The sequence below is a fragment of the Periophthalmus magnuspinnatus genome, chromosome 24, assembly GCF_009829125.3.
Source record: "Periophthalmus magnuspinnatus isolate fPerMag1 chromosome 24, fPerMag1.2.pri, whole genome shotgun sequence".
In the NCBI taxonomy this organism is placed as follows: domain Eukaryota; kingdom Metazoa; phylum Chordata; class Actinopteri; order Gobiiformes; family Gobiidae; genus Periophthalmus; species Periophthalmus magnuspinnatus.
The window spans coordinates 2,859-147,037 of record NC_047149.1 but is presented as its reverse complement, the minus strand read 5'-3'; the positions used below and the strand labels follow the sequence as shown (position 1 = coordinate 147,037).

At 42.4% G+C, this 144,179-nt stretch overlaps 2 protein-coding genes across 5 annotated transcripts; one reads left to right on the top strand and one right to left on the bottom strand.

The window, feature by feature from the left end:
• Positions 1–10,600: 10,600 nt before the first annotated feature.
• Positions 10,601–32,423, top strand: LOC117392398 (putative E3 ubiquitin-protein ligase UBR7). Of its 3 annotated transcripts, none has more exons than XM_055232092.1 (12): positions 10,601–10,759; positions 11,240–11,359; positions 12,495–12,628; positions 12,912–12,972; positions 13,342–13,437; positions 13,503–13,556; positions 18,741–18,846; positions 19,004–19,065; positions 26,447–26,635; positions 27,782–27,947; positions 28,025–28,086; positions 31,965–32,423. In XM_055232092.1, exons 2-12 carry the CDS (start codon positions 11,240–11,242, stop codon positions 32,052–32,054), a joined length of 1,140 nt encoding a protein of 379 aa, XP_055088067.1. In that variant the 5' UTR covers positions 10,601–10,759; the 3' UTR covers positions 32,055–32,423. The 3 variants fall into 3 exon arrangements, with proteins under 3 accessions (XP_055088067.1, XP_055088068.1, XP_055088069.1); XM_055232093.1 differs by having other exon boundaries at positions 10,601–10,977; positions 31,965–32,190; XM_055232094.1 differs by lacking the exon at positions 10,601–10,759 and adding an exon at positions 10,905–10,914 and having other exon boundaries at positions 31,965–32,184.
• Positions 32,424–55,150: 22,727 nt separating this feature from the next.
• LOC117392634 (serine/threonine-protein kinase MRCK beta-like) lies at positions 55,151–129,079 on the bottom strand. 2 transcript variants are annotated; one of them, XM_033990747.2, is made up of 38 exons: positions 128,555–129,079; positions 127,829–128,061; positions 127,562–127,653; positions 127,275–127,358; positions 126,862–126,957; positions 118,996–119,144; positions 118,670–118,763; positions 118,149–118,349; positions 116,307–116,426; positions 115,651–115,779; positions 115,151–115,358; positions 111,927–112,019; positions 111,697–111,827; positions 108,826–109,056; positions 108,442–108,540; positions 96,341–96,570; positions 95,567–95,672; positions 93,123–93,247; positions 92,918–93,023; positions 87,892–88,040; positions 87,728–87,819; positions 85,557–85,633; positions 84,424–84,558; positions 78,392–78,497; positions 78,196–78,326; positions 77,323–77,462; positions 76,871–76,958; positions 76,325–76,535; positions 75,449–75,511; positions 73,095–73,336; positions 60,025–60,382; positions 59,801–59,898; positions 59,436–59,514; positions 58,061–58,196; positions 57,323–57,440; positions 56,309–56,414; positions 56,124–56,173; positions 55,151–56,046 (listed from the first exon to the last, which is right to left on the bottom strand). In XM_033990747.2, exons 2-38 carry the CDS (start codon positions 128,040–128,042, stop codon positions 55,930–55,932), a joined length of 5,004 nt encoding a protein of 1,667 aa, XP_033846638.1. In that variant the 5' UTR covers positions 128,043–128,061; positions 128,555–129,079; the 3' UTR covers positions 55,151–55,929. The 2 variants fall into 2 exon arrangements, with proteins under 2 accessions (XP_033846638.1, XP_055088159.1); XM_055232184.1 differs by having other exon boundaries at positions 108,826–109,053; positions 128,555–128,984.
• Positions 129,080–144,179: the final 15,100 nt, after the last annotated feature.

Here is a 144,179-nt window from a genome sequence, read left to right as displayed (position 1 = left end):
ATACGGCCAGGTTTTTAGGAGCATAAGTGCTGTCTGTAAATATTGTACATATTTTGTCTTTCATAAGTTTACATGCCTCAGTTAATGCAACTAATTCTGCAGCCTGAGCAGAATAAGTATGGGGCAACGCTTTTGCTTGTAATATTTCTGTGTCTGTGACTACTGCATAACCTGTATGATTTTGTCCTTTTAATGTCTTTTTGGTCTACACTTAGTAGTCTCTTCTGCCAATTCAATACAATTATGTGATTCACCATCATCTTCACATGGCATTAATGTGGCAGGATTTAAAGTTGTACATCTCTCTATTGTCAAATGAGGTTCTGATAATAGATTTGTCATGCAAGATAGATGGCGTGCTGGGGACATAAAGGAAAAGTTTGTTTGTAACAGCAGTGCTGACACTGCGTGTGGTACCCGTAGTATTAATCTATGGAAAAGTACCAGTAGTGCACTAGCTTTTACAGCTAAAGATGCAGCTAAGACGGCTCGAACACAAGTTGGCATTTGTTTCTTTGTTTGAGGTTTTGGTGCTTTAAGTATAGCCTCTTTACGTCCTGCTATTATTGTACGTACTCCAGCACTTAAACTATGTCCTAAATACTTCACTGTATTTTTGCAAAGTTGAAGCTTATTTTTACTCACTTTATGGCCATTTTCTATAGTATCAGGTTTTAATTTATACTGTTTCACACAAGGTCTTTATTCAGATTTGGGTCTAATTGTTACTGGTATTACCCCTTTAATCAGACCTACATCAGATGGCCCTTTTGACCACAAACACTGTGGTATGTCACTTAATATGGCCTCTTCCTCTTGTGTAAGTTCTAATGCATTTCAGGGAAACAGTTCTTCCTTGTCATTTGGGTGAATAACATATAAGTTGTTGGTCTAAACTTCTTGCATTCTTTTTACTTGTATGTTACGTATGTTACCTGTGTTATCTGGGATTAGGACTAATCCTAAAGCTACCAATGCATAACGACCCAACAAATTTAACGGGCTGTCAGGGAAATACAATACAGCTAGTTTTATTGTCTTTCCCTTCGGATCTTGTATCATGACAGGTTTTGTCAGTGAAACATGTGTAACTTCCCCATTTGCTGCTCTCCCCACTGTGTATCATATGTGGGACTTTAGTTTTCATGGTGGTTTTGCACACACCAGTATCACACAAGAAAGAAATTTGTACCCCATTAACTAGTAGATTTTGTTTGTTTTGTTTTCTTTTTGTCTTTGTTTGTTGTATCACACGTCTGGACTATTGTATTTTTGTTAATGGTGTCTTATAAGCTGTGGAATTTAAGGGCTCGGCATTCTTTGTATGCAAGACACAATAATAAACAAACTAAAGTAAAACTAAACTAAAAAGTAGAGTAACTTTTGGTAAGGTGCGTCCGCACCCTAATGCAGCTTGTAAATCAACTAGTATTTTTCCTTCCTGTGGTTTTTTATCACTTTATCTGCATGCATTGCATGGTCTACATATTGGTCTAGTGCCCCTGTAGCAAAATTTATATAATGCTTGTCAATCCAATTACGAATTCTTGTGGTACAATTAGCGTGCAAAGTATTCTTAATTGCTGTCTGTATGCACAATTTTCATTGCCAGCTTCATCTTCAAGTCCACTATGTACTTTAAACACTTTTGTAAGTCTGTGTTTAAACTCCTCAAAATCTTCATCCTCTTTTTGTTTAGTTCTGTTTATTTTCATATAATTTGCTCTCCTAGTGAATCTATTTTGGATCCTTGTTTTTAATGCTGTCAACCTAACTAGGAGTTGTTCGTCATCATGGGACAGTATTTCCAAATTATCTTGATCTGTACCTCTGTACTACTTATCATGGGGGCAGTAGGAATAATGAAAGTTTGTTCCTGCTTGGATGCTTCATTAGGCTGTTCATAAGTAAATGACCACAGGGTCAGCTCCCATGGTTTTACTAAATTCAATTTTTTCACCTTTACCTTTTGCCTCACTTCTAGTTTGTGTAGTTTTCATCTGGTGTAATAGCTCTGTTGCCTCTTGATAGGGGTGATATGGGGGCGCTTGCTGCTCCCCTCCCGCTACTGCTCCCTCTATCTCGGCTTGAGCCTGCTGTACTGGTGTTTCTGGCTGAGCCGCTATTACAGATTACAGTGGTGAAATCATCTTCCTCCTTTGTATTAAGCATAATTTGTTGCTTACGTTTTGCCTCTGGTTGGCCTTTTCCTCTGGCTTGTGCCAATTCCAACCATCTTTCCAAATGACAGTATAGTATAGTATAGTATAGATAGTATAGTAATGATAGATAGTTTACACATATCATATTCTTTATTTTTGCATTTTTCATGTATTTTATTTTGTATTTTAATTTGTATTTTATTTTGTATTTTATTTTGTATTTTATTTTGGATTTTATTTTGGAGCTCCATTATTTTAGAAGATTTTAACTCGCCTTCAAATTTATATTTTGTTACCCACAAATATAACTGTGTACATTTTTCAGGATATTTTTATTATTTATTTTATTATTTATTTTGCGTGCACGGCTTTTCAGTCTATCTTTTGGTGTCAATTTTGTAGTTTTATTTCCCATTTTTATTTCCTCAAATTTAGTCCAGCTTTTAACTCCTAGGGAGGTCTCTATCGCTGGAATACAACAACAACAGGTTGGTACGAGTGATTAGTGTGGTATCTCTCACTTTAGCCTCAGCAGGCGGAGAGATCTTGCCTCTGCATCCACAGAAATACACCGTATTTCCCCAACCTTTTTGGTATGAGATTCGTCACCTAGTGGTTCAGAATCTCCACTCACACGTCTCTCTCTCACACACCCTTGCTTTTTTATTCCACGGTTTTGTACCAGCCAGTAAAATATCACTATTTTACCCGGTAACGGGACTCCGTATCCGTCCCTCTTATCACGGTTTTGTACCAGCCAGTAAAATATCACTATTTTACCCGGTAACGGGACTCCGTATCCGTCCCTAGTACTACTACTACTATTAGTATTAGTAGGTTTTAGTACCTAATTGGAGCCTAGGATAATTAGGGTTTTTCTACGCGCATGACCCCCAGTCATACCGTTTTTTAAAAGCAAGACTTACTCACTCGTCTCGTCTCTCTCTCCCTCGGTATCCCGTCAACCTTTAGACTCCAAAAGATATCGAAGAGACCAGCCTTGGAAAAGGTCTCAAATGCTGTGGCCACAGTCTCTCCTGGGTCTCCGACATCCACTGGAGTCCTCCGGTATATTGGGATCCGGCTCGAAGGACCAAGTTGATAGGTTCACAACCTATATTAGAGTTCAAAAGAGAAGAGAAGACAAAAGAGATTATTTTGTCTCAATATTGAGGAGAAAGAGCGGAGAGGCAAAAAACCCCAGTTACAAACCACCACCCTCTCTGGGGCCCAGACCGTCTTTCACCTCTTTTATTAAAATTAGGGAACCCTAGTTACATACACATCTGAAGGGGGGGAGGGGCAAGCAGTGTAAAAACATATGAGGAAATTCACAGAGAAATATATTTTGTTTTTGATTTCCACAAGGTCACTCTTTCCCTTTGCACAAAACATCCTCCCATGATGTTTCTGTTTCAGTTTCACAGTGACCTTCTTCCCGTGGGATCCTGCACTTTCAAAAGACATTTTCTGCAAGACTCAAGAACAAACATTAGTGCAGATTACATAGTTTACATAGTTGAATATAATGACTAAATAAAGTAGTGAACTGACTATAACTAATAGTAATGACTAAATAAAGAGTGAACATTACATTACAGTACCTTTAAAATGAACAGTGAGATAACATAATATAACTTGAATATATATTTTGAATCCATCACGTAATATTACGATTTTTTTTTCTCGTAATATAACGATTTTTTTTCTCGTAATATTTGACTGTTTTTCTCGTAATATCACGACTTTTTTTCTTGTAGCGCCTGCATATTTTTTTTTATTTAAGTGACCCTTATACTCCGTAGTACAGTAAAATAAACATAGCAGAAAAACTTTGAAGAAGGTTTACCCTTACCTATTTTAAGATCATTTGTTCACATTCATGGGCCGAATTAATAAACTCAAAGGGCCATCTGTGGCCCCGGGCCGTAGTTTGCCCATGTCTGCTCGAACCTCATCCCTACCCCAACCCTTACCCTACCCTAACCCCACACCAGTGTTGGGAATTACGGAGTTAAACTATAAAGGCGTTACTAACTGCGTTACTTTTTCACTAACGGAGTAATCTAACTAATTACTTTTCCCAGCGTCCTAACGCCGTTACCGTTACTGAGTATAAAATGTGGCGCGTTACTTTAATTCAGTTCACTCTTCTCTTCATCAGAGTCTCTCAGCCGAGGAGCTGCGGCTCGGGGTGAGATAAAAGGTTTGTTTGAGATGAGACGGGCGCAGATACTATCGCCGTCGATCGGTGCGCGGTGCATGCCGGTTAGTTTTGTGTCCAAGATGCCACCGACTTGCGCTGACATAACCTGTGTACCGGTAACGTGAGGTTTTTGAGCAAGGTGAGCGCAGCAGCTCTCCACCGTATGGAAGCCCGTTTCCGCCATGAAAAAAAAAATAAAAGCCCCACAGAAAGTCGAAATTACGAGTTTTAAACTCGTAATTATGAGTTTAAAACTCGTAATTATGAGTTTAAAACTCGTAATTATGAGTTTAAAACTCGTAATTACGAGTTTAAAACTCGTAATTAGGACTTTTAAAACTACTAATTATGAGTTTAAAACTCGTAATTATGAGTTTTAAAACTACTAATTATGAGTTTAAAACTCGTAATTAGAACTTTTAAAGTCTTAATTGAGCTTGTAGCACACTGCAACTGAGTGTACAGAGCAGAGGAGACAGGAGGAGGACTGTTATGTTTATCACCTACATACTTTTAAAAAATGAATAAATTAAGCTCCAGTAAAGTTTCTGGCGTCTTGAACAAATCAGTGGGCCCTGAGTGCTGTTCTGACCACTCATGAGCTGTGCTCTGTGTCTGTGAGCGCTCGTTTTCCTGGTCTGAGCAGAGTGCCAGCTGGTCACAACCCCGCTGGTTTATTGAGGAAATTATTAAAATACCAAATTCATTTAATCAAAATTGATAAGGTTCACTTTTTGTAAATGTTACATTCCCAAAATTACGAGTTATAAACTCATAATTCATACTTTTAAAAGTCCTAATTACGAGTTTTAAACTCATAATTAGTAGTTTTAAAAGTCCTAATTACGAGTTTTAAACTCATAATTACGAGTTTTAAACTCATAATTACGAGTTTTAAACTCATAATTACGAGTTTAAAACTCGTAATTTCGACTTTCTGTGGGGCTTTTATTTTTTTTTTCATGGCGGAAACGGGCTTCCATACCACCGCCAGCGGCCGCCTGCATGGACTACAAACGCTTAATGCATGATGGGAAATGATGTCCTGTCCACACGTGCATCGACAGCTGATTGGATGGATAGATAGATAAATAAAGGAATAGATACGTGTTAGAGGGATTGTGTGAATCTTTTATTGAATGTTAAACAGTTGGATAAAGTTCAGTTTATGTTGAAATGAGAGTGATTAATATTTGAATACTGGGCAGGGAATTACAGTGTGTGGCCAGAAAAGCTTAAAGGTTTTGTCTTATTTTACATGGTTTACATTTGAATGCCTTAGTTTTGCAATACATTGCAATGATTTTTTTCAGTATTATAATGAAGAAAATATTTGAAGTACAGTTGTCTGAAATTGCGTGACATGTTGATTTATTTGCACTTCAAATAACATTTTTTATATATTTATTTTTTATTTTTGATACATTCTATAATTTACTTGTAAACAAATACAATATAGTGGCAATCTGTTAAAGTGAAATAAATGTTAATGGTTCACATCTGTTGTGTTTTTATTGTTTTAACATAATAAGTAACGGCATAGTTACTTTGCCTAGTAACTAGATACTTCTCCCAAAAAGTAACTGAGTTACTAACTCAGTAACTTTTACACTGAGCAATCTCTAAAGGTATGGAAAATCTGCCTATTGACTTATAAAAAGGCTCTGTGGAAGGCCCAAACTAGATATTATTCAAATTTAATAGAAGTAAACAAAAATAACAGCAAGCTTCTGTTCACTGTGTTCACTGTAACCAGACTGATAAACTGCCACGGCGCAGCTAAACCCTCAATCCCTGCTACTCTTAGCTGCGATGACTTTCTTAAGGTTTTTTTTAACAACAAAATCACAATCATTAGAGATAAATAATAAAAAAAAAAAAGACTCCTACCGTCTAGTGTCCCACATAAACCCACCTAGACAGGTTTACTGCCGTCGATCAAGCCCCTATTCCAACTAGACTCCTCAAAGAAATTCTCCCTCTAATTATAGATCCTATACTTAATATAATAAATACCTATACTTAATATAATAAATACCTATAGAAAATGGCTATGTCCCCCAGTCCTTCAAATATGCAGTAATCAAACCGCTTCTGAAAAAAACTCATCTTGGACCTGATCTTTTAGCCAATTAAAAACCCATCTCTAATCTTTTATTTGGCTCAAAATAATTTATTTGAAGTTCAGTCAGGATGCAGAGCTCAACACAGCACAGAAACTGCCCTACTTAAAGTCACAAATGACTTGTTATTAGCTGCTGACAATGGACTGGTCTCAGTCCTGGTTCTGTTGGACCTCAGAGCAGGTCTCAGTCCTGGTTCTGTTGGACCTCAGAGCAGGTCTCAGTTCTGGTTCTGTTGGACCTCAGTGCAACATTTGACACCATCGTCCACAACATCTACTACAGAGGTTAGAATGTGACATAGGTGTCAGAGAGGCAGCCCTCAGCTGCTTTAAATCCTACTTATCTGATAGGTACCAGTTTGTTAATGTAAATTAGAGCTCCTCACCATGTTCTAAGGTAGCCTACAGTGTGCCACAGGGTTCTATACTTGGTCCAATCCTGTTCACACTTTATATGTTGCTGTTAGGTAATATCATCAGACAACATGGCATTAATTTCCACTGCTATGCTGATGACACACAGCTGTACTTATCAATGAAACCAGATCAGATTGATGGAGTAGACAGACTTAGTGCCTAGGACATAAAAACCTGAATGACACTTAATTATGTGGTGCTTAATCCTGACCAAAAAAAAAAAAAAAAAAATGAAAAGAGATCATTGTTCTAGGCGCCAAAGGCCCTGCAAGACTCTCTGTCTGACCAGAGTTACTCTGGACAGTGTCAGTGTAGCCTCCAGCTCTACTGTAAGGAACCTTCGAGTCTTATTTGACTCAGAGCTCTCATTCAAAACACATATAAACCAAGCCTGTAGAACAACTCTTTTTTACTTGCTAAAACAATCATTTAAGTGTGTTCTGTTCTTTAATTCTGTTATCTGCTCCTGTCAGCTGCTCCTGTCAGCCGCTCCTGTTAGCCGCTCCTGTCAGCTGCTCCTGTCAGCCTCTCCTGTCAGCCGCTCCTGTTAGCTGCTCCTGACGGCTACTCTTGGCCCTTTTGACAGGGGCCTGGGTGACTTCAAACAGTGGCTCTGTTCTGAATCCTCCGCCTCCAACTCCCTCATTGTCATCATCTCATTGTCTCGGTCATCTGAGACCAGCTAAAGACCAGACCAAGGACTAAGACTGACCAAGAACAGACCAAGAACGGACCACGAACGGAGCAGAACCAGAACCTGACCAGAGCCAGGATCAAGACCAGACCAGAAGCAGATCAACGCGGATCAAAGCCGCTCAGGACCAGAACCAGGACTGAAGCTGGGACAGAACCGGGACAGAACCAAATCACAGCTGGAGCACAGGCTAAGATTATGTCACTTGGGGCCATCTCCGCAAAGATCTTGAGGGGGGCAAGAATTTGGATTCAGCCTCAAGCACAAATCTATGGAAAACCTCCTCAAGACCAGATTGGCCCAAAGGTAAAACCATCACACACACACTTACACGTGTTTCTGTCCACACACACACGCAGGTTAAGTGACAGGTGAAGTGTGTACACACACATATAGAGGTGGTGTCTCTGTCCATACAAACACATGTACAGGTGAAGAGACAGGTGAAGTGTATCAGACACATGGTGAGTTTGTGTTTTGTTTTGCAGCAGAGCGTCCTGGTGCTGTCTGTCTTCACAGCGGCCATCTTGGGTCCTGCAGCTTGGATTCTTCACCATTTTCCTGAGTACAGATGTGGCTCTTTCTCTGAGACTGAATGATTTAGTGTTCACAGTGCAGACTCTAACACTATCCTAACCCTAGATTAGGATTAGGGTGTTAGGGTTTACTGCTGGGATTAGGGCTGTACCCCTTGTCCATAGTGGTTTAGTCCATTCATTGGGCAAGTCTCAGTCGACCAAAATGGGTATAAATTGACAAATTTATTTTACTTAGATGATAAGGATTTATATGAGGCAATGGCAGAAAGGAGGAGTGAGTGAGCGAAAGATTTGGTATTTTTAATATTTAAATGTAAAAAGTCACATTAAACTGGTGATTCACAAGTTCAATCTGTCTTCATTGTACATTGTTTCCTGATATTTTTTCCTGCATGAAAAGTAGTTTTTGCATGAGCTCCCCCTGCAGGTGTAGTCTTGTGAGTGCAGCTTGGGTCAGACACACAGATACAGAACACTTTTGAGAGCTTTTGCCATGCCCGTTTTTTATTCAACCAATCGATGGGCAGCACACATCTTTAGCTCAACAATAATTTATTTCGTTAGCTCCAACTCTAGCAGATCTTTATAAGCACAATCTTTAAAGTGTTTGTTGACTTAGCTCTCAGAGACTTTCGTGTTGAAGCTGTGGTTTGAATGTTTAGGATCTTATTTTGTTTTGGGAAACCGCTGCAAATAAAAAGACTCATGTCATGTTTGTGTGTTCTGTCCTTTAAAATAAACCTGAAGAGTGTGGGAGAGAGAGGGTAGTAGAGAGTGTGAAAGAGTGGGAGAGAGTGAGGAAGAGCGTGGGAGTGAGTGAAAGAGTGGGTGAGAGTGGAAAAGTCTGTAAGAATGTGTGAAAGAGTAGAAGTGTGTGAGAGTGGGAGAGAGTGCGGGAGAGAAAGGGAGAGAGTCGAACAGAGTGGGAGAGTGTATAAAAGACAGAGAGTAGAAGACTGTGGAAGTGAGTGTGAGTGTGTAAAAGAGAGTGGGTGAGAGTGGCAGAGTGTGATAGTGTGTTAATGAGTGAAAGACTAGAGAGTGGAAGACTTTGGGAGAAAGTGGAATAAACTGGGAGGAGAGTGGAAAAGTGGTAAAGTGTATGAAAGAGTGGGAGAGTGTGTAAGAGTGTGTGAAAGTAGGAGAAAGTGGGAGAGAGTAGAAGAGTGTGGTAAAAATGTGGGAGAGAGCAAGAGAGTGTGTGAACGTGGGATAGAGTATGAGAGAATGTGAGAGTCAAATCTGTAAAATATTTACATCTGAGACACAAACATCTTAACGTGATCATATAAAACACAAAACTGAGAAATTCTTTGGGTTCACTGGTGCCATCTCCTCTGCTCCATTTTGCATCTGTTTAAAACGTCAAGAATATATATATTTCTCTCTCTTCACAAATGAGATTCAGTCCCCAGTCTCAGGGTTTAGTTCGTTTAGGCTTCGGTTCAAAATCAGTGGGATCTTCGTTTTCGTCCTCTTCGTTTTCCTCGTCCTCATCATCCAGCTCTGAAAAACAACATGTGTTAACATCTTCACTTCAGTTAAAAGTATCTTGTTTGGAATAGTGTATTTGTTGGGGACAGGTGTTTCATACTGACACAGATTTATACAGTCCAAACTGAAGCATAATGTTGTGATTGGAATCATGGAGGCTGTAGTGAGCCACAGACTGCACATACAGAGGTATATGTAGACTGTAATGTAAGAGATATAGTCTGGCCCAAATATGATGAAAGGCACTGCCTCTTTCAGACACCAGTGTACACACACTGGAGAGATGTACTGCGCCCCCCCCCCCCCCACACACACACACACACACCCACCCACCCCCCCACACACAGAGTGTATGTGTGAGTGGACACATATGGGTTAATATATGTATGGTCGTTTTACCTGCTACGCACGAGCCCTGACCTTGCTCCCGCTGCACGAGCTGTGTCAGTAAACACGCAACGTTGTGGCTGAGCTCGCGGACGACTGGGATCAAAGAGCTGATCGCTAGAGTCCCGGTCCCGATCTGGACCCCTGCGTGCACGCGCACAGTTCGCCTGTGTCCGTCTCTGAACTGCAGCTCCGCACACAGCTCCGTCGCCATGTTGGACAGGCTCAGTCACGTGGTGTTGTTTCAATCAAACTAAGAGTTCAGATGTTTTATTTATTTTGTATTTTTTTCCACAAATACATATGCACACGTATATGTGGTGTGCTTAGTTCTGACAGAGGCATGTGTAATGATGATCATAAATGTGCCTCTGATAGTTCATTTATCTCTCAATATGTTTGAGATTGGGAGAGGGTATAATATGGTAGCATTTTTAATTATTGTGCATGTTTATTTTTTTTACTGGGGTGTGTTGACAGAAACACAGATCTATGTTTAAATTATTATTATCTGTAACAAAAATAGTTATCTTCAGAATTAATCTTATTAAGAAATTCACCTTGCGGAAGTAAACAGGAAGTGGACGCTAGTATCTAAGCGGCTAAAAGCAAAGCTAACTGTGAACGGTTTGATTTTCCATTAAACGGGCGTTTTAACGGCCTTCAGGTGGGACTCAGCTCTGGGTCACTGTTGAACCGTGCCCGAACCGGACCGAACCCGGCCGCGCTGACCTGGTAAAGTCCATATACAAATTGTGGTATACTCGCTGTTTGTCCACAGACTTTAGTCGCGCGCTAAAACCGCACCGGAGCTACGACACAGGACGTTAACTCCGAGTGTTTAGGATCTAAATCAGCACTAAAACAAGTCAAAACCAGGACTAAAGCAGGTCTGAAACAGGACTAAAGCAGGACTAAACCAGGTCTGAACGAGGTCTGAACCAGGAAACCAGGTCTGAGTCTGGACTGTTTTATCTGTTTATTTTGATTAGGTACTGTTGTTTTTATTAATACTTGGGTCAGTTCTTAGACTGTATTAACGAGTACAGGCTATACTCTATATAGAGAGCATACAGTATATACAGGATAGTTTATGGGTCAGATCTTGGACTGTATAAACGAGGACAGTATATACAGTATATACAATACGGTCTATGGGTCAGACTTTTGCATTGATAAAGTATTGAATACTGATTATTGATCACATCTTCATAGATGGAGGGGGAGGAGCCTGTGGTGTCCCTGGTGGACGTTCTGGAGGAAGACGAGGAGCTGGAGGAAGAGGCCAGTGCAGTTTTAGGAGCCAGTGATGCAGAGCACTGCTCCTATAGCCAGGTATATAATCCAGGAATAAACCAGGACTGAGCACTGCTCCTACAGCCATGTATAAACCATGACTGAGCCAGGACTGAGCACTGCTTCTACAGCCAGGTATATAAATCAGGTCTAAACCATCGTTAACATCGCACATGTCCCAGTTTTAATCTGGTGTTAAACCTGGAACTAAACCAGAACTAGACTAACCAAGACTACACCAGGACCAAAGCAGGTCTACACCAGGTCTTAAACCAGGACCAAAGCAGGTGTAAACCAGGTCTAACACCAGGACCAAAGCAGGTGTAAACCAGGTCTAACACCAGGACCAAAGCAGGTGTAAACCAGGTCTAACACCAGGACCAAAGCAGGTGTAAACCAGGTCTAACACCAGGACCAAAGCAGGTGTAAACCAGGTCTAACACCAGGACCAAAGCAGGTGTAAACCAGGTCTAACACCAGGACCAAAGCAGGTGTAAACCAGGTCTAACACCAGGACCAAAGCAGGTGTAAACCAGGTCTAACACCAGGACCAAAGCAGGTGTAAACCAGGTCTAACACCAGGACCAAAGCAGGCCTAAACCAGGTCTAACACCAGGACCAAAGCAGGCCTAAACCAGGTCTAACACCAGGACCAAAGCAGGCCTAAACCAGGTCTAACACCAGGACCAAAGCACGTGTAAACCAGGTCTAACACCAGGACCAAAGCAGGTGTAAACCAGGTCTAACACCAGGACCAAAGCAGGTGTAAACCAGATGTAAAACCAGAACCAAAGCAGGCCTGAACCAGGTATAACACCAGGACCAAAGCAGATGTAAACCAGGTCTAACCAGGACCAAACCAGGTCTAAAACCAGTACCAGGTTTAAGACCTGGTTTTAAACTTGCTTTTAAACATGTTCAATAGTAAAAAAAAGTGTGGACCACCCTTAGACTGGACATGTGTGTGGAGAGATAAGGGCCTATCCTTTTAAAACAGCTCTGCCTTTACTCTGTAGTACTCTGTATTACTCTGTATTACAGTGTAGTGCTCTGCTGATAAGTACAGAGTTTCTCATGTTATTGATCAGTATTGATGACTACACAGAGCGTACACAGACATACTTGAATCTTTATATTTATGGTGTTTTCTTTGACCTTTGACCTTTCACCTCAGGGTTATGTGAAGCGTCAGGCGCTGTATGCCTGTGGCACCTGCTGTCCTCCAGGGGGTGCTGCAGCAGGAGTTTGTTTGGCCTGTTCATACAAATGTCATGAAGGACATCAGCTCTACGAGCTGTACACAAAGAGGTATGTACTAGTACTGCTACTGCAAATACCACTACTGCAAGCACCACTACTGCAAACACCACTACTGCAAACATTACTACTGCTGCTACTGCAAATACAACTACTGCTGCTACTGCATACAAATGTCACAAAGGCCGCCAGCTGTTCAAGCTGTACACAAAGAGTACTGTACTACTGCAAATACTACAGTGACTACAACAGTGAAACCTAGTGCAAATACAGTAGTAGTCGTCATAGTCGTAGTAGTAGGTGATTCCTGTGAAGTAAAAATGTTGTATTTCAGGAACTTTCGCTGCGACTGTGGAAACTCCAAGTTTAAAGATGTCACCTGCAAACTTAACCCTGTGAGTACTAGTACTGGACTCTCTCTGGACTCTCTCTGGACGGCCTCTGTACTGTCTCTGGACTCTCCCTCTGAACTGTCTTTAGACATTCTCTGGACTCACTCTCTCTGGACTCTTTGGACTGTCTCTGGATAGTGTCTGGGCTCTGTCTCTGGACTCTGTCTCTGGACTCTTTCTGGACATTGTCTGGTCTCTGGACTGTCTCTGGTCTCTCTCTGGACTCTCTCTGGACTCTTTCTCTCTCTTTTTTTAAAAACCCATGTAAATAAATGGACACTCTTAGGGTCTTAGAAAATTTGGATTTATCTTGAGTTTTGTCACTTTAAAACATGGGCCTAACACTACATCTCTCATGATCCTCTGTTTTAGGACAAAGAGGAAATGAACTCTGAGAACAAATACAGCCACAACTTCTTTGGACTTTACTGCACCTGTAGCAGACCCTACCCTGACCCAGAGGACGAGGTGAGGACTGGACTGGACCAGGACTGGACTGGGACTGAAATGACTCTGTTGTATAAATGTTGCAGGTGGAGGACCAGATGATCCAGTGTGTGGTGTGTGAGGACTGGCTCCATGGACGGGTTAGTGCTTCTAAATACAGAACAGTCCTGCAGTGTTAGTCCTGCTTTAATCTGGCTTTAGTCATGCTTTAAAATGGGGGGGACTGAGGAGTTGTCAACAGTGATGATGAAGCTGCTAGATTTGAAAGGGTGAAGAGGGCCTCGGTTTTATCACTGTTAAGTTTGAGGAAGTTGAGGGAGAACCAGGATGTAAGATGTGCAGTTGACAGATTTAAACGTTGACTTTTGCTAGTTCTTGTAAATGTTTTCTCACAGCATCAGTGTTTTGCTTAATCTGATGTTTCTGTTCGGCCAAAATTGAGGTCATTCTTGGCAGACACATCTGGTATGCTGTTGAGCTTTGATATTAATTGTTCTTTCCACTGTGGTGTCAAAGGGGAGTCTCTGAAAGTTGTATTGCAACTGAGTCCTTGATGGTTGGTGTGGATTTTTGACATTGTGTTCTTTGCTGATGATTGTTTGAAATGAGCTATCTCTGGTATGACTGCTTGTACTGGAAGGATGATTGTGTGCTTTGACTCATTGGTAACCACAACTGGCAGCTGATAAGGCCAGTGTTCAGGTAAGTCAATAAGACGGCTTTTGACCAATAGACCACCAAGAAGAGCACTAGAAGATGGGTGCTCAATAATTGCAGCTTTTTCTTTTTGCAAGAGCTGTGTAGCAAATTGGCCCCGTTTGGCCAGGCAAGATGGTGTCTGACTGGTCGGAGTGCGATGTTAGAAAGGCTGGCTGATTGTTTGAATTATGAGCATGTCTGTTCTGCAGGATTTTCAGGGCAGCTTGATTTGACATTTGATATTGGCGCTGTAGGGTCTGTTTCTTCAAGTCTTTCAGTTCATCACTTGTACTTGAGTTTGCACTGGCATTGGTGTAGGAACAGGCACTTTGAGACTGAAGACTGACTCTTCGTTTTGAGGAAACCAATGTTTTTTCATGAAAGATTCTTTGAGTATTTGCCAATCTTTTTCAGTTCTCAATGACACCAGTAGTTCTGAAAACGTTGGTGGATTATTTTTCTTTAGTTCAACTTGCAATTTTGTTATAACGGAATTATCCCAGCTTTCACAACAGATTTGTATGAGTAAGTATGTGTCTTTATCTGCTGCTTGAATTACACCTCTTTTAACTACTGTGCTGAGTGTGAGATGCAACTGTTGAAGATAAGATGTGGGCTGTTCTCTGGGATTTTGGGGTGTCTTTAGACATTGAGCAAAGCGCTCCTCCTCATATGCAGACCCACATGGAGTAGAAATGCAGGTAATGTCTCAGGCCTAAATCCTTTGATCAGATCTGCAGCAAGTGACCATAACTTTTCCATAATATGACAAGTAACGTGCAAGGCTGAAAGGCTGGGGTCAGCGAGTAATAGTTCAGTCTGAGTTCTCCATGCATCATAATCCATTTCATTACTTGGTTTAGGTATCTTTCCTGAAATGAATAGCTCGGTCTTGTTTGTGCCCCTCGCTGGGAAGATGGTCGATGAAGTGGAATTGTTTGAGGTTCAGATGGCACTATACTAAACAATGGCTGGATTGTGAATAGCATGTCATCTGTCTCCTCTTCTCTTCCATCGCCTCCATCATCATTACCATTAATATCATCATCAGCATCATCAGCATTGCCGTTATCATTGCTTGCTCCAACCTGCTTCAAATGGCTGCCAATTTGATCCATCACTGACTTTAGGACATCTTCAAAGCATTTGCCAGGGCGATCTGCTATGCGCTTGAGGTCAATGAGATCAGTTTCAGGGGATGTAGTGCTGCCACTCCCAGACTCAAAGAATATAACATGGAATGTTACGTTACGCTGATAGAGAGAAATGTGAGTATATGGCAACACTAGGTCTAATGAAGGTGTTGCAGAATCATCTGTAAACTCAATGACCTAAGTTTTTATAAAACAAATTAGTCAGGTCATTAACATTCAAGCTACAATTTAAGGCAATCAACAATTTCGCTATCTATGGCAGTGTTAGTCACACCAATAACCAGAACAGATAATGTAACAATAACACCTGACTGAGTAATGAAATCGGCCATTATTTTTTTCAGAAAGTAAAGATGAATAGAAAAACAAAACGTCATTCACATACTATGGGTCTTGACTAGCTAGTGTTGTAGGCTAGGTGGACTGGCGACAAAAGGTAAGTAATGTTTCAGAAATGGATTCGGTAAGGAGCCGTAAGGTGAATGAAAAGCTGACACTAAATAAAGTTGATTATATGGATGGTATTTTGACAAGGGTTTCTATGTAATAGGGGTGCAATAATAATAATGGTCAATATTTATATTTAACAGATTGACACTTTGACACTGCCTGGTCAAAAAAAAAAGTTGCCACCTGGATTTAACTAATCAAATGGGTTGAGGTTGCTGCAGTTGATCAGGTCTAGGTTCAGCAACAGTATGTGCTCAGTCAGCTGACTACCTGAATATACTGAATGACCAGGTTATTCCATCAATGGATTTTTTTCTTCCCTGATGGCACAGGCATATTCCAAGATGACAAAGGATTCATTGGGCTCAAATTGTGAAAGAGTGGTTCAGGAGCATGAGACATCATTTTCATACATGGATTGGCCCTAACGGAGTCCAGACCTTAACCCCACTAAAAGTTTTGGGATGTGCTGGAGAAGGCCTTTCGTAGTGGTCAGACTCTACCATCATCAATGCAAGATCTTGGTGAAAAATTAATGCAGCACTGGATGGAAATAAATCTTGTGACATTGCAGAAGCTTATTGAAACAGTGCCACAGAGAATGTGTGCCGTAATCAAAGCTAAAGGCGGTCCAACAAAATATTAGCGTGTGATCTTTTTTTGGTGGTGGCAACTTTTTTTTTGGCCAGGCAGTGTATGTGTATTTTAAAGTTCTTTTACTGGTTTTTAAATGTCTTAATGGTCTTGGGCCTTCTTATCTTACAGAACTGCTTTTATCCTATGAACCCTCGCGGCCCCTGCGCTCCTCCGGCAGCAGGCTCCTAGTCATTCCCAAAGTCAGGACACACACGCATGGAGAGGCCTCTTTCCAGTTTTATGGCCCCCCTCTATGGAACAGCCTGCCGGAGGACCTCAGGGCCGCAGAGAACATTCAGGTTTTTAAAAGCAGGCTCAAGACCCATCTTTTTAGCATAGCTTTTGATTAGTATTTATCATTTTAGTTTACTTCTCTATTTATTTAGTCTTATTTAGGCTGGCTAGCGTGTTTATGTTTTACTTATGTTTTATTTACTTGTTTAGTTTTGACTTATTTTATTATTTATTGATTATTTTATTATTTATTGATTATTTATTTTATTATTTATTGACTTATTTATTAGTTTTGACTTATTTTATTATTTTTAATCATTTTAGATTTGCCAGTGTTTCCTCTGAGGAGCCCTCTGCACCGGGAGCTGTGGTTGGCTGTGGCTGCTGGGCCCTGGCTCGTGGGCCCTGGAGGTTTGGTCTTGACCTCATCTCTTCTCTGGGCCCTGGGCTGGTGTCCTGTGGCTGTGGGTGACCCTGTTCCTGGTGCAGATGGTTCCTCTGGTGGCGCTCTCTCTCATCTGGTTCATCTTTATCCAGCCTGTTCCACTTAAACATATTTTAAATGAAACCGAGGTATTTTAACATGTGTTGAGGTGGGGGGTGGGAGTGTGTGTTGGGGTGGGGGGTTGTTTGGTTATGATTATTGATGTGTTGGGGTTGGGTTGTTGGGCTGTCAGGTGGCTGGGTGGGTTTGGTGGGTGGGACTGATTTTAATGCTTTGTAAAGCACTTTGTGTTACTTTTTTTGTATGAAAAGTGCTATATAAATAAAGTTTGATTTGATTTGATTACAAATAATCTAGATATATCAATCAATTGAATGAGAACCAAACAAAAATAAACAACATCATTTCAGTATGAATCAATCCCATCAAATCACAGAATGTTCATTTGAATGTTTAGTCCATGTGTGTAGGTGTTATATTATATTTACAATTAGTGTGAATTGCAAAAACATCAAAATATTATCAATAAATTGTCAATTTGATAATATTAATTTCACATATCAAAACAAATCATAGTCCACCTTTAAGTTAGCAAACTTTTTTAAGGATAATCATTGACATGCATCTAAATTCATTGACAATAGTTGTGCAAGAACAAAAAACAAATTATGTAGGTACATTCATTGACAAAATCATTATGGTCGCCAAATTACTCACACTAAATATCAAAAATGGACATCAAAACATGTGTAAAAGACATAACCTAAAGGTTTAGCCTATAATTCGGTAGCCATAAAACTTTGATTGGGATGGTATTTAATTAAACGGGTGCAAAATAGTTAGTCACAGCACTTGTGGCACATGCTAGTAGTAGCACAGTTAGCCACTAGCTCTATAGAGTACTGTATTACAACAACTTAGCATAGTGATAGAGCGGCACTTCAAACTCAAACAAGAGCGGTTTAAAATGATAGAATAACTTACAGCTGAGCCGAGGGTTAAATGCTTTGTATGAAAGCAGACTAGACGTGGACTTAGTGGTCACATAATGAGCAAGCCAACTCCAGAGGGCGAACAACACGACAGCCACAGTGAGCAGCAGCGGGAGAGCACCAGAAGCGTAATACGTAATATTGGGCACACGTAATATTGGGCTCACCGATGCAGGAACAGGAGGTGGGGCAATTTAGGTCATATAGGCTACATATGGGCAAGGAGGAGAAGGTATATGTTAAATAAGAGTGGACTGAGAACCAAGCCTTGGGGATCACCAGAGGAGAGTAGTTGGATTTGAATTGAATGAATAGTTGGTGATGTGATAGATCAGATTTGAACCAGTTTATAGTGTTTTTGATGCCAAGTGGAATATTGTGACTGTGTCAAATGCTGTAGTTAAATCAAGCAGGATGAGAGTAGCAAGTAGGAATGAGCTGCTATGAGAAGATTGCTGACCAGTGTTGTGTCTGTGCTGTGGTCTGAAACTGGAAAAGAATTTATTGTGAAAGGTGAGTGTGAATAATTTTAGAAACCTGGTAGGTAGTAGTAGAGGTAGTAGGACATGAGGAGCGCAGAGGGATGTGAGTAAGCATAGGACACACTGTAGAGAATGAGACAAGCAGGTTTACCTTTTTTCAAAATCAAATAAAAATGATCAATAAAGGACCTGGCCCTGCCCTGACCTGGCCCTGTCCTGGTTCTGTCTGTAGCACCTGGGCGCTCCAGTCCCAGACTCTGTGGAGCTACAAGAGTTGATCTGTGAGTCCTGCATGAACCACCACCAGTTCCTCTGGACCTATGCTGCCCACATCTCAGGCAAGTCCTCTTTAGTCCTACTTTAGTCCTACTTTAGACCTACTTTAGATCTGCTTCAGACCTGCTTAAGACCCGCTTTAGTCCCGCGTTAGTCCCGCTTTAGTCCCGCTTTAGTCCCGCTTTAGTCCTGGTCTAACCGTGCTGAATTTCATTTCAGACCCTGCTGTTAAACCTGATCCGGATCAGACAAAAGCAGCTTCGGAGGATCCCAAACAGGAGGTGGGTCTCACTCTTAGTCCTAAAGGCTGTTTTTTTAGTCCAGTGTCAGGCCCCACTCAGCTGAGAGCTGATATCTTGACACAGACCTGAACCAGATGAGCTTCTGCGGAGCTCATCAGGGCCCAGGTGCATCATGGGAATTCAAACCATTAATCTAGATTAAGTATTGATTATTTACGTACTGTGACAATAAACACAGTAGGCTCATATGTGACATATCTGTGCCAAGCTGTGTCCATATAGTCTATAATCCGGAGCCAGGTCGTGGGGACAGCAGACTAAGCAGGGACTCCCAGATTTCCCTCACACCAGACACTTTCTCCAGCTCCTCCTGTGAGACCCAAGGCGCTTCCAGGCCAGCTGAGAGTCATAGTCCCTCTTGCATGTCCTGGGTCTACCATGCGGCCTCCTCCTGGGGGGACATGCAGAAAACCTCCCCTGGGAGGTGTCCAGGAGAAGCAGCAGCTCTACTCCGAGCTCCTCCTGTGTTCAATTCTCACCTCATCTCTAAGGGAGCACCCAGCCACCCTGCAGAGGAAACTCCTTCAATCGCTTTTATCTGCCATCTTGTCCTTTGGTCATTACCCAAAGATCATGACCATAGGCAATATTTGTATAGAACAATTTGTATACAAAGTGCTTAACAGAATAAGAAAGACATTAAAATGACAATACAACAAATCAAAACATAATCACAAATAATCATCATGAAATGAACACTAAAGGAGGAAGAATAAAAACATTTCAGTCATATGCACAGCTAAACAGAACAGTTTTGAGCCTGGATTTAAGCATTGTCACAGTAGAGACCTGTCTCACATCTTCAGGAAGACAGTTCCAGGTTTAAGCTACATAAAACTGAAATGCTGATTCCCCATGTTTAGTCCTGACTCTGGGCACCAGCAGGAGGCCAATCCGTGAAATCCTCAGAGTGTGAGATGGTTCATATGGCACTAACATGTCAGAGATGTACTTTGGTGCTAAGTAGTGATGGGCGAATGGAGCCGCGTGAAGCATTGACACCTCAGTAGCAATATTGTCTCAAATGGTTGGATGTGTCTGAGGCCTTGGAGAAACACTGACCTCTAGTGGACAAATTTAACCATTGCAAACCAGCACACAACCCATGATTTGGGAACCCAAAACTCTATTTTCTATTTTATTAGAAGTCATAAATAGTATATATTCTATTTTGAACATTAAAAAGACACATACAACAATTTATATATCACATGTTTTAATAAGAAATAGATGTTTTTCCACAGTTGAAGGCTTTAGTGTACATCTTTGGCTTACTAACTCACCAGCTTTGGAAAAAATTCTCTCACATGGAACAGAGGATGCCGGTAAACAAAGATATTTTTCTCCACCGATTAGGATATTGTATTTTATGTGATTCCCAGTATTTTAAGGGGTCCTCGCATCTGGAAATATGTTGTTCCTTCAAGTATCTAGAAAGCAAGATAGAAAAGCATAGAATATGTAAACCATATATAACCTTGCTGAATAGCACAAGTGTCAGCTGAAACACTACCTGAAATTCTTCAGTGGCACTGTCAGATGCAGGGCTGGTTTGCTGAGCAACGACATGGCTATCCAGTAAAGCCCACAGATTGTCATTGTCACTTGGGGCTGCAGAGGGCTGTGGTTGAACTTCACCCTGAGTCCTGAGTTCAATCAAGCTGGCACATTCCCGTGACAGTCTCTCAACAGCAGCCTGTGCATTGGATGGGCTGCCAAATGCAACTTCTTTGAAACGTGGTTCCAGTATAGTTGCAAACAACAGGGAGGTGACTTTCTCCAAGCTGCTCATTTTCTCTTTTAGATTTTTTTTTTAGGTGGGCTAGTGTAGCTCCAATACCATCATCCATTTGGGTACACTCAACAGTAATTACATGAGTTAACATTTTTGTAATGGGTATGATTTTAGACCCCGATACTTCTGGTATCCCCAGACAGCTCCACTGTTGCTTGGTTTAATGGCCTCAACACCTTTAAGTACCGGTTTATTTCATCATAATCCTCAGCGCTAAATGATGTTAAGTTGGACGTTGATGTCAGGAATGCAAGGGCAGCGCCTAGTGGTTCCCTCTGCTCATACATCCTTTGAAATATGGCAAAGGTGCTATTCCACCTGGTTTCTACCTCCTGGACCAGCTTCAACTGTGGCATGCCCATGTTGGATTGCGTGATAGCCAGCTTCTCCTTTCACAGTCACTGATTGCTACTTCTGCGCTATTGATGTGACTGGGATCAACAGAAAAAACCGAAGCAGCCTCAAGTATCCTGATCTTGAGTCAGCACGTTGTCTTCTACGAATTTTCGAAAATTAAATTTGAAGAGGGAGCTAGGGAGCCATTTTGTGAGAGAGTGCCTTGATTTGCATATCATTGCGTTCAGCTCACAAATGTGCATAAATGCTGCATTAGTGTTTTCCCAACAAAAAATGTGTGAGAAGTATTTTATTGAAATATTTCAAAAATTGTGATTTTTGTTGAAAATTCGCCCTGACCACACCCAAAGTTGTAATCAAAATATAATTGATAATTTTTATTCACACATGGGTTTAGTGGGATTTGACCAAATTTGAAGTGGTTTTAATGCAAACTGTGTGAGGAGATGTCCTGAATTTGAGGATGTGCACTTTTGTCATTCCCGGGTTTGATCCAATATGGCCGACTTCCTGTACATTTTAGGGTGGGGCCATAATATCATTTTTGTCATGTCCCAACATGTACAATTTTTTATGTGAGTTTCAGATTTTTACGTTGACTTTTTTCTGAGTCGGACTCCCATTGGCCCCATGAAAATCAAAGTTTGAGGTGGTGCTACGGTCGTCGAGTTCAAATTTTTGACACCACTCACTGCCATGTCGAGTCGTGTTTACTACTTGATTTTTGCCATTTTCCATTCTCCGGACGCGGTTTTAATGAGTCCCTCGCCGGGACGTTGTCCCAGGCTCAGGCCTAATAATAATAAGAAGAAGAAGAAGAAGAAGAATGCCCCTTGCCACTCACTTCGTGAGCGACGAGGGCTAGTAATGATGATTTAAAATAATATGTAAAGAGTAATATAAATAGCATGCTATAAATAAGAAAATTGGTTACCTTGTTAGGTGGAATTAGATCAAAGTGATCCCAAACCATGGATCGCTTTTTTCCCACTTGTAGATGCCATCGAAAATAAAACAAATGCCAAAAGTCGCCAAAAGTCATCAAAATTGTCACACAATACTCCTCACTACCCAACATTTCTAAGAAATATTGGTGCATCTTTTATACTGTAGCAGTTTAGTGCTTGTCAAACCATGGAAGTGCACTGAACACTCTGAAGCACTCTGAACCAATCGCAGAGTGGAACATTCGCTGAGCCAATTAAATGCTTCGATACACTGAAGTGATTGACACACAGAGCGAAGCAGTAGGGGGAGGGACCGACACTTCGACACTTTGGTCACGTGAGCAGCTGCTGCGAGACAAGCTCCAAGGCAGTGCTTCGGAGCAATTTGTTTCAGAAAGAACGAGATGTGCTCTGGAGCTCCGTCTTATTTGCCCATCACTAGTGCTAAGCCATGGAGAGACTTGTACACAAACAGAGCTGGGCTGCTTTAAAGTCTATTCTCTGAGTCACAGGAGCCAGTGCAGAGACCTGAGCACAGGACTTATGCGCTCATACTTCCTGGTTCTTGTCAGAACCCGAGCAGACGCGCTCTGGATGTATTACAGCTGTCCTAAGGCTCATTTGGAGAGGCCAGTGAGCATGCCGTTACAATAGTCTAACCTACTGGAGACAAATACTTGGATAAGTCTCTCCAAGTCTGGTTTTGACAGTATACCTTTGATTTTTGCAATTTTTTTAGATGATAAAAAGCTGCAGATGTTATTGATTTGATGTGGCTCTTAAAGTTCAAGTCTGAATCCATTATTACCCCTGTAAGGACTCCTTCAGCCTGACGGCATCCCTTACTTCTGGTGTTCACCACCAGGTTCGGGCTTGTCGAACCACCACAGACCTTATGATCCCAGCTAGAACATGTATCACTCAAACCCCATGTCTCCAGCCTTCCCCAGGATCTGGGAGAAGCTCTCCCGGAGGTGTGAGTTGAAGACCCAGCTGACAGATGTTCCCAAGAGATGAGTATGCTTGGGTCTCCCAGGTCTGCCCAGTTTCTTCCCTTGCCAGCGGATCCAACTCAACAGCAGGTGGTGGCCAGTTGGCAGCTTTGACCCTCTCTTCACCCAAGTGTCCAAACCACGCAGCCAGATGTCAGATGACACAACGGCAAAGTCGACCATCAACTTCCGTCCTAGAGAGTCCTGGTGCAACGTGCACTGATGAACACCCTTGTGCTTGAACTTGGTGTTCATTTTGCAGTCCAATAACAGCCGTTCTTCCAGATTACCCCTCTCCAAGTGTCACTGTAATTGCCCATGTGAGCATAACGTTTCCTCGGAGAACAACGAAGTCTCTGGTTGGTGTACTGTCTAGTACCCCTGCCAAGGACTCCAAGAAGGCTGGGTACTCTGCAGTGCTGTTCAGCCTGACACAACAGTGAGAGACCTCTCCCTGATGCGCAGGTGCAGGGACGTGACCCTCGTGACGTGACCCCTCTTCATAGGGGTGAACTCGAACACATGAACCTGAGCTGTGGGGCTATAAGCAAGCTGAGAATTAGAGAGTCCAGTCAGAGACCAATCTGTTCGTGGAGGTGAGGCCAATTATATTTTGTTGGTAACGGTCAATCTCCTGCCCCACGTTTCTCCTTCTGGCTGGGCCTAGTGGGGAAAGGTCTGTCCACTAGATGCTCGCTGACGAGCATCTAGGCCTCTTGATCTTACATTCGTCATAAGGGGCTTTGGAACCACTCTTCGTCTGACTCTTCCCCCAGGACCTCTTTGTCATGGTTAACTGTACCAGGGGCATGAAGCCCCGACAACATATTTCCCAGGATCATTTGGGGACACAAACCCCTCCACCACGTTAAGCTGGTGGTTCAAGGAGGGGATAGTTTTTTGACGAGGTGCATATACACAGCAGGTACACGTCATACGCAACACCGCTTTCTGATAAATCTGGGAGCTGTGCAGCACATCCACGTAGATTTGACACTGGACCGTAAACCAGCATTTACTTCTGCAGTTGTTCGAAGGAGACACATAAATGATAAAACAGGTGCACTGTTCATGGAAATAATACACTTTGAAAATGCCTCATATTCTAATGTTGATGATTTGTTGAACTCTGTAACTTCAAGTGTTTTGAATGATCTGGACACCATTGCCCCGATGAAAGTTAAAATAGTTAAAGATAAGCAGAAAGAGCCATGGAGGAATGATGACTTGGTCAGGGCACAGAAAAGGGAGGGCGGAAGGCCGAGCGGGAATGACGGAAGTCAAAGCTCCAGGTTCATTATGAGATTTACAGAGAAAAGATGCACATGTACAACCACAGATTATGTAGAACAAGGGAAAGGTATTTTTCTGACATTATTGGAAGTTGCAGTAACAATTCTCGTGTCCTGTTTGCAACAGTAAACAGATTAACAAACCCTCCAGCTCCGCTGCCATTAGAACTAATTTCCACATCTAAGTGCAATGAGTTTGCAGTATTTTTTAATGACAAAGTTCAGGGCATTAAAAATGCCATCAATTCCATGACGCAAACAACACCCCTGCAGACACCTAGACACTTTGCACCTGTAGCTGACTCACTTTGCACCTGTAGCTGACAAAACTGTCCAACTGTCCGGACGTCACCAGTCTGAGTTCATCTACATACTGGCTCGATGTGTTACCCACTAAATTTCTAATTTCTAAAGTCCACACTCAACAGTTTGCTATCACCACTTGCATAGTTAATATGTCACTTCAATCTGGAACATTCCCAAGAGCTTTGAAAACTGGCTATCAAGCCTGTCCTAAAGAAGAGCAGTCTTGATGCCACAATATTGAACAATTACTGACCAATCTCAAATCTGCCATTTTTAGGCAAAGTCCTCGAAAAAGTTGTTCCAACAGCTTATTAACTTCCTCCAAATTAACAACTCCTTTGATGTTTTCCAGTCAGGTTTTAGACCCCACTACAGCACTGAGACTGCTCTTATCAAGGTGACAAATGACATCCGCCTGAACACTGATGCAGGCAATATCTCAGTCTTGATCCTTTTAGATCTTAGTGCTGCCTTTGACACTGTCGATCATGGGATCCTCTTACAGAGACTAGAGGACTGAGTGGGCATCTCTGGTATGGCACTTAACTGGTTCAAGTCCTATCTAGAAAACGGGGAGTACTTTGTTGATATTGGAAAATGTGTCTCAGATAAAATGTCCCTGACCTGTGAGGTGCCCCAGGGGTCAATCCCGGGACCCCTGTTGTTCAATCTTTACATGTTGCCGTTAATACAAAGCAATAATGTGTCCTACCACAACTATGCAGATGACACTCAGATCACTGGCAGCAGGTGAATATGGACCAGTGGATTCACTCTGCCACTGCATCCAACAGATCAGTGCGTGGATGCAAAACAACATTCTTTAGCTAAACTCAGACAAGACTGAAGTCATAGTCTTTGGCCCACAGAAACATCAAGAAAGTATCAGCAGTCACCTCTCGGGGTGATAATGGACTCAGACTTGAACTTTAACAGCCACATCAAATCAATAAGCTTTTTACCATCTAACAAACATTGCAAAAATCAAAGGTATACTGTCAAAATCAGACTTAGAGTAGGTTAGACTACTGTAACGGCCTGCTCACTGGCCTCTCCAAACGAGCCTTAACAAAGCTGCAGTACATCCAGAACGCTGCTGCTCGGGTCCTGACTAGAACCAGGAAGTGTAAGCACATAAGTCCTGTGCTCAGGTCTCTGCACTGGCTTCCTGTAGCTCAAAGAATAGACTTTAAAGCAGCTCTGCTTCTGTACAAGTCTCTCCATGACCTAGCACCAAAGTACATATCTGACATGTTCATTCCATTTGAACCATCTCGCACTCAGATGACTTCACGAATTGGCCTCGTGCTGGTGCCCAGAGTCAGGACTAAACATCGGGAATCAGCATTTCAGTTTTCTGCAGCTAAAACATGGAACAGTCTTCCTGAAGATGTGAGACAGGCCTCTACTTTGACAATGTTGAAAACTAGGCTCAAAACAGTTCTGTTTAGCTGTGCATACGACTGAAAGGTTTTTATTCTGCACTCTTCTGTTTTAATGGTAATTTTATGATGATTAATTGTGATTATTTATGTTTTGATTTGTGTGATTTTAATGTCTTTCTTATTCTGTAAAGCACTTTGAATTACCTTGTGTATTGTGAATTGTACTACACAAACTTGCCTTGCCATGCCTTTAGTCCTGACTCCACAAATTATTGTTGTTTTTCAGCCTGATGCTGAGCCAAGCTGCAAACGGCCTCGCCACCAAGAAGATGGGGAGGGCCCGAAAGAGGAGGAGCCTAAAGGGGCATGTCGTCTGAAGGAGCTGCAGCTGATTGGTCAGAGCAGGAGTCAATCAGGAGCTACCTTCTGGCCCTCAGGCTGGAGGTCCAGCCTCTGCACATGCTCAGACTGCCAGGTACAACTCCCCCTCCGCTAGATATGTTACAATGTCTGAATCTTTCAACGATATTTCTATTTTTTGTTTGCTTGCTTTTATGCTTTAGGTATCAGATTAACCGTTAATATTTTACATTAACATACATGTTTTCAGTTCAGTCTGTGCTTCATGTAGCTGAATAAATATAAATGTGTTACGTTAACATGCTGTACTGCTCTTCAGCCCGTCGTTCTCTATTTTATTATTATTATAACTTTCCTTTAAAGATAAAATGTCTGCTCTTGGTCTCGGATTTTGTAAAATAAATTCCTTTTTCCTGCTTTGATCAGACTTAAGTTCTTAAGTTGTTTCTTCATGTGGTCTGCACTGAAATAGAGCAAGGATCATGATTTAAGTAGTTCTGCTAGTTGCTAGTAGCTGCTTGTTTTCTTTTTTTTTCCTTTTTTTTTGCTGCTGCACCAAAACAAAGACCTATTATATAAAATTAACCTTTCAAACAACTATAACATTATAGTTGTTTCCCCTCACCATTGACTCACCCAAAGTTGTATTCGTGCTTGTATTCATGTATTCATGCATGTTTAAATAATCTTTAATCGCTTATTTTCAAGACACCAGTCTACCCATTTTCACTATCACTGGCATACTCCCACTGCTCTTTGCTTACTTGCTTCTTCAGTTTTATTTTCCTTAATCAGTTATACTTGTAGGATTTGGCAACATAGTCTAGTTTTGCTATAAAAAATCAGCTTCTCACTAGTGTGATGTGCAGCTGTCAATAGGGGGTGGCAACAGCATGCAGCGCTATGTTGTGATGATGTTTACTGTGACTTCAGCTCCCATTGGACACCACAGTTTTCTAACGCGAAAGTCAGCAGAGTTGTTTTGTTTTATTAAGTTGTTTTAGATGAATATTGTTATTTAAAATGTTTAACATAATAAAATTATAACATAATGATCCATGGTAGTCATAGATTATATAGCGCACACAACAGGTCTTCTTGAAGCAGAGACTTGATTCAATATATTGCAATGTCCCACAATATTGTTCTGAGACTTTTGACAATAAGATATCACCATATTTAGATTTGTTACATCCCTACCCTTCACCTGCCTGCTCTCTGTGTCTGTTTTTTATATTGCTTTTTGGAATTGTTTTTGCAGAAGCTGCTGTTGAAGGCGGGGTCTCTCTTCCTATTAGATGAGGGAGACACAGTTCTGGCCTATGAGACAAAGGGAAAGAGCCTTGAAAGGACCAATCAGAGCGCAGACCCTCTGATGTCAGCTCTCGACCGACTGAACCGGGTCCAACAGCTAGAGCTTATCCATGGTAAGGTTCTGGTTCAGTTCTGGTTCATTCCCGGTTTAGTCTTGGTTTAGTCTTTTATAATTGTTATATTTTTTCAGAGTACAACGACCTGAAGACGGAGCTGAAGGATTTCCTGCAGAGATTCGCTTCAGAGGGGAAGGTCAGGCTGAGGCAAACTCAAACTCTAGCTCAAAGTATGACTCATTTTCATACACTGACAGATAAAAAAGTGGCCTAAGTGACTGTGACGTCACCCATTTGACTCCAGTCAAATCAAGCTCGTCAATGCTAGCGTTTATAGGTGCCAGTTTGGAGCAAAGTTCCGTATTTGGAATTCCGACTGGGAGTATCATAGCAACCTAAGAACCAATCTCAGGCTGTTCCCGCCCCTTCCTGCCAGCGCTGCTGGTTTAGCAGGGAGCAGGCGCTTGGCAATGCCGTCAATCAAATTTGTTGCTAATGCTAGCCGAAGCAACTTCAGGGAAAGAAGGTGCTTGATTTGTTTCTTATTAAAATTGATATCTTGAATTATGGCCAAAATAGTGAAAAAAAATATCAGGATCATGTACAGTGTGTTAAATACTTACATTTTAAGACCAATATGATGAGTCTGACAGCAGCAGTTACAGTGAGTCAATGGAGCCAGAAGTGTGCCCATGATCGCTTTCTTTTTGGAACTATGTCCATTTATATACAGTGTTTCCTCATTTATTGTGGGGTTTATGTTCTAAAAATAAACCACAATAGGCGAAATCCGTGAAGTAGAAAGCTTTATTTTTTACAATTATTATTTTATATATATATATTTTTTTTTTACGTTCGCCACACACAGAAATGTGAGAAAATGTTAATGCTTCTTGTTTACATTTCTCTCTTGTTTAGACACTCTCAAAGTTCAAACCTTTGTAGATTAAAAAAAAAAAAAGCATAGTATTATACAACCCCAATACCAATGAGGTTGGGACACAGTGTAAAACTTTAAAAAAATAAAATAAAATACAGAATACAATGACTTGCAAATCCTTTTCAACCTATATTGAACTGAATGAACTACAAATACATGATATTTAATGTTTAAACTGATTGACTGTTTTTATGCAAATATTCACAAATTTTCAATAAAGCTGGGACGGGCATTTTTATCACTGTTACATCCCCTTTCCTTTTGACAACAATAAGCATTTGGGAACAGAGGACACTAATTGTTGAAGCTTTGCAGGAGTAATCTTTTACCATTCTTGCTGAATGTACAACATCAGTTCCTCAGCACTGCAGAGTCTCCGTTGTATGGAGCTTCATAATGTTCCACACATTTTCAATGGGAGACAGGTCTGGACTGCAGGCAGGCCAGTCTAGCTACTGGCACTCTTTTACTACGAAGCCACACTGTTGTAACCCGTGCAGAATGTGGCTTGGTATTGTCTAGCTGAAATAAGCAGAGACGTCCCTGAAAAAGACATTGCTTTGATCAGATCCCGGACAAGCCCCCAATGTGTTACAAACCGTTTCCAGGGGAGAAAGGAAAGTAACGCATACATATAGTAATATATAATAGTAATATAATAAGTAGCTTCTTTTAATGTTGGAACAAGAAAGGATGTATAAACAAACTACAAAATAAAAGTCAACAAAAAGAGGCTCTAAGAGTACAAAATTTTAGATATGCTAAACACAAAAGATCAGTTTTCTCTGTTACAGGTTTTAAATCCAAAATTCACAAAAACACTCAATGTTCAAAGTCAATAAGTTGGCATGCCGGTCAGCAATCAAAATCAGGCAGCAAGGAGTGACAGGGGGCGTGTCCTTTTAACTGAAGCGGCCACAGGTGGAGGGCGACGATTGGCCGGGCCTTTGATTGTCCCTCCAATCACATGTAGAGTGGGGCTGTCAATCAACGCCAGCTGTGGGGCACACCAGGAGCGGCCAAGGGAGAGAGAAAGAGAGAGAGAGGGAAACGGAGAAACACACAATAGGAGGAGCTGGAGGCCAGGTGCCGTAACAGGCAGCATATTTTGCTCCAAAACCTGTATGTACCTTTCAGCATTAATGGTGCCTTCATAGATGTACAAGTTACCCATGTCATGGGCACTAACACAAGCCACAAATGCTGGCTTTTGAACTTTCCGGATGGTCCTTTTCCTCTTTGACCCGCAAGACACAACGTCCATGATTTCCAAAAACAATTTGAAATGTGGACTCATCAGACCACAGCACACTATTCCACTTTGTGTCAGTCCATCTCAGTTGAGCTCGGGCCTAGAAAAGCCGGCAGCGTTTCTGGGTGTTCAAAGGCTTGTGGGATCAAAGGTCTTCCAATGTTGGCATTCAATGTTGGTTTTCAGACTTGCCGCTTGCGTGCACAGATTTCTCCAGATTCTCTGAATCTTTTGATGATATTATGGAGCATGTTTCAGGCATCAAACTGAAAATGAGTGAATATTTGCGTAAAAACAATAACGTTTATTAGTTTGAACATTAAATATCATGTCTTTGTAGTTTATTCAGTTCAATGTAGGTTTTGCAAGGATGTGCAAATCATTGTATTCTGTATTTTTAATTTTTTTTATACAGTGTCCCAACTTCATTGGAATTGGGGTTGTAGAACGAAACAAACTACTGTACTGTAAATAAAAATGACAGCTTTTAGAAATACTATAACAAATTTAATTTTAATGATCAACCTACGAGGTTGGAAACATCAGACATGATTAATAATGACTCAGGCGTGTTTCGCAGTTTGTCTGACTGTGCCTCTTTGTCCTGGCGCTGCTCCACTGTAGTGTCTTTTTTCGAGTGAAGAACATAGTCTCCGTGCGGAGAAACACTTTTGACTCCAAAGCTTTTCTGAAATTTGTCAAACCAGCCCTTGCTGGCAATCAATGGGCTTGATATTGCGTGAAAGGGACTCGTTAATGGCCTGGGCTCCGCATCATCCTGCTCCTCACTGTCATGTCATCGCTGTCAGCAAAGGTTTCATAAAGCGTTTTAACTTTTGTGCAGATAATGGTATCCAGTGTAATGTTCTTTTTCCTGCAGTCACTGATCCACAAAGCTAAAACAGACTCCATCCTTACAATGGTCTTGTTCCGGGCAGTTACAACCCTTTTTGCATCCTTGTTAAAACGTATTGCTGCTGTCATCCTTATGTTATTTTTGTCCTTCTTTATGTGACAAACCAAAGATTCATATATGCTCTACAACCATGTAACTTCTACCTCAAATAAATCAAAGGGTACATAAATTTGGCTGAACGCATTCTGTACTGTACAGGAGACACAGCACATCCCTTAGCCAATCAGGACGAAGAACACAATGAACGTTCATATGATGTAAAAAAAAACAAACATGCAAAATTGCTCAAGAAAAAAATCTGCAAGACTGCGAAAGGTGAACCGCGATATAGCGAGGGACCACTGTATACAGTCTATGCTATTTTTATTTGAGCTGAGTGTTTCTCAAAGTATGGTGCCAGTCCTCAGGTCAAATATTAGAATGAGCCAAGTGTCCAAGATAAAACCTGCAAAGAGCCACTGTCAGATCTGTGGCAGCTTCCAAAGCCTGGGCACTTTGCCTTGGTAGTGTGCTCCTCCAAAGCCACTTCCTTCCCTCGAGTGTCCTTCCCTCGAGTGTCCTTCCCTCGAGTGTCCTTCCCTCAGGTGTCCCTCTTCCGAGTGTCCCTCTTCCGAGTGTCCCTCTTCCGAGTGTCCCTCTTCCGAGTGTCCCTCTTCCGAGTGTCCCTCCTCTGAATGTCATTCCTCAGCTCATGGAACAGGTCTTGGAGTGAAAAAAAAAAAAAATCTTGAATAATTTAAAGGAATGCACGATTAAAATTATGTGCAAACAAGCAACACCCCCATACTGATCCCCTCATAATTCACATCCCCATACTGTCTCCTCCATAATGCATCCCCCATACTGACCCTCTCCCCCATAATTAATAACGCTAGTTCAATGACAGAATAAAATGTAGTTCAGGGGCTACAGCATTTTACTCTGAACTTTAGAGTAATGATGATGTTATTGCTGATACTGTTACAGGTGGTGACTCCAGACGACATCCGTCAGTTTTTTGAGCAGCAGCAAAATCGGAAAAGACACCGCGCCAACGGTCAGCTGTACAGCGCCTGACCTGTGACCACTGATCTGTGACTCCTGACCCTGCCCCGACCCCACCCTTACCCTTGTCTGTGTTTACTTTCTGTCAGATCTAATGGAAATGTGATGAGTCTTTTTAAATAATTGAATAAACCTGTATTCTGGCGTCATGTCTGTGTGCCTGTATGTGTGTGCGTATGTCAAAGGTCATAGAAATGCTGCTCTGGCTTTTGTCACACAAACTAAAAAACTGAGACAAAAGATCTCGGGGATTTGACTTCTATGGGATGTGCAAGAGGGTATTTTACTTCTGTGGGGTATTAACTACAAACACATTGCATATTAACATGTTTTATGTTTTGAGTGAACAAAAAACAATAAAAGGGAACATAGCGGTAATGGTAAATATGTTAAGTTTTGCATTTCTTTTTGTATCATGTTGTCATATGGGAGCATGGATGATTTAGGCTTGTGGGCGGAGCCTTGTACAGGCTCCTACTGCTAACCGTATGGAGGGTTTGAATCGATTACTCAAACATGCATGGATGACATCTTGACCCTCTTCAGGCGTGTTTTTGATGAGAGAACCTTATAACATTGTAGAAAAATCCAAATGGGCAATATTTTGCAGAATACCCTCTTTATATGCAGGAAACCTTTTTTTTACTTTTCAAAATTTAAATCTTCAGTGAAAGTCCAACATTGAAGAGTTTGAAAGAGTCTCATCTGCAGAGAGGAGGGGCTTAACTGTGATGTCATTGGATCAGGTAAGGGGGCACGTGACGGACAGGTGTCTCAGGTGATTCCCGCTCCCTTCTCTGGTTTCATTCACAGCCATGGAAGGTAGATGTACCGCTTGTTATGAGAACGGCAAAAGAAAAAGAGAAAAGTGTATGAACGTGTGAGAAGAGCCTGTATGAATGTGTGAGAGGAGTGCATGAACGTGTGAGAGAAGAGTTTGTATGAACTTGTGTGAAGAGTGTATGAACATGTGAGGGAAGAGTCTGCAACATGTGAGATGAGTTTGTATGAACATGTGAGAGAAAAGAGTATGAACGTGTGTGAGAAGAGTCTTCGTGAATGTGTGAGGAGAGCATATGAGTGTCAGATGAGTCTGTATGAACATATGTGAGAAGAAGACGCAGTTCAAATCTGTCAACTGGACAAATCGTTGTAGGAGTGAAGACATTTCCCCCATGTTCTCATCCGGATCATCTGACGAACATCCTGGCTCCTCTTGTGGGCAACATGGAGCACCATATTGAGAACATAGCAGAATTTGTGAGCAAAATCAAGCATCTCCAATTTGATCTAGACGAGACCATGGTTTCATTTGATGTGACCTCTCTTTTCACTTGTATTCCGACATCAGTAGCGGTGAAGGCAGCAAAGAGGAGGCTTCTGCAAGATACTAAGTTAAAAGAGAGAATAAAACTGACACCGGACCAAATCTGCAAACTGCTGAAAATTTGTCTTAATACCACATATTTCCAGTTTAGGGGAAACTTCTACAGGCAAATCCACGGCTGTGCCATGGGATCACCAGTCTCTCCTAATATGGCTAAGTTATACATAGAACAGTTTCAACAGGAGGCTTTGGCCTCATTTCCAGGTACTCCACGCACACATTGGTATCGATATGTGGATGACAAGTGGACCAAAATCAAAATTCCGGATCTGGAGCCTTTTACTGTACATATTAATGCTGTGGATCCAAACATCAAGTTCACACGGGAAAAAGCCAAGGAGAACAAACTGGTCTTCTTAGCTTGTGCAGTAACAATAGAAGAGGACCGGCGACTCCGGGTAGAAGTCTTCAGAAAGCCTACACACACTGACCAATACCTGCTATTTGATTCACACCATCCACTGCAGCACAAACTCAGAGTGATCCATACACTACAACACAGAGCTCAAGTGGTGCCCACAAACACACAGGGAAAAGTGAAGGAGGAGCAACACGTGGAAAAAAGCCCTCTCTGCTTGTGGATATCCAAAATGGGCCTTCAATAGATCTGAGAGAGCTTAAAAACTGGACAACAGGGAATTTGAAGCCAGTGTTACCATTCCTTACACAGCGGGTGTGTCTGAAAAACTTCAGAGATTTTCAGACAGTATGAGATTTCTGTCTTTTTCAAACCCACAAACACTTTAAGATGAAAACTGGTTCACACAAAGGACAATACATAGCCATAAACAAAGTAATGTAGTCTACTCCATTCAGTGTAGTGAGCGTTGCATGAGAGAAACTAAACAGCTGCTCCATAAGAGGATGTACCAACACCAGCATGAGAGTTCCTCTGGACCCCAGTCCACCGTACATCTCCATCTCAAAGCCACTAACCACTCCTTTGAAGATAGTGAAGTTCAGATCTTAGTCAGAGAAAAGAAATGGTTTGAGAGGGGAGTTAAAGAAGCTGTTTTTGTTAGGAAAGAGAATCCTTCCTTAACCAGGAATGGGGGCCTGAGACATAATCTCTCCCCCATCTATAACTCCATCCTCAGACCCAGAACAATGAGAACAATAGCAGGGTCGTTAAGGGCTGATTAGGGTAGTTTCAGCTAAAACTGAAAACAATAGCTGTTTACAGTTTCAGTGTGGTTAGTCCCTCCCCTCAGATAGATATAAGGCAGTGGCCACCAGCATTCTGACCAGAACTGAAGAAGCAGCTTGGATGAGCAGTGAATTGTCTTCACTCCCACAACGATTTGTCCAGTTGACAGATTTAACTTCGTCTTTTGCTATGGATCAGACCTGGACGACTGAGGGTCTACACAGACACTGTGAGAAGAGTCTTTATAAAGTGGTAGTATGAGTCTGTATGAACGTGTGAGGTGAGCCTATGAATGTGTGAGATGAGTCTGTATGAACATTTGAGAAAAGAGTCTTTATGAACATGTGAGAGAAACCTAACCCAAGGACTAAAGAGACTAAATGAAACATTCATTCATAATAATATAAATATAGTAATATAAATATAATAATGTGAGGGGTTTCAGATCCAAAGAAGAACAAACTGAAGCTGAGACTCAAGATGGGCCGAAACAAAAGCAATGTCCAAGGTGAGACCCACAAAGATGAGACCAACATCGATCCTCTAGACCAGGCATGTCCAAATTATGGCCCAAGGGCAAAATGCTGATTTGGCTCAAATGACCAAAAGCAGTTCTTTTTACTGTTAATTTTGTTGAATTCTGCTATCTTAATTTAACTTGAATAATTCTGATGTAATGCAGACTTAACATATATGTTTCAAGTCCATTTCAATAAGTGGCATTGAATGAAAACTCCTCTCCTCTAAACCTGTTCAGATCCTCCTCTAGACCTGTTCAGATCCTCCTCTAGACCTGCTCAGATCCTCCTCTAGACCTGTTCAGATCCTCCTCTAGACCTGCTCAGATCCTCCTCTAGACCAGTTCAGATCGTCCTTTGTTTGTTTTTTTCCTGCAGCCTCTGTACACCCCCTTCCAGCTCCAGATCTGGACCCAAGCCTGGACCCTGGACTTGGTCTCAAGTCCAGGGGCCAGGCTTTAGTCCTCAAGGAGCAGAGGATGATGGAATCTGGACTTTCAAAGCAAGACCAGGACCAACTTCACACAGATCTGGAGAGACTATGGGTCCAAATAAGCATCCAAGTCAAAAAGATCTTCTCTGAGGACTTCAGTCCAGGTACTGGTTTAATCATGGTTTAGACCTGGTTTATTCCATCAAGTGACCCTCACGTCCCTCATGTCCTTCGTGTCCCTCATGTCATGTCCCTCATGTTCATCGTGTCCCTCATGCCACGTTCTTCATGTCATGTCTCTCGTGTTGTGCGTGTTGGGTCTCTCATGTCCGTCGTGTCCCTCATGTCATGTATCTCATTTCTTTCATGTTCCTCATGTCATGTCTGTCATATCATGTTCCTCATGTCTTTCATGTCCATCATGCCATCTCCCTTATGTCATTTTCCTCATGTTATATCCCTCATGTCCTTTGTATCCCTCATGTCAGGTTCCTCATGTCTGTCATGTCATATCCCTCATGCTATATCCCTCATCTTCCTCATGTCCTTCGTGTCTCTCATGTCATGTCCCTCATGTCTCCCTTGTCATGTCCCCTATGTCATGTTTCGTGTGCCCTTTGTGTCCCTCATGTCTTGTCCGTCATGTCGTGTTGCTCATGTCATGTCTGCGTATACTGCTGTGTGAATGTGTGTGTGAATGGGTGAGTGGTTCCTTGTTGTAAAGTGCTTTGAGTGCCTTGAAGGCAGAAAAGCGCTATAGAAAAATGTGACCATTTACCATTTACCATGTCTCACGTGTCACTCATGTCTCTCATGTTGTGTCCCCCATGTCATGTCCCTTATGTTGTCTCCTTCTTGTCACTTGTGTCCCTCATGTCGTGGTCCTCATGTAATGTCCCTCATGTCATGTCTCTCCTGTCATGTCCCTCATGTCATGTCTCGTGTCCCTCATGTCATATCTCGCGTGTCCCTGAAGTCCGTCATGTCATGTACCTCATGTCATGTCTTGCATGTCCCATATGACCCCAATGTTGTGTCCCTCATGTCACTTATGTCCCTAGTGTTTCTCATGTACTTCATGTCATGTCCCTCATGTCATGTCTCGCACATCCCTCATGTCATGTTCTTCATGTCCCTCCTGTCCCTTGTGTCCTTCGTGTCCCTCATGTACATGTCCAACCACTGTTTATGTAGAACAAAGGAGAGGTATTCTTCGGACATTATTGGAAGTTGCAGTAACGACTCTCGTGTCCTGTTTGCAACAGTAAACAGTTTAACAAACTCTCCAGCTCCACTAATGTTACAACTAATTTTCACAACGAGTGCAATGAGTTTGCAGTATTCTTTAATGACAAGGTTCAGGGCATTAAAAATGCCATCAATTCCACAACGCAAATTACCTCGTGTCCCTCTTGTCATGTCTGTCATTTCCCTCATGTCCCTCATGTCCATCATATTGTGTCCCTGCTCCAGACCAGCTCCGGCTACTGTGGACTGTATTCTGGAACAGGAGGACTTGGATCAGCGCTGGCTGAACTTCCCTCCGGGTCTGGTCCCAGTTTGGAGACCAAGTCGGACATTACAGAACCACAACAAGCTCCTGCAGCACATGGTCCAGTCCAGACTGACACCAAAAACCCAAGTCCCACAGAGTACAGACCGGGATCCTACCAGATTGACCTCCTCTGTGAAACAAGAGGTAAATCTTCTGCTCCTTTCCTCTGTTCCTCTGACCCTCTCAGCTACTCCTCTGTCCCTCTTCTTTGTCCATCTCCTCTACTCCTCTCTTTGCTTTGCTTCTCTTACCCTCTCGTCTACTGCTCTGCTCCTCTCATCTTCCCCTCTCCTCTGCTCCTCTAACTCTCTCCTCTGCCCCTCTTTTCTGCTCCTCTGTTCTTCCCCTCTGCTGCTCTCCTCTGCTCCTCTTCTCCTCTCCTCTACCCCTCTCATTTGCTCCTCTCCTCTGCCCTTCTCTGCTCTTTTGCTCCTCTCCTCCTCCTCTCCTCCTCTTCCCCTCTCCTCTGCTTCTTTCCTCTGCCCCTCTACTTTACTCCTTTGCTCCTCTCCTCCTCTCCTCTGCTCATCTGACCCTCTCCTCTGTCCCTCTCACTCTCTCCTCCTCTACTCTGCCCCTCTCTTCTGCCCCTCTCCTCTGACCATCTCATCAGCTGTTCTGCTCCTCTCTACTTCTCCTCACCTCTGTTCATCTGCCCCTCTCCTTTGCTCCTCTACTCTGCTCCTTTGCTCCTCTCCTCTGCCCCTCTCATCTGCTGCTTTGCTTCTCTCTTCTTCTCCTCTCCTCTGCCTCTCTCCTCTGCTCCTCATCTCTGCCCAATTTTCTCTGCACCACTCCTCTGTTCCTCTCTTGTGTCTCCTTTTCTCCTCTGCTCTTCTGACTCTCTCCTCTGCTCCTCTCAGGTCTTAAGACTTAAGTTCTGCTTGAAGACCTCCTCTTTCTGTCTCGATCCATAGTTCAGGTTTATCCAGGTCACATCGACATTTTAAACTACTTCCTGAAACTTTACCACAACAGCTTCAGACTCCGACTCCAGGAGCTTGCAGATGCCTCATCGGACAGTGACCACGCCTACATACTGCTTTGGACCAATCACAGCTACCAACAGTGAGAGGGGCTGGGTTATATTTAGTAATTTAAATCTGACGAAATGTCTTCAAACTATTCACATCCACATCTGATGTTGTCCATGGGGAGAGCTGGTGTGGGGTTGCTTATAGCCCCACAGCTCAGTCAGTTCATCCTAGAGAATGAGACTTCAGGCTGGGGAGAGTTCAAAGAGGCCATGGAGCAGGGCTATCAGTCAGCCTCAAAGAAATTCTGTCAAATCGTCCGTCGCCTCAGGAGGAGGAAGCAGTGCTTCACAAACACTGTTTACAGTGTGGTTGGAGAGCAACTGACCTCGACTGAGGATGTTGTTGGACGGTGGAAAGAATACTAGATTAGATTACTCAAACATGTTTGAGTAATCTAATCTACCAATCTCTCCCGGGCTTTTTTCAAACCCTCTTTATGGCCTACGTCACCCATGCTCCTACCTGAGAATTTTCCAAAAATATACAAAAACATGATACAAAACTGCAGTAGTTTAATTAGTGTGCAGTAGTTTCATTAGTTAGCACTCTGAAGGAGTAGTAACTTAGTGCAAGCGGCAAAGGGACCGTCAAAAAAGAAAGTGAAACTTATAAAACATGTTAATATGTTTTTTGGGGGGGCAAATATAGCATTTTCAATACAAGGTAACATGAAGATCTTAATATGCCAGTTAATACCCCATAGAATTAAAATACCCCCTCTTTAATACCCCATGGAAGTAAAATAGTGGCAACACTCATGCCTCACAGCAAGAAGGTTTGGTTTGATCCCCGGGTCGCCCAGGCCTTTCTGTGTGGAGCTTTTCATGTTTCTCCTCGTGTCTGGATGGGTTTCCTCCAGGTACTCCGGTTTCCCCCATCAACCAAAACATGAACGCCCTTCGAGACAACTGTTGTTGTGATTTTGGGCATTACAAAAATAAATGAATTGAATTGAATTGAATTGTTCTCAGGGTCTGTATTCGCTGTTATTGGGTTGGGCTGTTCTCAGGGTCTGTGTTAGCTGTTCTGGGTTTCAGCTGTTCTCAGGGGTCTGTCTGGGATGTTGTTGGTTTGGGCTGTTCTCAGGGGTCTGTATTGGCTATTCTCAGGGGTCTCTGTTGGCTATTCTCAGGGGTCTGTGTTAGATGTTCTCAGGGGTCTCTGTTGGCTGTACTCAGGGCCGGGTGCAACTGTGGTTGGGGAACATTCTTGTGAAGGAAGAGGAGTCCTGGAGGTCGGGTTCTGGGTCTGAAGAGATCGATGGGTTCTGCTTCAGTCTTCTCGCTCTGGACGTCATCCAGGTCAGTAGATTCTGTTATTATAGTTATTATATATTATTTAATAAAGTGTGGTACAGACTATTTCCTGGGGATTTTTCAGGTGATAGATGGAGCCATGCAAGAGCTGAAGTGTTTGACACCAGACCAGAGTCCAGACCAGAGACCAGACCAGACGCAGATCTTGTTGGAGCTCCCAGATTTCCTCAGGAGGTGATTCTCTTTCACTGACATGTATTTCTCCATGTTTATCCTATTGTTATATTTAGGATTTGTTTTGTGTTTGTTAACGGGTCACATCAGGGGTCACAAGGGCAGGGTTAGGATATGGTCTGCAGCAAAGGTCTGTCCTCCTGCACAAGAGCATGTATCCAATGGTTGGACCGTTCAAACAGAATGGATTTGCAGGAATCATCAGTATAGCAGAAAGATCTATCTTGAGTTAAATCCAGTTGAGGGAGAAGCAGACATTTTTCCCTCCACAAAAGTACATTTGTTTGCATCGCCATGTTTTGGTTCGACCTTGGCTCCTCCAAACCGTGTGATGGGGGTCCCTCACCCCGTACCAATCAACATTCAGAGCTGTTCAAGAGTCTCAAGAGTTTGTGAACTCACAAAAATTGCGACAATTTAAAATACTGCTGAGGCTATGTCAGCGTGCACATACAGGTCTGCAGCACTGTCCTGAAAGTTGACTCTACAGCTAATCGTAGAGGGTTTCTTTGACAGAGCAGTGAGATGACACAAGTACTACCAAAACCAACATAAAGGAAAAATAAAACACACTATCTCTGTCCCCAAACTTTATATTTTATAAAATACTATGAGGGGATATCAGACTGAGGCGCTTTTCTGATCCAGATTCTGTGTTTTATTTTTGATGCGATGCAGATTCAACATTAATTTGTCCATTATTTGTGTAAAAACCTCATAGAGGTACTTAGCTTCATACATGCGACTATTCATGCTGTAATTCCCTCAAATTTCACACCCAATCAAATCTGCAGAAAACTCATGGTCTGCCCACCTCAACTCGTGAAACTGATGCTGCAGTTGATCGCTCTAAGTGTGTTGACTTTTTGACCCAATAAGTGACATTGGTCACCCATGACCATGATTCCTGGTGCAGACTAACTCTTGGTGTGTCTCGGCAGATACAGACGTTCTCTGCAGGACCAGAGGAACCGAGCGTCTGTTATAAAGGCTCAGCTCGTCTGTGAGGGGCAGCTCAGGTCAGATAGTCTGACAAACACAGACGCACGCACACACACACACACACACACACACACCTGCACACAGACACACGCTTTGAGCACCTTGAAGGTGGAAAAGCGCTATAGAAAAATGTGACCAGATGAGACATATAAAGAAACAAAGAAATCTAAAAAAAATTGTGGCTCAGTTCACCATTTACAAAAGGCACAAATGTTAAACACATTTTCTGATAACACAGTTTACACCACAAGTTACACCAGATTTAAGGTGTAACTTATGGTGTAACTCATGATCAGCTCTGATCAGCTCTGATTAGGTCTGATCAGGTCAACATCTGACTTTCAAATAATTTAAAGTCACATATTAGAAATGTGATAGTTCAATCGCATCATAGTGTTGTCATGATGTCCATTTACATTTGTCTTCATGCATTTTGCCCTTAGATAATCTTTCCATTCTTAGACCTGACATGTACTGCTCTTTTGAATTTACTCCGAACTAAAAGTTCAGCCCGTCTTTACAGTTAAAAGCAAAAGGGTGAGAGTCCCTCTGTGGTTTACTAATCACACTGAACTGCAGAGATCAGGTCACCCTTTTGCCTTTTACCAGTGTTATGGAAATTACCTGTAAAATAATACCAAAACATACAAGAAGTTGGTTGGTTGCTATGTTGGTTTTATTGCGTTTGCACCAGTAAACAAACCCCCACTACTGACAGACGAAGTTTCCGATAGCAGTGGGCCCACAGCAATGGAGTCAGAACTGTCTGAGATCCAAGCCCTTCCCCAAGTACAATTTCTATTTAGGCTAGTTTGGCTGGCCATTTGGCCTTGTCAGCTCAGAGAGCTGACAAGGCCAAATTAGCATCTGAGTACAGGTAAGGATGATTAAACAACCGACATGTGAAATAAAACAGCAGACACGTAAATGGGAACAAAAAGTTACCTATAGCCTTTCTGTGAGACTAAAGGACTAGTGTTGCGTTTAACACTTCTTGCAGTGTATCTTGACTAAAATTTCTACCACACCAGTTATTAACCCTAGATAGGAGTTTCACCTAGTGCCTGTTCATTAAATAGCAGAGACTTCCACCCGTTTGACAGTCAACAGCTCGTTACAACTAGAGGTACCATGACTGTAGTTACCTGTAATGACTTCTAAACCTTACTCTGGAGAATAACTTCAAGTAGGTCTTAATAGTAAACGTTAAGTAGCACAACTAATCCCATGTTCACCAGCCAAAAATCTAAAATCCTCCCTTATTTGCTCTGCTTATGTGTTGATGAGTCTGCAGTTGTCTATGAAATTGTGAATGTAGTTAGTGATTTTCTTTTTTTTTTTTTTTTTTTTTTTATTTATTTGTCTTGGGCAAATAGACATCTTTTCATTTGCATAGCCTATGCAGCCACAATCGATGTCAATCAACATGATACAAGAGACAAGGAAAAATAAACAAAAACAGACAGCAAAACACACACCAAAAAAAAAGAGTATCTCCGATTGCCCAAAAAGGAGTGGGAAGAAGAAAACTTATTTAATCCCACCCCCTCTGCTATTATTTCTTAATTTTAGCATACTTTACTTCCTTTTCATGATTGTATTACATGATTACATTGGGGACTATGAGTTAAACTCATGCAACTTATGTGTTACATCATATTGGATAAGGTGCCAACAATGGTAAGGAAAGTTATTAATACCAACAATGGTAACGGACAGTAAATACCAACAATGGTAATGAACAGCAATACAGCAATAGTAATGGACAATAAATACGACAATAGTAATGGACAGCAAAATACAACAATGGTAATGGACAACAATACCAACAATGGTAATGGACAACAAATACCAACAATGGTAATGGACAACAGATACCAACAATGGTAAAGAAATGGTAGATACAAAGCCAGCATTACAAGATTACTGAAATTATATTAAGACTCTTCCTCTAGATACTGCGACCAGATCATATTTTTATATCGATGCTTGAACGTACTGATACTATGGCATTGCTTGATGTGTATATCCAGACTGTTCCAAAGTTTAACACCACACACCGATACACAGAAACTTTTTCGAGTAGTTCTAACTTTAGGCAATTTGAATTTCTCATATTCTCTAAGATTGTATGTTCTCTCTTTGGCTGTAAACAAAACTTGCAGTTTACTCGGTAACACGTTTATGGAAGCTTTAAATAGTATAGTTAATGTAACATATTTTACAAGATCAGGAATTTTTAGGAGCTTTGAATATATGAATAAAGCATGTGTGTGCTCCAAGTATCCGACTTTATGGATGATTCGCAAAGCACGTTTCTGTAATACAACTAGTGGATTAAGTGTAGATTGGTAAGTATTCCCCCACACTTCAACACAATAAGTGAGGTATGGGAGTACTAAGGAACAGTATAAAGTACGTAGGGCATTTTGATCAAGGTAGTTTTTTGCTTTATTTATTATTGCGAGGCTTTTTGAGATTTTGCTTTTTATTTGTCTAATATGGGCTTTCCATGATAATTTATTGTCTATTATAACACCCAAAAATTTTATCTCATTTACACTTTCAATTTGAACATCATCAATCAGGATTGGTAGCTCTGTATTAATTTTTGAATTTCCAAAAAGCATAACTTTTGTCTTCTTTAAATTAAGCGATAATTTGTTGCAATCCATCCACTTTTTTATTTTATCAAGTTCCTTGTTTACAGTACAAATGAGTTCATTGTAATTTGGACTACTGTAAAATATGTTAGTATCATCCGCAAATAAGATAAGTTTTAATGACGGGGATACATTAAAGATATCATTTATGTATATATTAAACAGTTTTGGCCCCAAAACGGAGCCCTGGGGAACTCCACAAGCAATACCAAGCATATCAGAAGTGTGCACTCCCATCTGTACAAATTGTTCTCTCTTTGTGAGATACGTTCGTAACCAGTTACCGGCTAGTCCTCTGATCCCATATCGTTCAAGCTTTTTTAGTAAAATATCATGATTGATGGTATCGAAAGCTTTTTTCAGGTCTATGAAGATACCAATAGCATATTGTTTTTGGTCCAATGCATTTGTGATTTCCTCTGTTGCATCAATGATTGCCATTGAAGTTGTTCTTTTTGCTCTAAACCCGTATTGTCTCTCGTTGATAATTTGATGCTTATCTAAAAATGTTTCGAGACGTGAATTAAACAGTTTTTAAAGAATTTTTGAAAACTGTGGTAGTAAAGAGATTGGTCTGTAATTCGTAAAGCAGTGTTTGTTGTCACTTTTGAATATTGGAATTACTTTTGCGGTTTTCATTTTTTGGGGGAACTGACCTGACTGAAATGATAAGTTGCAGATATGCGTCAGAGGTTTTGCTATGTTATCTATTACCTTTTTTATTAAAGCCATATCAATATCATGACAATCTCTGGATGTCTTACCTTTACACTTGAGAACAATGCTTGTCACCTCCTGAACATTTGTTGCAGATAAAAACATAGAATGTGGATTTTGATCAATACTTATCCTACACTGACAAGCTTTATTATCATGAATTTTTGCAGCCAGCTGTGAACCCACGTTAATAAAGAAATGATTAAAGCTATTGGTTACATCACTCATGTTATGAATTTTCTTTCATTTGTTTTGTCTTTAGCAAAAGATGATGTAGGATTGGGCAAATGTTTAGACACTGCAGATGTGTGGGGTAATAGTCCTGTTGTGACGGGCGTGGGGTCTCTGAGCAGTAGGGCAATAGTCATTGTTGCAATCATTGTATCTGCATCTTGGTTGTTAGAGTATCATGGTGGTACACACATGAGATTTTGGAGCCACGATGACTGAAAAAGGCAATCAAGTAATTGAAATATGGGAATTTTAGCTCTTGTGAGGGGAATTAAAAATAGTACAGGATTAGGACTAAGGCCACTGGGTATGTTTGTAGAACTCCATTTAAGCATTTTGCATTTCTAAAATACATTGTCCTTTGAGTATTTACATGGCTTTGTAGATGAAGTTTTCCTTTTAAAATGAGCTCAAATGAAATAAAGTCTGTAATGCAAAAGGTCACCAGGCAAAACGTATTTAAATCCAGGAATGGTTATCCAGTACAGAAGCCTCTTCTGATACCATTATTGTTGTGGAAAAATAATATCTCTCTCTTCATGGATGATAATCAATTTCTGAAGCCTGGTGAGTTTTGAAATACAAAAAGGTTTATTCTTTGTTGCAGCAGATATGGACAGGACAGGACCCAGGCCTGCCCTGGCCACAGACTGGCAACCTTCTGGTGTCCCAAGTCTCTCCTCAGTCTGTATCTTGTGTCTTCCTCCAGTGTTCTGGATAATGGGACAGAGCCTTCAGACATTTTCTTTTTTTTTTTTTTTTTTTTTTTTAATTAGTTTTATAGTACAGAATGTAATCGTAATGTACAACTGACATACATCTATTTTTTTTTCCATAATTAGAAAACATAAAATAAAATGAAGTGAAAAATAACAATAATATTAAAAATAACACATTTGAGTAGCAGAACCAGAACAACAGGGAACAACGGCTTTTTTTTTTTTTTTTTTTTTTTTTTTTTTAAATAAAGTCCGATCTTAGTGGTTTTACAAAATCCAACCAGCCTTTCCACTCATTTTCAAATGTCTCTGTTTCTAATCTTAAAGTATACGTCAATTTCTCCATAACATAAACATCATGCATCACATCAACCCAGTCTTCCATTTTTGGTACCTCTGCCCTTAACCATTTCCTCGTAATACCTTTTTTCCCCGCGACCAACAGGATCCTAAACAATTTAATATTTAAATTATTTTTCAAATTCGCCTCAAGTTTGCCCAAATAGAACACTTCAAAAGTGTAAGGAAGATCAGTATTGAGTATTTTATCTATACATTTCTTTAAATCTGACCAGTAATTCTTTAACGAAGGACATGCCCAAAAAATATGTACATGATTTGCCACCTCTTCACCACACTTTCTCCAACAGCTTGTCTCTCTATACTTTATCTGAGCCGGAGCTCTAAAAAATCTTACTATATTTTTCCAGGCATGCTCTCTCCACATCAAAGATGATGTTGTTTTCCATATATGTTGATTAATCTCATTCCATTCCTCCTCTGTCATATGTATATGTGCTTCAACTTCCCATTTCCTTTTTATATATTGTGTGTCTTCATTTTTTAAGCTTTCTAACCCTATATATATCTTTGCAATCTGTTTTTTATTTAATTTGGACATGTATGCAAGCATAAACAAGTTAGTCACTTCTACATCAACTACATAGTTCTTATTTTTAATGTCATGTTCTAAATAGTGTCTTAACTGTAAGAATCTATAGAAATCTTGGTTTGCCAAACCAAATTGTTCTTTGATCATTTGAAAGCTTTTGCATTTTTTATTTTCCAAAACTTCCCACCACATGCGTGGACCTTCCCAGATTTTAAAGTGCCCGTCACTTCTATTGGGAATAAACTCTGTGTCGTATCCAACCCATCTTAGCAGCTTACATGACATTTTCAGGTTATTCTTTGCAACAATTTCAAACCATACCTTCAGAGAGATTTTAAGCCATGGATTTAATTCCCCACTTAATTGTTTATACAATGTATCATCCCCAATTAATGCCTGGATTGGGATCCCTCGCACTCTACTGTTTTCTATTTCCTTCCACTTAGCAGAATATGAGGGGTTACATAAATTCAACAAAACTTTTAATTGTGCTGCTTGATAATAACTCCTTAAACATGGTAAAGCTAACCCACCCTTGCCTTTGGGCAGCTGTAGTGTTCTATATTTGATTCTTGGCCTGCACCCCTGCCAGATATATCTTGAAATAAATTTGTCCCATTCTATGAATTCCCTATTCAGGATTTCCACTGGTAGATTCTGGAACAAGTACAATAGACGAGGGAGAATATTAATTTTGATTACTTCCACCCTCGATGCAATCGTCCATCCATCCATCCATTTTCTTCCGCTTATCCGGGGCCGGGTCGCGGGGGCAGCAGTCTAAGCAGGGACTCCCAGACTTCCCTCACCCCGGACACGTCCTCCAGCTCCTCCGGTGGGACCCCAAGGCGTTCCCAGGCCAGCCGAGAGACATAGTCCCTCCAGCGTGTCCTGGGTCTTCCCCGGGGCCTCCTCCCGGTGGGACATGCCCAGAACACCTCCCTAGGGAGGCGTCCAGGAGGCATCCTGAGCAGATGCCCGAGCCACCTCAGCTGGTTCCTCTCAACGTGTAGGAGCAGCGGCTCTACTCCGAGCTCCTCCCGTGTGACCGAGCTCCTCACCCTATCCCTAAGGGTGCGCCCGGCCACTCTGCGGAGGAAGCCCATTTCAGCCGCTTGTATCCGCGATCTTGTCCTTTCGGTCATTACCCAAAGCTCATGACCATAGGTGAGGGTAGGAACGTAGATTGACCGGTAAATCGAGAGCTTCGCCTTCCGGCTCAGCTCCTTCTTTACCACAACGGACCGATACAGCGACCACATCACTGCAGACGCTGCACCGATCCGCCTGTCAATCTCACGCTCCATCCTTCCCTCACTCGTGAACAAGACCCCGAGATACTTGAACTCCTCCACTTGGGGCAGAGACTCACCACCCACCCGGAGAGAGCAAACCACCTTTTTCCGGTCGAGAACCATGGCCTCGGATTTGGAGGAGCTGATTCTCATCCCAGCCGCTTCACACTCGGCTGCAAACCGCCCCAGTGCCTGCTGCAGGTCCTGGCTCGAAGAAGCCATCAGGACAACATCATCTGCAAACAGCAGAGATGAAATCCTGTGGTTCCCAAACCAGACCCCCTCCGGCCCCTGGCTGCGCCTAGAAATTCTGTCCATAAATATAATGAACAGAACCGGTGACAAAGGGCAGCCCTGGCGGAGTCCAACATGCACCGGGAACAGGTCTGACTTACTGCCGGCAATGCGAACACAGCTCCTGCTCCGGTCATACAGGGACCGGACAGCCCTTAGCAAAGAGCCCCGGACCCCATACTCCCAGAGCACCCCCCAAAGGACACCACGAGGGACACGGTCGAATGCCTTCTCCAAATCCACAAAACACATGTGGACTGGTTGGGCAAACTCCCATGAACCCTCGAGGACCCGATGAAGAGTATAGAGCTGGTCCAGTGTTCCACGACCAGGACGAAAACCACACTGCTCCTCCTGAATCCGAGGTTCGACTATCGGTCAGATTCTCCTCTCCAGTACCCTGGAATAGACCTTACCGGGAAGGCTGAGGAGTGTGATTCCCCTGTAATTGGAACACACCCTCCGGTCCCCCTTCTTATACAGAGGGACCACCACCCCGGTCTGCCATTCCACAGGTACTGTCCCCGACCGCCACGCGATGCTGCAGAGACGTGTCAGCCAAGACAGTCCCACAACATCCAGAGACTTGAGGTACTCAGGACGGATCTCGTCCACCCCCGGAGCCTTGCCACCGAGGAAGACGTGACAGTGGGATTGAGGAGATCCTCAAAGTATTCCTTCCACCGCCCGACAACATCCCCAGTCGAGGTCAGCAGCTCTCCACCCACACTGTAAACAGTGTTGGTGAAGCACTGCTTCCCCCTCCTGAGGCGCCGGACGGTTTGCCAGAATCTCTTTGAGGCCGTCCGATAGTCCTCCTCCATGGCCTCCCCGAACTCCTCCCAACCCCGAGTTTTTGCCTCTGTGACTGCCCGAGCCGCGGCACGCTTGGCCCGCCGGTACTCATCAGCTGCCTCAGGAGTCCCACGAGCCAACAAGGCTCGATAGGACTCCTTCTTCAGCTTGACGGCATCCCTTACTTCGGGGATTGCCGCTGCGACAAGCACCGCAGACCTTACGACCACAGCTACGAGCAGCTGCATCGACAATAGAGGTGGAGAACATGGCCCACTTGGAGTCCATGTCTCCAACCTCCCCCGGGATCAGGGAGAAGCTCTCCCGGAGGTGGGAGTTGAAGACCCCTCTGACAGAGGGTTCCGCCAGACGTTCCCAGCAGACCCTCACAATATGCTTGGGCCTGCCAGGTCTGTCCGGCTTCCTCCTCCGTCAGCGGATCCAACTCACCACCAGGTGGTGATCAGTTGACAGCTCAGCCCCTCTCTTCACCCGAGTGTCCAAGCGGTCGGAGATCAGATGATACGACAACAAAGTCGATCATCGACCTCCGACCTAGAGTGTCCTGGTGCCACATGCACCGATGGACACCCTTGTGCTCAAACATGGTGTTTGTTATGGACAAACTGTGACTAGCACAGAAATCCAATAACAAAACACCACTCGGGTTCAGATCGGGGAGGCCATTCCTCCCAAAGAGAGCTCAGTTTTGTTCTTGAAACATTTGGTCTGACTCAGCATGTCAGCGAGCCCACCCACAACAGAAGGCACACTCTGGACCTGCTCATCACAAAAGGAGTAAATATTTCAAATGTCAGTGTAGTGGGTGTTACTCTGTCTGATCACCATGTAGACTGCTTAACAGAAGACCCTGTGTCTTTTTTGACATGTCTGTTATTCCCAAACCAGCTGCTGGTCCTGCGGTTGTTCGAAGGAGACACATAAATGACAAAACAGGTGCACTGTTCATGGATATGATGCACTTTGAAAATGCCTCATGTTCTAATGTTGATGATTTGTTGAATTCTGTGACTTCGAGTGTTTTGAATGTTCTGGACACCATTGCCCCGATGAAGGTTAAAATGGTTAAAGATAAGCAGAAAGCTCCATAGAGGAATGATGACTCAGTCAGGGCACAGAAAAGGGAGTGCCGAAGGGCCGAGTGGGAATGGCACAAATAAAAGCTCCAGGTTAATTATAAGATTTACAGAGATGTACATGTACAACCACACTTTATGTAGTACAAGTGAGAGATATTTTTCTGACATTATTGGAAGTTGCAGTAAAAACTCTCATGTCCTGTTTGCAACAGTAAACAGATTAACAAACCCTCCAGCTCCGCTGCCCTTAGAACTAATTTCCACAGTTAAGTGCAATGAGTTTGCAGTGTTCTTTAATGACAAGGTTCAGGGAATTAAAAATGCCATCAATTCTACGACGCAAATAACCCAGCACCCACCTAGACACTTAGAGCTGACTCACTTTGCACCTGTAGCTGACAAAACTGTCCAAGAGATTGTCACCAGTCTGAGTTCATCTACATGCTGCCTCGATGTGTTATCCACTAAATTTCAACTAAGTTCTCAACAGTTTGCTGTCACCACTCGCTTGCATAGTTCACATGTCACTTCAATCTGGAACATTTCCAAGAGCTTTGAAAACTGTGGTTATCAAGCCTCTCCTAAAGAAGAGCCGACCAATCTTAAATCTGCCATTTTTACGCAAAGTCCTTGAAAAAGTTGTTTACCAACAATTTACTAACTTTCTCCAGATGAACAACTCCTTTGATGTTTTCCAATCAGGTTTTAGACCCCACCACAGCACTGAGACTGCTCTTATCAAGATGACAAAAGACATCCGCTTGAACACTGATGCAGGCAAAGTCTCACTCTTGATCCTGTAAGATCTGAGTGCTGCCTTTGACAATGAGATCCTCTTACAGAGAATAGAGGACTGGGAGGGCATCTCTGGTATGACACTAAACTTGTTCAAATCCTAACTAGGAAATGGAGTACTTTGTTGAAATTGGAAAATGTGTCTCAGATAAAATGTCCCTGACCTGTGGGGTGCTCCAGAGGTCAATCCTGTTGTTCAATCTCTACATGCTCCCGTTAGACCAGTTAATACAATAATGTGTCCTACAACAACTATGCAGATGACACTCAGATCTATGCCTCACTGGCAGCAGGTGAATATGGGCAACACTCTGCCACTGCATCTAACAGATCAGTGTGTGGATGCAAAACAATTTTTTCCAGCTAAACTCAGCCAAGACTGAAGTCATCATCTTTGGCCCACAGAAACGTGAAGTGTTAGCAGTCACCTCCAGTCTCTCTCTCTGAAACCTTCATATCAGGCTAGAAATCTAGGGGTAATAATGGACTCAGACTTGAACTTTAACAGCCACGTCACATCAATAATATCTGCAGCTTTTTACCATCCAAAAAACATTGCAAATATCAAAGGTATACTGTCAAAGCCAGACTTGGAGAGACTTATCCATGCATTTGTCTCCAGTCAGTTAGACTACTGTAACGGTCTGCTCAGTGGCACCAAAGTACATCTCTGACATGTTAGTGCCAAATGAACCATCTCACACTCTGAGGACTTCAGGGACTGGCCTCCTGCTGGTGCCCAGAGTCAGGACTAAACATGAGGAATCGGTGTTTCAGTTTTATGCAACTAAAACTCGGAACAGTCTTCCTGAATATGCGAGACAGGCCTCTACTTATTCTTATTCTACTCTTCTGTTTTAATGTTAATTTTATGATGATTATTTGTGATTATTTATATTTTGGTTTGTGTAATTTTAATGTCTTTATTATTCTGTAAAGCACTTTGAATTACTTTTTTGTATGAATTGTGCTATACAAATAAACTTGCCTTGCCTTTTGATTATTTTACAGTGCCCCATTATGATTGGGGCTGCAAAATTTTGTTTGTTGAAGACAGTGAAAAGTTGGTGGGGACAACTGTCTTGCCATACTGAACAAAAAAGCCACTGAGGTCTTACCTGTATTTTCAACCGTGTTGCCATGGCAACATCCAAAATTTCTCATAGAAATACATGGGTTTTGGTTAACTGGGCTGAAAAAAATGTGTTTGTCATAGACCACTGAACTTTTCTGCACACATTCCACACATAATACTAAGCAGAGAAGCCAAAGAAGGCATAGCTGTACTTCCAACCCTGTAGGATTCACAATATCAGAAACAGTCTCATTGGAATTACTGGAGTAGTGTTATATAGATGCAGATTTTTGGGGGAAGGCAATGTAAGCGGGGAGGTGAGGCAGAATTTTTGCAGTGACATGTACCCCGAGGTCGCAAGGAGTGGTGAGGGCCTTTATCGCTATGTGCGGCTTTAATAATAATAATGTTAATAATAATAATGTTATTATTATTATTATTATTATTATTATTATTAGGCCCGGAACAGCCCTCAGGACAAAAGTGTCTCTTCAGATTTGTGTCAGGGCAGTTTGACACAAAAGTGTCTCTCCTCTGTTTTCGCTGTGTCCTGGAGCATAACAGCAGCCTCCAGGTGGAGCCAGGTGAGCTCTGGAGACACACAGAAAGCCTGTCCTAATCCTGTCTCGCCGCTCTGATGTTTTAGTCGTGGATGAGACGGAACATTCTCTCTGGAATGTCGTGTCATATTTGGTGTAGAAAGTCTACAGATTTTACAGTGTAAATCACCAAATAATAAGTGAAAAATTTAAGATAAACATAAGTTTAGAAACTGCTCAGTGTGCCAGTCAGTTATAAGAGCAGCAAACCATGACCACGGCAACCACAGCATCAAGCGGGTGCCATTCATTTCCTAACACTCTTTCTGGTCCAAAATTAAATCAAAATATTTCGTACAAATCTAAACAGTCCTTAAAGGGCCTGCTTTGGCCGGCGAACCCCCACTTTGGGTGCCCCTGTGACGTCTCACCTGTGCCAACTGTGCATTTCAGAGCGGGGCTTGTGAAAGGACCACCCGCATCCTGGTCCAGGTCTCAGAAGTTCTCAAGCTCCAGGATCTAGACCTGATCCAACTCGAACTGGTCTCCGGACATGCCCTGATCTAAGGTACAGGAGGGCATCTGACACACAGGGAGGGCATCTGACATAATCTGACACATGCGGATTAGAGACAGACAAAACTGGGCCCAGCAGTGCCCTGGTTTCCACAGCGATGTAAGGTGTGGCTCGGCTTAGTCCTGGTTTAGTCTTGATTTAGGCCTGATTTAGTCCTGGTTTAGGTCTTTACCTGAAAATTAAATAGTGTCTCTCCTTGTCTTCTCCCTCATTTCCTCCCTTCTTGTCCCCTCCCTCTGTCAGTGGAGTGCATATCTCCAGACTCCTTTTCCTGAAAAGCGGCCAATCAGCTGCCACGATTTGCCAAATCAAAAGCAGTGTGGAAGAGACCTTCATCGCAGAGATCAACCAGTCAGAGTCCTGTGTTCTTCTCCAGGATCAGAGTCAAGTGGCTGGACGACAAAATGGCCACCGCAATGATAGAGCTGAAACGGCGTTAAAAGTGACACAGTATTTCTCCAGTCAATAAATGTAGTAAATGTTCTTTGAAGAGGGGTATTTTACTTTTGTATGATATTAAAGAGGGGGTATTTTACTTCTATGAGGTATTACAGAGGGGGTATTTTACATCTATGGGAAACTAAAGAGGGGTATTTTACTTCTATGGGGTATTAAAGAGGGAGTATTTTACATCTATGAGGTATTAAAGAGGGGATGTTTTACTTCTATGGGGTATTAACTGTTAACACATAACATATTTCAGGAAGCAGAATCCCCGTAAGGCCGCGGGCCCAGATGGTGTCTCTCCTTCCACCCTTAGACACTGTGCTGAGGAACTGGCTCCTGTCTTCACGGACATTTTTAACACCTCCCTGGAGTCATGTCACGTCCCAGCCTGCTTCAAGCTGTCCACCATCGTCTCCGTCCCCGTCCCCAAGAAGCCCAGGATCACTGGACTTAATGACTACAGACCTGTGGCGCTGATGTCTGTAGTCATGAAGTCATTTGAGCGCCTGGTCCTGCACCACCTCAAGTCCCTCACCTCCCCCCTCCTGGACCCTCTGCAGTTTGCCTACAGAGCCAATCGTTCTGTAGACGACGCCATTAACCTGGCCCTTCACTTCATCCTCCAGCATCTGGACTCCCCGGGAACCTATGCCAGGATCCTGTTTGTGGACTTCAGCTCTGCGTTCAACACCATCCTCCCTGCTCTGCTCCAGGACAAGCTCGCTCAGCTCAATGTGCCTGACTCCACCTGCAGGTGGATCACTGACTTCCTGATGGACAGGAGGCAGCGCGTTCGGCTGAGGAAGAATGTCTTGGACACTCGGACTATCAGCACAGGATCTCCACAGAGCTGTGTACTTTCTCCCCTGCTCTTCTCCCTGTACACCAACTGCTGCACCTCCAGCCACGACTCCGTCAAACTGGTTAAGTTTGCAGATGACACCACCCTCATTGGACTCATCTCGGATGGCGATGAGTCTGCCTACAGGAGGGAGGTGGACCGGCTGGTGTCCTGGTGCAGCAGCAACAACCTGGAGCTCAACGCCCAGAAGACAGTGGAGATGATTGTGGACTTCAGGAAAGTCACAGCCCCCCTGCCTCCCCTCACCCTGACGGACTCCCCCATCACCACTGTGGACTCTTTCCACTTCCTGGGCACCTGCATCACCCAGGATCTCAAGTGGGAGCCAACCATCAGCTCCCTCATCAAGAAAGCCCATCACAGGATGTTCTACATGCGGCAGCTGAGGAAACGCAAGCTGCCGGTCCAGATGATGGTGAAGTTTTACACGGCCATCATTGAGTCCATCCTCACCTCCTCCATCACTGTGTGGTTCACTGGGGTCACTGCCAGGGACAGACAGAGACTGCAGTGCATCGTGCACTCTGCTGAGAAGGTGAGTGGCTGCAGCCTTCCATGTCTACAGGACCTGTACGTCTCCAGGACTTAGGGGCGAGCAGGCCGTATAGCAGCTGACACCTCTCACCCTGGACATGGACTATTTGAGCCACTTCCCTCTGGCAGGAGGCTACGGTCCATTGGGACCAGAACCTCTCGTCATAAGAACAGTTTCTTCCCCTCTGCTGTTTGTCTCATGAACACTTTATAATATTTGCACAAAACTGGACACTTTATAACACCGGTCACTTTAATAAGTCATGTTTGCACTGTTGTTCTGATGCTGCTGTTGTATATATTTTCTACCTTTAAGTATTTTATTTTATTTTTAAGCATATCTTTTTTTAACTTCATGCATGCCCTTATTTGTATTTGTATGTATTCAGTGTGTTTTATGTTTTATGTTGCACTTTATCACCAAAATAAGTTCCTAGTTTGTGAACTGTGTTCACAAACGATGGCAATAAAAGGATTCTGATTCTGATTTAGATCACAAGTTTCCTTTCTTCTGAAAATGCTATATTCGCTCAAACAATATATGTTTTATAAGTTTCACTTTAATTTTTGACACTCATCTGAGTCTCCTCTTCATTTGTTCTTTATGCTGAGTCACTCCCCCTTCAGAGCACTATCACAACACAATCAGCTGCATCCCACTAATAAAACTACTGCACGTACATCACGTTTGTCAAGTTGCTCTGTATGGTTTTGTCATGTTTTTGTATATTTATAGAGCAGGATGATGGGTGGGTGATGTAGGCTTGTGGGCGGAGCCTTGTACAGGCTTGTATAGCTAATCATAAGGACGGTTTGAATTGGGCCCAGGAGAGATCGCTCAATTAGTCAAACATCCATGGATGACATCTAAAACCTCTTCAGACATGTTTTTGATGAGGGAACATCATAACATGGGAGAAAGTTTGATTTTGCAGAACAGTCTCTCTTTAAACACTATTCACAGTATGCTCTTGATATGTTTTACAGTGCTCTTTACACAGGTGTGATTTTGACATATTTTTATTCTTAACATTGATAATTACAAAGATCTTTTAAAGTGATTCCACCAAAAACAGTAGTGTCATGTCGTCGTGTTACAGTGTTTTATCCAAATAAAGTGTTCCCGATCCTCAGCAGCACAAATAAAACCATAAAATCAACATAAAGTCATAAAACCTCTCATTTTTTTACACATACATTGGCAGCCATTTTGTAGCGGTGGTTTTGATGGCAGAAAATGTCTGCCGTGCATTTCCCCTTGTGCTATGTAAAACGTAAAAGTAAAGTATTTGTTTTTAAAGATAAAGTTATTTGCACAGGTTCCTTCAGCAGCTTCAAATTGTTTAAAATTATAAACTTGATACAATAGTAAATATTTAAGAGAAAATGTTAAGAAGCCAGAGTGATTCTCTAGTGTCATGTTAAGAGTGTTTTTCAGAGCACACATTGGACCCAAGACTGAATCAGGTCTGAACCAGGACTAATGCGTTTCTGAACCTGGTGTAAACCAGGACCCAAAGCAGGTCTGAACCAGGTGTCAACCATGGCTAACCAGGTCTGAACCAGTACTAAAGCAAGTCTGAACCAGGACTGTAGTCCTGCAGACTAGTTATAAATCCTTGTCCAGACTCCAGTCGTGCTTGTGGTGCAGACAGTGTCTGAACTAGGTGTAGTGGGCCCTGATTCAGAGTCAGGTTTAGATCCGATTTAGGCCCGATTTAGACCCAGTTTAGGTCTGGTTCAGCTCCAGTTCAGCTCCGGTTCAGACCTGGTTCAGACCCGCTCAGCTGAAGTGGGTCTGGTTAAGATCAAGCTCGAGCTCAGGGGTTTGGTGGGCGGAGCTGGGGGAGTTAGGGGAAGGTGGGCTGCTGTTGGATGAGAGTTTGACAGAGTCCGAATCCTGAAACAAAGAACCGTTAGAGTCAGATCAGACTTTAGACCTATGATAATCTGGTTACAATCCTCAGGAAGTCCCACCTCCAGATCTGGGTCCAATTCCAGCCGAGAAGAAACTCCACCTCCGAAATCTAAACCAATCACAGGACAGGACAGGTGAGGGACACCTTTTTATGGTCATGCAGGCTCTGGGTTAGACAGCCATTCTGTGCAAATGGCAGCATTGCTGGTGTAGGTATGGTGTTGATGGGTGGTGGTGCTCTAACCTGAGGCCGTTCTGGTGATGTGGCTCTTGCTGCGCTGCTGGTGTCTGGAAATACTGGACAACGGTCTGGAGCGATTCACAGGCTCCTGCTCCTGAGGAGACACGCTCTGGAACACACAGAATAAATAGTAAATAACCTCCATCCAACACCGACCCACTACCACCACCAATCAGACCCTGAAGAGATGCAAGAGTGTTAGTGTTTTTGTCCCATGTTGTGGTCACATGTCTGTAACTGTTTTAAATGTTTTTGTCACGTGTTCAGTGGTCACATGTGTGTAACTGTTTTACACATGTTTGTCTTGTGCTCTGTGGTCACACGTGTGTAACCGTTTTAAGCATATTTGTCCGTATTCTATAACACAGGACAAATACACAAGACAGTTTGATCCAACCATCCTCAAAAATGAGCTTTGTCCAGAGTACAGTTACTACACTTCAGTGCCAGAGTATCTGGGCATGCTCAGTGTGAACAATGGTTATGACCACCAAGCCCCCTCGCCACCATAGACTGCATATATAAATGGACACAGCTAACGCACTTCCAAATCGGGAGTGTGCATGCCCGCGCATCCGTTCTAATTCTCTTCACACTGGAAAACTGTTGCCTCTCTCTCCATAACTGCTCCAGTCACACTCGTCAATTTGATCTTAAAATATTGGTTTTATCCTGCTCATCCTGGAGTTTTTATTTGAATATTTTGTCCTGAAATAAAGATATGAACATTAATAATTTCCCTGATGTCACTTCCGCTAGTTTCCGCAAGAGGTTTGATTTAGAATTCTTAAACGCCCACCGGATTGGCTCTTTGGTTGCTATGACACTCGGAATTCCACGGAGCACGGAACTGTGCTCCAGATTATCCCCTATAACTGCTAGCCTTGATTAGCTTAATTTGGAGCCAAATGCCATAGGTGACATCACACTCACTGAGTCCACTTCTTTATACAGTCTATTCTCTCCACAGTGAGGCCCTCCCCCGCTCCCCTTCACCACAGACACCTCCCTTCTCACCATAGGTAGGTCTCGGAGGATCTGCATGCCATCCCCTGGTCCCATGTGTGAGATGTGGTTAAAGTTTGTTGGTCCTGAGATCATTTTAGACCGAAGCTCCGGGTCCCTCAGCATCTCCCTGAAACACAGAAACAACAGAGGAGTTTAACCAGCCACAACAACATGTTTAACATGCAAATGACACACTTAACATACACAAACAACACTCAACTCTATGCCAGAGCTGAGCTGCTTTGAGCTTGGAGGTATACTCGTTGTCCGTCATTAATGTATAAGACTGTATGTGGTTCTGTCTGTGCTCCTGGTGCAGAGCTGAAGGCCAATGACCACTGACCCTATGTGACTGACCACAAACTATGGGACTGATCACAGACTGTAAGAGACCATAGACTGTATAGGACTGACCATGGACCATATGGGGCTGACTTAAGCTCATTTTTAAAAAACAAAAAGAATCCTCTGAACTGTCTGTCTCTTTTTATAATCATTTGAACTGTTTCTGTTTTAGTGCAAATGTGAAAATGTTTCTTCATGATGTTTCACCAATAGGTCAACACTGAAACATCTCAGTGGGGTTTTCACTTGCTTAAATAAAAGCACATGAAAAAATTATAAAAAAATAACTTTACATAAATTAGTTTATGAGTATTAAAAGTATCTGTAATATTTTTACCTTCTCTCCTCTTCGGGGAGTTTAAACAGTTGTAGCAGTATTAGCAGTATTTATAGCACTTGTACCTTCTCTGTTGCTGCCGTTCCTCTTCAGGGAGTTTAAACAGAAACTTTCTTTTGCTTCGGGTTCGGACCATCAACTTCCTGCTGCTCTCTGTCACCCCTGGCAAGGCCAGTTCCCCCTCTCCCCAGGTGCCTCCCTCTGCAATACACACAGGTTGCCCCAGGGTTGCACAAGTTATTTCATAAGGCCTAGACAGTGAGTTCTGTTGCCATGGCATCTTATGAGTGGAACAAGAGCAAAACTGTGATGTGAAATAAAGGAAAAACACAAAGAGAAAAGTCCCTGATTTTAGAGAGTTTAAAGTGACAGATATTTGGTGTGTTTGTGTGCTCTTAATGCAGAACTCTATGTCTGTGTCCGGGACTCTGTGTCCGGGACTCTGTGTCCGGGACTCTGTGTCCGGGACTCTGTGTCCGGGACTCTGTGTCCGGGACTCTGTGTCCGGGACTCTGTGTCCGGGACTCTGTGTCCGGGACTCTGTGTCCGGGACTCTGTGTCCGGGACTCTGTGTCCGGGACTCTGTGTCAGGGACTCTGTGTCAGGGACTCTGTGTCCGGGACTCTGTGTCCGGGACTCTGTGTCAGGGACTCTGTGTCAGGGACTCTGTGTCAGGGACTCTGTGTCAGGGACTCTGTGTCAGGGACTCTGTGTCAGGGACTCTGTGTCAGGGACTCTGTGTCAGGGACTCTGTGTCAGGGACTCTGTGTCAGGGACTCTGTCCGTGTCTGACTGTGTCTGGACTCAAAAATGGGCGTGGCTGAATAATGTGAGTTTGGTGTGCTTTTGGTGGAACATGAGTTTGGTAGAACGTGAGTTTGGTGGACTGTCAATTTAGTAGAATGTGATCTTGGTGGAACATAATCTGGTAGAATGTGGGTTTGGTAAAATGTGAGCTGGGTAGGACAGGAGTTTGGTAAAACGTGAGTTTGGGGGAATCTGAGTTTGATGGAACATGAGTTTGGTAGGACATGAAACATGAGTTTGGTAGAACGTGAGTTTGATGGAACATGAGTTTGGTAGGACATAAAATGTGAGTTTGGGGGAACATGAAATGGATAGAATGTAAGCTTGATAGAGAGTGAGTTTGGTGGAATGTGAGTTTGAAACGTGGGTGTGAAAAAATGTGAGTTTGGTAGACTGTGAGTTTATTAGAATGTGATTGTGGTAGAATGTCAGTTTGGTAGACCATGACTTTGGGGAAAGTCAATTTGCTGCAGCGTGATTTGTGTAGAACGTGAGTTTGGTAAAAGGTGAGTTTGCTGATTTTGTGGAACTCCTCCTCCCCAGGGTCCTCCTCCCTCTCCTCAGATGCATCCTCTGTTCTCCCTCTTCCCAAACACTTCCTCTGCCCCACTCTCCCCAGACCCCTCTTCTCACCTGTTTTCTGGAGGTAGATGAGTCTTGGAGGATCAGAGCTGAGCAAGTTCAACGATCCATCAGAGTTCAAGGGACGCAACTGTACAAAATACACTTTAGAACTGGGTTAAATCAGGGTTAAACCAGGACTAAACCAGGTCTAACCCAGGAGTAACTAAGAGCTAAACCAGGTCTAAAACAAGTCTAACCCAGGACTAAAACAGGACTAAACCAGGAGTAACCCAGGTCTAAACCAGGTTTAAACCAGGAATAAATCAGGACTAAACCAGGTCTAAACCAGGACTACGCCAAGACTAAATCAAGACTAAACCAGATCTAAACCAGGACTAAACCAGGACTAAACCAGGACTAAATGAGGTCAGTACCCTTCTGATGGGGAGGGTCTGGAGCCACTCTGAACTCTGGAGGTCATAGATGTTGACTCCGTAGTCTGAGTAAACTGTGAGGTGAGTCGCACTGGAACCTGAGGAGAGACAGATGTGTTAGATGGCTTCCCTGTGTGCCAGAAGCTGTCCCTCTCTGTATCAGATGCCCTCCCTCTCTGTGGCAGATGCCTTCTTTGAATGTCAGACGCCCTTCCCCGACTCACTGAAGGCCGTAGGGATCCCGGCCCACATGAGCTCTCTGGTCCTGGCTCTTCTGCCCTGGTGGTCCACATAGACCCCAGTTTGGCTGAAGCAAAGGAGGATCTCATTGGAGCGGCTCAGTGGAGCGGCGTGCAGGGCATCCAAAGGTGTTTGTGACAGGAAGACTAGACTTGGGTCCTGGGGCCAGACCAGAGACACTGGACTGGACTCTCCCTGAAGAGCCAGGAGAGCAAACCCTCCAGGAAAACCCACACAGATCCGGTCCAAAACCATTCCTAACCACTGCACTGGTCCTGGAGCCTGTACCTCCCACATTCTCCGATAGAATGGCTTAGAACGGGTCAGCTCGAAGCACTGCACCTGAGGAAATGAAACCAGAGACCAGAGTTAGACCAGAGACCAGACAAGAAACCAGTCCAGAGAACAGAGACCAGAGTAAGACCACACCAGAGGCCACAGACCAGCAACCAGAGATCAAAGTTAGAAAAAAAACAAGGAACAAAATGAATTGGAACAGAAAATAAAACAATTGGAAACCATAAATGCAAACAACCCCACAGAAAAAATACAAGACAGACTAAAGCAGGATAAATACAAGTTGAACCATAATATTATTATTAGTAAAACCAAATTTATAATACACAGACTATGACAAGAGCATTTCCACTACAATAATCAGCCAGGCAAATATCTAGCAAATCAAATAAAGCAAAATAAAGAAAAGGCAATAACTGTTATTATTAAGGATAAGTCCTTAGGAAAGCCAACACAGTACATCAGAAGAAATAAACCACATATTCAAGGACTTTTATACATCCTTATACTCATCAGACAAAATACTTGAACAATTTGTAATAATAATGTAATAATAATAATTAATAATGTAAACTGGTCTTCTATGAACACTACAAAAAATTTGGCTTTGGGAAATCCTTTATTAACTGGATATGTATCTTGCATACTTCAGTTACCACTACAGTATTGACTAACAGACTGACAACCATTCACACTATAGAGGAACCAGACAGGGATGTCTACTCTCTCCAACGTTATTCACTATATTTATTGAACCACTTGCAACAGCCATCCATCAAAACCCAACCAATACAAGCATTCAGACACCCACTCATCACCATAAAATTAGCTTATACGCAGATGATATATTACTGTATTACTGTACTTGCAGCAACCATACACATGGCAAGGCAAGGCAAGTATAGCACAATTTGTACACAAAGTAATTCAAAGTGCTTTACAGAACAAGGATGACATTAAAATCACACAAATCAAAACATAAATAATCACAAATAATCATCATAAAATTAACATTAAAACAGAAGAGTCCAGAATTAAAAACCTTTCAGCTGTATGCACAGCTAAACAGAACTGTTTTGAGGCTGGATTTAAACATTGTCAAAGTAGAGTCCAGTCTCATATCTTCAGGAAGACTGTTCCATGCTGATTCCCCATGTTTAGTCCTGACTCTGAGGACTTTAGGGACAGGCCTCCTGCTGGTGCCCAGAGTGGTTCATATGGCACTAACATGTCAGAGATGTACTGTGGTGCTGATCCATGAAGAGACTTGTACACAAGTAGAGCTGCTTTAAAGTCTATTCTTTGAGCTACAGGAAGCCAGTGCAGAGACCTGAGCACAGGACTTATGTGCTCATACTTCCTGGTTCTAGTCAGGACCCGAGCAGCAGCGTTCTGGATGTACTGCAGCTGTGTTAAGGCTCGTTTGGAGAGGCCAGTGAGCAGAACGTTACAGTAGTCTAACCTACTGGAGACAAATGCCAAATGTGAAATTGTGCTGCCATGTGCTGCCTGCCGGCCTCATCTGTTCTGTGTTATGTCTGTAGATTTTGTCTGTCTTTGTCAGTGTTTTATTAATTGCCTGCTTACCTGCACTAACTTTTAGAACATTTTACTAATAACCAAACTAACTATTTATACAAACTTTGTATTTTATGTGTGGTGGCATTTTACATCTTGCCATAGGGACTGCAGTTGGAAACTAGCTGTATAGCTAATACTGGCACATTTACAGAAATGTTGATTAATGTGCATTGTCCCTATTCAAATAAACTAAAAAAAAAACAAAACAAAAAAACATGGATAAGTCTCTAAGTCTGGCTTTGACAGTATGCCTTTGATTTTTGCAATGTCTTTAGGAGGTAAAAAGATGCAGATGTTACTGATTTGATGTGGCTGTTAAAGTTCGAGTCTGAGTCCCTAGATTTCTAGCCTGACTTGAAGGTTTTAAAGAAAGAGAGACCCCTGGGGCACCCCACAGGTCAAGGACATTTTATCTGAGACACATTTTACAATTTCAACAAACAATTCCCTGTTTTCTAGATAGGACTTGAACCAGTTTAGTGCCGTACCAGAGATGCCCACTCAGTCCTCTAGTCTCTGTAAGAGGATCCCATGATCGACAGTGTCAAAGGCAGCACTAAGATCTAAAAGGATCAAGACTGAGACTTTGTCTGTATCAGTGTTCAAGCGAATGTCATTTGTCACCTTGGTAAGAGCAGTCTCAGTGCTGTAGTGGGGTCTAAAACCTGACTGGAAAACATCAAAGGAGTTGTTCATTTGGAGAAAGTGAATAAGCTGTTGGTAAGCAGCTTTTTCAAGGACTTTGCCTAGAAACAGCAGATTTGAGATTGGTTGGTAATTGTTCAATATGGTGGCATCAAGACTGCTCTTCTTTAGGAGAGGCTTGATAACCGCAGTTTTTGAAGTTCTTGGGAATATTCTAGATTGAAGCGACATGTGACACCATGCAAGCGAGTGGTGACAGCAAACTATTGACCAGACTTTAGAAATTTAGTGGGTAACACATTGAGGCAGCATGTAGAAGAACTCAGATTGGTGACAATCTCTTGGACAGTTTTGTTAGTTACAGGTGCAAAGTGAGTCAGCTCTAAGTGTCTAGGTGGGTTCTGGGTGTCCTTGTCAACTGCACTTAGATTTGGAAATTTGTTCTAACGGCAGCGGAGCTAGGGTTCCTGTGTCCTGTTTACTGTTGCAAACAGGACACAAGAGTTGTTACTAAAACTTCCAATAATGTCAGAAAAATACCTCCCTTTTTCTACATAATCTGTGGTTGTACATGTGCATCTTTTCTCGGTAAATCTCATAATGAACCTGGAGCTTTGACTTGGGCCATTCCCGCTCGGCCCTCTAGCACACTTTTCTGTGCCCTGACCGAGTCATCATTCCTCCATGGCACTTTCTGCTTATCTTTAACCATTTTAACCTTCATTGGGGCAATGGTGTCCAGAACATTCAAAACACTCAAAGTCACAGAGTTCAACAAATTATCAACATGAGAACATGAGGCATTCTCAAAGTGTATCATTTCCATGATCAATGCACCTGTGTTATCATTTATGTGTCTCCTTTGAACAACTGCAGGACCAGCCGCTGGTTTGGGAATAACAGACAGGACAAAAAAGACACAGGAACTTCTGTTAATCAGTATACGTGGTGATCAGACAGAGTAACATCCACTACACTGACATTTGAAATATTTACTCCTTTTGTAATGAGCAGGTCCAGAGTGTGTCCTCTGCTGTGGGTGGGCTTGCTGACATGCTGAGTCAGACCAAATGTTTCAAGGACAAAACTGAGCTCTTTACCATTTCTGTCAAACACATTATCCACATGTACATTAAAATCACCTGTAATGACTAAACCATCAAAGTCTGTGCATACGACTGAAAGCATTTCAGTAAAATCATCAATAAAGCTCAGACAGTACTGGGGAGGTTTGTATATGACTACTTAGACTATGGAGGGGGGTTGTTTTAGCTCCATTTTAAAGGAAACATAATCAAAAGATGAAAACACCCCAAATGACAACCTGTGAGTGACCAAATCATCTCAACGCAGAGTCAAATTTGAAGTTGGGTGGAGTTGATTCCACTAGAATTGCATTACCTGTGTTTTTGTCAAGCCATGTTTTGGTTAAAAAACATAAAATTAATATTAAAAGAAGAGATGAAAATTATTAATTAAAAATGACTTGTTACCTAAAGATCTGACATTGAGCACAGCAAGTTTCAGATTAGTTTCAGTAGGGCTGGATGTTATCGTCTTACAGGGAATGTGAAATAAATGTCTCTGATTGGACAACCTAACTGTCCTTCTGTTGATCAGTCTATGTGGTGTAACTGCATATATAGCTCCATCACAGGGCCTCAATATGCTATTATTTTTTATCATGACTGTATGTCCTGAGACAGCAGAGGCCCTGTGTGTCCTAGCGCTTGCTGCTAACAGCTCTGGGGAAAGGCAGAGAAGGGCGAGGAGGGGGGAGTTTGGGTGAGGGACCAGGTGAGGGCTGAGGAGGTGGAGCAGGAGGAGTTTGGGTGAGGGACCAGGTGAGGGCCGAGTAGGTGAAGCAGGGAGAGTTTGGGTGAAAGAAAAGTGGGCACAGGTGGGTACAGGAAAGAGTTCATCATAGTTGATGCCAGAACTCGCACTATATTAGGTGTGCGGGAAACCATCTTAATTCCTGATCTGATGAGGTTTTCTAGATGGTTGGGAAGGGCCATGGGTGAAGGTGGGGAGGAAAAGGAGAGTGAGGAGTCCCTAGAAGGAGTAGATGTAGCAAAGGGGACCCAGGAGTGGACTGTGGGCAGGGGAGGGGATGGGGATGCTGCTAGGACTGAAACCTTTGTTGGCGCTGTCACAGAGAGGCCAGGTTCAACCCCTGTAACGAGGGCCCTGGAGGAAGTGACGCTGGAGATGGATCCTTCACTTGGAGAGGTGGTGGTGCTGCTGACTTGTTCTCTGGGGGAGGTGCTGGTGCTGCTGAATCCCTTGCTGGGGGAGATGGTTGTGGTGCTGGTGGTGAATGTGGTAGTTGTGATGCTGCTGGTGCAGCAGGGATGCTTCTCTCATTCTTCTTTTCTCTCACTGGGCCAGGACCCTGTCCAGGCCAGTGCCTCAGAGCGTGGAGGAGGTTATCTGTCAGCACTCTCACTCCACCTCTGCATTTCCCTTGAACAGGTCCTCTTGTTTTTAAAATGGATCAAAGTTCTCAATGTAGTGCAGTCCTCCTTGCTACACAAACAGACATGTGTTCAGCTGAAACAGCCGGGTAAATTTGTTCATCTTCCTTCTGTCTATGCTAGGAAGAGGTCCACTGATGAAAGTCTTAACCTCCACTTTATCAAGATCCTCGAATAATTTAATGAAATTCTTTTTCAAGATTTTCAGTCTAATTCAGTCTGAGTCAACTGCACCCACATGCACAATCAGCTGTTTAACTCCTTGGTATGACAAAACATTTGGCAGGAGTTTTGTGATCTCAGAAACAATGTGACTGGGAAAGAGCAAGTTTGGATTGCTTTGTGGCTCACATCTCTGACAGCACCGTCTCCTAATAGCAGCGTATCTCTGACCTTGACGTTTGGCACAGATCGCATGTCTGCCGCTGCTATTTTGCCAACTTCATTGCCCTTGTTTCGTGACAAAAATCCATTTTGTTTGTATGTTAACATCAGCATCAGTCTGTGTCAGTGGTAAAAATCTGTTTGTAAGATGTATTTTGGGTGATTTATATTAGAATTCTCTTATCAATTGTTGCGTTGGCTTGGCCTTCTTGTCTTTAGAACGTTTTGGAAAAGACACTGTATCACTCAGGTTTAAGTTGAAAGTAGCAGTTTTTTCACCCTCTTCTCTAAAGGTAACTATGGGTTGCTTAGAAGTCACACGGAGCGTCCGATGAAGTACTTTTTCAGATTCTAAAACAAATATCCGTGCTTGTAGCTCATTAATTTGTTGTTGATAGTTCTGACAGTATTCGCAGAAAGAATTCTTTTGGTTTCTTTCCCCGCTGGCTTGTCAGAAATTTAGTTAAAACATATTTTAAAAGTCTTGGTTTACTTAAAAGAAAATCATAAATAAACAAATCTTCCAGCAATGTAAGAGGTAAAATGATTACAAAGAAAGTAAGGAAGGAAGCAGCAAGAGCAAGCAAGGTTTTCCCATCACTGACAGAAACCATCAAACTAATCAAAAACAATTCTCAAACATCTCAGACTACTTAATTAACCTTCACAAATCGACCATCCTACCTCTACAGACCAATAGCTGGGATGCGGCAGTCCATACCCTCCCATACCCATATGTACAAATCACTTGCCTTGGCATCAGGATCTCCGGTCAGGGCTGTTCAGTCTTAACTACATCCCCTTCAGTTACAGATAGCCTCCAACTTTTGATGAATCTTCCACTGTCCCTCATTGGCTAAATAGCAACACTTAAAATGTCAATTCTCCCTAAAATAAATGATCTCCTCTCCATGATCCCAACTCCTTCAACCTCAAATTGGTTCCAATCCCTCGACTCAGTTTCTTCCCCTCTGCTGTTTGTCTCATGAACACTTTATAATATCTGCACTAAACTGGACACTTTATAACACCGGTCACTTTAATAAGCCACTTTGCACTGTTGTTCTGATGCTGCTATTGTACATATTTTTTCCCTTTAAGTATTTCATTAGATTTTTTTTAAGCATATCTTTTTAACTTTGTGCATGCCCTTATTTGTATTTGTATTTGTATTTATTCAGTGTGTTTATGTTGCACTTTTTCACCGTATCAAGTTTCTAGTTTGTGAACTGTGTTCACAGACTATGGCAATAAAAGTCTTCTGATTCTGATTCTGACTCTATAATATCAACATTCTACTGGCAAATAAACCTTCCAGAATAAAACTATCCATGCTACAAAAACTTAAATCACAAGGTGGACTTGGAGCGCCAAACTTTTTCACTACTCTAGCAATGCAACTGCAATATATTTTCAAATGGACTTACCCTCACATAGGGGATAACATCTGGTCCGATATTGAACTGGCAATTTGTGGCGACATCCCAATAACCAACCTCCCATTCCAAGGCCATACAATCAAACATCACCCATGCTTTACATTTTTAATAATATCTTCGGCTCTGACAGCCTGATGGAAATTTCATAAAATTACTAACACCACCATAGCACCATCCAACTTCACACCTACCTGGAACAATACAGACCTTCTACAAGACAAGAAAGCCATATACATGGGAAGAGAAAGGAATCATACATCTGCAGCATATACAGTGACTTGCAAAAGCATTTATCCCCCTGGAACTTTTTCAAATTTTATCAAGTTACAACCACAAATTTAAATATTTTTTTAATTTGCATTTTATGTGAATAAATAACACAAATTGGTACATAATAGTGAAGAAGAAAGAAAATTATACGTCATTTCCAGATTTAAAAAAACAAAAAAAAAACAAAACTGAAAAGTGCAGCATCCAAAAGTATTCAGTGGGACCGCCTTTTGCTGCAATTACATCTGCAAATCTTTTGGGGTATGTCTCCACCAGCTTTGCACAGGCTGAAAATTTTTGCCCATTCTTCCTGGCAAAATAGTTAAAGCTCTATCAGATTTGATAGAAACTGTTTGTGAACTGCAGTTTTCAGATCTTGCCACAGATTCACAAATGGATTTAGGTCTGGATTTTGACTGGGACATTCTAACACATGAATATGTTTGCTTTAAACCATTCCATTGTCACTTTTATGTTTAGGACCGTTGTCCTGCTGGAAGGTGAATCTCTGCCCCAGTCTGAAGTCTTCAGACTCAAGCAGGTTTTCTTCCAAGATTGCCCTGCATTTAGCTCCATCCATCTTCTCATCAACTCTGACCAGCTTTCCTGTTCCAGCCTAGGAAAAGCACCACCACCACATGATGTTGCCCCCACAGTATTTGACTGTGGGGATGGTGTGTTCAGAGTGATGTGCAGTGTTAGTTTTCCTCCACACGTAGCATTTTGCTTTTAGGCAAAAAAGTTTGATTTTGGTCTCATCAGACCAGAGCACCTTCTGCCACATATTTGCTGTGTCCTCTAAATGACTTCTAGCGAACTTTAAAAGAAACTTCTTATGGATGGTTTTCAACAATGGCTTTCTTCTTGCCAATCTTCCATAAAGACCAGATTTGTGTAGTGCACGACTAATGGTTGTCCTGTGAACAAATTCCCCCCACTTGAGCTGTGGATCTCTGTAGCTCTTCCAGAGTCACCATGGGCCTCCTGGCTGCATCTCTGACGAGTGCTCTGCTTGTTCTGTCGTAACGGGTGAGTGTAGCGGACCAAAGGATGCAGACTCGGGGAATATTTACAGGATTTATTGTAGAAAATGACAATGTACAACCAGTGGGTGATCCGGAGGTGAGCAGGTGAGCAGGTGAGCAGGAACACAGGAAACACAAGGACCGAGGACATGAAGGGACGACAGGAAGACAGGCAGACCAGACGGGCGTAGGGCAGAGCAGGCAGGAGACATCCAGGGCCGGAACACAATGGGAACACGGAACACGGAACGCAGGAACAGACAGGAATGCAGAGACACGACAGGGATGAAGTGAACACGACAATGATCTCGCGCTGAGTCTCTTCTCCCAGCTCCTTTTATCCACAGCAGGTGTGTTGATTGCGCTGATGGGCTGCAGGTGTGTGCAGGAGGAGCCAGGAGCCCAGCCCAGATCTGGCAGGTGAGGGAGGGAAAGAGCAGGACAGGAGTAAAACCAGGAGCGGACAGTGGGGATCATGACATTGTTCGTTCTGTAAGTTTTGGTGGAGAGCCTGGCTGGCTTGCAGTTATGCCATACTCTTTCCATTTCTGGATGATGGATTGAACAGTGCTACTTTTTAGATCCAAGCTCCGCTTTAAACTTCACCACAATTTTTTCTCTGACCTCTTTGGTGTGTTGCTTTGACTTCATTTTGTGGTTTACTCCCCAACACTCTCTTAACAAACTTCTGTGGCGTTCACAGCACAGCTGCATTTCTAATGAGACAAGATTACACACAGGTGGACTGTTTTTAGTCATTAGGTCAACATTCAATTTTTCCAAAATCGTCAGGCAACTTCTAAAAGCAATTGGTTGCATTCAAGAAAAAGGGGACTGAATGCTTTTGCACGCTGCTCTTTTAAGTTTTTTATTTAAAAAAAATCTGGACATCCATCCATTTTCTTCCGCTTATCCGGGTCCGGATCTTGGGGGCAGCAGTTTAAGCAGGGACTCCCAGACTTCCCTCACCCCAGACACGACCTCCAGCTCCTCCTGTGGGACCCCAAGATGTGACAATATGTGAAAAAGTTCCAGGGGAAATATGGCAATGTTGCAATACCACATGAAACATGGGAAAAAGACTTGGGAATTGCCCCTGATGCCAACTTCTGGACCCAAATCTGCAATAACACTCAGTATGTCTGACAATAAAAACCTACACCTCATACAACACAAAATACTACATAGAACACATCTTACTAGACAGAGAATGGCAACATTTGAAGTACAGACAAATGCACCAACTGCACACAAAACTCCACCGACACCTACATCCATGACTTATGGTTCTGCTCACTTGTCTTCCAGTTTTGGAGACAAGTGACAGAATCACTCTCTGCCTTCTTGGACTACCGCATCCCTCACTCCCCCTCAATCTGCCTTCAAGGAGACACATTCCATGTTAGCCTAGACCCAACTGAAACTAAACTGCTCCTCGTAGCCCTAACTATAGCCAAGTAAACAATACTTATCAACTGGAAATAAAAAAATTAGTCTCAACCAATAGAAAAAACTACTTCTAGAATACATCTCCATAGAACAATGATTCACAATTAATGACACAAGAGAATCTCCCCTAATTGGAATACCCTCTTACACTTTTTACAAAACTGAATTCACTTAACTATACAGATTTTCATTTATTTAATAATAATAGTAATAATAATAATAATAATTATTATTATTATTAATACTATTACCGCATTTTCCGCACTATAAGGTGCACCTAAAAGCCTTTAATTTTCTCAAAAACCCACAGTGCGCCTTATAATCCGATGCGCCTTATATATGGATCAATATTGGTCATTTATGACACCCGTAGTCAGGAGGCGTTGCTGAAGTAATAGCGGTAATAACGGGGAGACGGGGGCCGTGTCTCAATTCGCCAAAATGGCCTTAGAATCACCATTGGAAGCGTGCGTCGAAGGGCAGTTACGTAATTTTCGGCGCGACAAGGGCTGTCCCATTTCAATGCACCCCACGAACGAGCAAGACAAAATGTGCCCTGCGTTTCCAGCATTTCCACGGAGATTGGCCGTAACCGAAGTGTGCATCCGTGCAGATTTCGCGCACTGCTACATCCCATCATGCACCGCGACTACGCAAAAAAGAGAAGAAAATGGAGTCCGCTGCGCAATACATGTTCAAATGTTCGTACTGGTTTACCTCATCTACAACAGTGCGACATGAAACTGTTAAATCTGAATAAAGATCTGTACAGGCCGTGTGTTTGATGATTAAAAAGGAGCGAAGATACATGGAATAAAGGAATGTGCAATTATTACTACAATAAGAATACTGCAATAAGAATAATGTAAGAATGTTCGTTTCTATTGTGTCAAAGACCAAGAGACTGAAACATAAAGTCAGAAGGTTTAATGAGTTCTACACAGGTAATGTGAACAATGAAGCAACGGACTCTGAGGAAAGGACAGAAGAGAGTCCTGAGACGTGCACAAAATCATGAGTTCCGTACATTCCATAGGTCTGCACTCCCTCGTGGGCACGTGTCATTTACCTTCGTGTTAGTAAATCAAGATATTAGCTTGATGTAGCGCTGCACTGCTAGAAAATACTTTACAATAATAAGATGAAAAGAACTGGCACAGCATAGAAGGGAAACAGTGCCCTCTACTCTTATTAAAGTGGTTTAGCCACAGATCAAATTAAATCTGGCCCAAATGGTTAAACTGCAATATCCCACTTTATGTACAACTAATCAGTGTCTCTGGTTTATAGACTATGAATGTGAAAATGATATTGTTACCTCTGTCTCAGTTATTACGTTTTCACAAGATATATTTTGTTAAAGTTATGAAGTAGCTACAATTTAAAAAAAAAATCACCTCAAACGTTATATTTGCCTAGCTGCACCAAATCTGCTTTTATTTCCTCTGAAAACTTTTGTCGTCTTTTTACATTGACCAAGTTGGATTCATTGATGCCGAGCTTACGTGCAGTGGCTCTATTTCAGGGGTCGGCAACCCGCGGCTCCGGAGCCGTATGTGCCTCTTTCAGCCTCATACTGCGGTTCTGCGTGGCTGAAGTGTATTTTATTTGTGTTAGCTCTTTTTTGTTGTAGTTTAAATTGGAAGATTATTATGATCTTAAAATAAAATGATATTTTCTTATTTTTCGTTGCTCAAAATAAGCGTCACACTCGCGGAACAATGTTAAAAACAAACACCGCTCACGTCTCACGTCTCACAGACACAGACACAGCTCACAGTCCTGCGTAAAGAGCCCTGATTTTCAGACGCTGTGCACAGGGGTCAGGAGCAACTTTGGCCCGTCCCTAATGACACACTAATAAGCTCGTCCCTAGATGTATCATGAAAATCCTGCTGGAAATCGCCACAGAAATCTATTTGATGTAGTAGCAAGTATATTATCTGCTCTTGTCTCCGTGATGACGTTTCACGTATAACACATCAGACACGACACACAAAAGTAGAGCCACAAGCGAGTGAAAATGAGCCAAAACAAAAGTCTTTGGAGAGCTTTTAACAAAGGGGAAAAGGACAACTGAGGAGCCAGAAGAGGAGACTACGACCTCCAAGAAAAACAAAGATAAATTTAACAGACAATGCCTACTTAAAATCTGGATTTGTCGCTACAGGTGACTCTCACGCGCAGTCCACTCTGTGTAATATGCGGGAAAAGCAAATGAGGCAATGAAACCTTCAAAACTGCTTTGGCACATGGAGAATAAGCACCTGGGATTAAACGATGCGCTTTCAGAGTTTTTTTTTTTTTTTTTAAAGAAACTGCGGAGCAGAGTAGACATAATCACATAATCAGCGCAGAGCTCACACTGATGCAGCGGTTTGGTGAGTTGTATTTTTTTATGCACTTTCTTATGCACAGTTATTTTTGCCATATTTATCTGCCACGTGTAGAAGGCTTGTCCGTGAAAATAAAACCTACATTATTCCGTTATATTATTATTTTACACAGTGTTATCTTCATTTTAGATGTCAAAAAGTATTTGCGGCTCCCAGTGTTTTATTTTACGTGGAAAGTGGGTCCAAATGGCTCTTTGCGTGTTACAGGCCGACCCCTGCTCTATTTCCTTCTTTATCTTAAAAACTGCATCATATCCATTTCATGATGGGCAAAATGATCGTTCAAAATCAAAACTAGTGAATTCTTCAGAGCAGAATCTTTTACGTTTACAGCTAGAGAGCGCCCCCCAGGGGCCGTTATCCAGTAAAAATTCAATAAATAAGCCGCACTGCTGTATAGGCCGCAGGGTTCAAAGCGTGGAAAAAAAGTAGCGTCTTATAATCCGAAATTTACGGTATATATTTTTTATTATTATTATATTTTTCTGTGTTTTATGTTTATGACTTAGTTTACTCTTCATTTCTGCATAATTAACTATTAATATATTATGGTGTACACTCTCAGCATCTTCACCGATCACAACACCTAATTAATTTCTATTGTTTTATTATTATTATCATTACCGTGTATGTGACACAGGCTTCTTATATACAATTGTAAATAGCTGTTACATCTACAAACCATGTTATGTCTTCGTATGTCTTGTCTGTCTTACCACTACTTGTCACTATTGTATATGTATGGTCACTATGTTTGTATGCCTTGCATTAAATAAAAAAAAAAAAAAAGATAGATCAGAGTTAGACTGGGGATCAGACCAGAGACCAGAGGTGGTCCAGGTTCAGTTGTGGTTCAGTCCCTGTTCAGCCTTGATTTAGTACCGGTGCTGTCCTTGTTCAGTCTCGGCTTAGTACTGGTTCAGTCCTGTTCCAGTCTTGGTTCAGTCATGGTTCACTCCCTGTTGAGTCCCGGTCCAGTCCCGATTCCATCCTGGTTCATTCCCTGTTCAGTCCCGGTCCAGTCCTCCTCCGGTCTTGGTTTACTGCCTGGTCAGTCTCGGTCAGTTCAGTTGTCTCGGGTTAGTCCTCACCTGTCTCTTGACAGCAGTCACTAGGCAGGATGCCCCCCCTGGTCGCAGGGTGCCGGTGGTCAGTGCCTGGCAGCCTTTGGTCTCTGTGAGTTTGATGTCAAAACTGGACTCGGATCCGTCCAGAGCCACCCAGGACTGAAGATGGACCTGTTTAGTCCGACCACAGACCAGAACCACAAGGTTCTCTCGGGGAACCAACTCCACCTGGTAGACCTTCTTAGTGTCGGAGGCTCGGACGATCACTGAAAACAGAAGAGAACCAATCAGAACCAAGAAAAACAAACAGAACCTAGAGAACCAAACAGGTCATGTTTAAATGATCGACAACTGAGACCAATGTGAGATAAAAGTACAGAGATAAAAGAACAGGATGCACCAGTGTGCATGGTTTGAATTCTCGTATTCATTTGTTCGTTCCAATGATGAACCAAAAGAAACAGAATCACTATGACCACAGTGACCACATAGGGAAGAGTGTAAAACTGCACTTAAGGCCATGTCACAGTCAGTTCTGTATCTTTTCTCTGTCTGTATCTTTTCTGTGGAGTGTGGACCTCTCGGTCAGTGGACTGAGTTCTGTTTTTAAATAAAACAAACAAAAAAACAATCCTGAGCTCATGGTGACATCCTACCCCCCTCCCTGGGCTTCACATGAACAAAATCAAGACATACATATTTGTCTGTATGTGTATGTACACATGCTGAGTTGTTTTCTGTGGAGTGTGGACATCACTGTCAATGAGTTCTGTATCCATCCATCCATTTTCTTCTGCTTATTCAGGGCCGGGTCGTGGGGGCAGCAGTCTAAGCAGGGACTCCCAGACTTCCCTCACCCCAGACACGTCCTCCAGCTCCTCTGGTGGGACCCCAAGGCGTTCCGAAGCCAGCCAAAAGACATGTGTTCCGGTGGGACATGCCCAGAACACCTTCCTAGGGAGGCGTCCAGGAGGCATCCTGAGCAGATGCCCGAGCCACCTCAGCTGGCTCCTCTCGACGTGTAGGAGCAGCGGCTCTACTCCGAGCTTCTCTCGTGTGACTGAGCACCCTAAGGGATAGGGTGAGGAGCAGCCACCGCGATCTTGTCCTTTCGGTCATTACCCAGCGCTCATGACCATAGGTGAGGGTAAGAACGTAGATTGACCAGTAAATCGAGAGTTTTGCCTTCCGGTTCAGCTCCTTCTTCACCACAACGGACCAATACAGCGACCACATCACTGCAGATGCTGCACCGATCCGCCTGTCAATCTCACGCTCCATCCTTCCCTCACTCCTGAACTCCTCCACTTGAGGCAGAGACTCACCACCCACCCTGGAATAGACCTTACCGGGAAGGTTGAGGAGTGCGATTCCCCTGTAATTGGAACACACCCTCCGGTCCCCCTTCTTATACAGAGGGACCACCACACCGGTCTGCCAGTCCAGTGGTACTGTCCCCGACCGCCACGCGATGTTGGAGAGCTTCCTCCTCCGCCAGCGGATCCAACTCACCACCAGGTGGTGATCAGTTGACAGCTCAGCCCCTCTCTTCACCCGAGTGTCCAAGACATGCGGCCGGAGATCAGATGACACGACAACAAAGTTGATCATCGACCTCCGACCTAGGGTGTCCTGGTGCCACGTGCACTGATGGACACCCTTGTGATCGAACATGGTGTTCGTTATGGACAAACTGTGACTAGCACAGAAGTCCAATAACAAAACACCGCTCGGGTTCAGATCAGGGAGGCCGTTCTTCCCAATCACGCCCCTCCAGGTGTCTCTGTCGTTACCCACATGGGCGTTGAATTCCCCCAGGAGAACAACGGAGTCCCCGGTCGGTGCACTGTCTAGTGCCCCTCCCAGGGACTCCAAGAAGGCCGGGTACTCTGCACTGCTGTTTGGCCCGTAGGCCGACACAACAGTGAGAGACCTGTCCCCGACCCGAAGGCGCAGGGACACGACCCTCTCGTTCACCGGGGTGAACCCCAACACGAAGCGGCTGAGCTGTGGGGCAATGAGCAAGCCCACACCAGCTCGCCGTCTCCATCACTGCGGGCAACACCAGACAAATAGAGAGTCCAGCCCCTCTCAAGGAGTTGGGTCCTAGAGCCCAAGCTGTGTGTGGAGGCGAGGCCGACTATATCTAGCCGGTAATGCTCAACCTCCCGCACAAGCTCAGGCTCCTTCCCCCCCAGCGAGGTGACATTCCATGTCCCCAGAGCTAGTCTCCATGTCCGGAGATCCGGAGATCATCCAAATTTCATTTGGATGTTTATCTATTTTCATTGTACCCCTGATGAAGACACACTTCAATCTATTTATACAAAATATAAAGTTCAATATTGGACTCAAACAGATGAACTAAAGTGTCTCACCATCTCGAGTCAGCTCCACCACAAACAATGCCTCCTCTGTCCCCAAAACCACACGCTCACGATCTGGAACCAAGAGAGAACCACATTAGAACTGGACCAGGACCAGACCAGGACCACACCAGGACCAGACCAGGACCCTCACCCTCTGAGGTTTAGAGCCAGACTGTCCAATGGCAGTGAGTGAATACATAAATGTACTATATGTATTATATGTACTACATGTATTATATATATTACTCGTACTCAGGGATGAAACATAAACGGTAATATAGTTCACGGTGATAAAAGGGTAAAACAACTATCATGAAAATACTACAGGAGATATCAACTTTTTTTTTTTGCTGTTGAAACAAGGTGTGGAGACCTGTACAACATTTTAAAGTTTGTTTCTATCACCTTGCAAACTAAAGTTAAAATTGTTTTCATTTTTTATGGGACACTTTATATAATCACCAACAAAGATCACCATTACATCAGAATGAGCATAACAAACTTCTGAGCTCTTCTGGATCACTGCTGTTTTCAGAATAAAGTGCAGTACTATAACAGCTGTGTAAATATGGAACTTATTCATAATATTAAAATGATAATTATTTATATCTAGGACATTTTTAAACTGTTCAACCTATTTATTATCCTCATCCTAATCACAATTATTTTGGCCATGATAATCATGACACCAAATGCGAACCATATCTACTCATAGTACATGTAGTACTCATAGTGCATGCAGTTCTTGTAGTACATGCAGTACTCGACATACTCGACTACTGCGGCAGATCATGGGAGAGGTAATACCGGGTTGTACTGTTAGTGTGTATATGTAGTACATGTAGCATTGTGTACTATATGTAGTACATGTAGTTATTGTCATACCTAGTACTGCAGCACTCAGTGTACTCTTGATCATGGGCAGTGCCGGGTCGTACACCTCCAGGGGACGCTGTACTCGCGTCTGGAGGAGACCGTTCTGTTTGAGGAGAACGTGGAGACTTTCCAGAACCTTTAGCCACTTTCTCTGTTCCTGCTCCGAGTCGGCCAAGACCAGGACTGAGACCGGACTAAGACTGGACTCGCGAGACCCCACCTGCACAGAGACCAATCCAGGGTCGGGTCAGAACCAGGACTGAAACAGGCAGGACTAAACCAGGACTGAACCGGGACTAAAGCAGGACTGGACCAAAACTGAACCAGGACTGAGCTAGGACTAAACCAGAACTGAACCAGGACTAAACCAGGACAAAACCAAAAACTGAACCAGGAATAAACCAGGAGTGACCCATAACTAAAACAGGACTGAACTAGAACTAAACCAGGCCTGAACCAGGACAAAACCAAGACTAAACCAGGACTGAACCAGGACCAAACCAAAACTGAACCAGGACTGAACCAGGAATAAACCAAGACTGAACCAGGACTCACCTGCACCTTGAAGATACAGGGCACATCTTTCCGAGGTGCGTGGATCACATCAGAGGGAAGTACTGAGCAGACGGAGAAGAACTCATCTCTGGAACAAGAATAGAACCAAGTCTAAACCAGGACTATACCAGGGCTAACCCAGGACTAAACACAAGTCAGAAGGCTCTTTTCCACTGGTACGATTCTCTTGGAGCCTTGGAGCTGGTCTATGGAGCCCCCATGATGTGTTTCTACTCCAGTGAGCTACTTTTACAAAATAGAAATGTCAGAGACCTGCTCATTTTAGCGTTTCAGAGAGTTTAAGAGCCAAGGCCTTAGATAACCCTCTACCCCTTCCATACCTCACTGTACTCCCCCCCATACTCCCCCTTAGTACTCCTCCGTATCCCCGTAACCCACCATAAAACACCACACGCCGCCCGTAACCCACCGTACTCCCCTGTGGGCCGTACCTGAGATCCAGAACTAGGGAGGCGGCGTTCCCAGGCTGAGTGGATTTTCCTTCTGGAACGTCGTAGAAAAATAAGCGACAGTCCGACACCACGGCCCAGACTCTCTGCCAGCCCTTCTTCACCCCACTGGGCTTCGGCACCTGGACATAACATGGGTCAGAACCAGGACTGGCCCAGGATAAGGACAGGACCAGGACTGAACCAGGACTATAGACTGTATAAAGAAGTAGATGACGGGAGTGTGACGTCACCCACAACATTCTGCTCCAAATGAAACTCATTAAGGCGAGCAGATATAGCAGCTAAGCTGGAGCCTAGTCCCATGCTTGGAATTCCGACCTATCATAGCGCCCAAATAGTCAATCCAGAGTGAGGCTTTTGAAGGTAACAACTCGTCCTGCCCACACTGCTGGTTTAGCAAGAAGCAAGAAGGGTGCTTAGCAACGCTGTCAATCAAACCTGTTGCTAATGCTAGTGGGAGTGACCTTGGGAAAGAGGCACCTGTTTGGTCTGTTATTAATGTACATATCTTTATTTGGGACAAGATAGTGAATTGAAAACCCCAGGATGATGTAGAGCAGGTTAATACGACAAGCCTGACTGCAGCAGTTATAGAGAGAGGGGCCACGCTTTTACATAGAAAGTGAATTGGAGCCAGAGTTGATGGAGCTGAATCACACTCATGATCACTTCCTGTTTGGAATGAGGTGGCTAGCAGGTTAGCTATATCCAGAGATATAGAGTCTTTGACTAGGACTGACAAACATGGCTACTTTCAAAGCTAACACTAACCCTGATCCAGGTCTGATAAATACAAACATCTAAATGTCCCGGTCAGATCTGATTATGATCCAGGTCTGGACTTGGACTCACCCGGACGTAGCCCTTGTAGGCGGTGCCGATGCCTCTCTGGACATCAACTCCCGCTGGCCGCAGCTCCGACGGGATTGGACAGATTTGAGGGGCGTGGTCTCGGCAGGTCACATGACACACGAACGAGCAGACTGAGAAAAGAACAAAAGAATGAACTCATATACCAGGACTAAACCTGGACTAAACCAGGTCTTACCCTCACAGCCGTAGCCTTGCCGTGTAAGTCCGGTCATGAGGGCACTGCAGTGGCTGCACTGAGGTGGAGAGCTGAAGGTTTTGATGCTGAGCTGGTGAGCGCGTGGCTGAAACCAAGAGAAAACACATGTGACGAGTGTTAGGACTGTGCACCACGCTGTGAGGGGCCAGGAATGAGCTGGTGAGGGTGCTGCTAGAACCAAGAGAACACAAAGAACACAAGACAAGAGGGTTAGGTGTAGGGCCAGGGCATCAATTACTAAACAGCTTTGATTCTTATTTTATTGCCTCAATGATTAGTTTAATTATTATAATTCATTAAAACCACATGAGACTGAACTGCAGTAAAGAGAGTGCTGTGTTTTTGATCCATGAGGGAGTTTAGGGAGAGGAATTTAGTTGCGTGTGAGAGCATGGAGGACCGCCATTTTCAAAAACAAACCAGGTCAAAAATATACTGCGACCACAAAGGCTAAAGACACAGAGGCTGAAGACACACAGGCTAAAGGCAGAGGATAAAGACAGAGATACACAGATATAAAAGACACAGAGCCTATAGGCTAACGACAGAGGCTAGAGGTTAAAGACACAGAGGCTTAAAGGACACAGAGGCTGAAGACACAGGCTACTGACACAGATGCTAAAGACACAGGCTAAAGATACAGAGGCTGAAAACACAGAGGATAAAGACACAGAGGCTAAAGATGCAGAGGATAAAGACACAGACTGAAGACACAGATGCTAAAGACACACAGGCTAAAGGCACAGAGGCTAAAAACACAGAGATTAAAGACACTGAGGCAAAAGACACAGAGGCCAAAGACACAGAGGCCAAAGACACAGAAGCTTAAGACTCAGAGGCTAAAGACGCACAGGCTAAAGGCACAAAGGCACACAGAGCCTACATGCTAAAGACAAAGAGGCTAGAGCAGTGGTTCTTAACCTTGTTGAAGGTACTGAACCCCACCAGTTTCATATGCACATTCACCGAACCCTAGTTTATTGAAATATATATATATATATATATATATATATATATATATATATATATATATATATATATATATATATATATATATATATATATATATATATATATATATATATATATAATTTATATTTTTTCATATTCAAGACATATGTATGTTTTACTGGTGCACAAAATGAATCGTGCACTGTGTTCAAAGAATAAAACCAATGCAATGCATGAACTCACAATAAATGACATATATACCTTTTTACAAAGACATGACCTTTTTTAATACTACCACACTGAAATTATTTAAATGTTTAACCTTATGTACAATGTTCCCTCTAATTTTTCATGAGTCTGAGCAAACACACAAACTCCCTGAGCGGTCCCATGGACCAGTGTGAGCAACATCAGACGTGCGCACTGTGGTCATCAGACGTGCGCACTGTGGTCATCAGACGTGTGCACTGTGGTCATGCTGCATCACATTCATCCAAGTTAAATGGTTTATGAAAAGAATCAAATTACCGCATTTACATTTCTGTTATAAGACTTTTAATTAAGTGCTTTAGCCACTTATACAATGAAAATGACAAAAATCTTGCTCATGACCTGTGTAGTATGTTAATGCTATTGGAAGTATAAATATCTCATTTTAACTATAGCAAAACATGAGCTCCCAACCAAACCAAGACAACTGTAAACTCCAATGTTGAAAACACACTTAACATTTTTATTATAAAGCTCTGACTTGTTTTATGAGTATAAGCCATTGTGTGAAGCTTTTGCTGTCACATGTACAGTGTATTTTTAGTTTCCAGTGTGTGTTTGTTTACATTTTGAAGTGTGTGTGTCTGTTTGTTCACTGTTTGCAGTGTGTGGTTTGTAAATATATATTTATTTTGACACATACAACTTGTTTTGACTATATTTTATATACAAATACACATTATATATTGTGTTTTGATATATAAATGTACAGTAATAGAGCAGCTGTGCAGATACAGATTCCTCTCAGTGTGTGTTGGTCATTGATACTGTCACTAGTTCATGAGTTGTAAAAATCAAATGATCGTGTCATATACTGAGAAAGAGTTAACGGACTGTCTCTCAGACACAGGACAATCTCACTCAGTCACAGCAAAAGCTTCACACAATGGCTTATACTCATAAAACAAGTCAGAGCTTTATAATAAAAATGTTAAGTGTGTTTTCAACATTGGAGTTTACAGTTGTTTTGGTTTGGTTGGAGACTCATGTTTTGCTATAGTTAAAATGAGATATTTATACTTCCAATAGCATTAACATACTACACAGGTCATGAGCAAGATTTTTGTCATTTTCATTGTATAAGTGGCTAAAGCACTTAATTAAAAGTCTTATAACAGAAATGTAAATGCGGTAATTTGATTCTTTTCATAAACCATTTAACTTGGATGAATGTGATGCAGCATGACCACAGTGCACACGTCTGATGACCACAGTGCACACGTCTGATGACCACAGTGCACACGTCTGATGACCACATTGCGCACGTCTGATGTCGCTCACAGTGGTCCATGGGACCGCTCAGGGAGTTTGTGTGTTTGCTCAGACTCATGAAAAATTAGAGGGAACATTGCTGAAGACACAGGCTAATGACAGAGGCTAAAGAAACAGGCTAACGGCACAGGCTAAAGACATAGATGTTAAAGACATAGAGGCTAAAGACACAGAGGCTGAAGACACAGAGGCTAAAGAAACAAGCTAAAGACACAGAAGATCAAGACACAGAGGCTAAAGAGACAGGCTGAAGAGAAAGGCTAAAGACACAGAGGTTAAAGACAAAGAGGCTAAAGATACTGGATAAAGACATAGAGGCTAAAGGCATAGAAGCTGAAGACACAGAGGCTAAAGATGCACAGGCTAAAGATACAAAGACAGAGCAGTTTGAAGACACAGAGCCTAAAGACACAGATGAAATAAACACAGAGACTACAGGCTAAAGAGGGTAGAGGTTAAAGACAGAGACTAAAGACACAGAGGTTACAGGCTTAATACACAGAGACTAGAGGTAAAAGACACAGAGGCTAAGGACACAGAGGCTAAGGACACAGAGGCTGACGACACAGAGGCTAAAGAAACAGGCTAAAGACACAGAGGCTAAAGACACAGAGGCCAAAGAGACAGGCTAAAGACATGGAGGATCAAGACACAGGCTAAAAACACAGAGGATCAAGACACAGAGGCTAAAGACAAAGGCTAAAGACACAAGGCTAAAGGCACAGGCTCAAGACACAGGCTAAAGAAACAGGGTAAAGACACAGAGGATAAAGACACAAAGGCTAAAGACACAAGGCTAAAGGCACAGGCTCAAGACACAGGCTAAAGAATCAGGGTAAAGACACAGAGGATAAAGACACAAAGGCTAAAGACACAAGGCTAAAGGCACAGGCTCAAGACACAGGCTAAAGAAACAGGGTAAAGACACAGAGGATAAAGACACAAAGGCTAAAGACACAAGGCTAAAGGCACAGGCTCAAGACACAGGCTAAAGAATCAGGGTAAAGACACAGAGGATAAAGACACAAAGGCTAAAGACACAAGGCTAAAGGCACAGGCTCAAGACACAGGCTAAAGAATCAGGGTAAAGACACAGAGGATAAAGACACAAAGGCTAAAGACACAAGGCTAATGGCACAGGCTCAAGACACAGAGGTTTAAGACACAGGCTAAAGACAAAGGCTAAAGAAACAGGTAACGACACAGAGGCTAAAGACACTAGATCAGTGTATTTCAACCTTTTTTGAGCCAAGGCACATTTTTTTCATTGAAAAAATCACGAGGCACACCACAAGCAGAAAATGTTAAAAAAATGAAACTCTGCATCCTATATTTACAATATAAAGTAATTCTCATCAGATTATTTTGAACAGGAATCAAATAAACACACAAATAAAGCATTTTATAATAAAATAAAATATTTCTACTCACTCAGTGTGAAACCTGATATTTTTTAGACCAGTTAGGTGTAATTGGATAATTTCCTACGGCACACCAGACAATATCTCACGGCACACTAGTGTGCCGCGGCACAGTGGTTGAAAAACACTGCACTAGATAAAGACATAGAGGCTAAGACAGGCTAAAGACACAGAGGCTAAAGACATAGATGATAAAAACACAGGCTGAGGACACAGAGGCTAAAGACACAGAGGCTAAAGACACAGATGATAAAGACACAGAGGCTAAAGACACAGATGATAAAGACACAGAGCCTAAAGACACAGATGATAAAGACACAGAGCCTAAAGACACAGATGATAAAGACAGAGGCTAAAGACATGGGCTAAAGACACAAGGCTGAAGACACAGAGGTAAAAGACACAGGCTAAAAACACAGAGGCTAAAGACACAGAGGCTAAAGACAAAGAGGCTAAAGACACAGAAGCTAAAGATGCAGAGGCTAAAGACACAGCTGACAAAGGCAGATGATAAAGACAGGTTAAAGACACAAGGCTAAAGACACAGGCTAAAGACACAGATGATAAAGACACAGATGACAAAGACAGAGGCTGAAGGCGCAGGCTAAAGACACAAGGCTAAAGACACAGAGGATCAAGACATACAGGCTAAAGACACAGGCTAAAGACACAGAGGATCAAGACATACAGGCTAAAGACACAGGCTAAAGACAAAGGGTAAAGACATAGAGGATAAAGACACAAAGGCTAAAAACAGAGGCTAAAGACACAGAGGTTAAAAACAAAGAAGCTAAAGACCGTAGATAAAGACATAGAGGCTAAGACAGGCTAAAGACACAGAGGATAAAGACACAGAGGGTAAAGATAAAGAGGCTAAAGACACAGAGGATAAAGGCACAGGCTAAAGACATAGGCTAAAGACACAGAGGCTAAAGACACAGAGGATAAAGGCACAGGCTAAAGACATAGGCTAAAGACACAGAGGATAAAGACACAGAGGGTAAAGATAAAGAGGCTAAAGACACAGAGGATAAAGGCACAGGCTAAAGACATAGGCTAAAGACACAGAGGCTAAAGACACAGAGGATAAAGGCACAGGCTAAAGACATAGGCTAAAGACACAGAGGATAAAGACACAGAGGGTAAAGATAAAGAGGCTAAAGACACAGAGGATAAAGGCACAGGCTAAAGACATAGGCTAAAGACATAGAGGATAAAGACACAAGATAAAGAAACAGAGGATAAAGACACAGGCTAAAGACATAGGCTAAAGACATAGAGGATAAAGACACAAGATAAAGAAACAGAGGATAAAGACACAGGCTAAAGACACAGGCTAAAGACACAGGCTAAAGACACAGAGGTTAAGACACAGGCTAATGACACAGGCTAACGACACATGCAAACGACACAGGCTAAAGAGACAGAGGCTAGAGATAACGCAATTAATCTGAGTAAATAATGTATAGATTACTCGATTAATCTGAGTAAATACTTGATAGATTACTTGATTACTAAAAGGGAAGGACTGTGCAGTGCATCGTCAGAGCCAAATTTGCGTCAGACTTGGATCTGCACATGCCCAGATGCTTCTGCACAAACACGTGTCAGTTACTATGGCAACACACAGGGACAAACTCAATGTAATCTGCTATCTGTTTCTGTAATTTAACTGCTAAAAAGCTCCGTCAAACAGATGACAGCAGACAAACATGAAGGGCTGTTCTGAGTGTAAACCAGAACTAAACCAGGACTAGAACAGGAACAAACCAGGACTAGAACAGGACCAAACCAAGTCTACGTCAGGACTAAACTGAACGCACCCATAGAGCAAATGGATGAAAGCTGGGAAATATGGAAGCTCAGATCTGAGGTTAGTGTTTCAAACTTTATTTACAAACTCTATCTCACTTAAATGAAGAAGGTTTAACTGTCAACAACATACAACTGTTTCTAAAGTCAACTCATGAAAATAAACACGAGGTAGCGACTAGCATGACTGACACAGATTCAGCACATGACACAACATATAGGACACACAGGTTAAAGGTCAGAGGTCAAGAGAAGGGAGCGCCCCCCTGGTGATAAGACTCGTACCTGAAGGGGTGTGTGGCTTGTGGCAGAGGGGGCGGGTCTTTCCGGGACAGGCTGTGACATCACAACCTGTTGCTCAGGTGAGGCAGCAGGTGAGGGGGTCGTGGCCTCTTTCGGGGAGGAGTCGAGGTCTGAGGGCTGTCACAAAAGTCCAAAAATTAAAAACGCAAACCCAAACAGAAATATCTGAAACGTCTCAGACTCAGAACTACTCTAAAAGAAAGGAATTTACTTCTGTGAGGTATTAAAGAGGAGGTATTTTACTTGTATGCAGTATTAAAGAGTAGGTATTTACTTCTGTGGGGTATTAAAGAGGGGAATTTACTTCTATGGGGTATTAACGAGGAGGTATATACTTCTATATTGTAATAAAGAGGGAGTATTTACTTCTGTGGGGTATTAAAGAGGGGGTATTTACTTCTAGGGGTTATTAAAGATGAGGAATTTACTTCTGTGCTGTATTAAAGAGGAGGTATTTTACTTCCATGCGGTATTAAATAGAGGGTATTTACTTCTGTGGGGTATTAAAGAGGGGAGTTTACTTCTATGGGGTATTAAAGAGGAGGTATTTCACTTCTATGGGTTATTAAAGAGGAGGTATTTACCTCTATGGGGTATTAAAGAGGAGGTATTTTACTTCTATGGGGTATTAAAGAGGGGGTGTTTACTTCTAGAGGTTATTAAAGAGGAGGAATTTACTTCTGTGGGGTATTAAAGAGGGGGTATTTCTAGGGGTTATTAAAGAGGAGGTATTCACTTCTGTGGGGTATTAAAGAGGGGGTATTTACTTCTGTAAGATATTAAGTGTAACACAAGATATTTAGATCACCATGTTTCTTTTTTTATATATTTATGGAGAATTGTCATGTGGGAGCCTGGGTGATGTAGGCTTGTGGGCGGAACCTTGCACAGGCTCATGCTGCTAACCCTAAATAGGGTCCCGGCGGGAGAGATCACTAGATTACTCGGACAAGCATGGGTGACATCTAAAAACCCCTACAGGAATGTTTTTGATGGGAAGCAACATTAGAACATGGGTGAAAGATTTAAAAAAAAGTACTTCTGGCAGAATATCTCCTCTTTAAAGTTTGAACTTAAGTTTGAGTTTAAGTTTGAGTTTTGGATGGGGGACTCACTTTGAAGGTCAGTTCTGGCGCCAGAGGAGACGTGTTAAAGTACTCGAACAGAGAGTCCTGAAAGTCCAAATTCAAACCTGAGGAAGACCAGAGGGTCAGAGCCAGAACTAAAGCAGGACTAAAAATGGACTTAAGCAGGACTAAACCAGGACTAAACAAGGAGTAAAGCAGCACTAAAGCTGGACTAAAGAAGGACTAAAGCAGCGCTAAAGCAGGTCTAAAGCAGGATTGAACCAGGACTAATGCACGACTAAAAGCAGGGCTAAACCGGGACTAAACCAGGATTAAAGCAGGACTAAAGATGGTCTAAACAAGGATTTATTTATTTATTTATTAGTTTATTTGAATAGGGACAATGCACATTAATCAACATTTCTGTAAATGTGCCAGTATTAGCTATACAGCTAGTTTCCAACTGCAGTCCCTATGGCAAGATGTAAAATGCCACCACACATAAAATACAAGTTTATATAAATAGTTAGTTTGGTTATTAGTAAAATGTTCTAAAAGTTAGTGCAGGTAAGCAGGCAATTAGTAAAACACTGACAAAGACTGACAAAATCTACAGACATAACACAGAACAGATGAGGCCGGCAGGCAGCACAGGCAGCAGGCAGGATTAATGGTATGTTTACACCGGGGCGTCAAGAACGCACAGGATGCCTCTAGTTAGACGCCTCCGGCACACGTCTTGGCTGCTCTGGACGCCAGAGTGCCAGAGTGCGAGTGCCTTTGAATGTTTTGTTTTCCCTGTGTCTTTCTGAACGATGCAGACCAGGTTGAGAGAGTGGCTTTAGTGTATTTATTACATAAAACCCATCAACAGAGGCTATCGGCTCTGCGGCGTGTCTGGGTGCATGACGAGCCTTTAAGCTAGCTGGTGCGCCCAGTATAATTAAGTTGCCACTAGTATATGGCTGATGTCTTTCTACTTGTTCTGGATAATGACATCTCTTTGTCACTGGAACGTAGTCTCTAACCGGTTGGCACTGCGTGTCAAATGCCAAAAAGTTAAACTTTTGGAAACACGAACAAATTGTCCAACTTCTGGACACTCAAGATGTGCCGCGTCAATGACAGATTCGCGGCACTCTGACGATTGAAGACGCGCCATAAAGACGCAGGACGGCCAAGATGCGCGTCCACCATAGACTTTGAATGTGAACTCGATGCCCCTGACACCCCGGTGTGAATGCACATTAAAGCTGGACTAAAACAGGACTAAAGCAGGATCATTTTTATTTATTTATTTTGACTTGAACAGACATGATTGAACATGAATGTAAATATGCCAGATTATAGCCAAAGGCTAATTTCCATCTGTTGTCCCAGGGGCTGGGGTCACAAAAGGGTCAAGTTAAAAATTGCGCACCACATTACATTCACTGCACAGTTCCCATAGTTGCACATTCCACACAATTGCACATTCCACTCACTGCACATTCCACTCAATGCACATTCCACTCATTGCACATTACACTCATTGCACATTACACTCAATGCACATTCCACTCATTGCACATTACACTCATTGCACATTACACTCATTGCACCATTCCCATTATTGCACCATACAAAATATTGCATATTCCAGTCATTACATGGTCCCCATTATTTTTCAGTTTGGCCACTCATTCAGGACAATTATATTTTGCATCAAACTAGGACTAAAGCTGGACTAAAGCTGGACTAAAGCTGGACTAAAGCTGGACTAAAGCTGGACTAAAGCAAGACTACAGAAGGACTAAAGCTGGACTAAAGATGGACTTAAGCAGGACTAAACCAGGAGTAAAGCAGCACTAAAGCAGGTCTGAAGGAGGACTAAAGCAGAACTGAAGCAGGACTAAACCAGGACTAAACAGGACTAAAACAGGACTAAACCAGGACGAAAGGTGGACTACAGCAGGAGTTAACCAGGAGTAAACCAGGTCTAAACCAGGACTAAAGCTGGACTAAAACAGGATTAAAGCCAGACTAAAGATGGACTTAAGCAGGACTAAACCAGAAGTAAACCAGGACTAAAGCAGGTCTAAAGCAGGACTAAACCAGGAATAAAGCTGGACCGAACCAGGATTAAACCAGGAATAAAGCTGTACTGAACCAGGACTAAAGCTGGACTAAAACAGTACTAAAACAGGACTAAAGCAGGATTATCTCGGTTCCTTACAGACCTGATCCGGTCCGGTTCTGGTCCAGTTCTTTCTGCAGAGTCTCCAGTTGGTCCTGAGTCTGTTTGGACTTTTCCTCCAGATCTTTGACTTTACTGAAACACAGAGGTCAGAGGTCAGGTTCCTATTATTATTTTTATTATTATGTCCCCAGCGTGACCCCTGACCTCTCCAGCCCGGCGCAGTGACCTTTGACCTTCCGTAGTTCTTCCTGGAGCAGTTGTTTGGCTCTGATCTCAGCGTCCAGAGCCGACTGCAGCTCCAAACGCACCGACATGTCCAGCTTCTGTGAACGCCGCACTTTCCACAGAGGGTCCTGTACAAATGTATGAATATATAAGTAAACTCACATGTACACACACATGCAAACATACACTGTGTACACCAGGGGTGTTCATTACGTCGATCGCGATCTACCAGTTGATCGGCATTTTGGGTAGATCACGTCCCATCATCCATCCAGTCACATGACTAATATACAGGACAACCTGTCAGATTACACCTGACCCTAGGTCACATCATGGGCGCTGCACATGCATAAACAAGCGCGAGTTAGCTTAACCCTATAGTGTCGGATCCTATCGTCGCCGATAGAGCGCGGTTGCGAACTTTCCAGCAGTATAACTCCGCAACTAGTCGTGCTCTCATGTAAATTCAAACGGCGTCTCAAAGCGGAGACATCTAAATATTTTACCATCATTACAGTAATCTGCCTCTGTTGTCCCTTGAAGGTGACGAATGAGAGCGCGGGGCTGCGGGGATTTTCCCAGTCATTTATTCGATGCGTAAAAGAAAAAATACGGATGGATGTGTAAAATAGAAGTAGTTGTGTGAAAAAATGCAGTAAATTCTGATACTTCGTTTAACATGATTTTTATGGCTATAAAAAAAAAAAAAGACAAAAACATAATCAACATGATTAACTCTGTTATCACTTTCAAACGAAAAATGCAATTTTACTCCTGGCTGTCAGAAGCTACTGCCCGAACTATGCATCCCTCACTGATTCTATTCAGTGTCATCAGAGCAGTAATCATCATTCAAGTAATTATGAACATGTAAGAAGTTCAATTGTGTTGTGCAGTATTATCTCATGACGTTGTGCAAGGTACATCAAATTGCACTGTACATGTAAGAATTCATAATACATTTATAAATATATGTTTAACATTTTTGTATTAGGTGGTAGATCTTTCAGACACGATCATTTTAAAAGTAGCTCACATACTGAAAAAGTCTGAGCACCCCTGGTGTACACTGTGTGCACATATGCAAACATACACTGTGTGCATGTGAAAATAGATGCTATTATATATATATATATATATATATATATATATATATATATATATATATATATAAAATAGCATATTTTTTGGAACAACTGATTGAACCATTTGATACTCAAAAAATAAAATAAAATATCATGAAATTTAATTATATATCAAATAAAAAAAAAAAAACATCAAATGAATAAATTTAAATAAAATAACTATCAAAATAATACATTAAAATTAAATAAATATCAAATTAAAACAACTAATTTAGCAATTTGGTACGACCACTTTATATGATGCTAATAGTGCTCGCTGGTTTAAGTGACATTCACAATGCGGGATTATTGTTGTTAATATCTGGCACGTTTACGCTGAAAAAACTCTAGCGTCTTATCAGCGTGACTGAGGTGTAATGAGGTGGCGCCTTAACTTATTTGGCTTCATACTGTCCGCTGCCAACATTTTCAGACACAGCAGACACCGGTCTGTGCTCGTGTCCCACCGGAGTCACGCTGAAGCCAAGTGCTCCATACGCTTCATCAGACTTCCTCGTCTTACTTTTCGGGTGACTTTCGTACATCTCATTACCTCCGTCTATCTCCGCCTTTCTTTTCATCCCTGTTAAAATGTTTTCCATAGTGACTCTTTAGCAAAAGTGTCTCTTGTTCACTGCCCTGTGTGGGCAACACCTTTAAAAATAGAGGTATGGCTTTTTGGGGTTCCTCCCACAATGGCCGACTTCCTGTAGGGTTTAGGGTGGGGTCATAATATAATTTTTTATTTGCATTGACATGTTCTATGGTTGTAGCATAAATTCACTTGTCTATGATAAAAAATGGTCTTTCATTGCCGTAATGTATTTTGATTTTTGAGGTGGCGCTATTGAACATCAAAATAATAAATTTTTCGCCAAACTTGAATTTTCGTTTACGTTCAGTGGGTCAAAAATGGCCTCAAAGTGGTAAGTATAATAATAATCATTAAAACTGCAAGCAGTGATAAAGGCCCTTGCCACCCCTTGCAACCGCGGGGTACATGCCACAGTGAATATCCTGCCTTTCGTTCCCGCTTACATCGCCCCTCCCCCCAAAATCAGCGACTGAGTAATACTACTCCATTCCAATGAGACCATTTATGACATTGTCACGCCTGAACGGTTGGAAATAAAGGTATGTCTTCATTGGCTTTTTTGTTTAGTATGATGAGAGGAATATGTGTATCAAATTTCAATGGTCTATGACAAAGTAATTATTTTTCATCCCAGTTAAACAAAACCCATGTATTTCAATGAGAAATGTCAGACGTTGCCATGGCAACACCTTTGAAATTAGAGGTATGTTCTCATTGGCTTTTTTGTTCAGTATGGAAATTGGGATGTCCATGCAAAATTTCAAATGTTTGTGACAAAGTCATTTTTTTCGTATCATTAAAAAGTTCAAGGGGGCGCTATAGAGCAATATAATGTCTGACATGAGTAAATTGTATATCTATGCGTTCAAATCAACATTTTGAAAAAAAAAGTATATTCATGCCGGGAAATTGGACACTAAATGTGTGAGTTACACGCAATTAAAAAAATTGCTTTTTTCTTTGCAGGCTGGCCACACCCACATTTTATAACTTAGAAAATTCCAAAAGAGTTGCTTATAATCCCACATGGGTCTAGTTCATTTTGACCAATTTGCATGTTTCTTGAATGTAAATCCGAAAAATTCAAATGCGAGAGGTAAAATTTAGAAAAAATGGGGTTCCGCCCACAATGGCCGACTTCCTGTAGGGTTTAGGGTGGGGTCATAATGTAATTTTTTACTTGTCTTGACACATTCTATGTTTGTACCAAATTTCATTTGTCTATGATGAAAAAGGTCTCTCATTGCCGTAATGTATTTCAAATTTTGAGGTGGCGCTAATGAGTCATTTTGAAACATTAATTTTTTTGAATATCAAAATAATAAATTTTTCACCAACCTTGAATTTTGGGTCCAATAAAATTGACTTTTCATTAATGTTCAGGGGGTCCAAAGTGGCTTTAAAGTGGCACGTATAATAATAATAATGGAAATTTTTTTCCCACCCATTTTCTCCCAAACCATAACAGCTACAGTCATGTGACTTTCTCACATTGTGCCTGATCACAAATAAGGCCCCTGTGAATTTTTTCATAAGTCCACGACAAATCGATTGTCTTCTATGAATTTTTGAAAATGAAATTTGAAGAGGGCGCTAGAGAGCCATTTTGTGAGAGAGTGCCTTGATTTGCATATCATTGCGTTCAGCTCACAAATGTGCATAAACGCTGTATTAGCGTTTTCCCAGCAAAAAATGTGTGAAAGAGAAATATTTTATTGAAATTTTCCAAAAATTGCGATTTTGTTGAAAATTCACCCTGACCACACCCGAAGTCATAATCAAAATGTAATTGATAATCTTTAATCACACATGGGTTTAGTGGGATTTGGCCAAATTTGAAGTGTTTCTGATGAAAACTGGGCGAGAAAATGTCCTGAATGTGAGGGTGTGCACTTTTGTCATTCCCAGGTTTGATCCAATATGGCCGACTTCCTGTACATTTTAGAGCGGGGTCATAATGTAATTTTTGTCATGTCCTGACATGTTCTATTTTTTGATGGGAGTTTCAGATTTTTATGTTGACTTTTTTCCGAGTCGGGCTCTCATTGGCCCCATGAAAATCAAAGTTTGAGGTGGCGCTACCGAGTCGTCTTTCGTTATTTTTTCTCGGGGTCTTTTGAGACAATTAGAGGTCGTCGAGTTCTAATTTTTGACACCACTCACTGGCATGTCGGGGCGTGTTTACTACTTGATTTTTGCCATTTTCCATGCTCCGGACGCGGTTTTAATGAGTCCCTCGCCGGGACGTAGTCCCAGGCTCGGGCCCAATAATGGAATTTTTTTTCCCACCCATTATTTTTCTCCTAAACCATAACAGCTACAGTCATGTGACTTTCTCACATTGTGCCCCATCACAAATAAGGCCTCTGTGAATTTTTTCATAAGTCCACGACAAATCGATTGTCTTCTACGAATTTTTGAAAATGAAATTTGAAGAGGGCGCTAGAGAGCCATTTTGTGAGAGAGTGCCTTGATTTGCATATCATTGCGTTCAGCTCACAAATGTGCATAAACGCTGTATTAGCATTTTCCCAACAAAAAATGTGTAAAAGAGAAATATTTTTTTGAAATATTCAAAAATTTGAGATTTTGTTGAAAATGCACCATGACCACACCCAAAGTCATAATCAAAATATAATTGATAATCTTTATTCACACATGGGTTTAGTGGGATTTGGCCAAATTTGACGTGTTTGTGATTAAAACTGTGGGAGGAAATGTCCTGAATGTGAGGGTGTGCACTTTTGTCATTCCCGGGTTTGATCCAATATGGCCGACTTCCTGTACATTTTAGGGCGGGGCCATAATATAATTTTTGTCATGTCCTGACATGTTCCTATTTTTACATTGACTTTTTCCGAGTCGTCCCCATTGGCCCATGAAAATCAAAGTTTGAGGTGGCGCTACCGAGTCGTCTTTCGTTATATTTTCTCGGGGTCTTTTGTGACAATTAGAGCTCGTCGAGTTCTAATTTTTAAAAAAGTGTATAAAGTGTGTGGTGAGGGGTTTTACAGCCTTAAAACATATATAATAATTGCAAAAATATAAAGCTGACTACTTCGTGGGTTTTGCCTATTGTGGGTCATTTTTAGAACGTAACCCCCGCGATAAACCAGGGACCACTGTAATAGTATTCATAATAGTAGTATCAGTAGTACTAGTAGTAGTATTTGTAGAAGCAGTAGAATCAGCAGTACTCGAACCACGTTCCCTGGCACAAGGCTGCAGTAGTAGTAGTAGTATTCCTTGTATTCGCAGTATTTAGTAGTATTTGCATGACCCGTACCATGTTCCTTGGCCCGAGACTCGTCGTCTTCAGGGACTCCAGTTCCTCCGTCATTTTTGAGGCCAAAGCCTGAAGGTATCCACGAGCATCCTTCTCATCACTCACCCTGGAAAACACCAGATGCCCTCACGTCAAACATCATTCTGAAAAACACCAGATGCCCTCCCTGTGTGTCAGAATGTGTCAGATGCCCTCTTAGACGTACCACTGGATGATCTCGGCAATCTGGGCCTCCCAGTGACTCACACTCTCCTTTTTGGACGACAGCTCCTGAAGCTCTTCCTCCAGCTGTCGATTCTGCTCTGTCAAACGATCCACGAAGGAACACAGCTACAGCGAGAGAATGAGAACATGAGAATGAGAAAAAATGAGAACATGAGAAGAGAACATATGAGAACATGAGAATGAGAAAATGAGAGAACACCGCTGCAGCGCGAGAATGAAAACATGAGAGAAGATACAGGAACGTGAGAATTAGAACAGATGAGAACATAGCTGCAGTGTGAGAATGAAAACATGAGAGAAGGTATGGGAACATGGGAATGAGAACAGACAAGAACATGAGAGAACACAGCTGCATCGTGAGAACGCAAACATAAGAACACACGAGAATGAAAACATGAGAACACAGCTGCAGCATGAGAACGAGAAAATGAAAGTATGAGAACAAGAGAATAAGAACAGACGAGAATAGGAGAACGAGAACATCAGAGAAGGTATGAGAACATGCAAGAACAAGAACATGGGAACACAGCTGCAGTGTGAGAACGAGAACATGAAAGAAGGTATGAGAACATGAGAATGAGAACATGAGAACACAGCTGCAGCATGAGAACAAAAGAGGAGCAGAATCAAAGGAACAGAGCCAGAGGAGCAGACTAGAGTTGTCAAAATTATGTAAAATCAGATCCTGATTGATACTAAAACAGTTAGATCCTCTTTTTCACAGATATCAATATTAAAAAAGTGCCATTCATAGCACAGAAATGGATATTTCCTGAATATCTTTAGAATGATGTTGAGCTGCATCAGAAAAAGTATAAGACACACAGACTAGCATACACCCATGGACCACTATGAACCTACCACTGAGGGATTATACAGATATAAGGACACATTAGACTAGAACACAAAGGACCAACATTTAATGACAAAAATTCACAGTATATTGTCTACAAAGAAAGAGTGTTGATGTTATCATCGTGGTATCGGGATCAGTATTGAGTCTATTCCTTAGTATCGAAATCAAGAAAATATAGTATCGTGATGACACTGGAGCAGACGGGGGAAGACAGGAATGCTTAGATGCAGACAGAAGCAGACAGGAGCAGACGGAGGCAGACACATGTAAACAGGAGCACACAGCAGCAAACAGAAGCAGACAGGAGCAGACGGAGGCAGACACATGTAAACAGGAGCACACAGCAGCAAACAGAAGCAGACAGGAGCAGACGGAGGCAGACACATGTAAACAGGAGCACACAGCAGCAAACAGAAGCAGACAGGAGCAGACAGGAGCAGACGGAGGCAGACACATGTAAACAGGAGCACACAGGAGCAAACAGAAGCAAACAGGAGCAGACGGAGGCACACAGATGCAGACAAGAGCAGACAGAGGAAGACCGAAGCAGACATAAGCAGACAGGAACAGACGGAGGCAGACAGATGGAGACAGGAGCATACAGCAGCAAACAGAAGCAGACAGAGGTAGACAGATGTACACAGGAACACACAGGAAGAAAAAGAAGCAGACAGAGAGAGAAAGGCAGATGGGGGCAGACAGGAGCAGACAGAAGCAGACAGGAGCAGAGAAGAGGAGACAGATGCAGACAGGGGCAGACAAAAGCAGACAGGAGCAGACAGAAGCAAATAGAAGCAGACAGAGGTAGACAGGAGCATACAGGGGAGGACAGGAACTGACAGGAACAGACAGAAGTAGACAGCAGCAGACAGGAGCAGACAGGAGCACACAGGGGCAGACAGGAGCAGACAAGAGCAGACAGGAGTAGACAAAAGCAGGCAGGAGCAGACAGAAGTAGACAGCAGCAGACAGGAACAGACAGGAGCAGACAGAAGCAGACAGAGGCAGACAGAGGCAGACAGAGGCAGACAGAGGCAGACAGAGGCAGACAGAGGCAGACAGGCAGACCGGGGCAGATCGGGGCAGACAGGGGCAGACAGGGGCAGACAGGAGCAAACGGAAGCATACAGAAGCAGACAGGAGCAGACAGAGGCAGACAGAAGTAGGCAGGAGCTGACAGAGGCAGACAGGAGTAGACAGATGCAGACAGGAGCAGACAGGAGCAGATAGAAGCAGACAGAAGCAGACAGGAGTGGACAGAAGCAGACAGGAGCGGATAGAAGCAGACAGGAGCGGATAGGAGCAGACAGAAACAGACAAGAGCAGACAACAGCAGACAGGAGCAGACAAAATCTGACAGAAGCAAACAGGAGCAGACAAGAGCAGACAGATGCAGGCAGGAGCAAATAGGAGCAGACAGGGACAGACAGAAGCAGACAGGAGTGGACAGGAGCAGACAGAAGCAGACAGGAGTGGACAGGAGCAGACAGATGCAGACAGGAGCAGACAAGAGCAGACAGGAGTAGACAGGAGCAGACAGGGGCGGAAGAGGGCAGACAGAAGCAGACCTTGTCGGATTCGGAGGTGAGTTTTCTGTTTTCTTCTGTTAGCAGACTCCTCTCTCTCTCGTGTTTGTCCTTCAGAGCCAACAGCGCCTCCTCCAGGTCACTTTGTCTAACCATAAAATGCATTTGGTTTAAATGCACAGTTTATGAACACAGTTCATCAAATGCTCGATTTAACCCTGCCAATCCTGAAAGCATGATATTTTTGTCTTATTACTTTACTCTTAAATCTTGTGTTAAATACTGTGTCTCAAACATTGAGGTGAACTTGTTTCTCAGTAGGAATGCTGCACATACTTATTTCAAGATGTCCTCACAGACACCTGTTACTTTTGTTCTGTGATAAGAGACCTCTGTAAGCATTCTTTTCAGTCACGCATTCTATCTTCTGGTAACAGTTAACCGTCTACCCATTTAGTATGGGCAGTAAATTTAGTTTAAGTTTTAGTTTGTCAGTGTGTGTCTGTGTGTGTGTCTGTGTATGGGTGTGTCTGCTTGTGTGTGTCTGTCTGTGTGTGTCTATGTGTCTCTGTGTGTTTCTATGTGTCTGTGGGTGTGTGTCCATGTGTCTTGGTGTATTTCTATGTGTCTCTGTGTGCCTGCATGTGTATGTGGGTGCGTCTGTGTGTCTGTCATGTGTGATCTAATTGTCTAGTTGTGATTTTTCAGACAAACGTTATGATTACAATAAGAGTTATATATTTATATTTTAATATTCTGTTCAAAGTTCACATTTTAAACTCGTCCAGGAGAACAGACAAAAGCATCAGCACAGACCTGTCCTGATTGGCCAGCTCCAGCCGCTCCCTCAGGCTACGCAGCTCCTGATTTGCCGACAGCTGTGCGCTCTCTGATTGGTGAAGCTGGGAGCGCAGTTCTTTGATCTCTACACAGTGGATGGAGTCTCGTCGCTGCAGCTCGTCCTGGTTGGCCAGACTGCGGTCGAGCTCTGCCTTAAGCCGCCGCAGCTCCGCTCCCTGAGCAGGCTTAAGCTCCGCCCCCTGAGTCTGATAAACACAGACATTGCAGTTATAGTACTTTTGGTGAGTAGTAGTATTACTAGTCGTAGCAGTTCATAGTACTTTGTAGCCGTTGCCGTGGCCTGATTTGGCCTCTTATATATAGTCATTTATATAGTGCCTTATGGTAAGCAGTATTAATAGTATACCGTATTTTTTCAAATTATAAGATGCACTTTTTTTGTAGTTTATTCGGGGGTGCAAATTCTTCAATTTCACATCTTCGTTATTGTCACACTGACAAACGCGTGAGGGCACTCTACGTTGTCTACCAGTATGGCAGCCACGTGGGAGCGGTGTGTCATCTACTTCCAGAACACCGAGGATGAAGGATTCAATGGGTTTAGTGATTTGGAGTGAGGTCGAGAGTAAACTTGTTAGCTTGTTTTTTTATGCTTTAGTTATCTGAATAACTGTTAACATCTTATGTTAACATACCAGACATGTATTCAGTTCACTGTCTATGCTTCATGTACGTGCTTATGTACATGCACACGTATGTGTCACGGTTGATTATACATTATACAGTTCACTTGTTTGACCACTAGATGGCGCTGGTGTGTTTGTAATACCTGTAAGAAAATGTACTTGACTCGTTTTCTTTTATACATTTCATATTTAATCTCCCCTTATTTATAAGACCATAAAGGTGATTTTTTCGTTTGGAACAACATTGTAAATGTTTAGTTTATCACAAGTCTAGTTTAAGGTTGTGAAATCTACATCCTGTTTTCTGGTTCAGCCTTTTATGCTAATGCGAAGTCTTACCCGATAGAGCACTATTTAAGAAACAATAGAAAAGTAAAATATAGGATTCCGGTAACGTCATCCTGCCAACTGGCAGCCTAGAGCAATAGCTCTCCCGCATTTTGTTTATTTCACCCCGTAAAAGTATCAGGATTTAACATAGTTTAGAATGCAGTCAAGGTAAAAACGGGGTGAACATGGGGAAAAGGGAGGCAAGGCCGAAAACTACGAACGAAGACCGGTTAAGTGAAGAAAATACCATGCTACCTCGGGAGTGTAACACCGAAACTAATACACATGCTAAAGATGACTTAAGTTCCACCAATTTGGCAATGGTGCTAGGAGAAATATGTGAGTTTTGTAAGGAATTCCAAGACTTCAAATCTGACTTGACCAGTGTGAACCAAAAAATAAATGAAGTGAAGACTCAAATTAACCATGTTGAGGACTGAGTCCAAAACGCGGAGCAAGTGCTGGCTAAAATGATAAAAAGTTATGAGTGAGCAAGAAAACAAACTGACTGACTAAGAGAGCCGGTCCCCAAGGGAGATTCTAAGAGTGTATAAAATCCCAGAAGGAGTGGAGGGTTCATCGATGGTGAGTTTTGTGGAAAAAGTACTACGGGGCAGTTTGGACATTCCCCAGTCCATCACCCTTGACATTGAAAGAACCCATTGGGCGGGAGCCCCCAATCCAAATAGGAACGGCGAAGATAAGCCACGCTCAATAATAATAAGATTTGCCCGCTTCACAACCAAAGAGGAAGTTTTACGCAAAGCATGGAACAAAAAGACGATACTTCTGGGAGGGATGGAGAATATACTTTAACCAGGATTATCCTCCAAGTATCCTGCAGAATCGCAGAGAATATGCTGAAGCCAAACGAGCACTTAAGGAACAAAACATCCGATTTCAAACCCCCTTACCCCGCTAAACTGAGGGTATTTTATCAAGGAGGGACAGTGCTTTATCACAGTAGTCCCCAACCACCGGTACCGGACCATTACGCATTTGCTACCAGGCCGCACAAAAACAGTACATAATTTGTCAGCGACCGCATCTTCTCCAACTGTCGTAACGCTCGGCATAAGGGACCAAAGATACAGAACTCGGGGAAAGTTTAATAGTGTTTATTTACAAAGTGCAAGGAGTGAACGTGGGTCAATCAGTGAGTCGGTAGCAGGGCGTGGGCAGTGGTCCAGGGTCAGAGCGTGAGGAGTAGAGTCTGAGAAGGGACGGACTGTACCGATGAGAAGAGCTGGGTCGGAGGCGGAAGAGCTGAGCGGGTCCAGGGAGCGGGATCTGGTGAGAGACGTTTCCAGTTTAGCAAGATCAAAAAACGTAAAAACATGAACTGAGCCAAGCGAGGAATACCACAGAGATACGTTGACAATCTGGCGCTGGGTGTCAGGTCCTGGCTCCTCTTATTCGGACCCCCCCTCCTCCCCCACTGCCCTCACAGTTGTGGAGCAGGACGTGACTAAGCTTTTCAGGAAGCAGAATCCCCGTAAGGCAGTGGGCCCAGACGGTGTCTCCTCTTCCACCCTTAGATACTGTGCTGAGGAACTGGCTCCTGTCTTCACGGATATTTTTAACACCTCCCTGGAGTTATGTCATGTCCCAGCCTGCTTCAAGCTGTCCACCATGGTGCCCGTCCCCAAGAAGCCCAGGATCACTGGACTTAATGACTACAGACCTGTGGCGCTGATGTCTGTAGTCATGAAGTCATTTGAGCGCGTGGTCCTGCACCACCTCAAGTCCCTCACCTCCCCCCCTCCTGGACCCTCTGCAGTTTGCCTACAGAGCCAATTGGTCTGTGAACGACGCCATTAACCTGGCCCTTCACTTCATCCTCCAGCATCTGGACTCCCTGGGAACCTACACCAGGATCCTGTTTGTGGACTTCAGCTCTGCGTTCAACACCATCCTCCCTGCTCAGCTCCAGGACAAGCTTGCTCAGCTCAACATGCCTGACTCCACCTGCAGGTGGATCACTGACTTCCTGACAGACAGGAGACTATCAGCACAGGATCTCCACAGGGCTGTGTACTTTCTCCCCTGCTCTTCTCCCTGTACACCAACTGCTGCACCTCCAGCCACGACTCCGTCAAACTGGTTAAGTTTGTGGATGACACCACCCTCATCGGACTCATCTCGGACAGCGATGAGTCTGCCTACAGGAGGGAGGTGGACCGGCTGGTGTCCTGGTGCAGCAGCAACAACCTGGAGCTCAACGCCCAGAAGACAGTGGAGATGATTGTGGACTTCAGGAAAGTCACAGCCCCCCTGCCTCCCCTCACCCTGACGGACTCCCCCATCACCACTGTGGACTCTTTCCGCTTCCTGGGCACCTGCATCACCCAGGATCTCAAGTGGGAGCCGACCATCAGCTCCCTCATCAAGAAAGCCCAGCAGAGGATGTTCCACCTGCGGCAGCTGAGGAAACTCAAGCTGCCAGTCCAGATGATGGTACAGTTTTACACTTCCATCATTGAGTCCATTCTCACCTCCTCCATCACTGTGTGGTTCGCTGGGGCCACTGCCAGGGACAGACAGAGACTGCTCTAGACTCAGACACATGAGGGGGATATGACAACAAACAAGGCAGGACAGACCAAACCCCCCCACACCTGGAAGGTAAATTGAGTGACACAGTCCGGGACAATATCTGAAGGGATACCATGCAGCTGGAACACATGATTTGTAATCTGGTCGTCTGTTTCCTTGGCGGTTGGGAGCTTTGGCAGGGCGATGAAGTGGGCTGCCTTGGAGAAGCGGTTGACGATGGTGAGGATGACCATATTGCATTGGGACGGCGGGAGGCCTGTGACGAAGTCCACCGCCACATGGGACCAAGGCCGCTTTGGAACCGGGAGCAGATGCAGTAGGCCAGACGGCGGTGAATGGGAGGCCTTACCCCTGGCACACACCTGGCACGTGGAGACGAAAGCCCTGGTGTCCCTGTCGACCGTAGGCCACCAGAAATGACGCCACAAAAGCTAGAGGGTGCGATTGGATCCTGGATGACAGGTGAACCGAGAGCTATGGATCCACTCCAGTACCTTCGAGCGGACAGCATCTGGAATGAAAAGAGTACCAAGTGGGCCATTACCTGGATCAGGGTCAGTACTTTGGGCCTCCTTGACCAGGTCTTCGATCGCCCAGTGGATGGCTGCAACAACACGGTTTGGTGGGATGATGGGTTCTGGGTCAGTGATGGACTCCCCCTGAGCAAACTGACGAGACAGGGCGTCTGGCTTGACGTCACGGGTAGGTGAGCGTGAAGTTAAATCGGCTAAAGAATAAGGACCAACGGGCTTGACAGGAATCGAGACGTTTGGCAGCTTGAATGTAGGAAAGATTTTTGTGGTCAGTCCATACCAAAAAAGGTCGCTTTGCCCCCTCCAACCAGTGCCGCCACTCCTCCAATGCGAGCTTAACCGCCAGTAGCTCGCGATCCCCCACATCCTGCTGGAGACGAGAGAAGAAAGCGCAGGGAAACAAACATTGTGGGGTTCAAACCTCTGGGAGAAGACAGCCCCCACTCCGGTGTTCGAGGCATCTACCTCAACGATGAACTGGCGAGAGGGGTCGGGCGGAGGTGAAGAGGCCCTTCAATTTGTCGAAGGCGGACCGGGCTTCGGGGGTCCAAGAGAACTGTCTGGAGGGAGAAGTAAGTTTGGTAAAAGGAGAAACCAGACGGCTAAAGTCCCGGATGAACCGTCTATAAGAGTTGGCAGAACCAATAAACCTCTGAAGTTGTTTACGCTTATTTGGTACCAGCCAATCAGTCACAGCTTTAATCTTCTCTGGATCAGCTCTCACCTGTCCATGCCCCATGATGAATCCCAGAAAACTGACCCCCTTAGTGTGGAACTAGCACTTTTCGGCCTTGACGTACAGTTTATTCTCCACAAGACGTTGGAGGACCTGGCGTATATGATACTGGTGTTCCTGCCTGGACTACGAGAAAATCAGGATATCGTCAAGATAAACAAAGACAAAATGGTTCAGAAAATCTCAAAGGACGTCATTGATGAGGGCCTGGAAGACTGCGGGGGCATTGGTTAGTCCAAAAGGCATGACCAGGTACTCGAAGTGTCCCAATGGTGTCTTGAAGGCAGTCATCCACTCGTCCCCCTCCCCTATGAGCACCAGGTGGTACGTGTTCCGCAGATCAAGTTTTTTAAAATGGTGGCTCCGTGAAGTGGTGTGAAGGCGGAGTCAATGAGAGGTAGAGGGTATTTATTTTTTATGGTGATGTTGTTGAGGCCCCTATAGTCTATGCAGGGACATAGAGTCTTATCCTCTTTAGCCATGAAGAAAAACCCTGCGCCCACTGGAGAGGATGATGGATGGATAATGCCTGCTGCTGTTGAATCTCGGATGTACTACTCCATAGCTTCTTGTTCTGGCTTGGAAAGATTATAAAGGTGGCTGGAAGGCAAGGGTGCCCCGGGCTGGTGGGGAGGGAGCGAGAGCACCTGACTCTTGCTAAAAATGTCCTTAAGATTGTGGTATTCCTCCGGTATGGAGGAAAGAGCCGGGATGTCTGGGGAAGGATTAGGGATGGAGTGGGCGCCCCCTGCCGGAGACAGGGCTGATTGTAAGAAGTGGGCGTGACAAGAGGAACTCCACTCCAAGACCTCTCCCCGGGCCCAGTCCAAGACGGGGTTGTGAGCCACAAGCCATGGGTAGCCCAAGACAAGCGGAGCGGAAGGGGTTGTAAGGTATTTTTTAACAATGTAACACTACATCAGATGCCTGTAGCCCTATTCACCAAGGACTGTGTGACCCCCACCCTGAGAGGGTCATAAAGCAATCTGCGAGCACTGTGGCCAAGAAGATAACACCTATGATCAGGGCCACTTCCTATCTGTAGCCCTGTTCACCAAGGACTGTGTGGCCCCCACCCTGAGAGGGTCATAAAACAATGAGATTGTTTGATTTAAAAACACACATTGTTTGATTATGCCAAAAGGTTTTTGACGTGTGACCACATGCTGACGAGAAGAGGTCCCGCCTCACGCGCACACACCCAGGCACTGGAAGACCATATAAAAGCTGTAAACACAAACATCTCAGGACTCGCGCACACACACACCCAGGCACTGGAAGACCATATAAAAGGTGTAAACACAAAATCTCAGGACTCTCTCTCTTCCTATCTTTCCTGAGAGTCCAGTGCTTCATTGCTCACTTTACCTGTGAGGAACTCATTAAACCCTTCTGACTTATACTTCAGTCTCTTAGTCCTCTTTGATGCTTGCACCAGAAACGAACATTTCTTACAGGGTGGAGATGACATGGAAACGACGAGACTCGTGATGATTGCTGGACAAAACTAGGCTGATAGGTTCCGTAATGTGTGTCACGGTAGCTAACAGTCGCCCATTAAGGGGGTTCAAGTGGCTCCAGCCTGATTCCCGACTGCTCGGCCACCTGCTGGTCAATAAAATCCTCCTCAGCTCCGAAGTCTATGAGGGCTCGGACAGGGAAGGTTGCGGAATGAAAGCACAGTGTAGCTTCAAGCTGAAATTTATTGTTTCTCTCTGGGATAAGCTGTTTACCCACCAGTACTCCCAGTCAAATGTGTATCCTGCCTCCCCTCACCCTGACGGACTCCCCCATCACCACTGTTGACTCTTTCCACTTCCTGGGCACCTGCATCACCCAGGATCTCAAGTGGGAGCTGACCATCAGCTCCCTCATCAAGAAAGCCCAGCACAGGATGTTCTACATGCGGCAGCTGAGGAAACGCAAGCTGCCAGTCCAGATGTTGGATTCCACACTGTCCTTTAAAAAACATGTTAAAATGATATCTCAAAGACTTAATTTTAACATCTCTAATTTTAATCAAATAAGAAGAGCTCTGACTGATGAAGCTGCTATGATGTTTCTGCACTGTATGATCTTTTCCCATGTAAGCTATTGCATAACAAGCTGGTCTCTTACAGGTGTGACAATCCTAAAACCAATAGAAGCTTTATATAAAAAAGCTTTGAAAATTCTAGACAAAAAACCTTTCACTTACCATCATTGTAATATCCTTTCAAAATATAACTTGTTGAACTTTGAAAACTTTATTAAATTTAAAAATGCCTGTCTAATATACAAGTGCTTACATGGGCTGGCACCACCGCCTCTAAAAGAACACATTAAATACAAAACTGCATCACGAACAACCAGAGCCACAAGCAGGGGTGACTGTGAGGTTCCTGTGAGAAGAACTACTTTTGGTCAAAATGTTCTGTCATTTAAAGGTTGTGTACAGTGGAACAGTCTTCCCACTTTTGTAAGGGAGGCACCCACTTTTACTACATTTAAAAGGTATTTAAAGGAGTGGCTTAGATCAACACAAACATGTGAACACAATTCATAGTTACTCAGTTTTAGCTTTACATAAAATACTCGACTTATAGGACTTGTACAATACACCTTGCACTTTAGGTTATGTGCAATACACTTTGCACTTTAGAACTTGTGCAATACACCTAGCACTTTAGAACTCGTGCAATACACTTAGCACTTTAGAACTCGTGCAATACACTTAGCACTTTAGAACTCGTGCAATACACTTAGCACTTTAGAACTCGTGCAATACACTTAGCACTTTAGAACTCGTGCAATACACTTAGCACTTTAGAACTTGTGCAATACACTTAGCACTTTAGAACTCGTGCAATACACTTTGCACTTTAGAACTCGTGCAATAAACACAGCACTTTAGGACTTGTGCAATACACACAGCACTTTAAAAGTTGTAGTAACCCTCCTGAGTTTATGTTTTTGACTTGGCTTCTGTCCTTTTTCTGTATTTGACTGTATTTTGTGTATGTGGTATTTTATGTTAAATGTGACCATCAACCTGTCCAGGGACAACAGATGGAAACTAGCCTGTGGCTAAAATCTGGCATATTTACATATGTATCTTATGGTCATTAATATGCACTGTCCCTTTTCTAAATAAATAAAATAAAATAAAAAATGATGGTGAAGTTTTACACTTCCATCATTGAGTCCATCCTCACCTCCTCCATCACTGTGTGGTTCGCTGGGGCCACTGCCAGGGACAGACAGAGACTGCAGTGCATTGTGCACTCTGCTGAAAAGGTGATTGGCTGCAGCCTTCCATGTCTACAGGACCTGTACATCTCCAGGACTCTGGGGCGAGCAGGCCGTATAGCAGCTGACACTTCTCACCTTGGACATGGACTATTTGAGCCACTTCCCTCTGGCAGGAGGCTACGGTCCATTGGGACCAGAACCTCTCGTCATAAGAACAGTTTCTTCCCCTCTGCTGTTTGTCTCATGAACACTTTATAATATTTGCACTAAACTGGACACTTTATAATACCAGTCACTTTAATAAGTCATGTTTGCACTGTTGTTCTGATGCTGCTGTTTTATATATTTTCTACCTTTAAGTATTTGATTTGATTTTTTAAGCATATCTTTTTTTAACTTCGTGCATGCCCTGATTTGTATTTATTCAGTGTGTTTTATGTTGCACTTTATCACCGAAGTTCCTAGTTTGTGAACTGTGTTCACGGACAATGCCAATAAAAGGATTCTGATTCTGATTATGTGTAATCATTAGCATTAGCTAATGCCAATCTGCGCCCCCCCGACCACCACCAATCATACAGGCATACACCACTTGGGCGAAGTGTCTTGCCTAAGGACACAATGACAGAACTAAGGACACAATGACAGAGCTAAGGACACAATGACAGAAGTTGGTCCGAGTGGGACTCGAACCAACCCGAAGGTTGGAGGACCAAAGCTCTAAAAACTGAGCAACTGTTGCAGAATGACTGTCACACAGTCATAATCATGTACAGTGTGTTTTTAGTTTCCAGTGTGTGTTTGTTTACATTTTGAAGTGCGTGTGTTTGTTTAAAAAAAAAAGCTGAACTTTGAAAAATCATTTGAAATGAAAGATAAAGAGGGGAGGTTTGTATTAGTATGGGGTAGTATAGATGGGAATCCGGTCACATTCATGAATGTTTATGCACCGCATGGGAGTGACTTGAGTTTCTTTTAAAAAATTATTAATGTTATAGTAACAGAAACTCGAGGGTTTCTAATATGTGGTGGGGACCTAAACATCCGTCTACGACCAGAACTTGATAGCTCTAATAGAAAGGTAACTTTATCAAACACCTTATATAAGAAGAGTCTCCTCTCTTTTTGAAGAGGTTGGTCTGATTGATTTTTCCCCACGAGGCATGACTACTCCACATTCTCTTTATACCAGAATTAATTATTTTATAACTTTTGGAAAAGATAAAAGATAAAATTCAAACTTGTGAGATGGAAACAATAGATGTGAGTGATCATGCACCTTTGTATCTATTGGTCAATTTAAATTTGAGTCCCAAAGCCACTACTTGGAAATTAAACTCATATCTGTTTAAAGATATCAACTTTAAGAAAGAAAAATTAAGAAGGAAATAAAGGATTTTTTCGATATAAATGATAATGGAGAAGTCTAACCTCCAATACTCTGAGACACACTAAAAGCTGTCATAAGAGGTAAAATTATAGCTCTAACTCTTATAAGAAAAAAAATAATAATAAGATGGAGGACCAACAAATTAAAAAAACTGGAAAATAAACATAAACAGACCCCTTTACCAAACAATTAGAAGGAATTAAAAAATGTTAGAACTAAAATAAATAGTTTGACCACACAGGAGATTAAAAAGAAACTAATGTTTCTGAAACAGAAATATTATGAAAGTGGATCAAAATCAATGAAAATACTAGCATGGAAATTAAAAAAGAAAATTGCTGATAACACAATAACTAGAATCAAACACCCCAAAACTACAAAAATTGTCACAAAATTCAGGAAAATTCATGAAGCATTTGAAGTATATTACAAAACATTATATTCTAAAGTCCCTGGAGGAAATAAAACAGATACTGATGACTTACTGAACTCATTGGATCTACTAATTTTGAATGAAGAGCAAAATGGAAAAATGACAACAATGGAAAAATGACAACAGCTATAGAGGTGGAACTTAAGAATGCCATTAGCCGACTCAAATCTAATAAGTCGCCGGGCTCAGATGACTATACAGCTGAATGGTACAAGGAATTGAAAAATTAGTTGATCCCTATAATACTCCCCACACTCAATTGGGTATTAAAAAAGCACAAACACCCCCAAGTTGGAAGGAGGCTATAATTAATGCCTTACCTAAAGAAGGTAAAGATAAAACAGAATGTGCATCATACAGGCCAATATCAGTTCTTAATATCAACTACAGACTGTCCACCTCTATAATGACCAGATGAATGGAGGAATTTTTACCCATGCTGATACATAACGACCAAACTGGATTTATAAGAGACCGCCAGACGCATGATAACATACGCAGAACTCTAACTCTACATATGTCTGATAGTTTTACACTGCAAAGAGGACATAGACATGGATGTACTTGGTCTCCACTTCTGTTCGCATTATATTTAGAACCTCTGGCCCAGACCATAAGACAGGACCAACATATCAAGGGTATAACTATCAAAGGGAAGGAGCATAAACTAGCTTGTTATGCTGATGACATTTTAATTTATTTAGGACAACCTACAAACTTCCTACCTAAACTGGTGCAAGTGTGTGAACAATATGCTAAACTATCCAAATATAAAATTAACATGAATAAAACTAATTTTTCCTCAATTATAACCCACCAGTGGAAATACTTACTAAATATCCAATGATGTGGCAGGCTGAACCCTTAAAATACCTGGGTAATAACATACCAAAGGACCAAACTAAATTATTTGAAAGCAACTACTGTATGTCCCTTTACATTAAAAAAAATTGAAGATATGAAACGATGGAATTTGATCCCCTATTTTACTCTATAAAATAGGGGATCAATGAATGTTCTGCCAAGAATGTTTTATTTGTTTCAGACCCTTCCTATACATATTGATAAAAATACATTTAATGAATTGGACAAAATGATATCACGATATGTATGGGAAGGACAGAGACCTAAAGTCAGCTTCAAAACTTTACAATTGGCTAAAGATAAAGGAGGATGTGGTTTGCCACCCCTAAGGAATTATTGCAGGGCAGCACAGATGAAGCCTGTCATTAACTGATGTGGTGTATCATACCCAATGCCCAATGGAAAAGTATTGAGGAGAAAACCTTCTCTGTCCCAATACAATCGACCTTGGCAGACCCACATATACAAACATATATAGATCGGGTGGGTAATCCATGGGTTGGGTACACTCTCTCTGTGTGGAAAAATGTAGTGAAAAAGTACAAATTGGATACAGACATCACAGTTTTGAAGTGGTATGTTAATGATGCTGATTTTTTACCAAATAGATTAGATTCACAATTCAAAATGTGGTCTACCAGGGGACTACCAGTACTAAGCAAGTTGATTAAAGATGGCAAATTGGTTAGTTTTGAAATACTGAGACAAAAATATAATTTGGAAAAGTAAGATTTTTACCGATACTTGCAAATATGGCATTACATAGACTCAAAGATTCATATGGTGTCAGAGGCAAACAGGGATCTGTTAAGAGTACTTAAAAATGCATATGATGGTAATAATAAGAAGAAACTTATTTCATTTCTATATAAATTTATGACCAATCATAAGTCCAACTCAATTGGGAAGGTTAAGGCACTATGGGAGAGAGAAGTAGGAATAAGCCTATCAGAGTTAGAAAAATCCATGCTAGTATCACAGTAGTACTTTGTAGTAGTACTCTGTAGTACTGTAGTATTTGTGCCTTGGTGCTGTGTATCTCTGGGCTCTTATAGTTGTACTCAGGGTTATTAGTCGTACTGTTCACAGTAGTAATACTCTGTACTCTTTGAACCTTTGCACTGTGGAGCTCAGAGCTGTATTAGTACTTTGTAGTATTAGTACTTAGTAGCATTAATGCTTTATGGTGTTCGTAGTACCTTGGTGCTGTAGTATTAATAGTAGTACTAGTGCTCGTATTACTCCGTAGTGCCATGGTACTTTAGTATTAGTAGTAGTACTTTGTAGTACTTCACAGTATTTTGTAGTACTTTATAGTACTTCATAGTACTTTATAGTACTTTGTAAGTACTTGTACCTTGGTGCTCTGCAGTTCTCGTCCGAATGCTTCGCTGTTCTCTCGGAGCTTCTTTTCTTTCTGAGCCTCAGAGCGTGCCTCGTCCAACAGTGCCTCCAGCTGCAACACAACAGAAATGCATCAACAAAAAATAGTCCTGGTTTAGTCCTGGTCTAGTCTTGGTTTAGTCCTGACCCAGTGCTTATCTAGTCCTAGTTTAGTCCTGGTTCATTCCTGGTTTAGTCCTGACCCAGTCTTGGTCTAGTCCTGACCCAGTCTTGGTTTAGTCCTGCTTTAGTCCTGGTTTAGTCATAGGTTTAGTCCTAGTTCAGTCCTTGTCTAGACCTTGTCTAGCCCTGGTTTAGTCTTGGTTTAGTCCTGGTCTACTCCATGTCTAGTCCTGACCTCTCTGATGCGTGCCTGGAGGCAGCGGCTCTCCTCGGCTCCTCTCTGCAGACTCTGGACCTGTTCCTGTTGGTCCCTGATGGTCCGGTTCAGTCTCTTCTCGTTGGTCCGAAGTTGGTCCAAGGTCTCGGACAGATCTGAGAGCTCGGACACAGCCTGTTTACGCAGTTTATGAGCTTCTCTCAATTCCTTATTCTGAGCACGGAGACGATCCAACGCCTCCTGCAACTGCTATGGAGCAAAGGAAAGGGTCAGAGGAGCAGAGAAGTGAAGAAGAGGAAAGTAGAAGAGGGTCAGAGAAGAGGAGGGGAGAAGAGGGTCAGAGGAACAGAGGAGAGAAGAAAAGGGTCAGAGGAGAGGAGCAGAGAAGAACAGGGAAGAGGGTCAGGGGAACAGAGGAGAGGAGCAGAGGAGGAGAGCAGAGCAGGGAGCAGGGGAGGAGAGGAAGATAAACATCTGTGTCTTACTATATTGGCCTATGTTTGATTATATTTGATCAAAGTGTTTAGATAAGCAATTTGTGACAGGGTCAAAGTCACAGAAAAGAATGAGATAAATGACATTGTGTGGACTGAGGAGGCTCATAGATGAGCCGACACCTTGTTTACTGGACACTACATTAATGAAGACTGGAGAGTCAAGTGTTGATCACTGCACAAGCTTCACCATAGTGATGGAGCTGCATCATTTTGGCATAGATCCAGAGTAATATTTGTAAGTGACGGGGGATACCATAGCCCTTGTCATGAATATCAATCTTAAACCCACATCTGACCTCAAAGAGACACTCCAGAATCTGACCTGAAAGAAGACACTCCAGCACCTGACCTCAAAGAAGACACTTCAGCATTTGACCTCAAAAAGGCTACTCCGGCATCTGACCTCAAAAAAGACACTCTAGCATACATACAAGACGTGAGGGATGTAATGATGATAAATGCGAAAACATTCTGACATATCTCAAAAAAGCTCCCAGCAAGTGCATGTTGAGTTCCAGGAGTCCAGGTGAAATAGAGCTCCATCAGATGCTGGAGTCCAGTTGAAATAGCGCTCTGCAGGTTTGAGAGCTGAAGTCCAGGTGAAATAGCACTCCGCAGGTTGGGAGCAAGAGTCCAAGTGAATCCTGGCAATGTGGCTGCAATTCTGTTTTTGCTCAGAGTTAGCGCTAAGTAAATGTTGATCTGTACCAAAATAAATGTTTCAGTTCAGTATAAGGCCTAAAATTTACACTTGTGTTTAAATGTTTAAAACAGCCTTGATTAATTTACCTACAGATTTAGGCTATTTAATGTGCAGTGTTCTGTTTTAAGAGAACACTGCAGCTGGTTCATGTTTTGAGACAACACTGCAGCTGGTTCATGTTTTGAGACAACACTGCAGCTGGTTCTGTTTTGAGACAACACTGCAGCTGGTTCATGTTTTGAGACAACACTGCAGCTGGTTCATGTTTTGAGACAACACTGCAGCTGGTTCATGTTTTGAGACAACACTGCAGCTGGTTCTGTTTTGAAAGAACTCTGCAGCTGTTTCTGTTCTGGGAGAACTATGTATTTAGTTGTTTATTTATTTACTTGTTTTGTTTACTGAATTATTTTGGTGTTGGCTGTGCAGAATAAGACCCTAAGTAGATACATGAATTTGTTGGCCCTAATAGACTATTGTTTTTAATAAGGCCTTTTATTCAGTTGTTTTAAGAGAACACTGCAGCTAGTTCTGTTGTGAAATAACATGCCGGCTGGTTCAGTTTTGAAATAGCATGGTAGCTGGTTCTGTTCAGAGAAGTATTTATTTAGTTGTTTATTTAGTCTTTTTGTTGCTTATTTATTTAATTGTTTTGGTGTTGGTAGCTACATGGATTTGCTGGTCTTGATAGAGTATTGTTTTTAATAAGGCCATTTATTCTTTTGTTTTAAGAGAACACTGCAGCTACTTCTGTTTTAAAATAACATGGCAGCTGGTTCTATTTTAAGAGAACATTGCAGCTGGTTTTGTTTTAAGAGAACACTGCAGCTGGTTCATGTTTTGAGAGAACACAGCAGCTGGTCACATATTTTGAGAACACTGCAGCTGGTTCATGTTTTGAGAGAACACTGCAGCTGAATCTGTTTGGCGAGAACACTACAGCTGGTTCATTTTTTGAGAGAACACTGCAGCTGGTTCATGTTTTGAGAGAACACAGCAGCTGGTCACATATTTTGAGAACACTGCAGCTGGTTCATGTTTTGAGAGAACACTGCAGCTGGTTCATGTTTTGAGAGAACACTGCAGCTGAATCTGTTTGGCGAGAACACTACAGCTGGTTCATTTTTTGAGAGAACACTGCAGCTGGTTCATGTTTTGAGAGAACACTGCAGCTGGTTCATTTTTTGAGAGAACACTGCAGCTGGTTCATGTTTTGAGAGAACACTGCAGCTGGTTCATTTTTTGAGAGAACACTGCAGCTGGTTCATGTTTTGAGAGAACACTGCAGCTGGTTCATGTTTTGAGAGAACACTACAGCTGGTTCTGGTTTGAAAGAACACTGCAGCTGGTTCTGGTTTGAAAGAACACTGCAGCTGGTTCATTTTTTGAGAGAACACTGCAGCTGGTTCATGTTTTGAGAGAACACTACAGCTGGTTCTGGTTTGAAAGAACACTGCAGCTGGTTCATTTTTTGAGAGAACACTGCAGCTGGTTCATGTTTTGAGAGAACACTACAGCTGGTTCTGGTTTGAAAGAACACTGCAGCTGGCAGGTCATTACATAATCAGAAATGTGGGACCAGAGGAAGGAAAAAAAGCCTGACCTGCACATGACTATTTTACGTGCCCTCCTGTCATTTGCCTGTGGTTTACCTGTCATTCACTTGCCGTTCACCTGTATTGTCCATACCTTGTGCGTGTCTTCTTTTTCCTGCTTCAGACTCTTCACCTGTCGCTCAAGGGCTCGTAGCTTGGCAGTGGAGCTTTCATCCTGACGCAGAGAGACCACCTCCTCCAGCTGCTTCTCCAGCCTATCAGAGTCTGCAACAGGTTTAAACGGACCAATCAGAGTAGATTAAGGGTTTAAACCAATCAGAGAGAGAAGGGGTTTAAATGGACCAATCAGAGCGTGGGTCTGACCTGAGAGTTTCTTCTTGAGGCGTTCAATTTCTTCGTTGAGTTTTTTTATCTCTCGAGACAAAGTTCCAGCTTGAGTCTGAGATTGAGAAAATTCTGCAACATAAAAACAAACAAACAAACATGAAACAGAAATAATAAAACATGAGACAGAAACAAACATGAAACAGAAACAAACATGAAACAGAAACAAACATGAGACAGAAATAAACAAACATGGAACAGAAACAAACATGAAACAGAAACAAACATGAGACAGAAATAAACAAACATGGAACAGAAACAAACATTAAACAGAAACAAACATGAGACAGAAACAAAAAACATGAGACAGAAACAAACACACATGAGACAGAAACAAACAAACATGAGACAGGAACAAATAAGCATGAAACAGAAAGAAACATGAAACAGAACCAAACACGAGACAGGAACAAAAAAGAATTAAAACTGCGACCACTGCATATCAACATTAGCTTGACTTGTGATTCAATATTTGCAGTCTCACACAAGAGGTAAATGTTTAAGGCCCATTGTAACTTTGTAGGGTGTGCTGGAGAGCCATTTTTAAAGATAGAATTTTAATCCAAACATCATTTTGTCCATCTCAACAAAATGCTTGAACGCTACATTGAGTTTGTCTTGAATCCGATGACGTTTGCAAAAATTACAGGAATTTCAAAATAATCCGCTTTGTTGAGAGCTCATCATGACCCCCCTCTGAGACTTACAGTATTCAAATTCTTTAAACCTTTTGATCTCAGATATGTCCTGATGTTGCTGCTTCAGTTTGGAGTCCCCTAGAAACCCTAGGACAAGTTTGTTAAAGTACGAGGTCTAGATTTTGGCCATCTACATATTTTGATTCAAAATGGCCACCTTCAGTTGGGAGATAGGGTGTGATCCCCATAGAATTTTTTGCTCAAGGTGAAAAAAAAGAATAAGTGTACCAAATTGGATTATGACTTTGCAGGGGGTGCTGGAGAGCGTTACATTACTGAACCTGAAGTTTGCAAAAGTTACAGAATTACCGTAAATTTCGGACTATACCTCAATATAAGCCACACCAGCTAAATTTGAAAAGAAAATCAATTTTGTACATATATAAGCCGCACCTGAATATAAGCCGCAGGTTTTCATATTGTAACATGAGATATTTACACAGAAAGACGGTGCACCGACAAGCTTTTTTAAAAACTGTGCCTGAAAATTGGCACCAACACGACAACAACACGGGATGAACACATCTGCAGGTTTAGAAAATAAAGCTGCACCAACACGGAAAATCTGCTTTTATTTCCTCTGAAAACTTTTGTTGTCTTTTTACATTGACCAAGTTGGATTCATTGATGCCGAGCTTACGTGCAGTAGCTCTATTTCAGGGGTCGGCAACCCGCGGCTCCGGAGCCGTATGTGCCTCTTTCAGCCTCATACTGCGGTTCTGCGTGGCTTGGGAAAATAAATTTTAAGTATTTAATTGAAGTGTATTTTATTTGTGTTAGCTCTTTTTTATTGTAGTTTAAATTGGAAGATCTTAAATAAAATTATATTTTCTTATTTTTCGTTGCTCAAAATAAGCGTCACACTCGCGGAACAATGTTCAAAACAAACACCGCTCACGTCTCACGTCTCACGTCTCACAGACACAGACACAGCTCACAGTCCTGCGTAAAGAGCCCTGATTTTCAGACGCTGTGCGCACAGGGGTCAGGAGCAACTTTGGCCCGTCCCTAATGACACACTAATAAGCTCGTCCGTAGATGTATCATGAAAATCCTGCTGGAAATCGCCACAGAAATCTATTTGATGTAGTAGCAAGTATATTATCTGCTCTTGTCTCCGCGATGACGTATCACGTATAACACATCAGACACGTCGCCCAAAAGTAGAGCCACAAGCGAGTCAAAACAAAAGTCTTTGGAGAGCTTTTAACAAAGGGGAAAAGGACAACTGAGGAGCCAGAAGAGGAGACTACGACCTCCAAGAAAAAGAAAGATCAATTTAACAGACAATGCCTACTTAAAATCTGGATTTGTCGCTACAGGTGACTCTCACGCGCAGTCCGCTCTGTGTAATATGCGGGAAAAGCAAATGAGGCAATGAAACCTTCAAAACTGCTTTGGCACATGGAGAATAAGCACCTGGGATTAAACGATACGCTTTTAGAGTTTTTTTGTTGTTGTTTTTTTTTAAAGAAACTGCGGAGCAGAGTAGACATAATCACATAATCAGCGCAGAGCTCCCACTGATGCAGCGGTTTGGTGAGTTGTATTTTTTTATGCACTTAAGTTATTTTCGCCATATTTATCTGCCACGTGTAGAAGGCCAACCCCTGCTCTATTTCCTTCTTTATCTTAAAAACGGCATCATATCCATTTCATGATGTGCAAAATGATCGTTCAAAATCAAAACTTGTGAATTCTTCAGAGCAGAATCTTTCCCCACATCTGTCTCACTTTTACGTTTACAGCTAGAGAGCGCCCCCCCGGTGGCCGTTATCCAGTAAAATTCTATAAATAAGCTGCACTGTTGTATAGGCCGCAGGGTTCAAAGCGTGGGGAAAAAGTCGCTTTTTTTCAAAATGGCCGCTTCATTAAGAGCTCATTATGACCATACCCTGACACTTATGTAAATTCTTTTAACAAGTTTTCACTCCCCATGTCCTGATGCTGCCTCAGTTTGGAGTCTGCCGGATAAAAATCCTAAATTTAAGTTTGGTTTAAGTTTGTTAAATTATGAGTGCTAGATTTTGTATAATTGGATGCAAAATGGCCACCTTCACATCAATGTTAGGGTGTGGTCCCCATAGACTTTCTTACTCAGAGTCACATGAAGGGTGTGGTACGAACTTTCATTAGTCTCCGACAAGTATGAGACAAAAACAAACATGAGACAGAAACAAATAAATATGAAACAGAAATAAATATGAAACAGAAGCAACGCTGTATCCATGTGTATATTGTGAAGGCTCAGTGATGGTCATCTGGACAATGATCTTGCGATTGAGACGTTTCTGCTCCGCTTCATAAGACACCATCATTTGGTTTGCAAGGGGAGTGAAGGAAGCCATTTTTGTGAAAAAGAACAATCCCTCTTTGAATAGAAAGAGTGGATTGAGATTTAATCTACAGCTGTTCACAGAAGCAGAAGAGCACAATATGGAAATATGCCAAAACTATCAAATGTGAATGTCAACACATCTTTGTTTGAGTGTCTCAGATTCTGACCTGAGAGTTTCTGGTGCAGCTCCTGCTTCTCTCGCTCCAGTTTTTTTATCTTTTGCTCGAGCTCCACCCCCTGGGACATGCCCTCACCCGTCGCACCTGTCACATCTGCAGGGCTCAGGCCACGTCCGCTCGGACAGGTGTAGGTGAAGCCCACGAATGGAAGCTGCTGACCCGAGAAACTGCTGAGAGTCACCGGAGCCAACACCTCCTGAAGAGAGACACTTTAGAAACAAGGTCTAGACCAAGACTAAACATTTACTAAAGAAGGACTAAACCGGGCCTAAACCGGGCCTAAACCAGGCCTAAACCAGGTCTAGTCCTATTCCCAGCTTGTCCTCATGTCGTCTCCAGTCTAGTCCCAGACTCGTCCAAGTATCATCCAAGTCTCGTCCAAGTCGCATCCAGGTCTAGTCCTGATCCAGTCCTGGTCTAGTCCCAATCCAGTGGAGTTCTAGTGCAGGTCTAATCCTGGTCCAGTCCAGGTCCAGTTCATGTCTTACGGGGTTCTTGAGCGTCTCATCATCTACGTCGAAATTGGATGTGTCCGTGGGGGAGGAGACTTCTGGGATGTACGGAGCCGCCATGATCCGGATTCGGTCCCAGTCGATACCAGAGAAAAACGTGTGCTCCTTAATGAGATGGGTTAGACTAGACTACAAACATACTTAATATTGTTATTTTAAAGATTTTACTGAACATTCTTTTCCCAGCTTGGTTTAAGTTTTGAGGTTTAACATGTTAGTTCCTGGTTAGAAATCTTGACATCACACTAGATAATTCCATAACTGTTACCTAGCAACCATGTGGCACACTGGCCCCAAACTACTCTAATGTCACAGGGATTATTATCTGACAAATAAAAATATAAGGAAACACCTTTATTTTGTTGGAATCGTGTTTAATGTCTCAGAAAAATGTATTTCTCATGTAAATTGCGTCAAACTTTTAAAGAGAATTCTCCCAGTGTGATGTCATCAGTGTGACATCATTAGTGTGCTATCATCAATGTGGGACTCTTAAATAGAACTCTCTACTTTCTGTCATTTTCAACATATTTTTCATCTTTTCACAAACACCTTCTTGATTTGTGTAAAATTATGATGTATATTTACATCAGGTTTAATCTCCAGATGAAGTAAAAATGTGTCATACTCACTTTGAAGTCCTGGATTCCCCCGAGTCCCAGTCTGGACTCTCGAGGACAGAGCAGACGCTGGATTAGGTCCCGAGCTGAGTCTGAGACATCGGAGACGTGAGCGGGGAAGACCAGGCGGTCCTGAAGAGAACAGAAAGAACATTAGAACGTTAAATTATCCCTATCCCCCTCCCCACGGGCACCCCTCTCAAGGAGTTGGGTTTCAGAACCCATGCTGTGTGTGGAGGTGGGGCCGAATATATCTAGCCAGTAACGCTCAACCACCCGCACAAGCTCAACAAACACTAATCATGTTTTTACTGTTAGAAGAAAGGAAGCCCACAGAGTACTTCATAAAGCTACAAGGAGGAAACTACCACATTTTGCAACATATGGAGAGATCTAAGTGCACTGTCCCCTGCCCAGAGTCACTGAGAAGGAGGTGGTTCTGCAGAAGACCTGTGGGTCATCTATGGTTCCATTAAGGCCCATGCTGTGTGCTGCTGTCCCTCATGTGCCCTAATAGTGTAGTGTGTGCGTAAAGTTTAGGTTTAACTTCTAATTTCTTGTAGGAGTTAAAAAATATTTCATTTAATATAGAGTAAAGGTAGTTTCTCTTAATCTTAGCTGAAGAACACCTAAATAGTTTTATCATTGAGGAAGTGTACTATGGTAATGTTCCAGTTACAGAAAATAGATTTATACTTCACATTTGAAGTATGTGACAAGAAGCAGAATGTTTTAAAGACCAAAATACAATTTGTCCATGACAACCACTAGATAATTTGTGTTTTAATTATGTTTATGTCTATACTGAATTCATTGCGAGATGTGACAGTTATTTGCCTCTAATAAATGATTGACTCATATTATTCCAGAAGTTCCTTCCTCCTTCCTGATTGTATAATAAACCACCTTAACTCAAAGAGAGATGTTTCTTTATAAATTTACCTAATGCACCTTTACCATTTATGTATTCCCTTGTCAATATCAAAATCCTACTTCAAATAATTTAGTTGAAACTTTAAGGTCATTTGGGATATTTTATTACAAGAATGTTGTCAAATTAGTTATATTTATAGAAGTTACACTAGTTTTAATTTTTGTGTATTTAGTCATAAGATTTGGATGAGATTTATTATAATATCTCGGGCTCATGGTCCGACTATTTGAACACTAAAGCTTAACCATTTTAATCACCTTTGTGGTCCACAGAGGCTACACGGAGGAGCAGCCTTCGTTGGCTGGGTTCTTCGAAGGATGCAGCCGCTGAAATGGGCTTGAGTGTTGAGGAATGTTAAAGAACACAGCTTTAAACACCTGTCCTATTCTCCCACTTTTGTTATTGAGACTGTTTAAGCCCAGACCCAGATCAGAACCAGACCAGGGTCCAGAGAGACTGGCCCTGCTCGAGATTTAGACCGAACTGGGCCAAGAGCCACGGGACCAGAGACCCAGAAACAAGACCCAAAAAAGAGACCAGGAGGTTTAACCAGAATCTCAACTCGACTACAGGATGTCTGAACAGAGGAGGTCAAGTAGGTCTACAGGAGGATCTGACCCTGTTTAAAGCAGGTTTTGATACTGAAAAATTATCTGGATCAGATATTGAATTCCAAATATCGTTTGAGTCGATATTCTGGTTGGATGTATCATGTAATTACTTTTTACTATCGTATTTGGGCAGAAAGTCTCAGAATGTTTGAACTTCCATTTTAACAAAACTACAAAACAAAATTAAACTTCTGTCGATTCTGTAAAAATACACAATACATCTGGATCAGTTTGGTCTTTTATTTTTGTTTAAAAGAAATAAAGAGTCAAGGTTTGGTGGTACCGGGTCAGGGTCGGGTCTGGTGGTACCTGATGGTTCATGATTTTGCCGTAGGTCTCGAGCAGTGACTCGGCATAAAATGGCGTCTCTCCATAGAGCATCTCGTACACGCACACACCCAGAGACCACCAGTCGCACTCGGGCCCATAGCGTCCCCGGCCCGCCTCCATTGCCTGAAGGATCTCAGGAGAAATATAGTCTGGAGTCCCCACTGCCACCGAGGACTGGACCTGAGGACAGATGGGACTGAGCTAGAGACCGGGACTAGACCAGGACTAGACCAGGACTGAGCCAGAGACCAGGACTAGACCAGGACTGAGCCAGAGACCAGGACTAGGCCAGAACTGAGCCAGAGACCAGGACTAGGCCAGGACTGACCCAGAGACCAGGACTAGGCCAGGACTGAGCCAGAGACCAGGACTAGACCGTGACTAGACCTGGACTAGACCTGGACTGATTCAGAGACCAGAACTAAACCAGGACTAGACCGGGACTAGACCAGGAACCAGGACTAAACCAAGACCACACAGGACTAAACTAGGGTTCTCACCGTTCCGTCCTCCAGCATTCTCAGACAGGATCCAAAATCTGCCAATCGGATGTGTCCGTTCACGTCCAGCAGGACGTTGTCCGGTTTTATGTCTCTGAAAACATTTACATTTTATTATAACACACCCAGCGGCGGGGGCGGGGTTAGGGAGTTAGAGGGGGTGGAGCGGTCTCACCTGTGTGCGTAGCCCTGCTGGTCGATGGGGTCAGGGGGCAGGGTTAGGGATTTAGAGAGGGGTGGAGTTGTCTCACCTGTGCACGTAGCCCTGCTGGTGGATGTGGTCAGGGGGCAGGGTTAGGGAGTTGGAGGAGGTGGAGCTGTCTCACCTGTGCACATAGCCCTGCTGGTGGATGGAGTGAATGGCCAGGACCATCTCAGCTACATAGAACTTTGCCATTTCCTCTGGAAGACGATCCTCAAACTTAGACAGAAGAGTCAGAAGATCTCCTCCAACGTAGTAGTCCATCACCAAGTACTGAAGAGAGAGGAGAGGAGGTTAGAGAGGAGGAGGAGAAGAGAACGAAAGGAGGTTAGAGAAGAGGAGAGAAAGAGGAGAAGAGAGTCAGAAGATCTGTTCCAATGTAGTAGTCCATCACCTGATCCTGAAAGAAGAGGAGAGAAGGAGGAGAAGAGGAGGAGAGGAGCAGAGAAGAGGAGGAGAGTCAGAAAATATTCTCCAAAGTAGTAGTCCATCAACAGGTACTGAAGAGAGAGACGAGATTAGAAAGGAGGAGGAGAGGAGGAGTGGAGAGGAGAGAGTCAGAAGATCTCCTCCAATGTAAAAGTCCATCATCAGGTACTGAAGAAAAAGAGAGGTGGTTGGAGAGGAGGAGAAAAGGAAAAAGAAGGAGAGAGAGGAGGAGAGGAGAAGGAGGAGAGAGAAGGTTAGAGAAGAGGAGAGAAGAGTGAAGATTAGAGAGGAGGAGAAGAGTGGAGGAGGAGAAAGAGAGGAAAAGAGGAAAAGAGAGGAGGAAAGGAGAGGAGGAGGAGAGAGGAGGTTAGACAGGAGGAGGGGAGAAGAGATGAGGAGAGAGGGGAAGGAGAAGAGAGTCAGAAGATCTCCTCCGAAAGTAGTAGTTCATCACCAAGTACTGAAGAGAGGGAGAGGTTAGAGAGGAGGAAGATAGGAGGAGAAGAGCAGAGGAGAGAGTCAGAAGATCTCCTCTGAAGGTAGTAGTCCATCACCATATACTGAAGAGAGAATAAGGAGGTTAGAGAGGAGAAGGAGGACTTCCGGGATGGCGAGGGAGCAATTGGCAGCATAATTTCTTAGCTCCCCGACGGCCCACTATTTCCCCGGTAAAAGTATCATAATTAGAAATAAAAGTTGTCAGGGGGCAATAAAAGGAAGACTAGAGCAAATCTGCAGGACATTGCAAACGAAGAGGACTCTTTATCCGCGAAGGCTGCCGCGGCTAACAAGCTAACAGCAAACGTGACCATGGATGCTATTCAAGCTAACATTATAGCAGAGCTGAGAAACGTCCAAAATGATATAAAGAAGGAACTTAACGACAGACTTGACATGGTAAAGACTGAAATGGCTGGCTTTAGAGAAGAAATTGGAAAACGTGTGGACAGTTTTAATGCGGACTTAAAACATGTCACACAGAGAGTCGGCGAGGCCGAGCAGAGAGTAGCCGACATGGAGGAGTTCAATGTTGACGTCAAAGACGCTCTGAAGCACTCTCTACAGCTACAACTGGAACTCCAAAGACAACTATCAGACCTAGAAGCCCGCTCCCGCAGAAATAATATCCGAATTCATGGGATTGTTGAGGGGGCGGAGGGGACCAATATTCAAATGTTTACAGAAGATTTTCTTAAATCTGAGCTCTCCCTCGCTGACGCTCCTTTAGCCATACAGCGATGTCACCGTTCTCTGGGGCCCAGACCGCCGCCGAGCGCTAACCCCAGATCTATCGTAATATGTTTTTTGGAATACAAGATGAAAGAGAAGGTTCTCCGCTCTGCTTGGAGCAAAGGGGATATTCAGTTTAATGGAAGGCGTATATATTTTGACCAAGACTACCCCAGTGATCTGCTTCTTAAACGTAAAGCCTACAACCCCGTCAGGAAAATGCTCAAAGAAAAAGAATATCGCTTCCAAACTCTTTACCCAGCCAGACTCCGCGTATTTTACGACGGAGGCAATGACACCGTGGTTTATAACAACGTGGAGGAAGCCACGGACGACTTAAAGAAAAGAGGGCTTTTGCAGGCAGAAGCGGAGGACGCAACGCACCCGGCTCCCTCTCCCAGACAGAGGAGACCTACGTGGAAATCCGCGCGTGTAACAAAGGGTTGGAACAGAGAAGAGCTGACGAGAAGCATCCAGGAAAAGTTGAAGGTGTTTAAAAGAGGCACCGTGTGATTCAAGGCAAGCTTCTGCGTGGTATAGCAGTGCAAGCAATATTACACCTGCGCACCGCTAACTGAATCACCATATCTGATTGGCCGTCGGGGAAATTGCTTCCCCACCTTGCGCCACCACGATGGATAGTAGATGGAGGGTGGCAGCACTGCGAGGGATTCCCTGTTTTCCCAGGGATTCCCCTCCCAACTTTGAAGGTGGACTTATACTTCACTTTTGGAGGTCACGTATGTTCCATGTTCTGGTATGTTCTTGTTTTTTTATTTTGCAGACCCATGTGTGTTTTTCAGAGCATCTACAGATTTCTATGTTTAGTTTGTACCTTTCTCTTGATGGCGGGTAGACAACAGTATACAGTTATCACTCTCAATGTAAATGGTCTTCATAACCCCATTAAAAGGGCTAAAGTCATTGCTAAAATGAAAAGAGGAAAATATGATATAATATTTTGGCAGGAAACTCATCTCTCTGCCACAGAGCACGAAAAGATAAGCAAAATGGGGTTTAAAAATATGTACTACTCCTCATTTATAAATGGTCATTCTAGAGGAGTTGCCATCCTACTACCAAATAGAGTGAACTTTCAGTACACATCTCAGGTTAGTGACAAGGAAGGACATTATATCTTAGTTAAAGGATATATAGACAATAAAGAAGTGACTCTGTTAAACGTGTATAGACCTCCAGGCAAAGACGAATGCACGATTAAGAAGATTTTTGATCTTATTGCAACAGAAATATCAGGTGTACTTATAAGTGGAGGGGATTGGAATGTCTGTCTTAACCCTTTTATAGATTCCTCCAGTAAAATGAAAAAAACCCAACCAGAAGCAATATTGGTTAAGAAAATGCTTAAGGAACTAGGAATGATGGATGTATGGAGAAACTTGCATCAATCAGATAAGAGTTATACTTTTTTCTCACACTCCCATCAGGTATATTCAAGATTAGATTATTTTTTTATGTTGACGTCTGACAGACATAGAATTGTTAATTGCGAAATAGGTGTCAGAGATGTATCTGACCATGCAGGGGTGTGCTTGACCCTCCATTTGGATAATGATCGTAAAGAAACTCTATGGAGACTTAACACAAGTTTCCTAAAAGATGATAAGTTCAATGACTTTGTAGAGAAGGAACTGAAAGATTATATGGATCATAATAGTATTAATGATATTTCTCCCAGTGTAGTGTGGGATGCGCTAAAGGCTGTACTTAGAGGTAAATTGATTATGTGGTCCTCTTTTAAGAAAAGGCAAAAGGAAAGTTACATGAAACATGTATCTGACAAACTGAAGATTTTAGAAAAGGAACACATGCAAAACAAAAACAATGATATCCTAATAAAGATCAACGAAACAAAACAAATTTTGAACAAACTGTATGAGGATCAAATAGAAAAGAAGTCAAAATTTATAAAGCAAAATTATTATGAAAATGGTCCTAAATCTAAGAAACTTCTTGCTTGGAGGATACGTAAACAACAGGCCGAAAGCTTTATACATAAAATGAAGAGCCCTCTTGATGACAATATATGTCATGATCTAAAAGACATACAGAATTCCTTTGTGGCATATTATGAACAATTGTATACCCAACCCCACTCTGCAAATGTTGAAGCTATTAATCATTTTCTTTCTTCACTTGATTTACCATCCATAGGAACTGAACAAAACGAGAGGTTAAATCGGGAAATAACAGATGAAGAAATTAGTAAAGCCATCTCAAAGTTGAAAACCAACAAAATGGCCGGAGAAGATGGTTATCCAGCTGAGTGGTATAAACATTTTCGACATTTAATACTTCCGCCACTTAGGGTTTGCTTTAATCATGTTTTAAGGGGCGGGGAGATACCACCATCTTGGAAAAGAGCAGTGATTTCAGTGATCCATAAACCAGGTAAAGACAGAATTCTATGCAGCTCTTATCGTCCAATATCAATTTTAAATATTGATTATCGAATATTTGCCACGATACTAGCTCAGCGGCTCGAGGCTATTGTTCCAGAATTGACAGACACTGATCAATCTGGATTTGTCCGCAATAGACAGACTCATGATGATATTAGACGCGCTTTACATCTCATTAATAAAATGAAAAACATAGAATCTATAGCAGTTAGTCTTGATGCTGAAAAAGCATTTGATTCTGTCGGTTGGGAATATCTTTATTTGGTCCTGAACAGGTTCGGTTTTAACAGTAAAATAATTAGATGTATAAAATCTTTATATGATTCCCCATCTGCCAGGATCAAAATCAATGGGGACTTGTCTGACTCATTACATTTAGAGAGAGGCTGTCGTCAGGGATGCCCCCTCAGCGCAACCCTGTTTGCACTTTTTATTGAGCCTTTGGCTCAGGCTATCAGAGAACATACAGATATTTCAGGGATTACTGTAGGAGACACCATACACAAAGCTTGTTTATACGCAGATGATGTCCTTTTAACATTATCTAACCCCAAGGTCAGTTTACCTAATCTTTTGTCCTTGTTGCGAGACTTTGGTACATATTCTGGTTACAAACTGAATCTACAGAAAACCCAAATAATCTCTTTTAATTATTTGCCCTCTCCTGAGATTCGCAAGATGACAAATTTTAATTGGAAGAATAAAAGCATCAAATACTTGGGAGTACATATACCAAAGGATTTATCATTAATCTTTGAAGAAAATTATACTACTCTAACCACTAACATTAAAGCGGATTTACAGCAATGGTCCCTGTTGCCAATGAATATGTATAATAGGATTGACATAATAAAAATGAACCTCTTGCCAAGGTTTCTTTACCTTTTCCAGGCACTGTCAGTTGAGATACCCTCCAAGCAATTCAATGAGTGGAATAGAATGATCTCAAATTTTATTTGGGGAAATAAAAAACCAAGAATAAAGTTTCAAATATTACAGTTACGAAGAGAGGAGGGTGGACTAGCCCTACCATGGTTAGAGGGATACTATAAAGCAGCTCAGCTACGAGTTCTGATAAATTGGTGCGATCCTTGCTGTGAGGCTAAATGGAAAGAGATTGACCAGTCATACTTTGATGTGCCTCTTCAGCCCATGCTCGGTGATCAGTCTCTTCTTAAAAAGTACTTAGACTCAAACCTGTTGCCTGTCTGGATAAAAGTACCAATAAATATATGGAATAAAATACTTAAAAACAAAAACATAGAAAGAAATGCCAGATTACTGCGCTGGCCGGCTTTTGATTCAGAGTTTCTACCGGCACGGACAGATAATGGGTTTCAACAGTGGTCATGGCGGGGTATCACTGGTTATTGGACTAAATCAAACAATGGTGTTTTGAAAAGTTACATGGAACTCTCAGTCGCGCATAATTTGGACAAACATGACCTCTTTAGATATTTTCAGCTAAGACACTATTTTGATAGAGAAATTAAATTTACTAAAGAAGAAAGTGATCTGGTGAAATTTTTTCTAGAAGCTTGTAAAGGCAACACACCCAAGAAACAAATAACCACAATTTATAAATGTTTGCAAGCAGCGAGAAATATTTCCACTACATGTATTAAGGAGGCATGGGAAAAGGACGCTGGGGTTAAAATATCGGAGGATGACTGGTCAAATATCTGTAAAACTACTATGACTACCTCAAGTTCAGGACTTTGGAGGGAATTTATGTGGAAAAATATGGTGCGTTTTTTTGTAACACCTTATATTAGGAGCAAACATTGTAATGACCCAGGCAAAGCACAATGCTGGAGAGACTGTGGCAATGACAGAGCTGGACATTTCCATATTTTTTGGAACTGTGACAAGATCGCCCACTACTGGACATCGGTGATAAGAGTAATCCAAGATATATTTGGGCCTGGCTTGACATGGGGATTCACTGAAGTCTATTTGAGTAAACTTCCACATGGGATGCTAAGATCCGATAAATATCTTTTGTCAATACTACTAGCTGGAGCGAAGAAGGCCATAACTCGCAAATGGTTGTGTAAGGACAAACCTACACTCACTGACTGGATTCAAGTTGTCACTGAGATCTATGACATGGAGAGACTGACCTTTTCACTGAGACTTTCTGTTGACAAATGTAAAAGATATTGGGAGAAATGGACTTGTTATATTGAAAAACTAGTTATATGATCATGTTAATGGAATAACTGTGCATTGTTTCTATACTTTTTCCTGGATGCTCTGTATTGTTTTTGTGGTCTGCTGTTTTGTTTTGTTTTTTTTGTTTTGTTTTTTTGTTTGTTGTTCTAAAATACTTATAAAACCCCCAATAAAAATAAAGTATAAAAAAAAAAGAGAGGAGAAGGAGAGGAGGGGGGGAAAACAGGAGAGGAGATTAGAGAGGAGGAGGGAGGAAGAGGAGAGGGGGAAAGAGGAGGAGGAGGAGACGAGGAGTATAGTACAAGGTAGTTGTCATCCTGAAAAGCACAGTGCAATGGTAGTTGTATTTGTAGTAGCAGTAGTAGTAGTAGTAGTGGTAGTAGTAATAGTATTATTATAGTAGTAGTAGTAGTAGCAGTAGTAGTTATAATAGTAGTAGTGGTAGTAACAGTGGAGTAGTAGGAGTAGAAGTAGTAGTAGAAGTAGCAATAGTACCAATAGTAGTAGTAGTAGTAGTAATAGTAGTAGTAGTAGTTGTAGTAGTACCTGTGGGAGTAGTAAGAGTAGAAGTAGTGGTAGCAGCAGTAGCAGTTGTAGTAGTAGTATTAGTATTAGTAGTAGCAGTAGTAGCAGTTGCAGTGGTAGCAGCAGTAGCAGTTGTAGTAGTAGTATTAGTATTAGTAGTTGCAGTAGTAGCAGTTGCAGTGGTAGCAGCAGAAGCAGTTGTAGTAGTAGTATTAGTATTAGTAGTAGCAGTTGCAGTGGTAGTAGCAGTAGCAGTTGTAGCAGTAGGAGCAGTAGTAGTAGCAGTAGTAATAGTACTACTAATACTACGCCTTTCTGGACAACTATCTGGTACTATTAGTAATAGTAGTAGTAGTAGTAATAGTAGTAGTAGTAGTAGTAGTAGTAGTAGTAGTAGTAGTAGTAGTTGTAGTAGTAGTAGTAGTAGTACTAGAGTAGTAGTAGTAGTACTAGCAGTAGTAGTAGTAGTACCAGATAGTTGTCATCCTGAAAGGCATAGTGCAATAGTAGTAGTATTTGTAATAGTAGTATTAGTATTAATAGTAGTATTAGTAGCACCAGATAGTTGTCATCCTTAAACGCGTAGTGTAGTAGTGTTAGTATTAGTAGTAGTAGTAGTAGCAGTTGTAGTGTTAGCAGCAGTAGCAGCTGTAGCAGCAGCAGTAGCAGCAGTAGTAGTAGTATTAGTAGTGCCAGATAGTTGTCGTCCTTAAATGCGTAGTGCAGTAGTATTAGTATTAGTATTAGTAGTAGTAGTAGTAGCAGTTGTAGTGGTAGCAGCAGTAGCAGTTGTAGCAGTAGTAGTAGTAGTAATAGTACCAGATAGTTGTCCAGAAAGGTGTAATGCAATAGTAGCAGTAGTATTAGTAGTAGTATTAGTAATAGCTGTAGTAGTAGCAGTAGTTGTAATTGTAGTCAGTCAGTAGTCAGTAGTTGTCATCTTAAAAGGCGTAGTGCAGTAGTAGTATTAGTATTAATAGTATTACTAGTAGTAGTAGTTGTACTAATAGTACCAGATAGTTCTCATCATGAAAGGTGTAGTGCAGCAGTAGTATTAGTATTAGTATTAGTAGTAGTAGTAGTAGTAGTAGCAGTTGTAGTAGTAGTAGCAGTAGTAGTAATAGTACCAGATAGTTGTCCAGAAAGCCGTAGTGCAGTAGTAGCAGTAGTATTAGTAGTACTATTAGTAATAGTAGTAGTAGTAGTACCAGATAGTTGTCATCCTGAAAGGCGTAGTGCAGAGCTGTGATCCACTGAGAGTCGCCTTTGACCAGAACATCGCGCTCCTCTTTAAAACACGCCGTCTGTGAGTACAAATATACTGTTAAAGTATTGCAGTACTTTTACTTTTACTCAAATACAAATACTTTTAGTCACATACAAGTACTTTTACTCACATACAAGTACTGCAGTACAAGTACTCACATACAAGTACTTTTACTCATACAAATACTGCACTACACACTATTAACATATATTTAAAAATGCAGTAGTAGTATTTCTATTTGTAGCATTTGCAGTATTTGAAGTAGTAGTATTTATGTAGTACAGCTCTCTTTAACATCTCCCACTTGTTGAGTAGTAATAGTGATTGCAGTAGTAGCACTTGTGCAGTACTCACCTCAGCTCTCTTTAACATCTCCCACTTGTTGAGGATTTTCATGGCAAAGACTCTCTCTGTGTTTTTCAACTTCACCACGGCAACCTGAGGAAAGGAGACAAGGAAATAAGGAGGTAGGACAGAGTAGACAAGGAGAGGAGAGGAGGGGAGGAGAGAAGGGACAAGAAGAGAGGAGAGGAGACAAGGAGAGAGGAGGTCACAGGTATGAGCAGCAGCAAAAAAATATCCATCTCTAGACCTGGACCAAACCTGGACTAGACCTGGATGAAACCTGGAGCAGGACTCACCTCTCCAAAAGCTCCTCTCCCAATCACTTTGAGGATCTCAAAATCATCTCGGTGCAAACGCAGCTCCCTCACTCTCTCTGTGAACGGACGAACTGAAACAACATGATAGAGTGAGAGGAGGAGAGGAGTCAGGAGAGGATAGTTGAGGAGGAAGAGAAGAGGAAGAAAGTTGGAGAGGAAGAGAGGAGAAGAGGAGGTTAGGAGGAGAGGAGCAGAGAAAAAGAGGAGCAGGCAGGAGCAGACAGGAGCAGGCAAGAGCAAACTCACCGCTCTCGAGGAAGTCCTGTACATGTTTCTCACGCCTCAGTGGCGTTTGACTGCACTCAGAGCAGAAGCACAGCAGAAGATCCAAAAGAGTCTCCACTCCCAGAACCTCCGCCCCCAGGTCTGACAGGCGCAACGGGTCTGACAGGAGTGCCGACAGGGTCTGCAGCCGCTGCTCCGCCGGGGTCACTGATGAGGTCTGCCGCGGCGCCGACATCCTGAGACCGGCTCAGAGCCTGGACCGGTCAGAGGAGCTGTGTTAAATTTATGATCTCAGTTGATGATTCTGTTTCTTTTAAACTAGATGTGCCCAAAGTGGGGCCTGCGGGCCAAACTTGGCCCTCTGGGTGTCTAATATGGTCCGCAGAATTGAATGTTGAAATATTGAAAGAAAGTAGGAAGTGCCGTGTTCTCATATCAGAGTGAAAGACCAGAGGAGGACATCTGTGTAAGCTGTCCTTAGGTCTGGCCCTCGACCTGCTCATGTGCTCACTCTGGCCCAAGGACAGAAAGACTTTGGGCTCCCATGGTGAGTGTCACATTATAACATTTAGATTATAACAATCACGTTATAAGACTCACGTTATAGGAGTCACGTTATAGGACTACAGGACTACACTGAGACTAAAGCAGAACTACACCGGGACTATAGCAGGACTAAAGCAGGACTAAGCCAGGACTGAGCTCTTCCGGTCTAAATCAGAGCGGGAGGGGGCCAGTATTCCTGACCTGAGAGTGCAGGATTGGAGCGTGTTTTCCGGGCACAGATTTCAGGACAGCTCGCAGGTCTGGCTGGGTGTCTCGGGACTGGGTGTCCGATGGCTGGGTGTCCGGGGCCTGGGTGTCCGGGGCCTGGGTGACACGTTGCTGGGTGCCCCGAGGCTGGCTATCCCGGAGTTGGCTGTCCCGAGGCTGTGTGTTCCGCGGCTGTGTGTCCCGGGGATGAGGCCGCGGAAGGCGCCTCGGGAGCGTGTAAAGTCTAGATGAAGAGGCTCGGTTCGGAAGTGTTCAATCCCAGACCTGGAGTCGCACTAAACCGGGACTAAACCAGGTCTAGACCAGGTCCCGGGGCTAGGTGGAGCAGGCCGGTACGCGCAGCTCCATGCCACGGTTCTGTGCGCGTGCCCGCTCCGGACACGCGCGCGCACGAATAGGAGAGGAGGGGGGGCGGGGGTGGAGGCGGGCACGGGGCCGGTTCTGGTCCTGGTCCGGGTCTTGGGCCGTTCTTGGGCCGGTCCGGGATTTGGCCTGAGTCCGGAGGAGACTCGGGAAATGGCCGACAGCGGGAGCGCGCGACAAGCTGCACACACGCACTCGCGCATCCGCCTCTGCCCCTCCACAATAAAAGTCTATGTATGTGTGTGTATATATATATATATATATATATATATATATATATATATATATATATATATATATATATATATATATATATATATATATATATATATATATATATATATATATATATATATATATATATATATATTTTAGGCGGGTCGGGCCTAAAATGTCAATCATTACGTTCGGGTCGGGTCGGGCCGGCTTCTCTCTAGCTGACTTTTTAAAAATAAATATATGTTTATAAAAATGTATACTAAAACGATGTGTGGATACTAAACTTAGAAATACTTGTTATAAAAAAAATAATTTGGATAAAACAGAAGGCGCTGTAAGGTAATTGCTATTTAACTACTAAACAGGAGCCGCAGAGCCAGAGCACACTCTGCGCACGTGAACGCCCCCTCTTCACCTCCACAAGTCCACATCTATTTAGACCTGGTATCCCTGATATGGAGCAGTAAGAAGTAAAGGATAAACTAAAGACAGGGGAACTGAAAAGGCAAACACGCACCGGCAAGAGTGAGGTGTGGCTTCAAATTGATTGTTGAAAATGCTACAGAAACTTGCGTTGGCTTCGCTGAATGTAGTAAATGTGGCGCTTTGCTTTCATACGAGAGCAAAAAGACTGGCACCTCGACACTGAGCAGGCATTTAAACAGCTGTACTGGCAAAAGTGATGATCAAACATCTATATTATCATTTGTCCCAAAGACCGCACCTCTTCGCACTAAGCAGACCATCACAGACAAGTGCGTGGACTTTTGCTGTCAGGACCTTAGACCATTTTCAGTAGTTAGTGGCAAAGGTTTTTTATTAGTAGGCTTATTTTTACGCATGTTTAACTTTGTTTGGTTCTTTATTTTTTTATTTATCCTCACAAATGGAGGCGACACAGAAAGAAAAGACAAAGAAACAAAGAAAACACTAGTATATACAGAAGAGACCAGGGTACACAGAAGAGACCAGTATAAACAAAATAAACAATTGAAAGAGACTAGTATATACATAAGAGACCAGTATAAACAGAATAAACCCATATACACAGAAGAGGCAAGTGAGAGAGGCCAGTATACACAGAAGAGACCAGTATACACAAAAGAAACCAGTGAAAAAAACTGTTCATGCAGAAAAGTCCAATATGCAAGAGAGTATAGAGAGAGACCAGTATATGCAGGGGAGATTGGTGTATACAGAAGAGACCAGTGCAAAAAACAGTATACACAGAAAAGACCGATATATACAGAATAGACCAATATATGCAGAAGAGACCAGTGAAGAAGATCAGCATACATAGAAGAGATTAGTATACACAGAAGAGACCAGTGGAAAAAAAAACTGTATACACAGAAAAGACCAATATGCACAGAATAGACCAATATACACAGAAGAAACTAGGGAAGAAGATCTGTATATACCGAAGAGACCAGTATACACAGAAGAGACCAGTATACACAGAAGAGATCAGTATACACAGAAGAGACCAGTATACACAGAAGAGACCAGTATACACAGAAGAGACCAGTATACACAGAAGAGACCAGTATACACAGAAGAGATCAGTATACACAGAAGAGATCAGTATACACAGAAGAGACCAGTATACACAGAAGAGACCAGTATACACAGAAGAGACCAGTATACACAGAAGAGACCAGTATACACAGAAGAGATCAGTATACACAGAAGAGACCAGTATATGTAGAAGAGACCAGTATACACAGAAGAGATCAGTATACACAGAAGAGACCAGTATATGTAGAAGAGACCAGTATACACAGAAGAGATCAGTATACACAGAAGAGACCAGTATACACAGAAGAGACCAGTATACACAGAAGAGATCAGTATACACAGAAGAGACCAGTATACACAGAAGAGACCAGTATACACAGAAGAGATCAGTATACACAGAAGAGATCAGTATACACAGAAGAGACCAGTATACACAGAAGAGACCAGTATACACAGAAGAGATCAGTATACACAGAAGAGATCAGTATACACAGAAGAGATCAGTATACACAGAAGAGACCAGTATACACAGAAGAGACCAGTATACACAGAAGAGATCAGTATACACAGAAGAGACCAGTATATGTAGAAGAGACCGGTTTATGGGGGGTAAGCGCACACAAGTATTTTACTTCGGCTTACTCCTTTTGAGCACAAACTTGGGATCTGGGTGTACACTGTTTTGTTTTTGTTTGTTTTTATTATGCTCAAATAAACAATATTCATTCATTCATTCATGCAGAAAAGACCATTGTACACAGAAGGGACCAGTGTACACTGTCTGTGACAGGCCAAGCAAAAGTTTCAGTCCCAGCAGCACCCTATTACCTCCCCTGCCCACAGACCAACCTTGGGTACCCTTTGCTATATCAACTCCCTCTCGGGACTCTTCACTCTCCTTCTCCTCCCTTCACCCATGGCCCTTCTCAAACACTGAGAAATCAGATCAGGAATTATCCCCTCACACCTAATATAGCATGATCAAGATCAAGAATTAAACCAGGTCTAAATGATGAATTAAGCAGGTCTAAACCAGGATTAAAATGGTATGGTATGGTATGGTATGCTTTTATTTGAAAAAGGGACAGTGCACAACATTACACTGACCTTAAAAAACAGGAAAGATGTCTGGTGCCAGGTTATAGCATAAATACTAATTTCCACCTGTAGTCCCTGGACAGGCTGATGTTTAGTAAAAATACGTTTGGTGTAGATGGATGAGAAACCTGTAAATCTATCCATCCATCCATTTTTTTCCGCTTATCCGGGGCCGGGTCGCGGGGGCAGCAGTCTAAGCAGGGACTCCCAGACTTCCCTCACCCCGGACAAGTCCTCCAGCTCCTCCGGTGGGACCCCAAGGCGTTCCCAGGCCAGCCGAGAGACATAGTCCCTCCAGCGTGTCCTGGGTCTTCCCCGGGGCCTCCTCCCGGTGGGACATGCCCAGAACACCTCCCTAGGGAGGCGTCCAGGAGGCATCCTGAGCAGATGCCCGAGCCACCTCAGCTGGCTCTTCTCAACGTGTAGGAGCAGCGGCTCTACTCCAAGCTCCTCCCGTGTGACTGAGCTCCTCACCCTATCCCTAAGGGTGCGCCCGGCCACTCTGCGGAGGAAACACATTTCGGACGCTTGTATCCACGATCTTGTCCTTTCGGTCATTACCCAGAGCTCATAACCATAGGTGAGGGCAGAACGTAGATTGACCGGTAAATCGAGAGCTTCGCCTTTGGGCTCAGCTCCTTCTTTACCATAAAGGAGTATACAGTGAGTGTACCCAGGGAGTCTTGTGTAATCACTTGTGTACTGGAGTACACAAAGTGTACACAGGGAATACACATGGAGTAGAAAGGGAGTAAAAAAGGAGTACTCATGGACTACACAGAGAGTACACAGCAAGTACACAGGGAATACACATGGAGTACACAGGAGTAGACAGGGCATACAAAGGAGGACACAGGAGTTTACAGCGAGTACAAAGGATTACACAGAGAGTACAATGGAAGTGCAATGGAGTACACAGAAAATAAGAGTATACAAGAGTAGACAGGGAGTAAACAAAGAGTACACAGAGAGTACACAAGAGAACACAGGGAATACAGAGGAGTACACAGTGAGTACACGAGGCATACATAGAGAGTACACAGGAGTACACTAGCAGTAAACAGGGAGTACAGAGTTGGTACACAGGAGTACACTAGCAGTAAACAGGGAGTACAGAGTTGGTACACAGTGAGTACACAAGCAGTATGTAGGGAGTACACAGGAGTACCCATGTAGTACACAGGGAGTACACAGGAGTAAACAGTGAATATACAGGGAGTACAAAGGAATACACAGGCAGTACACACGAGTACACAGAGAGTACAAAGGAGTATACAGTGAGTGTACAGGAGTACACAATTAGTACACAGAGAGTACACAAAAATAGACTGAGTACAAAGGAGTTCACAGGGAGTGCACAGGAGTTAACAGAGAGTACAGAGAAGTACACAGGAGTACATATGGAGTACACACAATTGACAGGAGTACACAGGAATATACACCTTGTACACTGGAGTACATGGCGTATACTCCTGGGTAGTCTTTGTGTACCCAGGGAATTTTGTGTACTCACTGGGTACACAAAGAGTACCCAGGGAATATCCAAAAGTACACAGGGAATAAACAGGAAGTACAAAGAAGTAGATGGGGAATAAAAAAGGAGGTGATTAGCATAAATCACATGACCGTCACAGAGCAAGGGGTGGATCTTAGTGTGAATCCCACAACTGTCACAGAGGAAAAAAGAGCAGGGCTCAACGTTAATGATATCAGAGAAAAGTCACAAGTCATGAAAAGTCATGACTCATATGACTGTCACAGAGAAAAGGGGTGGGGCTTAGGATGAACCATATGAAGGGGGGAGAATATGAGAGAGGAATTCCATGCAATTTCCCATAGGCACCCTGAACTTGAAAAGTGAAATTGTGAAAAATCCACAATACATATCAACTCAATTCTTGCTGTGCAAAATAGAGCGTGGGGACTTGTACAACATACATTTTAAAGTTTGGGTTTGTCACGTTGCAAACTAAAGTTATAGGCGTTTTCATCTTTTATTGATGCATTCGCATTTTCAGGCGCTGAGCAGTTCCTTTTCACCAACTTCACAGTACTCTGATATAAGTGATCAGAACTGTGCTTTCATACATTGTGGGTGCTTCTCGAGTAAAAATGAATAGAATCCAGCAGCAAACTCACTCATAAGTAAGTTGGTTTGTGAAGGGCACTCATATGACTTTAGGCGGAATTCAATGCAATTTCCCATAGGCACCTTGAACTTGAAAAGTGAAATTGTGAAAAATTCACAATAGATATCAACTCAATTCTTGCTGTGCAAAGTAGGGCCTGGGGACTTGTACAACATACATTTTAAAGTTTGGGTTTATCACCTTGCAAACTAAAGTTATAGGCGTTTTCATCTTTTATTGATGCATTCGCATTTTCAGGCGCTGAGCAGTTCCTTTTCACCAACTTCACAGTACTCTGATATAAGTGATCAGAACTGTGCTTTTATACATTGTGGGTGCTTCTCAAGTAAAAATGAGTATAATCCAGCAGTAAACTCACTCATAAGTAAGTTGGTTTGTGCAGGGCACTCATATGACTTTAGGTGGAATTCAATGCAATTTCCCATAGGCACCCTGAACTTGAAAAGTGAAATTGTGAAAAATCCACAATACATATCAACTTAATTTTTGCTGTGCCAAAAAGGTTGTGGGAACTTGTACAACATAGATTTTAAAGTTTGATTTTATCACTTTGCAAACTAAAGTTATAGGCGTTTTCATCTTTTATTGATGCATTCGCATTTTCAGGAGCTGAACAGCTCATTTTCACCAACTTCACAGTACTCTGATTCTCAGAACAGTGCTTTCATACATTTTGGGTGCTCTCATGTAAAAATGGGTAGAATCCAGAAGCAAACTCACTCATAACTAAGCTGATGTGTGCAGGGCACTCATGTGACTTTAGGCGGAATTCAATTCAATTCATTTATTTTTGTAATGCCCAAAATCACAACAACAGTTGTCTCGAAGGGCGTTCATGTTTTGGTTGATGGGGGAAACCGGAGTACCCGGAGGAAACCCATCCAGACACGGGGAGAAACATGAAAAACTCCACACAGAAAAGCCTGGGCGACCCGGGGATCGAACCAAACCCTCTTGCTGTGAGGCATGAGCCACTCAGCCACCGTGCTGCCTACACACAAAAACACAACAACAGGAAAAATCAGACAAAACAAGAAAAATCGGCCAGGCGAGGAGGAGGAAGACCAGACGAGAAGGAGGAGAGCCAGGCGAGGAGGAGGGCCAGGCGGGGAGGAGGAGAGGGTCCAGCTGTCATCGGGGCATCTGAAAGAGATACACTCCACAGGGGGAGTGGGACAGGGGACAACATGTGAATAGCATTGCTGATGAGAAAATAGGACAAAGCAGAGGATAGTGCTCAGGTTGCCATACTTCCCCCAGCTAGTTATCTCCTACTGCAGCCTGTCTTATCCCAAGTTTTAATGTCACTCCCAGCCAATCTGGTCATAGTTAGTTCGGAGTGACATTAAACTAAGTAACCTGGTCATAAGATATACTGAAGAGGAAGGTTGTAAGCCTGGTCTTAAATACAGAGACTGTGGGGGCCTGTTTAACATCAGCAGGGAGTTGATTCCATAGCACAGGAGCTTGGTAACTGAATGCTCTCCCTCCCACTGTACTTTTAGACACTCTAGGAACCACTAATAGTCCTGCATTCTGAGAGCGGAGTGCTCTGTTTGGCTGGTATGGGACAATAGCATCTTGCAAATAGGATGGGGCCATACCGTTTAGGGCTTTGTATGTCAGGAGGAGGACTTTGAATTTGATTCTAAGCTCGACAGGAAGCCAGTGCAGATATTTTAGTACAGGACTGATGTGGTCTCTTCTAGGCTAGGCTTAACTAGGCCTTGTCTAAAGCAGGATGAGGTCGACCACTACAGTATCACTCTAAATATGTGACTGGAACTTTAAAACAACTAAAAACACAATTCAAAGAGAGTCAGAGCCTCCTACATAAGACATGTCCTACAGAGACCTGCACCTCCACAAGACCTGTCCTACAGAGACCTGTCCCTCCATAAAACATCTCCTCTGATAGACAGAGCCCAGGATCTATGCTGCTGAGCGAAGAACACTGACATCTGTGCAGCCAGTGACCCCCAAAAGTGCTTAAGGGGGCCTTTTCTTTATGTAATAAGAAATAAAATATAAATATATAATATGAAAATGAACATTTCTACAATTGACTCCTCAGGTTGAAAACAAAAGCCCCAAGTTACACTAATAATGGACTGTCATTCTCACTCACTAAAGTCTAGTCAAATGTGAAACTGTTTTGAAAAGGCTGTTTTTTATATAAATCTTTCAATAATTCTTCAAAACAGATTTTAGCATCAGAATTTATCTTTGATGAAATGACTGACTGTTCAGAGCCATTTGACTCTGCAGGTAACAGCAGCTCGTGTTTGGGGCCATGTAAGTCTGTGGACAGTGAAACTAGGCTTTGTTGGAGCTGTCAGCCAGAGGAAGCTCTCTGTCCATGGGTTTGAATTGAGTGTTTTACTTATTGTAAAGATCCAGTCACAGATTTACAGATGAGATTTGATTACTGTGTTAGTCCTGATCCTGTTTTAGACTAAGCCTTGTTCCACTGTCCTTACATGGACTAGACCAGGAATAGACCAGAGCTAGACCAGGATTAGACTAGGACTAGACCAGAACTAGACCAGGACTAGATCAGAACTAGACCAGGACTAGACTAGGACTAGACCAGAACTAGACCAGGGCTAGACCAGGACTTGTTCTGTGCTTCTGCACTTTCACTCTTTAGGTCAAACTGGTTGAATCTGCAGAAACCAGCAACTGCAGCGTGAAGGGCAGAGGCCAACTGCTTTCACACCTGCAGCTCAGAGTCATCCAGGTTTAATGCTGGATTTCAGATGACATCACACCATTCTATAGGCCAGTCACAGTTAATATAGATGGGACAGCAGTTAAAACTGATACTGTTCATTTAGAACATTTTTGTTCTAATTCAGTCAGTTTTTTTAGTCTAGTCAACAGTGTTGTCACGATATTTCAAACTCGATTTTGATATTAAGGAATAGACTTGATACTAGATACAGATTCTGATACCACTATAATAATAAAAGCCCTTTTTCTTTAGACAATAGAATGTGATTTTCTTTTTTTTGTAACTTATATTTTATTATTTTCAAAAATACAACAATATAACAATGAACATTCGGTCAGCCGTCATTTAAATAAAAAAAAACATTTGTCCCAGTTTTCTTCATATTTTTCCTTTTGTAACCTTAAAACATATGTAAGTCTCTCCATGGCGTGAATTTCTTCCACAATGTCCCTCCAGTTGTCCAGCGTAGGGGGGTCTTCCTTGTGCCATTTGCGTGTAATGGCTTTTTTTGATGCTGCCAGTAATACCTTAATCAAGTAGTGGTCCTTTTTTGGGATATGCGCGTCAGTAGTCCGCCCAAAATACATCGTTATGCATGACCTTGATAGTGTGTACCCCAATATTTTCTCCATTTCTTTGCCCAAAGTTTCCCAAAATAGTGACACCTTGTTGCACTGCCAAAACACATGTGCATGTCCCACATTATACTCCCCACAATGTCTCCAACATGGTTGATCCACTGATAGAGATGCTTTTTTAATCTTTGGTGTGATGAAAAATCTGATGATGTTCTTCCAGCAAAAGATTCTCCAGTTTGTTGAATTAGTTGAGGTTATCTGGTTTTGCCAAATTTTATACCAGTTATCATCACTTATTTCTTCTTTTATTTCTTTCACCCATTTATCCCTAATGTATAACGACGTATTTTTCCTGTTAACCCCCAAACCTTTATACCATTTAGATATAATTTTTGCACTCTTGTTCTTATATGCATCCCAAAGTGTCACAGTAATTATATTCAGTTCCCTCGGGAGGTCCGGTCTGATTTCTCTTTGGTAATAGTCTCTCACTTGCAGGTACATATAGAATTCCTGATGTTCTAAATCAAATCTATGCTTTATATTTTGAAAGCTTACCATTTCCCCTTCCTTAATGAATGTTCCTATAATATTCAATCCTTTATTTGCCCACTCTTAAAATTTGGTATTCATAATTCCTGGTTTAAAATTTGTATCATATGCTAGCCAACTTAAAAGTTTAATCTCTTTCTCTATTTTGAATCTTTTTACAATTCTGAACCAGACATCCAGAGTGAACTTGACCACACAGTCTAACTTTGTTACATTTTCTTTAAACAGTCTTTTGTTTGCAATCATTGCTTGTACATGGCAAACATTATTCACCTCAATTTGTTTCCACTTGGCCGTGCATTCAGAGTCACACCAGCAACTCAAAGATTTGAGCTGGGCTGCATAGAAATACTCTTCTAGATTTGGCAGGGCCAATCCACCTTCATTTTTTGGTAATTGAAGTGTTGAAAATTTAATTCTTGGTTTGGCTCCATTCCATATGAATCTTGAGATTTTTTTGTTCCACTCCACAAATTGATTAGCTGGTATTGACACTGGCAGGGACTGGAAAAGATACAAAATTCTCAGCAGGACATTCATCTTAATTGTCTCGATTCTGGCATGTAGATCTAACAATAAAACCTCCCATCTTTCCATGTCTTTGTATATTTGTTGGTTCAAAGGTTTATAGTTGGTCTCATAATGTGTTAAAGTTATTTGTAATCTTTATTCCTAAGTAGTCTATTGATTTTTTATTCCACTTGAAATCATATTGCTGCAATATTTTTAATGGAGGGTTACAGTTTAAGAGGAGAACCTGCGTTTTCTCAATATTCAGTTTATAACCCGATAGATAGCCAAAATAATTTAATAAGTCCATTAATTTAGGTAAACATACATCTGGTTGTTTTAAGTAAATTAGGACATCGTCAGCAAATAGCCCCACCTTATGCTCTATATCCTTAATTTTAATACCTATTATTCCCTCTTCCTGCCTTATAGCGTGTGCCAATGGTTGAATAAATATTGCAAAGAGGGTTGGTGACAAGCTGCACCCCTGTCTCGCAGATCTTTCCAGGGTAAACCAGTTTGTGAGACTGCCATTTATCTTAGAAAGGCCTTCTCATCCTGACCACTCTGACCATAACTGCTCTGTCTTTTAATCTATATTTGTTTTTAAATGTATTTTTTAATCATTTTACATTGTTCTATTTGTATTGTGTATGTGTGTATATGTGTACGGCGACCTTGAGAGCCTTGAAAGGCGCCTAACAAATAAAATGTATTATTATTATCTTTAGTCTCGCTTTTGGATCTTGGTACAGTGTCCTGACACAAGTGATTGACTGTGTATTAAGGCCAAATCTTTCCAAACAACAATACAAAAATCTCCAGCCAACGCAGTCAAAAGCCTTTTCGGCATCCAGACTCAAAATAAGTGCGCTTTTGTTTGTTTTTTGTGCTTGTTCGATTATATGTAAAGTCCTCCTTATATTGTCTTGGGTTTGTCGTCCTCTAATAAAACCTGCCTGATCCTCATCTCTCATATCGGAAAGAAATGTTTGGAATCTATTAGATATAATTGACGTATATATTTTGTAGTCACAATTTAATATTGATATTGGTCTATAACTTTCACAATATTCTTTGTTCTTTATGGATAATCATAATTATTGCTTCTCTCCACGAGGGAGGTAAAACTCCATTTTTCAGAGTGTGGTTAAACGATGATAATAATAATGGGTTCAACTCTTCTTTGAAGGTCCTGTACCATTCCACTGGGAACCCATCCGTTCCAGGGGTCTTGTTGGACTTCATTCGTTTTATTGTACTTTCTAGTTCTTTTTCTGTGATAGGCGAACATAATATTGAATTTTGGGACACTCCTATATTTGGTAAATCTAATGAGTTTAAAAAATCTCTAATTGTCTCATCATCTGCTGATTTAGGTTGGGAATAAAGTTTAGAATAATATTTTTCAAATGTTTTTTCAATTTCTTCTGGTTTGTAAACTAAGTTTTCCGTTATCGGCTCTCTTATTTTGTAGATCGTGTTAGATTGTTGTTTATTTCTCAAACGTCTAGCAAGTGATTTTGTTAATTTTGATCCTCCTTCATAATATGTTTGTTTCAGAAACCTAATATTTTTTTCCACTTCTTCTGTTAATATCTTATCAATTTTTCCCCTTGTTTCTTTAATCTTATCTAGTACCTCTTGATTGTTACATTTCTTATGTAATTTTTCAAGTTTTTGTAATTCCTCTGTGGCAGTCTGGTAGTCTAATATTTTCCTTTTTTTTTATATATGCTGCATGTGATATCAGTTTGCCTCATTACAGCCTTCATGGCATCCCACACCATTGTGGGATCTGTTTCACTATTACAGTTTTCTTTTTTTATAATTACTGATTTCAGTCTTTAGCTTTTCCCTTAATTGTTTATTGTTAAGCATTCCAACATTGAGTCTCCAGTTTGTATTTTTAATTTTCCTACTAAGGTCCAATGTTAGATTCAATGCACAGTGATCTGACAAATCAGCTGCTCTTATCTTACATTCTAATATTCTAAACCTGTCTTCTTTGTTCATAAAAATGTAGTCTATTCTTGTATAAGTTAAGTGTGGAGCTGAGTAGAATGTGTAGTCCCTTTCTAATGGATGACATTCTCACCAGACATCTATAATCCCCAATTCATTTAATGTTGTATTGATATATCGTGACAAATATGTTTTACTGTTTTTCTTAACTTTACTTGAGTCTAAAGTATGATTCAAGACAATGTTCCAATCTCCACAGCATATTAATGTTCCTTCTGTTTCCATAGCCACTATGTCAAATACAGATGAGTTTCTTGTAGGTAAATGATCACTGCCTTTTCCTTCTTTAACTTTTTAAGAACCTTGCTCCTTTTAATAGGATTGTTTAAGCCATTCACGTTCAGAGAGACAATCTTCACTTTACTGGTACACATCTTTAACCAAGGAAAAAAATACTGACAGCGTGACCGTAACAACCCAGTGAACCTTATGAACTCTAACTAAAATATTAAAGAACAGTACCCCCTGGTAAAAGTCTGGGCCTATGGGTGACCCTAGTGTCCTGTTGGTAGGGGAGAGGTAAAGCCTCCCACAAAAGAAGGGCCCCTCTGTAGATGGAAGTGTTGACTCAGAAAGTCTAACTTCCATTCTACTATGTCCAACTACTTTCAATTTCCTCTTGCCAGTATCATTATTTTTTTCGTGGGACTTTTTTTTTTTTTTTTTTATAAAGAGAAGCATACTGCCGGATTTCCAAATGCTTGTCTAATTTAGTAGTGTTTATATTGGTAAACTTTTTATTTATTCTTTACTATTTAAATGTATTTATTTGTTTTCCTCCTAGCAGTTACCTCCCATGATACTCTTATGTTTTATCTCCGAAACTCCTGTAGTCTCTCCCTCGCTCTCCGTCCTGGAGATCTGCTCCGTGTATCCCGTGTGTGCGTTCCCATGACCAGGCTTGTTGAATCCTCCGCTGCACCTCGTCTTCTCTCTCCGTAGACCCAGTCGTTACATCAAAACTCCGTTTCTTCATTTCTTCCGCTGCATCACGTGATTTCCATATGTTCTGGTCCCGTTAGTCCCGTGAATTCTTATCTTTGTCTTAGGTGTCTGAAATCTGACCCCGTTTTCTTTTAGCGCTTTCTTTATGCCTCCATAAGCGTTTCGTTTTTGAACCACATCTTGGGCATAATCGCGATCAAAGTATATAGGTTTTCCATCTATTTTCAAACGCTTCTGCCAGGCTTTCTTGAGTATCAATTCTTTCGTGTCAAACTGGAGAAAGTTCACAATCATAGACCGTGGTGTCGCTCCGTGTGTCGGTCTTTCACCCAAAGCCCTGTGTGTGCGTTGAATCTTGAGCTGGGTCTCCGCGGGTAAATCCAACTCTCTCCGCAGCAGCTCCTCCACATAGCGGGGGGGTGAGTCTCCCTCCGCGCCCTCTGGTACTCCAAAAATGCGCACGTTGTTTCGCCTTGACCTTCCCTCCAAATCCGTTAGTTTGTCTTTTAACATCTTTTGTTCCTTAAGAAGCATTAGCAAGATTTCTTTAACTTCTAGATTCCACTCCTCGACCTCATGAACGCGCGCCTGCGCGTCCTTTATAGCCGCTTTCTGCTCCTGTAACTCTTTATCATTGTCGGAAAGTTTCTTGTTTATTTCAGCTCTAAATGCGTCAAATTCTTTTCTGATATCAGCTTTCACTTCTTCTTTAAACGACGCAAATCTGTTTCTTATTTCCTGCTTTAAATCTTCCAATATTGTTACCAGGCCTGGTAGCATCTCCTGCCACGCTGGGGCGTTAGCCACATTTTCTTCTCTTTCAACATCTTGTTCCATTGCTTTGTTTCGGAGACTTTTAGTACGACGTCCTTCTTTTTTGTTCCCCCATCCATTCCACCATTTATTTGTTGAATTCAGTTGTCTTAGTTGCTGAGGGGGTGTAATTTGTTATGTACTGGCAAGAGAGCAGAATTAGGCTGCCATCTCTCTCGGCGCCGACCCGGAAGTCCTCTCTAGAAGAATGTGATTTTCCACAGTAAATGATGGTACTTTCTTTTCTATTCCCATGTGTCCTTATATCTGTGTAATTCCTCAGTGGTCCAAGTAGTTTCCATAGTGGTCCATGGGTGTATACTAGGCTATGTGTCTTATATTAGTTCTGATACAGCTCAACATTTCTGTCCTGTGAAGGGGACTTTTTTAGTATCAATACCTGCTAAAATGAGTATCTAATTTTGATACTAGTTTTAGCATCGATTAATATTTGATTTGGATACTTTTGACGACCTGACTCCAACTTTGACCCCCAGTTATTTTAGTATCTTATCTTTACATGTTAAAACATGAGGCAAAGGAGCAAATGATGGCAGAATGTGAGGCAGAGGGGCTGCCTCACATCTTGAACAAAATGTGTTTGTCATAAATCATTGAAATTTGGTACACATTCTACACATCATAATGAACAAGAAAGCAAATGAAGACATGCCTGTATCTCCAACCCTGCAGGTGGGACATTGTCAGAAAATGTCTCATTGGAACGAATGGAGTAGTAACATATAAAAACTGATTTTGGTGGGAGGGGTGATGTAAGTGGGAAAAAGAGGCAACATCTTCATGGTGATGTATACCCTGTGGTTGCATGGAGTGGCAAAGGCCTTTATCACCCCGTGCAGCTTTATCATCATTGTAACAGATATGGTGTTTAGGGCATTTTGAGAGACCCCACCTTATGTTTAAATCGGAGATACATTGTTCTCCTCTCAGAGGCCTTGGCCCTGTTATAACCCTGTGTGTGGCCTCAGGCGTGTCTCTAATGAGCTCTGGGACCTGTCCTAATTTTTTTTTTTAAATTATGGCCCAATCCCAGAGGAGAAAGAAAGAGAGAGACAGCAAGAGAGAGAATCCACAAAGCTCCTGTCGTCTCACCTGTCTTTTTTGCTCCTGGACGCAGCATCTCAATAAAACAGGTATGATTCATAGATTTACACTTACAGTTTGACAAGATTTGTCAGGGATTAAATGTTGTTGTTGTTGTTGTTGCTGTTAATATTGTAACAAATATAATACATATGTAACATGTACATGTTCTATCTATGTGTTTAGTTTGATTTAACTCACAGGGACAATACAAATAAAAAGATGCAGCTAACTAGAAGAGGGGTTATACTGCAGTCCTTGGATAGGCTGATATAAATATTATCGATAGAGTACTTACTTGTTTGGTTAGTGGACAGACATGATACAACATGAATGTAAACACACCAGATTATAGCCAAAGGTTCATGTCCATCTGTTGCCCAAAGAGCTGGGGTCACAAAGGGCTGGGCACACAAAAGGGTCAAACAATAAAATAAATACATTTCATATATACAAGAACATGCACAATTCACTCTTCTTATCTCTATAATTTCACAGTCAGTTTGGCCACACATTCAATGACATCTACATCGTGAACCCACCCCCTTCATATTCAGCCCATGCATGCAAATATGTCTCCAAAGAAAATCTATTAAAATCACAGTGCCACTATAAATGGGTGCATGTTTGGTTTGACCATAACCAGTTTTTCATTTAAGTGTACATAAGACATCTTCTCAGAGTTAACTATCATAACTATCTATTCCATAGATTCCACCTTGGACAGATACTACCTTCCGACCTAAGGTCTGTGGGGTATACACAGGGTATACACAGGGTATACACAGGGTATACACAGGGTATACACAGGGTATACACAGGTCACCTCTGGTGGGGTGTTGCATGATCCTTTCTGAATTGTCTTTATATTTAATGCACTCCTTTAATGTGTTGGTGACTGCTGACGTCATTTCCGGGTGAGTGCATTCTGTTTTGCGAGTTGTATATCTAGCATATCTAGTGTCTCTCTTCTGAAATTGTTAATCCAC

What these genes read in the sequence shown, in the direction of transcription:
- LOC117392398 (XM_055232092.1), top strand. Translation starts at nt 11,240, where the DNA reads ATGGAGGGGGAGGAGCCTGTGGTGTCCCTGGTGGACGTTCTGGAGGAA. An exon ending in AGGACTGGCTCCATGGACGG is followed by an intron (nt 13,557 to 18,740) that starts GTTAGTGCTTCT and finishes TTCTGTCTGTAG; the next exon opens with CACCTGGGCGCTCCAGTCCC. An exon ending in CTATGCTGCCCACATCTCAG is followed by an intron (nt 18,847 to 19,003) that starts GCAAGTCCTCTT and finishes ATTTCATTTCAG; the next exon opens with ACCCTGCTGTTAAACCTGAT.
- LOC117392634 (XM_033990747.2), bottom strand. Translation starts at nt 128,042, where the DNA reads ATGTCGGCGCCGCGGCAGACCTCATCAGTGACCCCGGCGGAGCAGCGG. An exon ending in ACTGAGTGCTGCAGTACTAG is followed by an intron (nt 75,512 to 76,324) that starts GTATGACAATAA and finishes TCTTGGTTCCAG; the next exon opens with ATCGTGAGCGTGTGGTTTTG. An exon ending in AGACCCTCCCCATCAGAAGG is followed by an intron (nt 59,515 to 59,800) that starts GTACTGACCTCA and finishes TATTTTGTACAG; the next exon opens with TTGCGTCCCTTGAACTCTGA.